Source organism: Phascolarctos cinereus, unplaced genomic scaffold, assembly GCF_003287225.1.
Source record: "Phascolarctos cinereus isolate Bilbo 61053 unplaced genomic scaffold, phaCin_HiC Scaffold_4;HRSCAF=312, whole genome shotgun sequence".
Classification (NCBI taxonomy): domain Eukaryota; kingdom Metazoa; phylum Chordata; class Mammalia; order Diprotodontia; family Phascolarctidae; genus Phascolarctos; species Phascolarctos cinereus.
In genome coordinates, this window is record NW_027555847.1 from 449,271,991 (window position 1) to 449,416,169 (window position 144,179).

At 36.9% G+C, this 144,179-nt stretch overlaps 1 protein-coding gene across 1 annotated transcript; it reads right to left on the minus strand.

The window, feature by feature from the left end:
* Positions 1-16,670: 16,670 nt before the first annotated feature.
* On the minus strand, positions 16,671-70,578 carry ZBTB10 (zinc finger and BTB domain containing 10). The gene is given in 7 exon segments (XM_020976203.2): positions 16,671-21,718; positions 22,038-22,210; positions 23,058-23,234; positions 38,086-38,184; positions 60,166-60,900; positions 60,903-61,083; positions 69,474-70,578. Coding segments are annotated over 7 exon segments (2,670 nt in total). The 5' UTR covers positions 70,473-70,578; the 3' UTR covers positions 16,671-21,412.
* Between the last annotated feature and the right edge of the window lie 73,601 nt (positions 70,579-144,179).

Below are 144,179 nucleotides of genomic sequence, written 5' to 3' on the forward strand. Positions count from 1 at the left end.
GGTGCCACCAATGTAAAGAAACAGAGAGCTTGGAATAGGATATTCCAGGAAGCAAAGGATTTATGTTTACAGCCAAGAATAACTTGCTGAGCAAAACTGGATATAATGCTACAGGGGAAAAAACAGACTTTTAAAGAAATAGAGGGCCTCCAAGCATTTCTGATGAAAAGCCCAGAGATGTATAGAAAATCTGATGTTTAAACAAAGAGGTTAAGAGAAATATAAAAAGGTAAAGACGAATGAACAATCATAAGGGACTAAACAAGAATAAAGTGTTTACATTCTAATAAGAATAGATGATACACATGTGTCCTTACTGAACTCAATCATCATCAGTGATCATAGAAGGAGTCTAATTAGATACAAGGTGTGGAAGTAGTTCTGTTATTTCACAATGATCTTAAGAAGGGACAGAAAGGAGAAGAGGTATACAGTGGGGGAGAAGGGAAAGTTAGATTAGAGAAAATTATTCCACATAATTCACAATTAGACATCTATTATGCAAAAAAGGAGGAGGGGATGGGGGAATGGCTAACACTTGAATCTTTGTCACATCTAAACAAATCAGAGGGAAGAATATACACATATACACAGGATTGGGTACAAAAATACATTTCCTTCAACAGGGAAATAGGAGGAGAGGAGAAGGGAGAAGTAGAAATTAGTGGAAGGGTAAATTAAAGGAGGGGTTAGTCTTAAGCAAAACAAAATCTAAGGATTATCTTTATAGCTCTATTTGATATAGTAAAGAATAAGAATCTGAGGAGATGTCCACAGATTGGAGAATGGTTGGTTGAACAAGTTATGATATGTGTGTGTGTGTGTGTGTGTGTGTGTGATGGAATACTATTGTAAGAAATAATGGAAATAGTTTCAGAGAGACCTGGGAAGATTTACTGAACTGAAACAGAGTGAAGTAAATGGAACAAAAAGAACAATTTATGCATTGACAACAATATGGTAAAAACAAATAAGTTTGAAAGAATTAGGAACTGTAATTAGTGTAATCACTAACCATGATTCCAAAGGACTAATGATGAAACACACTACCCACCTCCTTATAGAGAAGTGAAGCATTTAAAGTGCATAATGATACTTTTTTTTTTTTGGACCAGGCCAATGTAGAAATTTGTTGTTTTACCTATGCATGTCTGTAACAGGGGTTTTATTTTTCTTCCATTCTCAGTTGGGGGGGAGGGGTTGGGGAATGATGGAGAGAAAATAAATTTATACTGATTGAAAATAAATACGATGTAAAAAAGAAGGTTGTATAGAGAAACAGCACGGCATAGTGGATACAGAACTGGTCTTAGAGAAAGAAAGACCTTGGCTCAGGTCGAGCCTCCAGACTAGGGGTGGCCTCAAGGCCACTGTGGCCCTCTAGGTCAAGTTCAGCCCTTGGACTGAATCCAAACTTCACAGAACAAATCCCCTTCATAAAAGGATTTGTTCTGTAAAACTTGGACTCAGTCAAAAGGCCACACCCAAGAACCTAAAAGCCACATGTGACCTCGAGGCCTTAGGTTCCCCACCCGGCTCCAGGCTCCAGACACATACCGGCTATGTGACCCTGGGCAAGTTGTTTAGCCTTCTAGTGTCCTAAGCAACTTTCTAAAACTCCAAAATGCAGGTAAGGTGCTGATCAGCATTGGTAAATGAAGTTCCTAACTAGGAGCTCACTATGCTGATACAATCACAGGTCTAGTAAAAAAAAATCTATAACTTTATACTAAATTAGGGAATCTCAAAATTTAAAATTAGAGTTTTAGCCAGTTCGGGGATAAAGCATTGCTTGTTGAACTTGGAATTCTCCTTACAATGTTGGAAAAACTGGTTGGAACTGACCATGAAATTAGTAGCAGGTACTTTTATAGCAAGTTCCTAAATATAGCCTTGGGCCTTTGGGGCCATCTTGAACAAGAATTAGTATGAGTCATTTAAAAAGCCTTGCTCCTAACAGGAAGAAATTTACACAGCTTTTTCCTGGTAAGGGCAGAGTGGAGGAGGCATGGTTTACATCTATGGCAAGAACAGTTGAAAAATCAGCTGAGAGATAGGTATTAGCTTGTGTGTGTGTTTAAGTGTTTCAGGCATTCACCCAGACCTGTGGCTTTATACCATTCCAGGACCAGGCATGTTCATAGTGGAAACAAAGAAAGGCATTCAAAGTCACTGAAATCCCCACAACATAGAACTGGGAGTTTACTCTTAAATGCTGCCCCACCCACCCCCACATTTGAAATAATAGATCACAGCCAATAAAATACTTTAGGAGTGTACTCCTCTGTACCCTGAAAGAGAAGCTGTGTAGAGACTAAAAATGGATCAGTATTTAAATTTATAACCACATGTCAGGGTAAGATCTGTATTTCAGGCTTAATCAGAGTTAGCAGTCTTTTAGAATGGGGTACTGAAGTCAAAGCCTCCCTTACGAATCACAGACTATGGCATGATCCTATATGGGCAAGTTGACATAAAAATTAACTCATCTCAGGGGTCTAAAATAACATTATCACTTTCCCAGGAGGTATTTCTTCTCACTAAAGTTAATCTTTCTGTCTCAACTTTTTCTTTTTAGTCATGCAAAACATATCCATAATAGTCATGTTGTGAAAAAAACAGACCAAAAAAAAAAAACCCAACCCAAAACCTCAAGAAAAATAAAATGAAAAATGTATGCTTCAGTCGGTACTCAGACACCATCACTTCTTCCTCTGGGGATGAACAGCATCTTTCATCATAAGTCCTTTAAAGTTGTCTTGGATCACTGTATTGCTGAGAATAGTTAAATCATTCACAGCTGATCACCTTACAATATTGCTTTTACATTGTACATTGTACATTTCACTTTGCATCAGCCCATGCAGTGTTTCCAGGTTTTTCTGAGAGCATTCTGCTCATCATTTCTTATAGTACAACAGTATTCCATCATAATCACATACCATAACTTGTTCAGCCATTCCCCAATTGATAGGCATCCCCTTGATTTCTAATTCTTTACCCCCATAACAGAGCTGCTATAAATATTTTTGTACATATAGGTCCTTTTCTTTTTTGTTTTTTAGCCCTTTTGGGATACTGACCTAGTAGTGGTATTCGTAGGTCAGAGGATATGTATGGTTTTATAGCCCTTTGGGTATAGTTCCAAATTGCTCTACAGAATGGCTGAATCAGGCCACAATTTCACCAACAGTGCATTAATGTCTCATTTTTCCCACATCCCTCCACTATTTGTCATTTACCTTTTCTGTCCTATTAGCCAATCTAATAGGTATGAGGTAGCACCTCAGAATTGTTTGAATTTGCATTGCTCCCATCAATACTGAGTTAGTTTTTTTTTCATATGGCTATAGATAGCTTTGATTGCTTCATCTGAAAACTGATCATATCTTTTGATCATTTATCAATTGGGGAATGGCTCTTGTTTTTATAAATTTGACTCAGTTCTCTATATGTTTGAGAAATGAGGCCTTTATTAGAGAAACCTGCTTTAAAAGTTTTTTCAGTTATTATTACTAACTGTATTTCCCTCCATCCTATGCCCCCCACTTATTCTATTCTCTCTCTCCTTTCACCTTGATCCTCCAAAGAAATGTTTTGCTCCTGACTACCCCCTCCCTCAATCTGCCCCCCCTTCGATCACCACCATCCTCATCCTCTTTCCTTCCCAATTTCCTGTGGGATAAGATAAATTTCTATACCCAATTGCATGTGTTTGTTATTCCCTCTTTGAGACAATTCTGAGAGTAAGGTTCACTCACTCCCCTTTTCCTCCCTTTCCCTCCACTGCAAAAGCTTTTTCTTCCCTCTTTTATGTGAGATAATTTACCCCATTCTACATCTCCCTTTCTCTTTCTCCCAGTACATTCCTCTCTTAGCCCTTCATTTTTTTAGATATTCCCTTTATATTCAACTCACACCGATGCTTCTAACTACCCTAATTAATAGAAAGGTCTTATAACTGCCTGAACTTTTGATCTCATTCCTTCCTACCTCCTCTAGGACCAGGTCTAGAAACATTTTTCCCCAGCTCTCCCCTCACCCCCCACCCCATCACTGGTTCCTTTTCATAACTACAAACATGACCAGGTCTCCTCAATAATAATAAAAAAAATTTTTCCTCATCCTTACCACACCCATCTCACTTTAATTCCATCCCTTTCCTCTCCTTGACTGCTAAACTGCCTGAAAAAAATTGTCTCAAAGATCTACTGGGGCCGGGGTAACGGATGTAACATTGGAAAGTGAAGGTCAGTGCAGGAACCCCAGTGACTGAGGGTGAGACAAAGAAGGACTGATCATCCCACCCCAAAACCTCAGAAGTGTGCAGAGACTGGCTTTAATACAAAGCCCCAATTCTGAAACTAAAGCCAGGGAGATGAGGAAACCAAATTAATTTTTAAAAATTTGTATCTACATCCTCTTCCTGACCACTTACTATGGATATATCCTATGACCTCGGTAGTCTTTTCACTCTGCATACTTTCTCTTTCAAATTCAGTCACTGCTAAAGACTCACCTCCCATCTCAAAGCATATGGACTAAAAAAAAAAAATCTTTCTCTCTACTCCTGACTTTGTCTAAGCTCCAAAACTCAAATCTAAAACTTTGTACAGGAAATTCAGAGTACTAGGTTTGGAACCAGAGGACCCAAGTTCCAATCTTAATGTTGCTACTTCCTACCTCTGTGGCCTTAAGCAAGTCACAATCCCTCTGTGACTGTTTCTTCATCTAAAAACTAGAGGACCAAATTAGGTGACCCTGGAAGGTCCTTCCAGTCATCTATGATCAAATGATCTCCACCTGGATGTTCCACTAGTATCTCAAACATATTTAAAACTAAACTTATCTTTTCCTTCTAAAGTAGCTCCTCCCAATTTCAGGCTATATAGCACCCCTTGTTTATCGAACTTCCAATGCTCAAAAGCTTTAGGGTCCTCTTTGATGCTTTCCTCTCTTATATAATGTTTCCACACATCCTGTGGATTCTACCATCACATCCCTCCCACCTACACCTTCCTTTCTATTCCTACTGCCAATCACTACCATCCCTCCCACCACACTACCCCCATTACTGGGAAAATCCAATAGGTGCTTCTCCTCTCTGCTCAGTGTCCCCTCCAATTGTTCCTTAACACTCTGAACTTTTTCCATCCTTCTGACAAGTTAGTATGACTTACAGGCATTTATGAATGTAGCCACCTGTGAACACAGATTTTGGTCAAACTGTTTTACTTATTCTTTGCCACTTGAAAACATCCTGTTATTCTGCCTCCGGACCTCTGTGCATGGATTTCTCTATGCCTAGGATAGCTCCCTGACTTCACCCGCTGAATTTCCACCTATCCTTTAAAGGTCAATTTAATTCAGGGGCAGCTAGGTGGCGCAGTGGATAGAGCACTGGCCTTGGATTCAGGAGGACCTGAGTTCAAATCCAGCCTCAGACACATAACACTTACTAGCTGTGTGACCCTGGGCAAGTCACTTAACCCCACTGCCTATCCTTAAAAATAAAAAAAAGTTCAATTTAATTCAATACCCATTTATTAAGCAAATACAATATATCTGCTGCACTAGATCTTGGATACACAAAGACAAAATATTTCTTGCTCTCCTGGGGAATATATTCTAGGAAATGGTGGAGGGGTGGGAAGGAGACATGCACATACAAGTATAATCCAAGGTAAAAGGAGGAAGGAAAGGGATGACTTAAAGAATAAGTAGCACTCAAGTGTTCCTAAAGATAAAGATGAGGAAGCAGTGTTTCTCAGGCATACCTCCCACACCTAACTGCACAACCAAAGGCAGGTTATGGACTATTCAATTTAGGGAATACCAAATAGTACAGTGTTTTGAGAACAGTTTGTAAAAGAGAATAGAATTAAGATTTAACAACTGGCTGGATATTGGCGAGGGAGAAAAGATTCAAGGAGTGACTGGGAGGATGATGGTGTCAACAGAAACAGGGAAGTTTGGAAGAGGGGCAGATTGGGAGGGGAGGGTGTATAGAGGAGAGGACAGGTTATATGTTTGAGAATTGACATAATTTGATTCAATAAACATTAAGCAATGACTATGTGCAAGGAACTGGACAGGAAATCAAAAAATAATACTTGATCTCAAAGGAACTCATTCTATTGGGGGAAACATAAACACTAAATAGTTTCAAAGTAAAGCCAAAGTAAATTTGGGAGTCCACACCAGAGCACCAACTTGAGGATTAGGAAAGGCCTAAGTGTAGGAGACTGGCATTTGAGCCAAGCCCTAAAGGACTTAGGAAATCAAGAAGTTCTGGTTAGGGGTAACATACCAGGTATGAGGGGTGGTGGTGGGGAGGTATAGTTTGTGCAAGGGCAAAGAGATGGGAAATGTATTATTTATGGAGAACAGCAAATAGGCCTATTGGGGTGCTATGATGAATTTGTGAAGGGAGTGATTAAATCAGTCTGGAAAAAGAGATGGGACCCAGATTGTGAAGGACTTTAAATGACAGGAGTTCGTAGTTTATCCTAGAGATAATAAGGAACTAAAGCTTTCTTAGGAGTGACATGTTCTGACCTGTGCTCAAGGAATAGGGAGGGACACATACCTGGATATGAAATTTTAAATTATAAATATATGAATTCAGTGATCCATTACTCTTCCCTCATACCAACTCTATCCAACCAGTAGCCTAGGCTGGTCAATTTTACCTCCAAAGTGTTAAACCAGACCGCTTCTCTTCAGTTTATCTCTTCTTGCTTGTAGTAATACAATAGCCTCCAGTCCCCTCCCCCCTTTCTTTAACCTATCTTCCCTTTGACTGTCAATTTAATCTTCTTAAAGCACAATTCTTGGTTCCCCATTACCTCCAGGATAAAATAGAAATTCCTCAGCCTGCCATATAAAGTCCTTCACAATCCAAAACCAGCCTGTCTAGACTTTCACAATATGCCCCTCCATGCTTCCAAAACTTGCTAAGATTGCTCCTACCTCTAGGGGCAGCTAGGTGGCGCAGTGGATAGAGCACCGGCCCTGAAGTCAGGAGGACCTGAGTTAAAGTCCGGCCTCAGATCAAACACTTGACCCGTACTAGTCGTGTGACCCTGGGCAAGTCACTTGACCCCAATTGCCTTAAAAAAAATATATTGCTTCTACCTCCGTGCTTTTGCCCAGGTCTTTCTTTTCCTATATCTGGAATGTACTCCCTATAAATATTTCTTCATTATTCTATTCATTTGGTGCTCTCCAGCCTCAAATCACCTATTATCTGTTTACATGTTGCATCCTCACAAAATGTCAACTTCTTGAGGCAGGGACTATTTTTCATTTTGTCTTTGTATCCCCAAAACCTAGTGCAAGGCTTTGCACAAAGTAGGTGTTTAATATTTGTTGAATTAAAGGACTGAAGTTATAAACCTGGGTGACTTGGAGGATGGCAGTACACTCAATGAGAGACCGGAGCTGTAGGAAATAAGCAGTATTTGAGCCCATGTCACCTTTTCCATGAACTCTTTCCCTAATATTTCATTTTGCTAACAATCTTCCCCCATCTCTTCTAACTGTTTTGCACCTTTGTAATGCACTGACCATGCAAAGTCATCATCAGTTATCTATAGCTATGTCATCTCCCCACTAGACTAAGAACATCCTAAGGACAGACTGTCCAAAAATTATCTTCTATGTAACTGTTTTGCACGTAGTGGATACTTGTTAAATGCTAGCAAGCCTTTTGCAGACGCCAGGAAATAATCATCACCAAGACTGAAAGAGGTTGGGTCTTTCTAACAGGTTTCCCTTGGGCTCTAGTTGACTTTCATATATAGTACTGAGAAATGAAATCGGTGCTTCTAGCAGTTTGTTTTCTGCTTGGCAGGTCAACCTGTTCTGAGAAGGGAGGGCCATAATCAATGCAGGGACAGAAAGACTTTGGGCATGGTTTCATACCAACACACAAGAAGTACAGAAATAGTTAGTAAAGAAAACCTCCCTGAAAGGTAGGTATTAGAATCACCTGATAAATTTAACGTGATCAGCTTCAGCATAAAGTCTTTTTTTTTTTTCAAAGAAATTAAGTTGTACTGAAACACAACACGGGTCTTTCAAATTACCTAAATTTCCAAAGGCTACTAGATTTCTAAAGGCTTTATACCTTAAACATGACTAAATCTGGTTTAAAGAACTGAGCCAAAAAAAGTTAGAAAAAAACTTAAGGGTCTGTTAAAGTTAGGTCAACTGGAAGGAGGAGACTGCATCAGTAACTCAGAGAGTGATTCTAAAGCAGATAGATTTGAAAATGGGGAACCATCCCAAGTAGCGGAACTTGGGAAAGAAATTTGAACTCCCAAAAAATTTATTCATATTTTTATTCAAACTTTACAAATCATAAACCAAATTACTTACAAACATGAATACTGTTAAGTAGTAACTATCCTGTAAAGTATGCTTTTTTTTTAAAATTCTGGAATTTAAAAGACATCTCAGTGTATTTTCATAGCTTATTCTACTCTAGGTACTATAGAATACAGCTGATATACACTGATACTCACTTGTTTATCAGAGAGAAGATGAAGGGTTTCTAATACAGCAGAAGAAACAAATATGATCTAAACTATCCCTGGCTGACTGACGGATAAAAATGACAATCAATTGTTCACCAAATTTACTTGCTAAAACAAGTTAAGCCAGTTTTAGTGAAACTCCACAATTTCCACTGAAACTCTTTAAATCACATCTAAACACCACTGAACTTATACTTCACCTGTTTAAGTACAAAGAAAGCTATTTCTTTGTATTTCATGAGATTTTCAGCTTTTCATCTCCTCTGTCTACAACTGACAGACCAATATATTAATAAAGTTTAGAAACTTCGGCTCCAAAACTGAAATGTAGATTTCAATTCATACCAAATAGAATCTTTAACCACATCTTAATATATGCCTAGTCTTTAATCTGTCTAAATCTTTACTTAATTCTAAAGGATATTACCAACTTTTGTTATCCATGTATTAAGAGTACAGCTGAAAACACAAAACAAAACAAACCCCACGCCTTGCCAGTTTAATTCCTTAACTAGTTATCTCTAAATACATTAGTAACAAACACGGTGATCAAAGGTGCACGGATGCTACATAAAAGCAAAACATTCACAATGGTGATATAACTTGAGTTGGAAGAATGACCAACTTTGATTTTTAAGTCACTTCAATCTCATACGCCCCAAACACACTTAACAAGGACAAATCAGTACATGAGTATTGATTATTCTTTGTTCAAAATAAAGAATATGCATGTACTATTCAAGTCCAGTTCTTAAATGTGTTTTTTTTTTTGGGGGGGGGGTTCTGGACCTAAACAGTCACAATAACTGAAAAGAAAGTGCTTAAGTTAAAACTTGAGTTAAAAGTTTGTGACCGTTGACCTGATGTCAGGGTACATTTAACATCTACTTCAATTGTTGAACATCTTACTTTTTTGTACATAGCTGAAAAATACTGAGAACACTACAAAGAACACGATTTCTATTTCAGTAGCCTAAGGTTCTGAAATGGATAAGAACCATTATGGCCAGTACGGAAGCAACGAACAAATTTGCTAACAGTGTTAGAACAACTACATTTACAAAAGCTTTAATACAGATGACTGCAATTTAACATGAAACTTCTGAAAGCATACTTTATCAAGTTTAGACTTTTCAGGGGGAGTGAACTGGTGGCTCAATGAGGACGTTATTTATTATCTCTCTTTGTGACAGACATATTTGCTGTAACAGGCTTCTAAAAGACTAAGAGTAGTCATACTGTTTCCACTTAAAGGAAGAGTGATGGGCCCAGCAGGAGCCAAAATTCTTTTAGAATACAAAAACTTAAATCTTATTTAACTTGAAAACAATTTAGAATGACATAAAAGAAATGTTTTTTTAAAAGGCAGCTGGCGTTAAGTGACTTGCCCAGGGTCACACAGCTGGTAAAGAAAAAATTTTGACTGAAAGTTTTTCTCATTCACTTAGTCACATTATCTAAAGCAAATATATGAACGATTGCATTAAGAACATGTTAAAATTATATTGCAACTATGAAGTTAATTAGCTAACAATCTTGAAGGTCTGGAGCTACGTAACAGGTTTTTGTGGCCAAAAGACAAAATGAATCTAATACACCTGTTGAACTAATAACATTATTATTGCAGGGCCATTAGCAGATATTCTGGATGACATAAATTTTACACTTTCTTCAAGTCTTTTCAGGTCCTCAATTCATCTCTTAATTCTTAACCCTCAGATTATCTAGAGTAGACAGGGGAAAGGTAATTCTTTTTGTTCCTCTTTAAAATAAGGCAGCTATTTATATGGAGAAAAAAAAATTCCTACCTGTAACCTTGGTCTAAAACACCGTGGACTCGATCATTGATGGATGACTTTTCATATTGCTCATGTAGAGGCTACAAAGAACCTATTGGACTCTGCAATCTCCATAAATATTGGAGCTTCATCTTATCTAAACTTAACAACTCTCCCAGCTGCCCATACAATGTTCTCTACATAGGAGAGGCTTTGAAGATGTTAAATAGCCTTGTGGGTTTCCCAGTAGCTATGTTTTAGGACTGCTACAAAGAATATATCTGTCAATTTAGGGAGGAAATTTCAGGAGACAGGGAGAGGAACAAGTTGCTAATGATAAGGTTTATTACTAATAAGGTGCCTCTCAACCGGATGGATTAGGTCGACTTGCCATGGTTTAAAAAAACTTTAAGAGAAACAAAGTTAAGAAGGAGGCATCACGGTGTGATAGAAGGGGCACTGGAATAGGTGTCTGGAAACCAAGATCTAAGTACTGCTACTGTCTAATTCTGTGACCTTGGAAAAACTGCTTTACTTCTCTGGATCTTAGCCATATTAGAGACCTCCAAGGCTTCTTCTAACCTTATTTGTAATGTCAAATAATTTTCTGGTTAAGATTGAAGAGTGGACCATAAACTAAGGAAATAGGAGAAAGGATTATGAAGAGAAGCAATCCTAAAGAAATCAATACCAAATTAGGATTGTTGATAGACCTTAGCCATATAATAGTGGCTAATGAAGACATCCATTAATGATCAGATTGTCTTCCTTGTATCTTAAGGTTGTTAGCATATCCACTTCAACATTGACCAATTTACCACATGAACACTAAAACTGGTTCTGATCTGTTTTTGCCTGTACACAGCTTAGTGGTGGCATCTCAAAAGAGGGTTTTATCCCTCTGGATAGGCTTTAGCAAGAATATTGTCAAAACTACTTGACTTAATTTAGAAACTGGGATGTTAAGTAAAAATTCTGAGCATGTGAAAAAAACAATGCTCAACACTGATGTTGCACATTCATTTACCCATCTATCAATTATCTCTGGACCAGACGTGATTGGATCAGTATAGGGAGGAATTTGTTCTATCAATGTGGATTAATAGTTCTTTATAGTTTATAATCTTGTGCTGCTTGGGGGTACTGAGAGGTCAAAACTAGTCAAAAAGATCCCACATCCAGTTCAGTCTCAAGGCAAGAATTCAAATCCAGGCCTTTTATTCCAAGGCCAATTCTCTATTTCCTATGCCACTCTGCCTCTAATTCTATGTGTATTCGTGCATATAGACACTCCTGTGTATAGATGTATTTTTAGGGTAGTGAAGAGGTTACAAGATCAGCCCTCAAAGCTGGATTCAAGTCTTGCCTTTGGTACACACTAGCTGTGTGACCATAGGCATCTCGGGTCCCCTCCAAGCAATTCTCTAAAACTATAAATTAGATAAGTTGCTAACCTGCATTATTAGCAGATGGAGTTTCCATAGCAGAATTCCTTATTTGGAAAAACATTGAATGTTGCTTCTCAGTAGCTGAATTGGAAGGGAATTTTTTCAGATAGCTTATTTTAGATGTTAGTAATAAGTATCATTCTTACCATGTTAATATCCCAGAAGGCAGAGGTCTACTGTTAATTTGTTGGTAGCTTCCCCTTATTCCCATTTTCCACAGATAAGGAAAACCAAAAGTATGTCTAAGTGAAGGATGCACTCAATAGTTTTTTTTTTTAAAGAACATACTGAAGGTAAAAGTAGAAGTGGCAGGTAAGAGGGTGCAGGTTACCTCCAAGTAGCAAGGATTCAAACTTCAAATACTTCTCTCAGGAAAGTGCTTCCCTATGATTTTTATCATTTGAAGAGGTAGGGTAAAAAAGGTATATGCCAACTGGGAGGATGTTATGTTCCTATGTTTCCATTAAAAAAGGCATACTTTATTTGAATAACATACTCCATCCTTTATGAAGCCATCTTTGAGGCAGTGAGGTTGCCAACACCCTATCAAGTAGTGGTGGCACCCAAATAAGTTGTCTTCACTAGAGAAAGGGTTGGAGAAGGGTTACTGCATTATGGGGAAAAGGCACCCCAACACTTACTGTTTGATGAAAGACAATCACTAATGTATGAGTAGTCTTGCCAGCTTACCCTACATACAGAATCTTCTATGGAAAAGGGAAATTTGTCCAAGAGGTTTTGTTGTTCCTGCTTACTTCCAATAAGTAGTCCGATAAAATTATTTCTTTCTAAAATAAACTTAGTTCATATTTTTTTTCCCTGAAACTGAGTTTCATATTTCTGCATAAGACAAAGAACAATTCTCCATTTTGGCAATATTTAATCCCATACAAAAACTGAGAGGTAACATTTCTCCCCTGAAAACGGTTAAATGTATACTTTCCTTTCAATTATTTTGAAAACAAGTAGGAGTTACTAAATGGAGGACAGAATCAAATAGGGAAATCATTCTCTGTCAGTCTTGGGCATTTAGGGCATGACCACTTTTAGAAACTTAATTCTTATCCCCAAACCCCTTTCAGTCCCAACAATCTATGAACAGCTGGGTTGGTGCCAATCCTTAAGATGGGGAGGTAAGATGAGATATTTGTAAAGTTCAGCACAATGTCTGACATACAGTAGGTGCTTAGTAAATGTTACTTTCCCTCATATCTGACGGCACCTTAAGTCTATAGGTACCATATCAAGTTATTTAGAATACAATTTCCTTTCTTTGACACATAGGTGGTGCTTCATTAGTACTTATTGGTTGAGATTGAACATCTTTTCCCATAAAATGCCCATTTCAAAGTCAGAAGAGTTGAAAGCCAAGAGGACCATGTTGGAGAAAGAAAATCCCTAAGATTTCTCTTCATTCTTAGAAAGATAGCAATGACAAAATATAGACAAATAGCTAAAGGCTAAGATCAGTACTAGATCTGGATGTTGCAGGAAATAGCAATATCTACCAAGAAAATAATAGCTGGGGCAGCTAGGTGGTACAGTGGATAGAGCACCGGCCCTGAAGTCAGGAGGACCTGAGTTCAAATCCAGCCTCAGGCACTTGACACTTACTAGCTGTGTGACCGTGGGCAAGTCACTTAACCCCAATTACAAAAAAAAAAAAAGGCAGAGAGAAAAGAAAGAAAAAAAAGAAAAAATAGCAGAAGAAGATATTGATTCAGCAACCAAGAAATTCACTAGATTTTGAAAAGCACTTCACTGATTATATGGAAACACCTATGGGGGGGTGGGAGGAGAGAGAATGGGAAAGGAGGAGTAACAGTCAAGAATAGCAGTAAAAAAGTCTCAACTGAAAGTGCTTAATTATAGAGGAAAGAATACATTTCTTTCCCAAAACCATTGCCTAAAGCACTAAGAAAGTCATTCCTTAAAGTCGCTTTTCTAATAAACGATAACCAAGCCAAAGAAGGATCAGCTGAAGAAACAGGGAATGTTTAGCCTGAGGAAGACATTTAGAGGGAACAGGATAAGTATCTTCAAGAATTGAAGGGCTATCATGTTGAAGAACCATTAAGACCTGCTCTGGTTAGATGTTGCAGAAAGGTGGAATGGGCTGCCAGAACAAGCAATTGCTTCTCCTCCACTGGATGTCTTTAAGTAGTCTGCATAGCTTTTGGGTATGGGATTCCTACTCAGGTGTGGATTAGAGATAGCTTCTAAGTAAATCCCTCCAAACTCAGATTTTGTTAATTACCTTGAGGGGTAAAAGTACCCTAAGGTTATGGTCAATTCACAAACAAGAAACAATTAACTCAAGGCAACTTAAAAGAGTAATTTGACAGTTTTCTAAGACTAAGTCCTGTAATTGATACAAGGAGAATTACCATAACCCTACCTAAGTCACAACATAGTTTCGGATTAAAATCATCCACGCAGACATGGGTCAATACTTAACATTTACATGTGAAACTCTAGGCACCATCATTCTTAGTCTCAAAAAGTTCACTTATTTTAAACTTCAACAAATTTTGGGATTGGAATTCATTCTTCTAGACCCAAATGGAGCTATCAAAAGACTACTAGATCTTGTGTCTCACCTACCTACCTCTCATTTTCAATGGGTGTTATATACAGCTCAGCAAGTTTTTCACATTCCATTCACATATGACATAATATAAATACCAATGCCTTAAAAAACACTGGAGTAGGAATCATGAAGGCCCTAATTCCAGCTCTGCCACAAACCGATGACTGTGGACAAGCTATGTAACTGCTCTGGGCCTAACTATGAAATGGAGGGTTAGACTGGACTAGCAGATTCAGAACCTGAGGGGAACTAAAAATATATAATGGAGCATCTTCATCTTAGATATGAGGAAGCCAAGACCCAGGGAAGTAAACAGCTCAAGCACACACAGATAATAAGTATGAGAGGCAAGATCTGAACTCAGGCTCTCATTCTAGAGCCAGTGCTCTTTCTATTGTACCATCCATCCTCTGACAAGTGTGACAGTGTCTCAGGGTACATAGATTCTCTTGTCCTAAATTTGATTTTTTAAAAGTATGTGTGTTTGGTGATGGGGTGGGAGAGAAGTCACTGTTCCAGGCCTGGGATTTTATCAGTGTAGGTACTCCCACACAGGATACTCCTTCTAGCAGTGCACCTGATATATAACTTATTGTCTATAGGTTGAATCATATAGGTCAAGTATGTGTAGAACATGAATTAAAAAGACTCAAAAGGCCTTCTTATACTGATATCTCCCCTATAGTAGGTTCCAAGAGCTTCATCTCTGAGGTCAAAATAAAAGTTCATTCTACATATTCAATCTGAAGCAAAACACCAACTTCTAATAAAGGAACTTCCCTGTGAGAATTGAAAAGAACATAAGAATCTAGCTGTTCTTGCTATACCAGGTTATCTGAAAAGTTATATAGTCATTTGGGACACCATGTATAAGTGATTGCAACATTAAAAACTGGCAGGGAAAATTACAGAGAGAATTACACATTGCTTTATGTGTGAATAAAACTTTAAAAAAGTTAAAATGTTCCCAAGTTAAAAATCCCATACATATTTGAGCAATTCACAATGTTGCTAGTGAGTGTGCTGGGAAAGAGCAAAGGAGAACACATGGGTTTTAGTTTGCATTCTGCTACTAATTTAAGTAAACTCGGGGCAAGCTGCTTAACTCTTTAGGCCCCAATTTCTGCGTAATGGATTAGACAATCTTTCTATATCCCCCTTCTAGCTTTCAAATTTTGTGATTATATTTAAACTTAATATCCTCCAAACTGGTTATGCTGTGGCATATAGTTGTTAATAAATCAGGAGCCTGATGTGGTCAGAAGAATGCTGGTTAATAATAAGAGTTCATATATGCTTTGTTTCCCACCCCACAAAAGTACCCCATTAAATATGCTATAACAAAGGCAGATGTTATCAGTTTTTAAGATAAGTTTTCAAACTAAAGATTTTCTTGAGCAACAAAAAACTAATGGCCAATTACAAATAGGACTTGTTATTACCACAAAGCTAAGCTTAACTATATGATTATTAGCCTTCATAAATTTCCAATCCATGTGTTTGGATTTTTGAGTAATCAAGGCTGGACATTTTGCATAGCAAATGTTTTCTTTACAGATAGTGAAATTATTGTTGGGGGGGGGAAGAGAAGGCTGAACAACAATAACAAAAAACAAACAAAAAAAACCATCTTTGGGAAACAAATTTCAAATACCCTAAAAACTAAATAACTTAATAAATAACATATAAGGCAAAGTTTTCAAAGTGCTTTAACATGTTTTAATTCTCATATTAATATGCACTAGGAAATATACCAATATACACTAATGTATACTAGGTTATTATCCTGTGAAGAAACTGAGTTTTAAAGATTGACTGACTTACACAAAATTTCATAGCTTGTTCCTGGCACAATCTGAACTGAGGTGTCTGAACTCCTGGTCCAGTGGGCTTCCCATTAAAATATACCAAATAAGTCTTAGATTGTTAGAGGTAGAAAAGACTTGACATACCATTTTAATTCAACTTTTTCTATTTAGAAATGGGAAAAGAGAAACCCAGAGTACTTAAATGACTTACCCTTGATTAGACAAAGTGATACAGAGCTGGCATTTGAACTTAGGTATCCTGACTCCTAGTATAGTGTTCTTTCCACTGCATATGGATGCTTCCCATAACAATATCTATTCACTAAAGCAGTTCACCATTAATCAATATATTAGGTAATAATGTTATCCTAATGAGTTATTCTCATGCATTTGAATGTAATAAAAAATTACTCTGAAAAATTGTTTTCCTCCTCAATGTATTATAAATGGAGAAAAAACCCTGAAATATCAGTCAAAAAATTAAAAATAAATTCACAAGGCAGGAAGGAGTTTAGTGCTCACAAGTTTGTATTTTTAGGTTTGATCAAGAATATTGTGTATTTTCTAAATACACTGACAAAACAGTTTTGGAAGTTTACAAACATGTCTTAAGACACTAGGTAGGTAGATTACAACAAAAGGTTGATTTTTGTAAAAGATCTTCCAGAAGAGCTTTTACAAACAACAGCATTCAGAAGAACATGTTTTTATGTTTACAGTGTTTAAAACAGATACTCCCCCATTTTATAATTGCTCACATCCATCCTCCCGTTCCAAAACTTTGCTGTTCAATTCAAATTAAAGGACCCTGATACTGTAAAACTCAAGAGCTATTAAACAGTCCTTTTTAAAAGTATGCTTGTCCCTGACTTTGAAAATACTGGAATTATTCAAATGAAGGGAAGGACAAGGTTGAAATGAAGAGCATCACACATTAAATACTACAGAGTCTAGTTTTTAAAAAATTGTATTTATACCAATAATTATACCATAGTTAAGGATCTGGGTGACTGAATGGCACAGGAAAAAGTATCTCTGGTTCCCCAGTTGAAATCCAGCCTTCATAACATGAAAGTGGGTCATTTGATTAGTAGTCAGTGTAGCTCATATTAATTGGGCCAGGCAACAAATAATACTACCCTATCAGAAGAAAATAGCAGAAATTGAAGGATTTGGGGTGAGAATGAATCCTATGACTTTGTAGCAATGACTCATAGGATAAGGAGGGTCCACTGCTGTTTTGAAGGAAATTGTGTGTCAGAGTTTTTAATTCATCACCTTTCACTGAGAAACTCATAGATAATATGGAGGAAAATTAATTTCATAAGAGGGGAGAAGTAAACCTAAACCCTTCATGTCACATTCAGAAATCACTATAACATTCAGATTTCATGCATTTTTTAAAAATCATCAGCACAGGCTTAAGGGACAACCAACTGAACAAAGTGAAGTTTACTCCACAAGTCAGCCTTTAAAAAAAAAAAGAATCATGATAGAATTGTCTTTAATATATAATTTTATAACATATTAAACTTTTAAATAACTGCCAAGCATACATCATTGGAAATCTCTTTAAAACTGCGCTTACAATTTATTTTTTTAATTGGGTGTAATTTACATAAGCCTTAAAGATGTGTATTTCTCTCTTGTAACTCATCACACACCTCTGCTGCTCTATTCAGGTCCTCCAAAAACTTCATTAATAGAAACTAATTTCACAGTGCATAACATTTCCCCCTTATTCTTAATTTTCTGTTCTTCTATTCCCATTCTCAAATCTATCCTTTCATTCTTCCTGGGCTCATTCCTAGTCTCTCCCTTAGTTACCAATGACCATTAGATATTTCCCAGAATTTCAAACTTCCTTTCTTTCTTCAGTTTCCCCTTCCTACAAAGGCATTCCATTTTAAACTTAAAATAGGACTAGATATGGAAAAATAGCATAATAATTGGCAAATAATAATGATGACTGGTGGCTACAATAATATAAGACCAAAGTAGAAGTAATCCTTTTGTGAATTAAAAACCTTAACACCTGGTCTTAATTTTAGCAGATACTGTGTGGGCATCCACTTCCTATGGAATGGATATATGACAATGCTTTATGCTCTTCACTCCATTAAGTTATTTTCTTTTTATTTCAAGAAATGTAAACCTTCCAATTTTGGCAGTAGCTCCTTAACAAACATAAAAATTACTATTCCACTGGTATTGCCTTAAGGACTGAGAAAGAAGATTTTAGAATTTTCCAACAAAAACAACTTCCTTAAATTGCACTGCAAGTCAGATCCTCCAGTAGTATAACTTAGTACTAAGTGATTTAAAAAATAAGACCTAGAAAGGGAAAAGCGGCCCCTCCAAGATCAGGAGATAAAATAAGTTAGGCAGTCAGCAAGTAGAAAAATCTGTCAATTCAATTTCTGTTGTAAAATTATTACTCTTAAGAAATAACTTTTATAGGCTGTAGCTAATATATTCAGGAATATAAACACTTTTCCTTTGGATTACCCTTCTGAAAACAAATATTAAAAGTATCAAATGTCACTTGACCAAGAATAAAGCCAATCTGTCATAACAGAAATGGCAGTGGACAATCAATTATAAAATATTTTAAATTATCAGTAACAAGCCATCTATATTAAACCTCGCTTTCAAATTATAACCAAAACAAAAGCACAACAATTCTGTAGTGTACCAAGTGTATATTTCAATTTACTGTATGCAATCTAACAACAAATTTGGTCATAATTTACCAGATATACATAAATGATTTAAGTAGTAAAAGAAGATTCCGTTTCAAGAGAATAAGTTCATACCTTGAGAAAAAAGTTAAAGTACATTAAGAATGAAAAGCCAGGTCCAGTTTCTATGCAGTAAGTGAGCTGTAGTCTAATAAAGCAGATTTAGGTGATTTTCAGATATAGAGCTTTCTTTTTAATATATATATATATATATATATTTATATATATAGACAGATCTACCAATTGTAAACTATGGTTTTTCTTTAAGGGGAGATAAATGGGATGGAAAAATCTTTATACTATACTTACATATTCACAAAGCAGAACATTTACGTTTAAAATACTTTTTCATTCATATTATCTTTGCCCTACTAATTTCTACTTTGGACCCCACCAAAATTACACATTACTCATTTCAGTCTAGAACAATGAGAATAGGATGTATGCTTCAGATTAAAATAAAAATCAAATCAAAATCTAGCCATTTGTCAGGTATACAGTGATGCAGTAGCTACCAATGAAACAATTAGGTGAAAAAGACGCATTTTAATAACCATATAACTGTAGTTTATCTCAGTTTCATCCAACAGAAACATCAGTATCTAACATTAAACCATCATTCTACCGAAATAAGGGACAATGATAAAACTTGCCTCTTAAAATACATATCAACTTTGATCAGATGGAGCACCAAAAGATTATGACAGATTATGTCTGTCAAAGCATACTTCAAAACTTTTCCACACAACTAGCATAATTTAGTTACCTGATATTATAAAATAGGAAAATAGTCATTTTATACTTAAAACAAAGCTGAAAATATGGTGACCTTCTTATTCTTGTACAGTACTATCACACTGGCCTAGCTAAGTGTTACTGGTAAATGCTGTGCATATTAATATTGTGGCATGTTAATCCATCATGTCAAATGTTCTTGGTGTCCAATGATCAGTTAATTCATTTGCCACTAAGCAACATTATGTTGATAAGTTTAACTTAATAATACAGTACCCTTTTCTATCCCAAAGAACCTTAAATAGAAAGTATAGCACAATAAATTTGGAAATATATTAATGGTTTTTTTTTTAAAAAGAGCCAATTTCAAATTTTCATGCTCCGCAAGCGCCCCTAAACTGTAGTACGCTGAAACAGGCACCGATTATGTGAATTAGTTACTAGCAGAAATAAATATAATAGCAAGTATCTTTTTCTTTTAAAAAAGGTACTGAGAACTAAGTTAAAAATCAATCATTTACCATAATTCTAAAAACACTCAATGGCCCAGAAAATGTGAAACAAAAAAAAAAAGAAGAAAGCAATTTGTTGTGTTAATTTTAATGATGAAAAAGGGCACAGGAAGTAAAAATAACCTGATGTTTGACTTATACTGCATAACAAACTAACCAAATTGGACACGCAGGATAAATTATAAAACAAATCATGTGGCTTAATAATTCTATGACTCTCTATTAGAAATTTATGCCTTTTATAGAGGACTGAGGTATATACACTGGCCAGACAATAAGGGTAGTACAGGAGGGAGAAAGAAAGGGAGGTGGGAAAAGGGTAGCTAACAAACAGTGCCAAGGTAACAGATACCGGAAACTAGACGGACATGTATGAAAACGTCATATAGTAACCATTTATCAAATTAAAACTAAAGCAGCAGGAGAAAGTTACTTATAATCAATCGTTTTAGTGGTATTTTGTCAACTTCATTGGAAAATAAAGTTAACTTCAGCAACATCATTCCACATCTCATGAAGTAGTGAAGTTTTTGCAATTTAAACTGCCTGAAGGGAGGAAGGGAAAGGGGGAGTCAGTTAGCTCATTCCAATAAATAACCTCTCCAGTTCTTGTAAAGGGACACACAGGAACAAAGAGCTGGGAAACCATAATATCAATACCAAAAAAGAATTGTTTTAAATTATGAAGCAATTGAAATTGGACAACTGAAAAAAGTTGAACCACTGGGGGACTAGAGCCCCTCACAGAAAATCTGTATTACCTTTTCTTTTAAAAAAATTTGTTTAAAAATAAAAAATAGAAACAAAACTCCACTAGCACAAACTAGCCTGAGTGGTTTGATGACAGTGTGATTGGGTTTGAGGAAGCTACTTCTGTACTTCCATAAAATTTTTCCCCATTCATGGTAACAAGTAACACATGAATGTAAAAACACTACGAGGACAGTTACTATGCTTTTAATATGACTCAAATAGCTACTGTATATCCTATAAATAATAAAAAATATTTTTACTTTGATAACTGATTGGAGATGTGAGTACTCTGTATAATTCAACCAAAAGGTTGTTTGCTGTACAGTCCTGTGCAAATATAAAAATTTAGTAATATTTTTTGCTATAAGGCTTTGACCCTACAGTTTTCACAGCAACATAACTACCATCCAGCATGTACCATATTTTGCAAGCCTTCAGTTCAAAAATTCAAATTGTCAATTCATATTATGTCCCACTGCAGCATCCTTGAGGAGTACGCTAGGTCAGTTAATCATCTAGTGACATACAAACATCCCCCGATTCGTCCCATCGAGATGGATCAGTCTGTTCTTCTCCATCATCAACCAACTCTTCGTCAGCTTCTCCTGCTTCATTCTCCTCATACTCTTCATCTCTAGTGAAATCTGTGTCCTGCACCTGGTCTACACCTTCTTGACCTCCTGGTTGTGATTTATCTGTACATTCTACACACACTCCATAACGTCGAGATCCATGTCTTATTCCAACACTGGCTGCTAACATGAATATCTTCTTACACACCATACATTTATATTTTTTATCCTTTTTATGCACCTGATTAAGAAAAAAAGGTTTAAAAATAGGTTGATGTACAGAAGAATTATGTCCACAGGTAAGAGAATGTTAAAGTAATTATAAAAATTAAATTACAATAGATATTCCTGAAGTAGGCAAACAGGAGAAGAGACTATGGTGTCTGACTCCATTGCTTGTAGAGTGCTATATAAATTGGTTCAATTCTTATTTCATTTTCTATTCAAGACTACATAAATCTATGACAATTACCCTTCTCAGGTAATGATTTTAAAATATTTCAAACCTCACAAATAAAACAAAGAGTTATATTTTCAAGTCAATATAAGAAATTACTTACCAGGGAATGTCTTTTTACATGCTCTCTTCGAGTAAACAATTTCCCACAGATATCACAGCTAAATGATCTCACTCCTGTATGAATGAGCAAGTGTCTTTTTAGTGTTCGTCTGTATTTGGCTACATAGTTGCAATGAGGGCATTTTAACTTGTTCATGATTATAGATGATTCACCTTTAGGAAGAGAAAAAGACCAAATAGAGCCAATGTGAGAGATAGTAAAGATTTATTAACACTAAAATAATTAGCCAGGCTCCAAACTTCTTTCCAAATCCACTCCCCAAATTGCTAACAATTAGCAAAATGGGTAAACCATTGCCTGCTTCTGTTGATGTGCAACATGTGAATAGTGGAATGATCCCAAAATAGGAAGGGAAGAGGAGTATGTATTTATATTACCCATATATTAAGTAATCAGACCTTTAAAAAAAAATTAAGCAGCTGTTTACTTCCCTGCCCTATTAGTTCAACAAGGATTCTATAAATGATAGTCTCTTACCTGACCACGTCAGATTTTAATGTAGCATCATTTTAAAAGGACTTAAAACGGGGGGGGGGGGGGGGATTGTACCAAATCTATTTAATCACTAATTTAGGAGTATTTTTAATATTTAAACATACCTTAAGAATTAGCTGCCTATTTGTCCATCACACTATAATAAAAAGCAGTGCCCTCATTATGATCTATAAATTCTGAAATGAATCATGAAATCATATCACTTGCTAACTTTATAAGGGACTTTAGACTAAAGACAAAATGCTCTGTAAACTCATAAGCACAAAAATTTTGAGCACTTAACAAATCTCAAAGCTCAGGATATTAAGCTATTTCCTCAGTTACTGATATGACAGTTTACTAGCATGATGTTTCTCAGTTAGAGTTATGAGATTGTGCACAGGTGGAAGTGAAAATTGTGGGCAATTCCAGGTTAAGATTTTAAGCAAATTTTTCCCAGGACCTAAAAATGTGACTGGAATAAATTTCTAAAATTCTCGAAAATACTCTGTTGGTTTTACTTGCCATTTTCCCAGGTTTCTTGTTTTGGCCAAGATTCCGGCAACAATCCATACTTGAAATCATTTGAAGTACCCGGCAACAATCCATACTTGAAATCATTTGAAGTACCCGGCAACAATCCATACTTGAAATCATTTGAAGTACCCGGCAACAATCCATACTTGAAATCATTTGAAGGACCTATTACAAATTAAAAGCTTTTTTTTAACCTTTAAATACCTTATTTGCCATGAGATGTTACCTGATACCTAATTCAAGGTCAAGAAAGAAAACTGAGTATCTTAATGAAATTTAAATATTGTGCACATCTAAACAAAGCAGCATACTGTGAAAAAGTAAGGTGGATTTGTACTACCAATTTTATTCCACATCTTCTATTTCTCTGAATTTATGTACCCGTTTGATATGTTCTGAGTAATGTTAAACAAAACAGCACTACAAAAATAGTTTGAAAAACAATCTGTGCACATCAATTTCATCAAGCTAGCAGAGACCCATTAGTTTCCTACGCTACTGCTTAGAAGTTATGGCTACAAAGTCATAGTTATACAGTAGGCTAGAATGGTATGTATTTTCAGAGAAATACAATTCTTTAGGCAGATGCTATCATTCCTTCTAAAAACAAAATGATTACTTATTGGCTTTTTGCTGGAGACTGAATATAGTTTTCTTTGGCCATCTGACTCATTCTAGTAATCTGTTGAACAGTAAAGAATAAAGACAACTATCTCCTGAAATGATATAGCAGAATCTCCCATAGTTGCACCATTTATATAGGGTATTTTGCTTTCCTAGTGGACTCCACTGCTAAAGAAGCCACATATCTTAGAAAGCTGCCTAAGGATTTCAAATACAGACTTGGGGGTGGGGGAGCACATATGGGGGTGAAAGGAGAAAAAGGGTTATGTTATGAGGTACAAAAACTTAAAACATGCAGATAGGGATGTAGGATATTGGTTTAAACTAGGACAAATCATTGATGCAGTGTGCTTCATGCTACATTGCTACATGACCAATGAAATGATTACTGGTGAGGCATAATTAATGAAGAATAACTTGAATGACTGCAAGTTTGTATTATAACAGATGCATGTTCAGCAGAAATGGAGGGGGAAGAGCAACATACAGTACCCTGGCTTGACTGGGCACATATATCAAACTCCTAAGAACACTGTGCAATTGTTGGATCAAATTTCTACTCTAGATTATCATCAGTTACACCCCATTTTAATCCAAGTGTAAAATTAAGATATTTATGAATCCCAATAATTCAGATTTGCATATGTAGAAGACTGCACTATGGAACAGAAGTTGTTATTGCTTCCAGGTATCTGGCAAACAATCAAATAGCAATTTTCCTCAATGATCACCATGCTCCAAAGGAGGATGCTGGTCACACATGAAGATGAAGTGGGATCTCCTCAGGTTTCTAAGTTCACTTGAATAGCTGATTCAGATACAATTAAAGAGATGCCAAAATAACCCACAAATTTGGTGTCAAAAGAACAAAACAGTTAATGTTTATTCTCTTAAGGGATACTTTGGGGAATTAATGAGACAAAATAAGTTCTCAATTCAGGCCAACAAGGTCATAAAAGTGCTGGCCAAGAAATGGTTCGCTAAGAATGAAATGAAATTTTACAGGTTCCAGTCTAGCAGGGTTCTGCTAATGACTACAAAAAGAGTAAGTCCTTGACTTCTAACATAGCAAGAAACTTGTGGTCAGATTGGGCTACACAGGCAAACCTAAATATATGTATACTGTAGTTTACCTTGATCTGGATCAATAGTGATGTCACAGTGGCAAGGAACAGTGGTGACATATCTAAATTCAAGCCTAAAATGCATGCTATTATTTAAAAATAAACTATCAGTCTTATATCACTGGCATGTATAGAAGCTAAAATGCCTGCCTAGTAACGTTCCCAGGCACTGGGTCAAGAAGCAAATAATGGGGAAAAAATTTAACCTCCTAATCATCATGGGGACAGTAATTATTTCTTCTCGTTTCTCATGGTTTCTGACACTTATCTGTTGGTCATGGGATGTTTACACTGAACATATTACTGGATAATAGTGGTACCTGGACTAAAGAATGATTTTCACACTTTGCTGTTTATCATGACAGGCATGTTTTCCTTCAACACCACCTCTTTTTAAGTCAAAGTGAATTCTATTTTGCCTATTTTATTAACTCAGATACTTTACCTATTTAGTTTTTCTTATCTCTTTGCTTATATTTACTTGAATACATTCAGTTTTACTAAAAATGCATGTTATTTATTTTGCTTTCAAAAATCTAAAGTCAATATTTTAACCTGGATTTGGGGGGAGAGGGGAGATTAGAACTAAGACTTGATTTCATTGATGTGAGGAACTCCATAAATACATGGGGGAATCTTAGCTGGTGAAGTCTTAGATTTGCCTGGGGCACAGAGATTAAATGATTTGCCCATGGTCACACAGCTAATAAGTTGTCAGAGGCAGAACTTGAATTCCAGCCACCTTCCTGCCTCCAAGGCCAGCCCCCAATATCCATTATGTCATTAATATATTTTTTATCAGTTTAAAACTGGATACAATCTCTAGTCAAACATAAATTTTTAGAAGGTCAATGTGGTGGCTAGGGTTTAGGAGGCCTAGACTAGAGAAAGGAAATCTGAATTTTGAGTACCACCTCTGCTAACTGCTCTATCTTGGACAAGAGAAGATTTGCATGCACTGAAGTAAAGTGCAATAAATAGAACCAAGGAAACGACATACAAGACTGCAACAATCAAACTGAATGCCGTGAAATTAATTATAGTGACCAACCTTTCTATATCAATTGATATAGTAAAAGAACGACACTGCTCCCTCCCTCCCCTTCTTTACAGAAGTGGGAGACTACAGGCATATAGTACTGCATATAATGTTAGACTTTTTCAAAAAGTTGGCTTTCTGCTGGACTGATTTCCTGCCCCATCCCTTCCCTTTTAACATTTTTAATTGTGGGAGCAGAACATATCAGGAAATGGGAAAAAAAAAGGCTATCAATAAAATTTTTTTTAAAGCTCCTTAGTTGTTAAAAATATGTTCCTCTAGAAAAATAAGGCTAAAGATGGCAGAATTTCAAATAGGCCTGGAAAGGGACAGAGAATTAACATTCCCTTTTAAAAATCTGCCTGTTGTTGGTTCTTCTGGTTCTATCTTGTCAAAGTCTAAAGATAAGTTTCTGCTCCCATGTTTCCCAAGTCTGAATGTTTCTGTTGGTGGTTTGTAATTTGAAAAAAAAATTAATACCTTCCTTTTGTGGACAGCGTTAAAGAATGTTTCTTGCTATATGTCAAAGTATTCTTCTAAAAACAAGGACATTTTACAAGCTCCTTAGTTTCTCTCTCTCCTTTCCCACTGTTTTATTTCCAAAAGTCATCTATAATAAGCATATTGATTTTAAGGAAAGATTCTATTTTAAGAGTAAAGGAAGCAGAGCAAATGAGGTTACAAAAAAGTAATTACAGCACTGACCAGTAAAAGACTGGCATCAAGTACTCAAGTTGTGTATGAAGTATGGAAAGTATGCTTTTTTTAAATGTAAAAGATTGGTCACGTTTTCCAATAACTTATTGCCAAGTACACCAAATGAAATATTTAAATTTTATCAGGTACTGCTATTTTCTCCACTCATGAATATTACTATCTCATCTCCTATAACTGACTATAGAGCCCACTGTATGCTTTGGAAGTCTCATAAAAAAAAAAAGAAAGAAAATGAAAACAAAATCAGCTGATAAATTTTAAAGGACCATAATCTGCACTAGAATGAGTTAGATCTTCACTTAGCTACTCTACAATGGTACTACCTCACCTTACCTCATTCCTCAACAGTAGATACAACTTAGCCCAATCACTTTTACCTTGAAGCCATACCACAAAAGAAAAACCACGAGAATGACAGAAGACAATAGAAACTAAAACACAGTACTTCAACAAACTTTTAAAAAGTAAGGAAATATTAGGTGGCATATTAAACAAACTTTTAAAATGCAACTTGTAGACTATTCTAAGGACCCATCATAGAACAGAATTTAAACTGATGATATCCTAGAATCTTTCAATAAATGAAATAGGTTTATTCTGAGGAGGTAATATTTGATGCAAAATTTTAAATATAGAACCCTATTTTTCTACTGCATCATATGCACTTAGGGGGAGATATGCTTCAAGTATTAAGATGGCTAATCTTTGTTTAGGGTTTCTTGGCTTGAGGGTGGAGGGAATTTTCCGTTTCTGAGTACCTTGATAAGAATTTACTTGTTTTACTTTAAAAAAAAGTCATTGTAAAGCAAGACAGTTCTCACTCTACAACTGAATATTATGGCTTTAAAAGTGATGATGACTTTCCAGACTTGGGCTAATAATGGAACAAAGAACCAGGAAATTTTAGATTTTTTAGATGAAGTATACTTAATTTGCTCCCTCTTGTTAAAAAAAAGTGTATGTACATTTATACGAGTCTGTGTTTGTGTGTACAAAATCATAGCAAAGTCTCGGATCTTGAAATCCCTCATATGAAAAGTATCAATTAATTTGACTCTGGAATGCCCATATTTCACAACTTTCTTCCAGGTAACAAAGAACTGATACCATACTATTTAATACCACAAACTCTAATAACCTTTCAAAAATAATACAATCTTACTGGGAGTCCCAAGGAGAAAAATGCCAAATTTTGCAACACAACATTCTTCCATGAGGAACTAGGAAACTAATGTCCTAATGAGTTTTAGAAGCTGACTTGCTATGTATTCTAACACTTCATTAGTCTATTGTTTTTTAAAAACAATATGTGTACCAGTATTATACCTCAGGTTACCTATGTTCCAAATACTTCAAAAGATTTATGATCATTTCTATTTTTCAACATGGTTGCATGATATCCCACCATCACCCTCATACAACACAAACAACTGTGACTTAGGAACTCTGACACAAACTCTGACACATTATTCCAGAGGACTGATGATGAAGTATGGTGCCCCACTTTTTGATAGAGGGGTGACAGACTCAAGAATGTGACATTTTTTTAACTTGTTTTTTTTGGCCATAGCCAATGCAAATTCCCACATTGTTCTGTTCGTAAAAAGGGCTTTTCCCTTTTCTTTCTTTTTCAGGGGTGAAAGAAGCAGTGAGAGGAGGAATGGAATAGAGAGAGAGAAAAAGCAGATTTTTTTCCCCTAAAAAAACTAATTTATAAGAAAGCATCAGATGTGCAGACAAGATGGCTGCCTCAATAGGAGGCAGGCAGATCAACTTCCCTATATCTACCTCCAGGAAAACCCCAAAGTACAGATGAGACTGAATAATGATAAAATAAATCCAATGAGAAACTACAATAAGTTACCTCTTCCATCCTACAACTGCACAAAGGACAGTCAGAAGACCCAGAGAAATAGGAAAGAGTGACTACCCCAAGGCCATCTCAAGGTAACCCCTGAACCCTTAGTATAGTTAGAGCTCTGGAGGCCTCTCTGGGTAGGAACCCTGGGAATGCTGAGCAGTGGCAACAATGACAACCAACACATAGTAGAGTAGGCCTTCAAGATTCAGCATTCTGTACCTCAAAGATCAGGGGAGGGGGGGACAGCTCAGGTACTAATCTTAGGAAGTAGAAGTTGGTGCAGGAGTAGAAGACACCCAGGGCAGAATAAAGCAGAGCTGACCACCTCATCCAAAAGGCCAGGGTGGAGCAGGTATTTCTTGCTCACAGGTCCATTTCAAGGGCCAATACTGAAGATATTGAGTAAATCAAAGAAAACAGTGGCTATTATAAAAAGAAAATTATGCAAACCAAAAGGAGAGAATATCTTCTTGATAACTGAAGCAGTCTGACTCAAAGGGAAAAGTGAAAGGCTTTCCCACAAGGACTGAAATAAGAGCTCTACAGCAAAGAATCAGAGGACAATAATAGTGTAGCAAACTCTACCTATGAAATAACTTCCTGAAAACTTGAATAGATCAAATCACTGCAAGAAATACTAGAACAAAAGCAAAAGGTTGAAAAAAATAAAGACAAAAATTTAAGTTACTAATATTAAAAAAACCTGACCTGAAAAACAGATTAAGATAATTTCAGAATCATTAGATTGACCACCACTAGTTTTTAAAACCATAAATGAAAACCAAAAGAACAAAGAGAGAACCTCCTCTCAAAAGAAAATCTGAAAGGAAGTTACCGGAATGTCAGACAAAATCCAAAGTTCCCATATTAAAAACAAAATATTGCAAACAGCCAGAAAGAAGTAGTTCAAATACCAAAGAATACAGGATCACAAAAGAAGTGGCAATTTCTACTTGATTTTGGAATACAGTATTCCATTTGGCACATAACCAAGAATAACTTAGCAACACATATTCAGTCAGTAGTGGGGAAAATGGACCTTTAACGAAGCAGGATTTTCAAGCATTCTTAATAAGTAAATCAGAACTGAGTAGCTACTTTGAAATGGAAACAAAATAATCCAGAAAAAGCCTAGAAAGGTAACTTTGAGCAATTAAGAGACTATGTATGCTGATGCAGTGCTAACATTCTAACAGGAGAAGAAACAAGTGTCCTTTTAGAACCTTAATGTCTTCAAAGGGTATTGAGGGAGTTAAGAAAAACAAAGGTAGCTTGTAGGTGTGGGTGTAAGTGTGTTTGGTTTGAGAGTCTGAAGGAAAAGAGAAAGGAGGGTAGAAGAGGATGCACTGCTATTTCTCATAATTGGGGAACATGGAAAGAATATATACAAACAAGGAGGAAGGTGTATAGGTGAGTGGGCATCAGATGAACTTCATTTTTATCTGAAACAAAGGAGGACTGAACAAACCATACAGAATACGGGGTAGAAATATATCAGAGGAAAACAAATATGGATGGTGGGATAAGGGGAGGTAAAAAGTAGGGAACAGTTACAAGCAAAACAAACTTCCTGATGATAAAGGAGATGTGAATATTAAAAGAGGGAGAAAAAGAGGAGCCCTCAGACAACTGGGGACTGGGCAAACAAATTGTGGTTTATGAATCTAATGGAATATTACTATGCAGCAGAATCCTAAAAGTATGAATTGATGCAGAATGAAGTATACAGAAACAGGAGGTCAACAGATACAAATACAACATCATAAAGATCTAAGAATTCTGGTCAACACAGTGACCAGTCATTTCTCTAGAGAACCCAGAGTTTTAAATTGTTTGCACAGATGGGTGGACCAATTCACTGCTCCACCAACAAACAGTGCATTAAGGTGCTTGTTGTCTATTCCAGAGCCCTTCCATTTCATTTTCCTCTTTGTCAAGTTTGGCAATGATTACAAAGAATGGATTTCAGGGGATCAAGCTGCTAAAAGAATAACACACACACACTCACTTATATACATTATTTATGTATATGGCTTTGCCTTCCTTGTCAAAACTGAATATCAATATAACTAGGGGTATTAAGCAGTTTCTAGAGTAAAATTCCATGAAACTACTTGTGTTAAAAAAGCCTTTTAGAGAAAGAAGGACTGGATAATGAAAGCATTAAACTGCAACCAGCTTTTTACAAGGACAATATGATGGCCATTCCACCTGCTTATCAACTCTTTTTTTTTTAAATTCAAGACTATAAAACTAGATTTCTAGTTAGGAAACTTGGGTTTCCTATAGCAAATTTTGCAATTAATTGTTGTGATAGGCAAGTTACATTATCTCTGGGGCATAGTTTCCTCGTTGCAAAATGAACTTATTTAACAAAATTTTACTAAGGTTCTGTCTTCCATTTCCAACACTTCTATTGCATCCTTTTCCCAAAGATAGCACTAACACCCCAGACGATCCCTGAGTCTTGGTTCACCAAAAAGTAAAGTTGAATTCAGTTGTCCCTATTGAATGGTGTGGTAAGGTTGGTACCAAAAAAAACCCTCCTAAATGACTAAAATTCTAAAGGTAAGAGACTCAAAAATATTAACTTTGCCTACTTCAAAGCTTTTCCTTTGTCAGCAGTCTTTTTCTACTCATCTAAGTTAACTTTGCCAGCAGCAAGACAATCAAGGAACACTTTTGAGATGGGGCTACTCATAATGAGAATGTGTAGATAGGGCCAGGGAACCGACATTATGGAATTTTTATCTTTTATATCATATTACAGATTTTTAACTGGAGATCCATGTATAGATTTCAGGAAATCCATGAACTTGGATGGGGAAAAAAATTATATCTTTATTTTCATTATCCTTTTACTGAAATTTTGCATTCCCTTCAATTGTTTAAAAATATCATTCTGAGAAGGCTTTACCAAAATACCAATGGGGTAATGATGACCCAAAAAGTTAACGACTTTTGCTTTACAGGTCTCTACCAGGTCTGTTTAACAGAGGTAATGCTCATTCAGTTATTAAAGCTAGGTAAAAATGAGGCAAAGAATGGCCTCTTTTAGTTAAGGGGGTGGGGCGCGCCACGCCTTTGAATTGAATTAACTCCCACTGTTTTAACATATTATTTCTCAGCATCCATTGAGGGGTTGTTTTCCCAGGTATTTCTGGCTAACCCACAGACTTTTCCTTCGACATAAACCAGGTGCCTGGACTTAACCTGTCATTGGCCATACCTACACTGGGGAGCATGGCACTAAATGCCTAGTCATAGAAATCAACAGAAGAATTCTAAGTCTTCCCAGGAGGAAGGCCCTTACGCCAGGACTGTGGCCAAAGATCATAATTTTACAGCTATGTCACCTAACCTTCTCAGAACTCCCATATGTAAAATGGGGATATCTGGGGCTACATCACAAGACTTGTTATAAGAGTGAAGTTAACTTTAAAAAAACCCAAAGCTTTAAGAAATACAAATAAGATACCAAAAACAACGGAAAAAATTTAAATCCAGAACACACATCACAATGCTTCAAAGTTTACAAAGTACTTTCATTCCTCACAATGACCCTGTGTAACTAAGCAGTAAAAATATTACCCTTTTGATTTTACAAACAAGGAAAGCTTGGTTTCATATTAGCCACGATAAATACCATAGTAATATATACAACAGGATACAATACAATAAATAAAATGCAGTAGGAAATAGGTATAAAAGAGCAACTACAGGCCAAGTTCTGCCACAACTCATCATGCTAAGCAAAATCATGTAATAAAAAACACAAAACAAAATGGGGAAAATGGAGTTAGGGGCAGAACGCTTAAAAAAATATGTCAGTGACACACACAAAAATATAGTAATCTGATAAAAAATGGTAGCACAGTTTACATGTTAAATGGTTAAGAAATACACAAATACTACAATAAATAATAGCCCAATCTGAAGCTATTCCTCTACCTGCAGGAGCAAGTTGGGCAGGCCTCAACTCCAGGCTATGGGTAGGGATGGGTGTTGGTAGGACTAGCCCTACTCAACTCCTACTATTGCAGTAGAACATATATAATAAATATGGCACTTTACCTTCACAAAGCCTTGGTTTACCCTGTTGAACTAGGAGTTGTAAGAGTTGCAGCTTGTGTATTATCATGAAGTAGTGCAGTTTCTTAATTTTTACTCATGTAATTATATGTGCAATGTTCCCAAATATATCGAGCATGTTTTCAAATCATGCATTATAGCTTGAAGAACTTTTTTTTTCCCATCATGCCTATCGCCTATCATGATTCATTGCTTTCACTGGAGGTCAGGTTAAAATGATCTGTCCATATCAATTCACTTCTAAACAAGGAATTTCAATTGTGGCCTAAAAAGTATGGACAGTACTGCAAATCATTCAGAATTTTCACTGCATCCTATCATTTGAGCCACTTTGTAGACAGATTAATATGCAAAATTGTCTGAAAGGCAAGCCACTTATCTATAAATAAATTCTCTTCAGTTCAGAAGTACAAGTTTTAAGTTTTACTTAACTGTACTGTCACCCCCCAATTGCTTTAAAAACAAAACAACAACTATGGGGCAGGGAGAAAATTGTCCATACCGATCTGCTAAGACAGTTATCACAGACAGTTTAGATTTAAAACACAGGAAGAATACTATTTATGGAGCTTAATACAGTAGCACAAGAGTTAATAGAAAGAAACACATTCAGGAGGCAAAAGTTGAGGATAAAAAGACAGACAAAAAAAAAGCAATTTAGGCAGGAGGGGCCTGGGCATCAATCAGCTGGGGCTCCATTCAAAAATTAACTACGGTAGTTATAGTTTATCTTTAGAACAGTCTAGCCTCATTTAAAAAAAAAACCAATTAATGAAAATCCAACCTTCTCTCCCTCCCACCTCCCAAATGAAAAAGAAAAACAAAACCTTTGTAACAAGTATGCATAGTAAAGCAAAACAAATTCCCACTTTGGCCATGTCCAAGAAATATCTTAGTCTGTACACATCTTAAGTCAATAGATGGTTAGAATGTTTCATCATAGCATCATTATTTTAAAAGCATTTTACCTTAAAAATAAACACAGGTACAAGCAAGATGAATCCTTGAAACTGAAATTCAGATCTAATTAACATGTTGAACATGAATGTCACAAGGGCTGATTGAGGACAAATAACATCTTATTGGCTATGAAGTCCTGTCCTAGGAGATTTAGCTAGGTTTCAGGCTACAAGGATGTTTCAAATTGCTGCTGGACTAAGTCTATATGGGACTTGCTCGGTTTACGCTATTCCCAACCTAAGTCATGGTAGAAGGAGAACATGAAAACAAGAGAGGGGGACCAATAATTCCCAGCAGAGAAAACTCAAAAATAAATGAAGCAATTAAACCCATATTTTCAGTTTTGGACAAACAAATCTATGGAGCGGGGGTAACATAATAAACTAGGGACTTGAACACAAGGAAACAAATTTGAAATCATAAGTATCACAAGGATTTGGTGGCAAGGATATGCAAGTAGTTCTAGAAGAGTATTTCTAATTAAACGAAATATGAATAGGAAAAAGAGGTCATGAAGTAGTTAAACTCACAAGAGGAAATTCTCAGACTAGAGAGGAGATATTTAGGTGAGGACAGAGCGGAGAAACAGAAGCGATATTGTTGTGGGAATGAATATCAAAGATCACCTGAAAAAAATGAAGACAAATAAAATGGATGAACCTTTATGAAAATATAAAATACAAAATACTTGGAAGATTAAAAGAACAAGAACAAAAAGAATTTAAACAATTCAATCTCAGAACAGAAAATGAACAGGCCATAAATGAATTGCCAAAGAAAAAACTCTAGGTCCAAATGAACTTAAAAGTGAAATAAGACAAAGACAAAATAACTCCTAAATTACATAAACTGTGTACAAAAACAGATAGTAGGCACACTGCCAAATTCCTACAGAATGCCTTCATCAAAATATAGCACACATTCACACAAATTTTTAAAGGATTAAAAAGAAATAAGAATTAAGATAATAAAAATTAATTAAAATAATTGAGATTAAAATAAAATAAATTAACAGAAATGAGACAAAGAAAAATAACTCCTATATTACAGAAATTGCAAAAAAAATTGAGTTAGACAACACACTGTCGAGTTCCTATTCAGACAAGCATGTTCTTGATATGACACTTAAGTTACAGGAAAATAAGGCAAAAAAAGAAAACTACATATCAATACTAATAAAATTTGATTTTAAAATATGTAATAAAATGTTAGCAACGAGGAGAAAGGAATATCAACCAGTTTATTCACTAGGCCCAAGTTGGACTGATACTAGGAATATAGATATAGTAAGGAAAACTATAAAGCTACTAGATTTATCAACACAGAAATCCTTCATCAAAATACAGCATGCATTAATATATTTTAAAGGAAAAGAATAAGTTGAAGGAATTAGGTATAAGCAAAATTATCAGGATCTGGAAGCAACAGTGTGGTTTGCAAAAGAGAAAAAGAGAATTCCAAAATTACAACAGGAAAAAAAGTTCTTGGAGAAACTTCAAAAAATCTACTGGACCTCCCTCCCCACCAAAAATTAAACCAAACCAAACAAACAAACAAAAAAACCAGCCAATAAATTTGAGATTTGCTTAGGTACTCTTAGCATTTCAGAGAGTCCATTTCAAAGGATTTAGAGAAAGTACTGCTAGAACCTAATGACATATTTTATGAAGGAAGTCTGTCCCAAGAGAGACATCAAGCTCTAAAGAATGAAATTCTACCACCACAAAAAATTATCCCAATTAAGAAGGAAATGGAAATCTTATGTTCTTTTTTCATTTAAAGAAGATTGATCTTTGGACTGGGAAGGATATTACAAAAAATGTTTCAAGTTTCTAAGCTCACTGAGGTCTCACCTACATTCCTTCAATGAGTTTAATTGTCCAGGCCCAAAATCCATTCTACCATACTGGGAAAAAAACCCCAACAAACTGGTGCTATGACTGAGACCCCCATCAGTGATCTTTTTCTCAAAGAATGTTCAGACTAGAACAAGACACAATATACTGGGAGAACAATATAATGGGGTCCAATTTTCTTTAAAAAAGGAAAGAGAAAGGAAATGAAAAGAAAAGGAGCCAACATACAAACCAATGATCATGGTGCTGAGAGAGAGTTCACAGATATTCAGAAAAGAAAGGTGTAACTTCTAAGTGCCAGTATTGCTTCATCAAGAGATTGTAAGTTCGAGTGCTTAATTAGGTAAGAGTTCAATGGGATTCCACATATTAAAATAATAAAGAAAAGATGAATTAATATTTTAATCAAGTATAAACAACTAACAATTTTCCCTCCTGAAAGACGGATGTCAGCACGTGCCATATAGCTCAAAAGCACGTTAACCAATAATAGCTTTAATCCAGTTTTTACCCATGCACCAATTTAAAGGCAATCTTGTAAAGAAGGAAATCACCACCGCTGCCTCCCCCAACACAACTGAAAAACAACTTCCACTGATATTAGAACGAGTCCAAGCACCCTGGAACAGTTAGAAGCCCTGTGACACATATATTATTATTGGCCTAACCTAGTAGAAAGATTTGGGATTCTCCCATTTACCTATCTCTAATGAATGGCTAGCTGGGTAACTCTGAGGTAATCCAGTCATAACTTTTCAGTCTATATTTCCTCATCTGCAAAATGGAACAATCCATCATGTTGAAAAGAAGCAAAGAGATTAAAGAGGAATTTGATCATCACTCCTCTGAAGGTAGGCAGAGAGCATCAATTTTATGCATAAGAGCTACACTACCACATCCCTGCTGTTCTACCTTAAATGCCCTTCTTAGTTTTGGAAATAATAAAAATAAAATGGGCATACTACTACACTTCAGCTACTACTCTTTCAAAGCGCTGAGGGTTAAATTGAGATGGCATGTGTAAAATGCTTTGTAACACTTAAAGATGAGCTCAAAAACTTTTAAGCAAAGAAAAAAGTAAAATCTCCAAAACAGGAACTACTCTAAAGGAGATAACTCTCATTCTAAATTCTCAAAGGCCAGGTTAATGGATCACAAGGCATGACAGGCCCTACCAAAATGGAAAGGCCTCCACATTGGACCTTGTAATGGACTATATGTCAACTGCTGGTGTCTACCCCAGTTAAGTTCAGAGGGCCTCGTCAACATGCTTTCACCACCAAGTAATGAATTTTCAGCCACAACAACCCTAGAAGAACTGGGAGTATAAAGTTATATCACAACAGGTTGTAAAAAGAAGCAACTTGGAAAAGTTCTGAGCAAATTGTAGATAAAATGAGTCCCTGGACCATTTCATCACATTAAAATGTGAGAGACCATGTTTTTGTCTTGCTTTGTATCCCCAGTACTCAGGAAAGCGCCTGGTACAGACTAAGTACTTAACATTCAAATAATAAATGCTTATTGATGAGATTCTTGTCTCAGTTCTCCCTTAAGTGGCACAGTGTTGCTGTAAGTCTATTTTAGGGAGCATTTTCTAATCATCTTAACATATTCATGTAAGTTACAGTACTTTTAAAGTATAATAAATTAAGCATCCACATTCCAACAACCCAATATAAAAAGAATATATATTCTCATTCCGTTATGAGATAACAGAGTTTTAAAACACTAATCACATGTATATTTATGCATATATCCTCCTCTATTAAAGAACTACAGTGCTTTATCATGGCATGGAGTTGATCTTTAGTTCTTGAAGGGATGAGTATGGCAAGCTCTAGCAAGTCCTTTCCAAGCTGTAAACATATATGCCTTCTACTACTGGAAAACCCCACCTAATTAAATTCAACAGAGTTCATTACTAGGTTGCTTGAAGAATGAACTTCTACTCAGAAGAGGGACACAAACTAAAGAAAGTAGAAGTATTGAAACACACACACACAAACAAATTTTTTCCCTTAGTATATTTAAAACTCATCCTTGTCTAACTTCCACTGGTTCATCTCTTAAAAGAATTTCCATAAAACATTTCATTTTCCTACATTACTGCCTCTGTATACACCTTCTTTCCCATAAATCTGCATAATTAGTCAAAATTGTTCTGGACCTCCAAATTTATTGATTTAGGGTACACCTGATAAGGAAATTCCTTCTACCAATGCAGATCAGAAATGTTCCTGCAAACATAATCTTATGAGAGTTACTTAGGGTACTGAGGGATTAACTGACATGCCTGGTTCACACAAGCAGAATGTATCAAGAGCAGGATTTGAATGGTTGAGTCACCCCGACTTCTGGACAACACTATCGATAAATCACACTGCCTTTGTAAACAAAATACCTACCTGCATCTAAAACAGCACAAAATTCAAAATGCTTTTAATTATATAATATTCAAATAAATGGTTTTAGTTTTGCTTATTTGTTCAATACAGAGAAATTAAACTGATATAATCAGTGACTCCATACAGCAAAATATTAAATGGTTCCCTGCAATTATAATTCCTGATGAGTTATAGTTTTAGGATTACTAGGATACAAAAGTAAAATCACCATAAGTCACAAGTCAGTCATATCAGAATAAAATTAATCTGTCTCTCTCCTCTCTAATCTATATGATACTTATTCTCCAAATCCTTTTAATGTCACCTTCAAAGTTCCAACTGCACCTAGTACCTACCAGCATCGCCTCCGTCTTGACTTGAGTTAGCTTCAGCCAGCAAACCTGAATTCATGTTCCTATCACAGTCTGGCCCTGAAAGTAGAGCACCATCCAAATCTGAAAAGAACATACAAAATACACTGTTATTTACAAAATACTTTTCTCCTTTTTTAGTTTCATATGCATATTAATAGTATGTCTACTATATACTCAATACTTTGGAAGGCAACAAAGTGGTAGAAGGACCTTACACCCCAGCTGACAAACCAAGACTGATATAGACTGAACAATCAATGCCTAAAAGACTACAAAATTCACAGATTATGACTTCAATTGGTGTTGATGGGAGAGAAAAAAACATAAGAGGTAGAACATTCAGAAGTGTTTATGGACTATACAAGGTCATATCTAGGCATTAAATTATGAATGAGATTTTTAGAAGCAATGTATTTTGAACCACATCAGTGGAGGCATACAGGCTCTGACAAGACTGGAGGGTGCATTACTATGTATGGTTGAAAAGGTAGATTGGCTTTGAAAACCAGGCAGAATTTAGAACAAATGGGGTAGGTAAGTAGTGAAATGTTGAAAAAAAAAACCTCAAAATTATATTTTTAATAGGCAAGATTGCCCAATGAATGGATATACACAAAAGAAAAAACCCCAATAATTCTTTTAAATTAGAGGAGCTTACCTATGAAAAATTGTCATTTATAACTTTACAACAAATTCTGGGATTCTTCTGGAAGGGACTGTTAACAGGAAAAGGGAATGTTCTCTGAGTTGAGAGGTGGAGAACAAGAAAGTAGTAATAAGCATTACATATCACCTATTATGGACTAGGCACTAGGCAGAAGTACTTCTTTACAAATATTATCGCATTTGATCCTCTAACAACCCTACAAAGCAGGTGCTATTATTACCCCTATTTTATAGATGAGGAAACTAAGGCAAACAGAGGTTAAGTAACTTGTTCAGGGCACACAACTAGGAAATGTCTGAGGCCAAATTTGAATTCTGGTCCTATTGACTCCAGGCCCAAAGCTTTATCCACTGTGCCACCAGCTGCCTCTGGTAGCCAAATGTCGTTAAGACTTTAGGTGGCTTTGGTTTAGAGAGGGGACTAAAGAAGGAAAGGAAGAGGGAAGTAGCTGTTGAATAGATACCATTAGTTAAATATAAGCCTACATAATATTGGTTCTTCATTTTGTGAAGATAAGAAGAAATTATTTTGAAAAATGATACCCTGATCAGTAACTCAAATTGCTATTTTACAAATACTTAAGTAGAAACATGTACCCCCCTAACACCTGTGGTCATCTTCAGGTCTGGCCAGAATACAATCAACTACTCCTTCAATTCCAAAGATATTAGGGTACTACTTCCCAGGTCATCTTCAGGCTTTAACTTAAGCAGAATATAAGTAAGCCCTTCAATTCCAAAGAAGATAGATTTTATTTATAAAGGGGTATGAAGCAGACCCCAGCAATTAAGAAAGGGGGACAAAAGAAACAAAGGAAAAGAAAGTAAGAGCAATATGCCTATTTGCTTAAACCATTTAGCCTTTTCAGTTACTAACGTCTATCCACTGTATCTGATACAGTGAAGGCTATACACATTTTTATTTTCCTTACTCTTTGAGCTGCCTAATTTTCAAGATTGAGTATAACAAAGAAATAAACTACCTATCTTATCGGTTTCTTTAGTCAACAGTATAAAATCCCACAAATGAGTTTGTATACTGTTATGTAATTATTGAAAACACTGGACTTAAAATGTTTAATACAAGGGTGGCTTGCTTAACACACCTAATGGCCCTGATTCTTACCTTAACATAATTGCAGAAAGGAATATAGGAAGTTTCAAAGAAACTGGAAGAAAACCAATTTATTTAGTCTGAGTTCATAAACATGGGGTCTGGGAACTAGTTGTTAAAAAATTTTTATAGCTATTTCCTTTATTATCATGTATTTCCTTTATAATATCCTGTGCTATTTTAAAGCATTGTGCCTCAAGTCTCTCCTCACTCCAGAACATCATCCATCCACTCAGCTCTCAGATAATCTTCACAAAAGTCCTTGTCTGACCACATCAACACTCTCCCCACCTCCATTTCAAAAAACTCCATTGATTTCTCTATCACTTCCATGATCAAATATAAAAAATCCTGTCTGGGATTGAAAGTCTTTCATAACCTGGCCCTGTCCCACCTTTCCAATCTTTTTACACCTTATTCACTCCCATTTTACACTTTGATGGTGACACTGGCTTGCTATTCCTTGCACAAGATACTCCGGGAGGTCCCATATGCCTGGAATCCTCTCCCTCTTCATCTCTGCCTGCAGGCTTCCTTTCAAATCCCAGACTAAAATCTCAACCTTCTACAAAAATCCTTTCCTAATCTCCCCTAATGCTAGCACCTTCCCTGTTGATTATCTCCAGTTGATTCTGTCCACAGTCAATCCTCAACATTTGAGGTTTTAACTTTCAAGATTTCAAGCATCCCTGTGATTTTATTAGTATTCCTATTTTCACTTTTGCTTTAGCAACTGCACACATTCACAGCTATGCACAGCAGAGAAAAAAAAATAAGAGGCACAAGTTTGTGGAGAGGCTGGTATCCTACGAGGCACTTTCACTGGTCTTGTTCACCCTACTGTGCATTCACTGCATATTTTTATCATTTGCCTTCAAAATTCAAGTTCTGTGTTGCAATTATGCTCCCAAAGCATAGTGCAAGTCCTTTGAGCCCAACGAGCCAGTGATGTGACTTAGTGAGAAAATAAATGTGTTAACAGGGCAGCTAGGTGGCGCAGTGGACAGAGCACTGGCCCTGAAGTCAGGAGGACCTGAGTTCGAATCTGACCTCACACAAAACACCTGACAGTAGCTGTGTGATCCTGGGCAGTCACTTAAACCCAACTGCCTTTAAAAATTTTTTTTAAAAAAAATATGTGTTAGATAAACTGGAATGTTACCATGAGTAAGCCCATGAGTTTGATGTTAAGGCAATAATTTATTATATCTGCAAGAAGTATCTATAGTAATGTAGATTTCATGGGTTATGAAAAGTAAGTACTATCTTGAAATGAATTTTTTTATTGAGATGTTAGCACAAAAGGTCACAGAATTCTAGAGAATTACTAGCAAGAAAAAATGTTTTGCATGTTACCAATTTTATTTTAGGTACTGCATTTTATGGGTGATTTCATGGTTACTGTATTAGGGAAAAGTGCATAGTATCAGAATTAATGTTTTGTTATAAAGAACTATATGTATAAAAGTATTTTCAGCAATTTTTAGCAAGAGTAGTTTTTGGTGGTTGTGGAAACCTAACCCCCTATTCCCATAGGTTCAATGTATTCATGTTTCTAAGTTTCAAGCAATTTTTTAATGTTATGCATGCAAAAGTTGAGAACAGACTCCATCATACTAAACTGTATGCTCCTGCATTTCTTTTGTATCCTCAGCTTACTGTAGATCATAGCTGCTTAATGTTTGTTAAGAAGGAATCTGCAAGCCTCACCAGACTTGCCAAAGGTGTCCATAACACGAAAATGTTTAAGAACACTTGATTTAATAGACCCTCTCACCCACAATAAAAGGATGTCTTTTACAGAAGTCCCAATAGATTGGTCAGCCTGAATAGCTTCAATGACAGGAGACTTCATTATACAAGAAGCCTATTTCACAGTGGAAAACTGAGATGTTAAGGAACTTTTATAATGACCTGAAAAATCAAATGGATTATTTCCACTTTGACTACTTGTTAAATGGCCCTCACCTAGCCCTTTCCTTTTCTGCATGAAAATCACCTCAAATTTCTTAAGTAACTATTACTATGTAGGACACTGTATTAAGGGCTGGGAACAAAGAATAACAATCTTTCCTTCAAAGAGCTTACATAGGGATTGGGGGTGGAAGTAGAGTGTACACATGTCACAGACAACTGTAACCTAAAGGAGCTAAAGGGTCAAAAAGGGTCAAACCTAAAGGGGTCAAAGAAGAAATCCTAAGCACTCTAGGATACAGGAAAGTAAAACTCTAGTAGGCTGGAAACAAATTAAAATGTAACAGGGAAATGTTAAACAAAAACATCATATGACATAGATAATGTTAATTTGTAGTTTTCTAAGGCAGTATGTGGACCTTATACTACTGCTCTAGGAAAAGGTGAAGCTTTAGGGGGCAGCTAGGTGGCACAGTGGATAGAGCATCAACCCTGAAGTCAGGAGGACCTGAGTTCAAATCTGGCCTCAGACCAAACACTTGACACTTACTAGCTGTGCAACCCTGGGCAAGTCACTTAACCCCAATTGCCTAAAAGCAAAAAAACCAAAAACAAAAACAAGAAAAGCTGAAGCTTTCAGCTAAGGGTAGAGAGGCTAGAAGAGAAGAGAAAGCTTTATAGGCTTTAAGAGTGAGTTTAGAGCTGAAGCCCTGGGTGTGAATCCCAGATCCATCATCTACCACCTTTATCAAATGAAACAATGCTTTTGAAAACCTTAAAATGTTACATAAACATGAACTATTTTTATTACCACCTGTATGAACTTGAGGCAAAGTCACTGAACTTCAATTCTTTGTAAAAATGACAGGGTTGAACTAGTTGATCCTTTTTAAAGGTTCCTTTCAGTTCAAAATCTATGATCTTATGACTTATGGTAAGGAAGAGAGAGAGTATATTCTAGACACGGAAAGACAGCCCTTCAAATACCTGAAGACAACTCCAAATAACCTCTAGGGGCTCATCAATCATCAATCGTTCTGACGGCATGGTCATAGGATCATAAGATCATAGGATTTACACTGAAAGAGTCTTATCAAGTCCCTCTGTGTAAGGCAGTAAGAAACAAAGCCAAGATTCAAACCCCGGTCCTCTGGTTCAAGATCTGAGTACCACTATTTCAGACTATTCTCTAATGTGTTAAGATCCCTCTCAAAAATCCATTACCCAGAAAGCAACACAATATCCCTGATCTGCCAAAGTAGACAAGTGTAAGACCTGTCTTATTTTAGCAAGGTACCCTAAGATTTTATCACAATATTGGCTCATTTTGATTTGACAGGCTACTAAACCACTAAGACCTCTTCCTAGTGGTCCAATCTGTAAAGATCATCTTCCATCTTACTCTCTTATATTATTTATTATTCCCAACTGTATCGTTTGCAAGGCTGACTAGCTTCTATTGTCTTCATTCAAATCACAGACCCAAAGTTAAGAGTTCTGTGACAATGCCCCTCCCTTCAGCAAGACACAGAACCATTAATCAACTCTCTTGGGTGATTCTACTTATATGGCCACCTAATGGTTTTTATTAACAAGCTTATGTTTCAGTACCTTTGCCATAACGATTACCGTAACACTTTGCTATGATCAAGATATAATATATATAAATCATAGCAGCAGTAAACACTTGAAATACAATATTTCATCTGATCTTAAAAATCTTTTGAGATAAACACTACAGGTGGTATTACTACCATTTTAGAGAGGAGGGAACTAAAAGCCGAAAAAGACTATGACTTGCCCATTACAGTATTTGTAAAAAGTGCTTAGCACAGTGCCTGGCACCTAGTAAGTGCCATATAAATGCTTACTACCTTCCCTCTCCTGCCCCTCTTCCCAGAATCATAAACGTAGCTTGTCTCAAAAAGGTGACATCAGAACTCAGGTCCAGTGCTTTCCACTACACTATTGTGCTATGTAAAGCACTGATGCCATCTGGAAACCTATTCAGCTTCTTTAAAAAAGGGAAATGTTTCTTTGCAAGGCTCATTCTGAAGGAATAAATTCATGTTAGTTTCTATTTTCAACTGCTGCATCATTAATAACAGACGTGGGTTCAAATTCTACTTCTGATCTGTGTGAACTTTCGGGTAACAACCTCCCTAGATTTCAGTTTCTTCAATTCTTTATGAGAGACTAGATGTCTTGAGGTGGATTCTAGCTTTAGATCTATGATCCTATGAAGACAACCAGGTGTTTGTTTGGCAGAGAAGTTATCTGTAGCAATCAACATCTCAAGCAGCAAATATGACTTATACTGTCTCAATTCAAATTCTATCTATAGACTGGTCACCAAAAAATATAATATAAGAGATATATAAAGAGATTCTCTGAACTTAAAACTCAAAGGTGGACTCCCCAAAGTAATCAGATGGTTTTTTGGCATTTAAAAAAAAAGTTTAAATGATGATTTTCTAAGTAAATACTGGATTTCCTGATAATTTTTAAAAAGACTTCCTGGTAAAAGGAAAAGAACACTGGGCTCTAAATTCAGGGGTTCAAATCCCAGTGCCTACTACTTATGTGACCTTGGGAAAATCCCTTAATTTCTAATCTGTAAAGTGAGGGTGTTGGACTAGATGGGGCCTTGGTTGGACTGAGGTTCCTCCTGGTTCAAGATGTTCCTATGATCAATGGTACCTGGTCCAGTCAGTTCAATGGTTTGAATGAACTAAAAAAAAAAAACACACTGTAAATTCTACAAACTATATGTAGTTATTTATTTGAGACAAAATAAATACTTTGTTGAAATGCACAAACATTAATATAGTATAAACCAAATACATGGACAATTCCTACTGTTTTTCACACATGCTAACTATGGAACTTTTTTTCCCAAAAGTAGTATTTAGGCAAGAAGGCAAGGGTGGGGTAGGGAGAAGTTCATTGTCAAAGAAATACAAGATTTAGTTTTAACCTTACTACATGTTTATCCCACCACAATATATTGACGTTGGTAATTCTACCAAAATTAACAAAAGGCTAGAATTTGCAAAGTATGAGCCAATAGTCAGAATCCCCAGCAGATGGCAAATCCATATTACCTCTGTATACAGTCAGCTTCTTTTTAAACTAAAATCTTTTTTTTAAACTAAAATCTCGATCAAAGCTGGAGACAAGCAATTTTGTTTTAAAAAGTAAAATACATGGTCCTGATTCTTGTGATATAGGTGAAACAATACCGAACTAGCAGTGCCAGTCCATACTTTGCTGCTTGATAGCTGTGTGACTTATAGGCTTCTCTTTTCTCATATATAAAATGGGAGTGATAATCCCAGCTTATACCACAGGGCTGAAGGGAGGATTAAAAATAAAACAAGGGGAAGGTGCTTTGAAAATTGTGAAGAATTATAGGAATTGATCTATTACTACTATAATTTCAAATAAAGGGAAAATCTTTTAACGGTTCCCCTAAAATTTGCAGCTCCCTAATATTGTTTTAGGTAAGGACTATAAAAAACCATAAAACTTAAATAACTATGATTGTCAACGAGCTCAGTCTCAACAAGCCCCACTCCCCAAAATGCCAACACTACTAAGTACATTAGACAGCACTTCTGTACTTATTAAGTCATTTCAGATTCAAACACACTGATGCATTCATCACAAGTTGTATAACAGGCAACCAATCATTCACTTGGCAAAGAAGTGATTTTTTTTTTAAACTCTTGGTGCTTAGAAACCCCTAATCTGACATAAGAATTAAAGGATTAAAAGCATCCAATATAGAACTGTTCCATGATACAATCTTCAAGTCATGGAAAATGAAGATAGCGCTAGCACATCTACCAGACATAAATGATCACAGATTTAAAGCCGAAAAAGACCTTTTAGGTCATCTAGTCCAACTCTCATTTTACAGATGAGGAAATGAAAGCAGGAGGCAAGTTTCTGAGGGAGTATTCAAGCACACGTCTTCCAGGTGGCAAGCCTAGCATTCCATATACTAGGCCAGGATGCCCTTGCCATCAGCAAAATGCTAGTTGAAAGGAATATTTCTAAGTTATTAGCTTCACCACTTCCCATGGGCCTTTTCCTGATCTCCCCAGCTGCTAGTACACCTCCAAATTACCTGATCACTTAGGGGGAAAGTTTATATTTCTAAACACTTGCTTCAATAAAGAAAGAACAGATCAACAAACTAGACACAGAATTTAAAAAACCCAGGAACACCCCCCCAAACACCAAAATAGAAATCCTGAAAAGTAAATTAACAAAATTGAAAATAAAAAAATATCCCAAATGAATGAACAAATAAAGTTATGAACTAGCTTTAAAAAGTAAAATAGTTAACAACTTGATTTTTAAAAGTCACCAACATCAACAATGAAAAGTTAAGCTCACAACCAAAGAAGAATGAAAAGAAATTATTAGGCAGAATGAATTGGGCACACAATAAAACAGAAACTAAATATACTACAACAGAAATCCTAAAAACAAAATTAAAGGCAAAAATACAAAATATATAAATATAAATATAAGAATATTAAATATAAATATATAAAGCCAGAGACTGTGTTTTTTTTAATTTAAAAAATAAAACCATATTACCAGTATCAACAGGAAAAGAGGGCTTAAATAGCTGTACTTCAGAAAAAGAAATTTTTCTGAGCCATAAATGAACTCTCAAAAACAAAACAAAACCAAGGACCAGATGGTTAGAGGACAATCCCAATACTACACAAACTGAAAAAAATAAAAGGAGCCCTGCCCAAATTTCTATGACATAAATATGATACTGATCCCAAACCAGGGAGAGTCAAAACAGAAAAATACAAACCAAAACATCCCTAATGAATACCGAGGTCAAAATTTTAAACAAAGAGACCACAACAACATATCAAAAAAGATTATAACTCTGTGAACAGACTAGATTTATACAATTCTAGTAATGGAGGGCTGGTTTAATATTAGGAAAATTATGAACATAAAAAAAAATGACTATCAATCGATACAGAAAAGGCTTCTGACAAGATACACTCATTCTAGTTAAAAACACCAGAAAACAAGAAAGCAGGAAAAGTACAACTTTCCTTAATATGAAAAGTAGTGTCTAATTAAATTGAAGAGTCAGTATTATCTGTAATGACAACAAACCAGATGCCTTTCCAAGAGGATCGGGGGAGAAGAGGGATGCCCAATTTCACCATTCCTATTCAATATAATGCTAACTGTAGCAGTAAGAAATCTAAGGAATAAGCACAGGAAAAGAAAAAATAAAAACATCACTTTTTTACAGATGATATGATTTACTTAAGAGCACACAAAAGCATTAATTAGAAAACTAATCAACTTTGGCAAAGTTGAAGGACAGAAAATAAATCCACATAAATCATGAGCATTTCTGTATATAACCAACAAAACTCAGCAAGAAGAGCTAGAAATTCCCTTTAAAATAAACTTAAAATACTTCGGAATCTACTTGCCATGTCACAGCAAGAACTAAAGGAACACAATTACAAAACGCTCTACACAAATACAGACCTAAATAACTGGAGAAGTATTAATTACTGTAATATTATTACTATCTGATAATAAAAATGAGAACACTACGTAAGTTAAATTTATTCAGTGGCACACCAAACTATTAAAGACTTCACATAGCTAGAAAAATAAAATAAAATTCATATGAAGAACAAAAGATCAAGAATCTCAAGGGAGATAATGGAAAAAAAAAGTGAAGGGGATCTAGAAGTACCAGATCGGGTACACAATATACAGAAGCAAATAACTAGTATATAGCCTAGTGTTTGATAAAACACAAAGATCCCAGGTCCTAATGCAAGAACTCATTATTCTACAAAAAACTACTGGGAAAACCAGAAAGCAATCTGGAAGAAAGGAAGTTTAGAATCTCTCTCTCTCTGAATGATTTGGAAATAAAGGGTCACATCAGATATATACATATTGTGTGTGTGTATGAATGATTTTGACATAAAGGGCAACATAATAAACAAATTAGAGAAGCATGGAAGAAATTACCAGTCAGATTTATGAATAAGGGAAGAATTCATAACCACACAAGAGCTAGAGGTTTGTTCACAGGATGGTAAGATGGACAATTTTGATGAAATAAAATTCAGATGTTTGTGCATAAGCAAAACTATGTTAGCTATATTAGAAGGGAGGGAAATTGGCAGAAAATTTTTGCAGTAAGTTTCTCTAATAGAGCTTTCATTTCTAAGACATACAGGGAACTGATTAAGAAATAGGTAACATATATACAAAACTGTGGCACAATTGAAAAGATTTTCTTTTGGACATGCTAACTAAAATGCTTTCCTTTTTCTCAACAAGGGCTAACAACCTTTCCAAAGTAATGATTTAAAAGTGAGAGGGTCACCTTAGACTAATGCAGGTTGCCCCTAAGGCAGAGAAAAATTCAACCTTTAACTTCTGAGATTTCAGAAGTCCAGAAATCAGAATGTGCCTTACAGAGTTGAACATTTAATTTTTATATTAAAATACAAACATCCTGGGGAAGGTTTTCACCTTGGTGAATTACAAATGAATTACTAGAGACACTAGGAAGTGATGCCAGAGTAGAAAAGGAGAGTGAATGACTACTAAAAGGTAAAACTGGAATTCAAAATGTTTAAGTGCATTTCATAGCCTTCCCAGGTTCTAGCCTTCATGTAGGCTATGTTATTAAAAATTATTAAATGCATGTTAACGTTATAAAATACCATTCCTATACCTATAAAATACTGTTCTCTCACTGGTCTTCAATTATTCTCCTTTGAAACTTTGGGGGGAAAACCTACCCAAAATTTATCTGTTATTCTCACTGCTACTTCATATTTGTATCATCTACACAGAAAAATTTGCTGCTACCACCTATTGCCTACACAAAAACACAATCTATTATTCCAATGTTATTCATACCATGTAACTTTTCAAGACGTCAAATTTTTATATTGGGATGTATTATGCTAGACACTACAAGGATTAGAGTAGTAATGGCATGTTTTTGATTAATGATTGTAAATGTGGCTCCAGAAACAGGTAACTGTACCAACCACTTTACACTCTTAGAGTTTAGGAAAAGGGTTTGAAACAGCTGTATACAAAGGATCAGTGCCACAGCAGAAGGCCAGGATGGTGTCTATGAATTTTCATCTCTTTAGACTGTTAAAAAGTATGCTTTATCTCTAAAGACACATGCTCACAGTTAGCTAAGTGAAATCAAGATTCTTCACTGCTTAAGGGAATGTATTAAGCATTATTTCATTCATTATCTATCAAGTCAGGGTGGATTTTTAAATGAATTGTTTAAATATTGTCTAAACTATATCTTAAGTGCTTTTTATAAAAAATAAGTTTGCACTGAAATGTATAGCTCAGAGGTATGTAGGAATATGGATTATAATTATGTTTGCCAATACAGTTACATCCATGTTTACTGTGACACAAAAAGCCATCTTTTAAAACCCACTATTTTTTTCTGGTGATACTATATCACTGTGAGTCATGGAACACAATAATCTTCAAAGATTTAAAACTGACAGAGACAAAGGGGCAATAGAGAAATGCTTGGTGGGTATAAATGGGCTGAAACATTACATGTTTAGCAGACAAGAAATAGTAAGCATCATACAGGAAATCTAGGGTCAGAAAAGCTAGTCCCATTCAGACAAACTGTGAGAGAACAGATGAATGAAAGTCCTGCACTGACTGTTAAAACACAAAGGGCCATGTTGGGTAAATGAGAAAGACAGGGATAACAACCAGAATAGGGTATGGGAAAGTGTTGAGTTATATACTACTGTAGAGAGAACCCACAGCAACAAAATTTCTCTCAATGTGTCAATTTGGCTTAACTTTGAGGCTAGTGACTGATTCACTACACCTACATGCTCTTTTAAGTCTTTCTTTAAACTCCAGCTTCTTGTATCTCACAGCTTTTTGGGTACAAAGCTGTGTCACCTGGATAGGAATATCAAGAGTCTCAGATTCTGAGAGCACTGGAATAGTTTCATATTCCCAAAATTGCCTTCCCTCCAAAAGGTCATTTTACTGGTTCTGGAAAAGTTTTAAAATTGTTTCCTAACTAAGTACAGATAATCTACAAAAGGAAACAAAACACACAGGGTTTAACACAGCATAGTTTAGCATAAATGACAACTGTCACTATATTTAATGAGAATTACTCGTTTACCTCCCTAAGTTTTGCTTTGTGATGTAACAGACAATACTTCACCCCAAAATGACAAAGTCTAAACATACAAAACTCTTTCATACCCTCCCTCAGATTAACACCCCCTTCTCCCAGCCCAGTCCTGGAACCATAATTAAATCAACTATGTCAATGCTCCTGGAAAAGGTACATATACTTCGAAGTAACTCTACAAACCAAAACACTTATCCCAGACTACTACCCATCCCCTACAAAGGTGGTCTTCCACCATTAGAAAGCAAACTCCTAGAGGGCACTTTTTGTGCTATACTCTTAGTACAGCATCTGGTACATCATTCATTCATTCATTCCAACAAAAGGACTCTTTTGGTAAGGCTCACTAAAAACATTCTTATAAAAAAAATTCCACTAATTACATCTAGCTCCAGCAGAGTACAAAGGCTCCTCAGTGAAATAATTTAGGTAAGATTTACAAATTTTACAAAAGCTAAGTATTGTTGGTATTATTATGCCTATTTTAACAGATGAGGAAAAAAGATCAAAGAGCCAGTGCCACAAAAGAGGTAGAAGTTGAACCCAGGTCTTAAGTAACTCCAAGTTCAGGGCTCATTCAGTGCTCATTCCACTACTACACTGTGCTGCCTACATAGGAATAAAAACAGTCCTGAGGCAGTCTGTTTCACGGTGTGATTCAAACAAAGAATCCAAGCCTACCTAGTTTCTAGCTGCTCACCACCCCACTGCTAGAGCTATTATCTCAAGGTAGATGAAAATACTGTACAAATTGCCCCCCCAATCTGTGTAGTTTGTATATACAAGTCAACAAGCATTTATTAAGTACTTACTATGTGACAATGCAATGTGCTAATAAACACTAAAGATATGACAGAAAAAAACCCCCAAAACATTTCTATCCTTGAGGAACTTCTAACAGGGAGGAGACAATATATACACAAATAGGTACGGATGCAAAATGGTCTTAAAAAGCAAGGCCTGGGCACCTAGGGATCACGAAAGGGCTCCTGCAGAAGGTGGCATTTGAGCTACTGAAGACAGAAATCCTAAATAGGGAGGTGAAAAAAGAGACAATTTCAGGCACTGAGATATAGCTACAGATAGAGCATTGTGTGAGAGGAATAGCAAGCAGTCCAGTATTGGCAGGTAGGTAGCTCAGTCCATAGATTGTTGGACTTGGAGTCAGGAAGACCTGAATTTAAATCCTGCCTGAGATGCTAGCTATGGCCCTACCTGACCCTTAACCTCTCTCTATCTTAGCTTCCTCATCAGCAAAATGAGGATAACAATCCCTACCTCCCAAGATTGTGATGAAGAATCAATTGAAACAGTGTAAAGCACTTAGTAAACCTTAAAGCGCTATAGAAATGCTAGTTGTTATTTATTATTTATTGCTGCTGGACTGTAGAGTGCTGAAGGGGAAGTAATATACAAGAATAAAAAAACAGAAAGGGGTAAACTTAGAGCTTTAAATGCCAAACACAGAAGTTTATATTTACGGTTGAATTTAAGAGTAGTAAAAGGAAACCACTGAAGTTTATTGGTCAGATCTTTGCTTTAAGGAAAATCACTTTGACAAGAGTGTGGAAGGATAAAACAGCAGGCAAAGTCTTGAAGGAAGGAGACCAGGTAAGAGGGCTGGCTATTGCTACAGCATATGCAAAGATTCCATTACATTGAGAATAATACAAATTAAAGTTATATCAAGCCTTTTTTAAATCAAGGTCTTTTATCAATGACTTATTTAATGAAGGCACAGACATAAATAACTCTGGGTTCTAAAAAGCTACTGAGCAGAGTAAAGCAAATGCTCTGGCAAGTCTGACAAGTCCCAAGTTGCCAGTCTTTTAAGGATGTGTTCGACAATGGATTATTTGTCTGCTCTATATGTTCTTACTAACACTAAGAAGTGACACTTTCTGGGCCTCAGAAACTCAAGGATTAGGGCAGCTAAGTGGTGCAGTGGATAGAGCATCGGCCCTGAAGTCAGGAGGACCCGAGTTCAAATCCGGCCTCAGACAAAACACTTGACACTTACTAGCTGTGTGACCCTGGAAAAGTCACTTAACCCCAATTGCCTAAAAGCGAAAGAAAGAAAGAAAGAAAGAAAGAAAGAAAGAAAGAAAGAAAGAAAGAAAGAAAGAAAGAAAGAAAGAAAGAAAGAAAGAAAAGAAAAGAAAGAAAAGAAACTCAAGGATACCCTCTACTAAGGCAAAGAGATCTACACTGCTGAAGTGAGACTCTTCACCAAATCACATGTAATCAAAGAACAATGCAGATTTTTATTTTAAAAGTGCTTAGATGATACTTCACTAGTAAACTAAGTTGAGTTTGAACTAGGTAGTTTTCTTTAACCTTTCTAAATATGTGCGGCCCTCAAGCCAATTACATGTACTAACTGCCACTTACAGCAAACAGGCAACACACAAAAAATAAACTTATGCCATCAGTCAGCTTCCTGAAGTGTTTCAGTTAAGGTTTCCTCCTGCTTGACTACTCCTCTCTCCTATGTCACCCCATGTCACTGCACCCATGCAAAAGAATTGATAGCTTGGGGCTAATGGCTCAAATGTGGCAAAGGAAGGAGATAAAGTGGGACAAAGAAAGAAGGAATAAAAGGGGTGGGAGACCATGAGAGAATGTCCTGTGCTAAAGACAAGACTGATATGTATGTGTGGTTGGTAAAACAGCTCTCAAGGAATTTCAAAAATGTTTTAAGTGGCTACTTGAAGGACAACACTTTTTTGGTGTAGATCTAATGTGCCCTGTTATGAGGGAAAATTAACATTATTTTATGATCCCAAATTAATGTTTTAAAAATGTTCTAATGCAATATTGTTGCTGTTGTTAAGTCCTTTCAGTCATGTAGGAAAATTAGTGACCCCATTTTGGTATTTTCTTGGCAAGATACTGGAGTGGTTTGCCATTTCCTTTTTTGCTCATTTCACAGATGAAGAACTGAGGTAAAATAGGTTAAGTGACTTGGCCAGAATCACAACAGCTCCTAAGTGTCTGAGGCTGGATTTGAACTCATGAAGTCTTCTTGACTCCAAACCCTGTGCTCTATCCACTGTCCTACGTAGCTGTCCTACTAACCTAGCATTACTCTAATCATGTTGTTACTCCACTATCAAAATCTTTAAGACTTATGGGCACATGTATAATCTATATCAAATTACTTGTCTTCTCATTGAGGGAGGAGGGGAGGAAGGGGGAGAATTTGGGACTCTATTTTATTTTGGCTAGGCAATGGGGTTAAGTGACTTGCCAAGGGTTACAAAGCTAGTAAGTGTCAAGTGAATGAGGCCACATTTAAACTCAGGTCCTCCTGACTCCAGGGCCAGTGCTCTATCCACTGTGCCACCTAGCTGCCCTTGGAACTCAATCTTAAAAAAAGATTGTTAAAAATTGTTTTTTCCACGCAATTGGGGAAAAAACAAAATATTAAACAAATAAAAATTATAGGAAGACTTAAGGTAAAGCCTATGGTTTTAACAAATACTTCAAAAAAACCACCTGTGTTATACACAAGGCCCTGGGGAAAAAAAGACACATGGAAAGAAACAGTACCTGCCCTGGAGAAGTTCACTCTACTGGAAAGATACAACAGGTATCTAACAAATAAATACAAAGTAATTTCAAGAGGAAGACGTACTCATAACCTGAAGATAAGGAAAAAGTCCTCATGTAGGAAATGCCACCTGAATTTTACATAAGCAAGCTAGGATTCTACCAAACAGAGGTGAGGAAGGAGTGCAATTCAGCCACATGGAATTTTTTGGGCAAACGCAGTCAGGAAATGAAATGTTATATACAGGAACAGGTAGCAAGCCAATTTGACCTAGCGATAGGGGATATGAAGAATAGTACCAAAATAGCTAAACTGTGAAGTGTTTTAAATGCCAGAAGAGATTTCCTATTTCTCCAAAGAAAACAGGGAATCAAGAAATGTTGAATGGGAGTATATAACATGGCTGGTTCTGTGTTTTAGATGTATTGATTCATATAGAAAGGATAGTTTGGAAAAGGAAGAGCCTGTAGAAGAAACCAATTAGGTTACTGCAATAATCCTGACCTAAAGGATATGGGAACCTAAACTATAATAGAGGATAAGGGAGTGGAGAGGTATGAGAAATATTGCTGAGGGTAAGTTCAAAACAACTTGACAATTGTGGGAATAAACATGAAAGATGAAGGAGAAGAAAGGAGTCAAGGATGACTACAAGGTTATGAATTTGGGTGTGAATGGAAGGATCCTGGTACTGTAGGCAGTAACAGATAAATTCAATGCTATATGCTAACTTGACCACCAATTCAACCCAAAGCTTTGAGATAAATACTATCAAGCAGCAGTATATTATTACAAAAGTAAGTTAATGTAAACTGATAGTGCTGATGAAACAGCAATAAGAAAACAGAATTTGTGTGTCTGCTTTCTGCTATACTTGATATATAAAATATAAAACTGTTGTTTACTTTAGATTATTTACAATAATGGATTAATAACAAGCATTAGCTAAAAAGGGGAAGGAGAGAAATATTTATTAAGTACCTACTATGTGCCAGGTACTGTGCTACAAAGTATTTTTTACACATATTTTATTTGATCCTGAAGGTAGGTGCTATTCTTATGCCCATTTTACAGTTAAGGAAATGGAGGCAGACAGAGGTTAAGTAACGTGCCCAAAATCATAAAGCTAGTAAGTGTCTGAGGTCAGATTTGTACTCAGGTCTTCTTGACTACAGACCAGGACTCTATCCACTAAGCCACCTAGATGGCACTGTATTTAGATGCTATGGATACAAAAGCCAAAATCAAATGTCTCTGCCCTTAAAAAGCTTACAACTTATCAGAGGAGGTAGGGTGTGCATGTATTCTCCCATTCTCTCTCTTTTTCTCCATTCTCCACCCCTCCCCCCCATGTAAAAGAAAAAAATAATTTTTGAAAGCATCAGGAAAAGCCTCATGTAGGAGGTGGGACTTAAGCTAAATTGTGCAGAAAACGAAGAATTCATCAGTTTGGTAACAATTTTTTTTTAAAGGAAAAGTCAGTCAACAATTTACTAAGCACCCACTATGTACCAGGCACTGTGCTAAGCTCTGGGGATACAAAAAGAGGCAATAGATAGCCCCTGGCTTCAAGGAACACACAGTCCAATGGGGGTCAAAAACAAGAACAACTATGTACAAACAAGCTATATACAAAATAAATCAAGTAAACATAAAATAAGACTTGCAAAGAATTACGTCCAGGGGAGTACTACAGAATAATCACGTTAAATGCAACTGTGATGATTACTCCATTGCCTTATTTAATTGATTTTTATATACTTTAGAAAACTTTATAAGATACACAATTATGTTACTGACATTTCAATTAAAATAGTTAGGAATACAACCACTGTCTCTCCCCTCTTTACCAAAGTGGATGGGGGAGAGAGAAAAGGAGAACAGACACACACCTAACTTGCCTAATTTTATAGTAAACATCAACATAAAGATACCAACAAAATGCTTAGAGCTTACTCTAGCAAAGCACTATGCTCCTTGCTTGAAGAACAAAGGACAAGCTCTTCCCTCAACAAGGTTTGAGGTAGGCAGCAGTTATCACTGCCTCTGTCTCCAGCTCTCCATGTGGGTGGGGTGGAAGTGGTAACGGGAATGGCAAAGCCTCTCCAAGCTAGTTCCAAGCTCTGTCTAAAATTAATGCAGTTTCCCACTTTTATTTTTGATATATTTTTTCAAATTTATTGAGTTTTAATATTCTTTTAAAAATATTTTGAGTTTCAAATTCTTTTTCTGCAACTTTCCCCCTATCCATTGAGAAGGCAATGATAATGACTATACATGTGAAATGCTGCCCCGCAAAAGGCAAGAAAAATAAAGAAAACGAAAGAATTCTACTTCAATTTGCACTTATTTCATCAGTTCTCCCTCTGAAGGTAGACAGCATTTTTATCTGGAGTCCTTTGGAATGGTCTGAATCACTGTATTGACCAGACAGTACTGGCCATCAGGTCTTTCCCAGTTTTTTACAATATTGCTGCTACTATATACTATAATCTCCTGGTTCTGCTCACTTCACATAGCTCTTTCCAGGTTTTTCTGAAACAATCCTGCTCATAATTTTTATATAATAATATTCTACTGCAATTATATACCACAACTTGTTTAGCCATGCCCCAACTGATGGGCATCCTCCTCAATTTCCAATTCTTTGCCACCACAAAGAGTTGCTATAAATAATTTTGTACATACAATTCTTTCCTTTTTTATTTGATCTCTTGGGAATACAGAACTAATAGTATCGCTGGGTCAAAGGGTATGCACAGCTTTATAGCTTTGGGGCACAGTTCCAAACCATTCTCCAGAATGATTGGAGCAGTTCATAACTCCACCAACTGTGTCCCTATTTTTCCATGTCCCTTCCATCATTTGTCATTTTCCTTATTTCTATCATGTTAGACAATCTGATGGGTGTCAGAGCTGTTTTAATTTGCATTTCTCAAATCAATAGTGATTTAGAGCACTTTTTTGTAAGACTATAGGCAGCTTTGATTCCATTTCTTTTCAATATCTATTTGTCTACTAATGTGCCTTAAACTAACTTTACAAACAAAAATTGCTATTTCTAAAAGTTTTTAAATAATAAAATCCCTTTTTTATTAACCCAAGAGTAATGTATAAGATGTAGAGGTAACACTTAATCTAAAAAGATAAATATACAATCTAGAAAAATAAAAGTTTAAGGCAATTACCCGGAGAAAGCCAATACTTAATATGTAAAACTGACATTCCAAAACCTCTGGTTTCTATATCAATAATTCATTTGGTAATTGTTCTCCCAAATATATCAAGGTAGGTTTTAACTATAATTAGGAAATTTTAGAAGTAATCCCCAAAGTTCCAGTCTTTGAATAGAATGACACCAAACCTTTTCTGTTTTTAATGCTATTGTTATCATAGAACCTTAGTGCTAGATAGGACCCCTAAACACCCAATCTTCTCATTTTTCTTCCTGATTAGTACTCCTCCATTACCACGCCTTAAAGATCTAAAAAAGCATAGCAAGTAAAGTATCATAGATCTGTCAAACTATCTATTAGAAGGCTAATGCTCCTAAAAGAAAATAGTCTCATTTGGATGCCAAATGCTGGTCAGACTATATCTGGAATGTTATACTCAATTCTAGAAGCCACGTTCTAAGAATACTGACAGCAGCATGGTGAAGTGAAAAGAACCCTAAATATGGTGCCCCAAAGCCTGGCTTTTTATCCTTGCTCTGCTGCTCTGTGGCCTGGATACCTTTGTCTGAAAATGAGGAGGTAGGGATTAAATTCAATTTCCAGCTGAATGGACCTTTAGAAAGCATGTGGTGGAACTACATGCCTCACATTTTACAGGTGAAACAAAAAATTATTTGCCCAAAGTCACATAGGAAAGTAAGAGGCAGAGTCTGGAATTTAGCCCAGGCTCTTTTCCACCAAACTCATCACTCTTTCCAGGTAGTTGGAACTCTTGAGGTCCCTTTCAGCTCAAAATCCATGCCTATTACGAACCTGGAGGACTTTCAAATGGGCAGCTATCAGAGTTTGAAAACCATTTTCGGGTTAGGTATGGGATAATAAAGAAGACTAGAAGAAGCTCCAGTTAGAGCAGGTAGAAAAACCCATTTTTACCTATTTAAGAACCATACATAGGAACTGATGCCATGTAGCCCATTAAAGAGAAATTAAAAGATAGCTGTCTTTTCAAATAAATCAAAAGAGATCATATGGAAACACAAATTTTGTTTGTTGCTTTCAGAAGGCACTGGAAGAACAAATAGCAAAGGAGACAGATCAGGATTGTGTCCTTAAGCAAGTCTCAGTTTATGGTTCTATGATCCTCATCTATAAAATTTATGTATCAGAGGAAGAGGAGGAGACTAGATGATGTAAGATCCATCTAAATCCTGTGACTATGATCTTAACTCGAACCAATGGGGAATAAGTTAAAGGGCAACAGATCTGCACCTAATGAAGAATTTTCTAAATATTATACTTGAAGAAGGCTATACTGTTAAGTAGTTATTGGTAGAAATACTCAAGCAGAGTTGGGAAGTCATCTAAAAGGATACTGAAGAAGGAATCCTGCAGTATCACTATCGCTTCTACATTTAAGTTACTTCTTGCCACAGAAAATTTCAGGCGCCCAGTATTTGGAAACAGTATTTAGTTGTGTAAAATACTGCTGTACCGTAAATGGACTATGCCATACTACTGAAAGTCATCAATTTTGTAATTCAAGTTAAAACTCTTCTGTAACCAAATGAATTTAGTAATTTCTATTCTTTAAGACAAGAAAAAATAAATCATATTAAGGATTCAATTCATTAATTCAACAAGCAGTTATTTATTAAGCACCTACTAAGGGTGATTCACTGTGCTTTAGGGCAGGAAAAAAGACAAAATGTAAAGACAAAATGTCAAAGACAAAATGTTAGTTCTTCTACTGTGTAAGAACATACTACACCACAAAATAAACTTCAAGAAAAATTAAGTCATTTAACAGAAAGCCAGTAATAACAAAAATTCTAAGAATAGCTAACATCTATTTAACACTTATTTTATTTGATCCTCATAAAGTTCAGAGATCAGTTACCACTGCTGCTATTCCCACTTCACAAGCTTAGAGAGGTTAAATGGATTGCCTATGTCCACATAGTTTCTAATACCAGAATCCAGCTCTCCTCTGATTTCAAGGCCAACTTTTGTAAAGTTCTCAGTACATTACGTTGCCTGGCACAGAGAAGGTGATATATAAATGCTTATTGCCATCACCAATGCCAACAGCTCACCTTTCTACACATACTGTATAGCATGTACCACCTGCCTATAGCCTAATTTAAGACTTCCTTTGAGATCCTCTATATTAACAATTAGGCTGGTGTAAAGAATTTTATTTTCTTTTTAAAAAAGAAACAAGAACTTATATATAGGCTTTTATTGCTCAAAACAGCATCTTAAAAGGGCTTTTTAAAAATTAGTTCATACTCTTGGTAAAACAGAAACAAAGTTGTAGAGCAGGAAGTATGTTATATACAGTCAATGAAAGTACATTTCTACCCCAATGAAGAAAAACAAAACACAAAGATGAATCATTTCACCAAAAAATGGTGGTTTGTCCATTGGGCAACTAAAGATAGGAATTCTTTACTAACAGAAAGAAGAAAGCACTAGCATGGTCATTGTAGCTATGTTAATGTGGTTGCCACTGGCAACCAGATTTTTCAAGCATATCACACTTTCAGCAAGTCACAATTCTTTGAGGCAACATAAGTACTAAATCATATCTGACAGTGGTGGACAAGTCTGAGGCATACATAGGAAACCTCAAAGCCACTGGGCTGCTTCTTCAAATAAACCGGAATCAGGAACAGATAGTATTGCAAAGGAAACTCATCAACCTAAAATCTTTCTGTAGAAAGACTTTGCTCTTTCCTCACCTCACACTTCACTCCATACTCCCCTCACAAAAGGAAAAATATCGCACTGTGTTTGCTCATTCCTATCCTGAGGGCAAGAAAAACTCTTGCTGCCAACCCCTAAAAAGTCTCAGGACTAAGACATACCTTGAGAAAAAGAGAAGGGAGAGCACAAATGACATAAGACATCTAGCTCTTCTAACTTTATTGAGGCATTAGTATTGAGCTTAAACTAATTCGGTTTATAATCTTCTCAATCACATATACCACAGTTATCAAATTTCTAAAGTGATCATGATTCTTTAAACATATGAAGTAATCTCAATAGAAAGTCAAATTATATAAATTATAAATATTAATTCTATTTCTTAATTATATATTATATAAATTATATATTAATCTATTAGATTAATAGATTAATTAATTAATCTACTCCCATACTCCACTGAATCTAAAAGGAAGCACAGAGAAAACAGCAAGGAAAGTGAGGGAAATATTTTTAGCATGCTTTTTAAAATATAAATTGACCAATTAAGCCAGCTCATATACAGATGCATTTACAACAATATTCTAACACATAATACACAGCTTCATTAAAATATACAATATAAACTGTATATTTTCAACAAAAAACAAACAGAATTTAAAACATTTCAAAATTCAAACATCCAAAGAAACAAATTAGTTACCTGGCTCTTCCTTAATAAATTGCAAATCCTCTTCTTGGTAAGAAGCAGATGTCTGCATCACTGAGCAATCTTCTAAGTTCTCTTCATTATTAGGTGGTATATTATAAATAAATCTTTTTGTAGTTTGGTTTTTTCTCCTTGCTTTGCCAGTTTCTTGTACTCCCTGTGATCCCATATCATTCCAAACAAACACTTTTGACTGACCTTGGGATTCACTCTCAGCAGTTTCAGGTGAACTGTCCTGGACCCAACTACAGTCATTCATTTGGTAGTTTTCTATTTGGCCCTCATCAATACTGCAACCATCATTTTCACTTTTTATACTACTTGCCAAATTCGTAAGATTTCGAGTTGCCCAAAATCTGGCAACCTTCTGATCCCTTGATGAAGGCAGACCATCTCTACTAATAGATCTCCGGTTATAGTCCACAACTACAGATTCTGGAGCTTCTGATTTTATGCTTATATTTAAGGCATCTTTAATAAAATTGCGGCAAGATTGAACAACTTCAGTCATCTGAAGATAGCTGGCCACTGACATTACTTCAATGGCATTTTGGCTAGTAAGCACCAGATTACCAGAATACAAGAAGTCCAAGATGACTGAAAAACCTTGAACTGCAGCAACATCTAAATGGGTAACAGTGGTTTGGTTACGGTTTTCTTTGTTTGGAAGGTTTTCTTTGTTTGTAAAGCAATATAGAGTCTTGAAATAACGGCTGCCTGCAACCAGATGTTCTTGTGAGCTCTGAAAACTCGTCCGCTCACCACAATGTCAACATCACAAAGAATGCCTTTCTTTCTCTGCTCATTCAGTTCTTGAAGAAGTTGATAACAGTAAGAGTTCTCGTTTGGCCGACTGTTATAATCACAGTATCCCTCTTCATTAGTTGATTCTGATGGTACTCCTTCTGATTCCTGTAATTAGACAAAAAAAAATATGAATTTGAAATTAATTTCCTTTTTAAAGTTCTAATGCTACCTTGAATAAAATGAATAATTTGCAGTGCAGCTATTCTATCTTTTAAGAAAATAATAATTAAACTGACTGACTTGTTAATAGTAACCATGTTTTATAATTTCTCTCACAAAGATGGGAGGAAGAAATGGGAAAGAGACATTCTCTCCCTGAGGGAAAAAAAAAAAACAGAGTGCAGTATACCTAATAGCTCTGAATATGTGACTAACTTCAGGAAAATACTAGAAAAAAGCATGATGCTTCTGATCAATCTGCTTGGGTAGATAAAGTAGGGCATTTTAAGGAACTAAAATTCATAGTTCTAAATTCTTTCACCATTCACAATGATTATGAGCCAGTTGTCCAAAGGTATTATCTTTTTTTTTAATCTCAACAGCTTTTCCCTCCCAACTTTCTTTCCTCAAGACTATCCTATACTGTAGCTTACATAGCGTTTTACAGGTGTGGACATGAAGCTAAGTATCAAAGCTAAAAAATCAAAGCCCAAGACTTTTAACTTCAAACTTAAGTGTTTTTTCTACTACACCAACTTGACAAATTGGAAATTTGGAATGTTTACTATTTATTTTCCTCTATGTGTAGAGATTTCTTTAATATGAGAATAAGACCAAATTTATTTTTGGATGAAGAGCCAGCACAAATATAGCATATGCTATTTTGAAAATTCTCAGGTTTTCCTAATTATCAGATATGAAAGAATGAGAAACCTTTCCCTGCCTATATAAATCTTACAAATCACCTTTATATTGTTATTCTCTACTGAAGAGGCATACTGTCAAAGTAGAAAAAGCACTGTAATCAAGAGAGAAGTAGGTTCAAAATCTCATGTGTATCCATGGTCAAATCACAGTTGGGTTTCAGCTGCCTCATCTAAGAAATGAAAATAATATCTGTAGTATTTGTTTCAAAAGGAGGAGATAATTGTGAGATAATGTGAAGCACTTTTACAGCTCCTTCAAGTACTGTATAAATGGATGGTAGGTATACTTTAAAATCTGGAATCAATAGTTCTTAGCTTCAGCTAAAGCTTGTGCACTGATTTTGGTAAAACTGAATCAAAACAAATACAACTTTATTCATAAGAATTAATCATCTTTTTCAAGAAGAAACAAATATTTTGTTAACTAGAAAGATGAAGAGAAAAATGCTGATCATTTTAAACCAGGGAAGTATTTTCTCTTTAGCAATATTTTTAAAAGTTTACTACGAGGGGGACGAAGGCAGTATGTTACCAACCCATAAAGGCTGGCCTTGGAATCACAGAACCAGTCTAACCCTTGTTTAGCTAAGTGACCACCGGCAGTCACTGGACATCTCAGCACCTACAGTACATGTCAAAGAATCCAAGTTAGGGAAAATTAATTAATATGCAGAGGGCAGGGAGTTCTCACTCAGCAAATAAGTTGTTTTATACACCAAGATCTGGCCCCCCCCCAAAAAAAAACTAGGAGGGAGAGCATGAATTCTAGCATTTATTCTATGCTCTACCCATTATAAAGATAAAAACTGCTGTCATTCACAACTAAAAATTTGTGCCATCTATTTTGGCAAATCAAATTCTGAAACAAATCAGAATATTCTTGAAGTTAAATTAAAATTATTTTCTTATTGTTTGGATTAGTTGGTTATTAAACAGTTTTAAGGAAGTTTTTCATTGCTTTTGTGTTCAATACCTCCTACTCACATTTGAATAGTAGCACTGTGCCATATGTTTGTTATTAGCAGCTGTTAAACATGCCCTTCAATTGAAGCTTGTCAAGTCAAGATGTGTACTCTTGAGGACAAAAACTGGAAAGTGCTTTTCCTTTAAATCACGTGTCCCCAAAGAGAAATTTGAGGATTTTATTAAAAGACATGAATCAGCAATTATATAGCACTATAAAAAAGTGACAATATGACTTAATGAAAAAGAGTACAAATTACAAAATTCTTGATGGAACCTAGAAGAAATTAGAAAATAGACGAATAAATTTTAAAAGGTCAACCAAGCTTTATGTTTGTTTTTTATAAAAATTCAAGTTAGTGGGTAAATTCTGAGTAGGAGGATTTTTCTTTGGCTTAAAGTCATCAGTATGCAGAGGTGGGATGGTGAAAAAAACTTCAAGTTCCAAAATAAAGAAAAAAAGTTTACCTAAATATTAAAATTAGATGAACAAGAACAATTTGAAGACTCAGTTAAGTCCAGGACTTTATACAGGTGGGTGGAGTATTAGTTTATAACTTCTGGAGACAAGTATAGTCATGAAAAGGTAAGAACTAGAAGGAAGAGAGAACCAACCCCTACTTCAACATCTACAATATTTCTTACACGTGGTAATCTAGCCTCTGCCAGAATACCACCAGTGCCAACGATGAGAATAAAGATTACTGAGGTTGAGAGATTAGGTTAAGTTATTTGCCTGAAGCCATACAGAAATATTTTGCAAAGCCTTTTCACAAGCTTCAAATCCCATGCTCCTTCCAATAAATTTTTACATGGCTCAAATTGTTATAAAGTTCCTCCCTACATTGAACTGAAATCTATCTCCTTGAAACTTTTTCACCAAACTGGTTCTATTTCTCTCCTTTGAAACCAAGCATGAGACTTCATCACTCTTGTGGTTTGTTTTGTTTTTTAAAAGCAAAGAGTTCTGTGAACAGATCAACTTATTTTAAGATTCATTTACAGAAAACGGTGGTTAATTTTAGATACAGGAAAGTTCTTTAGGAAAACCTAGGCTCACGAAGTTTGTGACTTAACACCCCTCACTCCTTAGCCTAATATTTACTTATTCTTTTTGATGTACTGGCTTCTCCAATTAATAGCTATGTAATCAAGAGAAACGACAACCTGAACTGCTATATGATGGAAAGAAAGGTTTGGGAGTTACTTGACCCCAGTGATCTTGTACCTGGCACTTAAGCTCTGTCTCTCAAATTTTTCTTCTACAAAATGAGGATGTTGGACTAGATGGAATCTAAAAAAGGTCTCTTTTGGTTCTAGATCCATTTCCTCATCTATTAATGAGTCTAATACAACACTACTTAGGAAACAGTGCTGGATGTGAAATCAGTTAGACCTAGACTTCTTTTGCAGCTTCTTTGAATTTACTGGGCAAATGACTTTGCCTTTCTCAGTTTTGGTGTCTTCATCAGTAAAATGAGGACAACAATACTTGCACAATATAACTCACAGGATTGTGGAAAAAGAACATTGTAAAACTTTAAAATGTTATACAAATGGAAGGCAATATCGATTACCTACTTGTAGGGCTGGTATAAATCAAATGAAATAAGTAAAAGTACTTTGGAACTTAGAAGTGCTACAGAAGATCACTGGCTATCACTGGCTATAATCAACCATACATTTTGCTTTATTGTTTGCCTTAAAAATCTCATTTAAACTTCAATCACTTGATCAAGTAACTATTACTACTTTTGTGACAGGAGTAATAGAGAGCTAAAAGCCAAGTTAATGAGTGGTAGGCATCTAACACAGAACTGTAAGACTAAATCACTTAAAAGCATCTTAATAAAACTAAAACCTGAATACATATATAAAAGGGAAAGGAATAATTCTCTAAGAATTGTTATTACAACAAAACAATCTGTAGCAGCAATTTGAAGGAGAGAACACACACACACACAAACACCTCAGCACCTTTCCTCACCATTTCTTCCACTTCCATACAAAGAATAATGAAGATAAATGAGGTATTGTTTGGACAGGAAGAATAAGAGATTAATTTCCATTTGCCTGAATTATTTGCTCCTGCATCTAAACAGTGATAAATATATATAGAAACACATTCATAATTATAGATACACACACATATACATACATACATACATACACACACATACAGCACACATATACACCTTCCAAACCAAACTCTGTGTGCATTCTACACTTATGTCCAGTACAGACATTGCCAGGGGGGCAGCTAGGTGGCGTAGTGAATGGAGCTCTGGCCTTGGAGTCAGGAGGACCCGAGTTAAAATCTGGCCTCAAACATTTGACAGTAACTAGCTGTGTGACCCTAGGCAGGTCACTAAAACTTCTCTATCATCCAAAAAGATCATATTCACCAAGATCACATCATTCCAATAGTTTACCCAAGTTATATCTAGCTAATACAGGCAACAGAGCAGAAAAATAAAAAATCTCAGGACCTTGGTCTTAAATTAAAAATTTTAGGTTAGCTTTAGCTTCCTCAACCCACGTAGCAAATTTCATTGAGTCTTTGTTTTCTTTTCCTTCTTCCTACAGTCTGTTTAGAGGCTGTAATGGCCAGAGAAATGCCTTAAATAGTAAGGGATATAAAGTGGGTCTATATCCTGACAAAATGGATAAATGACACTAAATAATCAAGGATGGAACTTTATGAATTTTTTGTATGAAAAAAAAGTTTAAAATCATTAACAGTGTTCCATAGTAACTTTTTTGCTGTTAAGTTTGGAAAACATTTCCAAGACAAAAATTATACAGTATTATTATGTATAGTTAAGAGACTAAGTCTATACCAAAAATATCAAGACTGCTTCAAGTTCATTGTTATTGTTATGAAAATGAGTTTAAGCAAGCCTACCAGCACATTCTGATTTCTCACAAATGCTGAGGAATTCACTTTGGCAAACTCAACTAACAGGTATTATTTATACTTGCTAAAGAGTAACTTCAGGCTACATATCCCAAGCTAAACAACTGTGAAGCTTTGCTATAAAAAATTTCTTTAAAGAATATTACAAAAGACTAGAAGCTTTATTCTTACCACAACCCAGACTGCTAAAAAAAAAATAAACATATCTGAAACATATAGTAAAAGACCATAACTGAAGACATCCTAATAGTTTCAACTGTTGAACAAGTAACCAATAACTAATGGATTTATGTAACACCCAATTCCCTCAAATTATAGGGAGTATATTGTGTTGTACAGTATAGTATATCAAATTATATTATATAGTGTATCATTTACACTTAGAAAATCTAAGTCCAGAGAGGTCAAGTAACTTGCCCAAGATGACAATGCTACTTAATGGTACCTCCCAATTAGAACTAGTCTGTCTTCCTTTCTACTATACATGGTAGCTATGAAATAAAAAGAATGCCACTTCCACACATACAAAAGCTATTTTCTAATACTTCAAAGATTCAAAAATAAATTGCAGAAACATTTTAATGTAATTCAGAAGAAGCCAAGAGATTAGAAAGCATTAAATAGTAATCATGTCCCTACCTACCACCTGTACCCTCCAACGCCTTATTGATATGAAATTAAAAGCAGCAGACTTGGACAGCATTAATGCTAGGAAAGATTGCTACACTAAAAAATTACTTTAGTCTGAAGGAAATATATAAAAAGAATGCTGAGCTAGGAAATTTAGGTAATCAACCAAATTGTTTCTTAAGTAAGCTTCATCTTTTAACTATTTCTCCCTCTTGCTTCCTGGGTAAAGGTTTCTCACTTTGTTTCCAATTTGTAGATATGAAGGAGTTAGTTGTTCACCTGCTAGGAACCATTTATGCCAAATGGGGGGAAAGCTGACATATTTGCTTTACGTTCTTTGCTTCAACTGCCATTCAGCTCTAATTCTGATATATCAGCAAAAGAACTGATCAATCAGAAAGTCATTGGAGACAGAGAGACAGGAGAAGAGTCACTGGTCTGATCTATCAATTAACTGCCTGAAAATATTAACTACAGATTTGGGTGTGCTGTCACTTTTATAACAAATATATAAAAAGGAACTGCCTTAATTTCCATTTTCAAAAATTTCAAAACCTAACAACTTACTGAAGTTATCTCAGTATAAACTTTCCATATTTTCAGACACAACCACCACCTTCAAATACATACTAATAAGAATTAACTTCGGACCAGTATTAAAATACAGCCACCTATGGGTAAGCACAATACTGCAGACTATGACTTGAGATGGAAATGCTCCTCAGAAGTTTAGGATAAGAAAGGAAGCCAATTTAAACACCAGGAAATACTTGGAGTAACATGAACAGACCTCCCACAACAACCAGTTCCCACATATGACTACAGGGCTGCTTTATAAACAAGTAATTAGCAGCCCAATTTTGCATTTAACCTAAAATAATGGTGTGAAATCTGTCAGTAGTTTGCAATTTGTAACAGTAAAATACTTTGATGAATTCTGACAGTCAAAGCAATCTCTGGACATGAGTGAAATTTATCCTGTAAAGGTGCAATATTCTTTGATTCTGGCACAGGAATAAAATGGGTTACAGCCAGAATGGATTAGGAATAAAGAGTAGAGAGACAAGGAAGCATTAATCCAAGACTGGTAAGACTGTACCCCTAAAGAGTACATACTGTGGAAGATAAAGTACAAGGATGCATTGTACCCAAGAATAAGTACAGAGCTTCATACCCTGTATCACACAAATGTTTGGTATATGAAGGATGTGCCAAAATGTAAGTGTGAGCTCACAGACCTTAAGGACTGAAAAGGACCATCTAGTTCAGGGGTTAGTCCAAGTCTTCTTAACACTTTTTTTTTGGTCACAGACCCTTTATCAAAATGTTTCGAGTGCGTAAAATAAAACATATAGCATTCCAAAGCAAACAGATTAGACTGAAATAGTTTTCAAATTACAAGTTACCAAATACTAGGTCAAGAACTCCTGATTTAGCCCAAGCCCATCATTTTACAAATGAAGACTGTGACCCAGAAAGACTTACTATTTGCCCAAGGTTATAAAAGGTAAAGTACCACAGACAAAAATTTGAACCCTGGTCCCCTGACTCCTAATTCAATTCTGTATCCTATTAGGTATAAGACAAATTTTGTTAATAACATTTTACTTAAAATGGTGTTTGCATAAAGCCTTTAATTTTCAAGTATTAGACTAGGAGTTAAGAGACTTAGTTCTTAGTTCTCACACTGCCATGCTTGTGCGATTCTCAGGCAAATCATTTGGGCAAATTATCAGTAAAATGAAGAGATTGAAAAAGATCTATAATCTAATAAGGTCCCACAATAAAAAAAAATAGTAATGAATTTCACGGCGTTGCTTATGTACAGAGGTCCACCAGAGGTACTTCTTGGGGCCAACTAATATTTATGTCATCACCATGTGCCATCGTCTGTTGTTAAGAGGCTTACGTTAAAATTTTAACTCGATTCCTGTGCTGTTATCAATAAAAGACCAACTACAAAGTGAGATCTCTAAATATGGATCATCATTTTAATCACTTCAATTCACTGCACTGACACCTGAGAGACTGCATCTGTATAACTTAGTGATGTTTCTGACAACTGCCTCTAAAGATGAATTCTACCTATTAACTGAAACACACTGGTTACACCAAATGCCCAAACCAGCTTAGATTCAAGCTGGATAAGATCAAGATAACACGCCGGAACTACAAATTCCTATTATTTCATTAGGTTTGGCTCTGGGAGTAATATCACGCAGCTCAATAGCCAGCCACCACAAAAACTGGTCTATTCATGACTTCTGTCACTTTGGCAAATTACTTTGAAAACAAAAAGGAAGAAGTCAATGGCCTGATGTAAACAGTTGTATCTGCTCATATCATCCTACCTCTAACAACAAGGAGAAAAAAAGGTTATCTAATAAGGAATACTTAAAAGCTATTTTACAACAAGTTTAAGAAAAGAACAATGCCCAGAGACAAACCTGTAAACAATAATTCTTTAAGCAAAGAGATGAGTAAAAAAATTTCATTCACAAGTCAGAAACAAAGCGCCTGCTCCCGAAGAACTTCTCCTACTCTACAATCGGTTCAAAATTTCAAATTATCCTGATTTAACTTTTAAAAAAATTACTGCAAGGATTGTCCTAAAAGTTGAAGTAAAGGATGTCATTCTTAAATCGGCTACTAGCCTTCAGACTAGACTTGGCTCAGAATAGTAATATTAACATTAGTCAAGACCCATAAAGTCACAGGCATATTTTAAATGGGTTGTCAGTGCTGATAAACTTAGATGAATAGAAAATGCAACCTTTTAAGCGAGAAACTGCAACCTTTTATGTGCCTAAGGAAACCTAATCTTGATCCAATCAGATAAGATACCAGCAAAGCAATCTGCTTATTAGTCACAGAAGGTAAAACTGGTCTTTAACGCTAATTCTGCATAACAATTAGAATTGTCAATCAACGATCAAACATTTTAAAACCCATTCCCCAACACTGCTCCCCGAACCCCCACTCCCAAAAGGCTCCCACTACAAGCCTACAATTTCCTACAATCAGAAAGACCCCTCCACCCAGAAATAGGAGTTGCTGGGGAGATAAGCCTTCCTCAGAAAGGGTCCGGGAAAGTAAGGAGGGTTTGCGCTGTGCCGTACCTGCGTGTTGGATTCGTGAAGTCTGTGCTCGGCGGAGAGATGGTGCCTGAGGAGGAGGGCTCTCTTGTAGTTACGAGTCCCCCTCGAAAGCTCATCGTGGCCCACTAGGGGCAAGTCCCCACTGCCCCCATCCTCGGGAGTCTTTTGGCACCAGGAGCAGGACATGAGGCCAGTGTCCTGGCAATACTGCAGCCAAGAAAACTCCTTCAGCCAGGAGGTTTGGAAAGAACAGTGCAGCTTCTGCAGGAGGGACTTGGGCCGGGCCAGCGGGAAGTGCTGGACGCTCTCTCCTTCCCCGGCTCCCACGCTGCTGCCCTCCGCCTCATCCCCCCCATCGCCTCCCGACCGCCTGCTGCTGCTGCAGCTGCCGCCTTCCGCCCCGCTGCCGTCGCCCAGACTCGCCCCCTCCTCCTCGTCCTCGCTGCTGTCGCTCAGGGACGCCCCGTCCTGCACCAACTCTTTCCCCTCCAGCACATCCAGCTCGAGGTCCTCGTCCGCCGTCCCCCGCCCATTGAAGTGCCTCGGGGGCCACGCCGAGGCCTCCGCGCTGCCGCCGCTGCCATTGTTACTGAGACCCCCGCCACCGCCTCCACGGAAGGCCAGAGTCCGGCGGTTCCTCTCGGGGAACATGGGGCCCCCGGCGCCGCCGCTGCCGCCGCCGCCACCGCCCAGCGAGGCGGGGCCGCCCCCGTCCTGCGCGAGAAGCAGGTCCTTCCCTTCCTCGGCGGCGGCGGCGACGGCGACGGCGGCAGGGGCAGGGGCGGCCGTGGCGGCGGCGGCCTCCAGGTCTTCGGGTTCCAGGCCCTCCAGTTCCACTTCCTCGTCTGCCCCCCGCCCATTGAGCTGCTGTTGCTGCCGCGGCTGTTGCTGGGGCGGCCAGGCCGAGGCCTCCCCGCCGCCACCGTTATTGTTCGTGGAGCCGCCGCCGCCGCCGCTGCTGGCGGTGACCAGCCCGCCTCCTCGGAACGCCAGCGTCCTGCGGTTCATCTCAGCGAACATGGCGCGCGCCGCCGCAGCCGCCCGGTGCCCCCGGCTCGCGCCCGGTCTCGAGCTCCGTCTCGCGCTCGCTCCGTGCCCCCGTCTCGCGCGCTCCCTCGCTTTGCTCCCCCCCTCCTCTTCCTCCTCCTCCCCCGCCCCCCTCCCACCCACCCCCCCCCTACCCCCGCCCCTGACGCCCCGGTCTCGCGCTCCTCTTCTCTCCCCCCTCCCTTCCCTCCGGTCTCGCGCTCACGGTCTCTCTCACGCGTCTGGCGAGCGCCTGGCTTCTTCCTTGGGCCGTTCTCCTCCTCCGCCCCCCTCCGTGGCGATTTCGAAAAGCGCTTCGCGGGAAAGGTTAGGGGGCGGGGGGAGGTGGCGGAGGCAGCGGCGACGGTGGCGGCTGCGGTGGAGGAGGAGGCACTAGGGGGTGCGTGGGGCCTTCAAAGTTGAGAGGCGGAGAGTAGGGAGACCCTCCCCTGCCCCCTTCGGAAGGCCGGCGAAAAGAGAGAGCCTTCTCTCGGGGCGCACGAGTCCGGACCCCGCCGCCAGCCTCCGGAGCCGAGAGGACCCGCGGCGCGCCGGGCGGCCGGCTTCCACCATATAAAAAACCGACAATGAACCCGGCGGAGCGTTTCCGTCCGACCAGGCCCTGGCGGAGGTCGAATGGCAAATGAACAACGGACTGTGCGCCCACAATGCACCGGGGTAGCAGTAACCGCTGGAGGGGGAGAGGGTGGGGGCCGGGCTGGGGAGGGGGGCTGGGCTTGGGGGTGGGGGGGCGCCAGGGGAACGGGAAAGGGGCTGGGCTGGGCCTGTAGGGGGGAGCGGAAAGGAAGCCGGACCCGGGGGGTGGGGTGGGGGTGGGGGCGGGGGCGGAGGAGGTGAGTGGGGCGTGGGAGGTGTCACCCAAGAAGGTGAGAGGATTATTGGGGGCTTGGAGGGAAGGGGGCCTGGTCTGAGGGATGAGGAGAAAGGCCGAGCCGGGCGAGGAACAGCTGGCGAGTGTCAGGTTGTGTTGCGTTCGCTCCAGCCGGCCCGCACCTCCTCGCCCCCGGCTTGCTCGCCTGCCTGCCCGGTTCTCCTACCCGATCCACGAGCTAACAGCCCCGATATGAAGTGTTTTGAAAATAATCTCCGCGTAGGGAGCCGGGTTATCCAGCCTTTGGCATTTGGTCCGTGGTGGGTGGGAGTAGCCCGAGTAACTGAACTTAAGTTCGTCCTTTCACAAAGGCTGGACCGGGCGATGCATTTGGAGTGAGATGATTGCACCATGGACACCTCCTCCTCTGATGCATTGTGTCAGTGTGTCTGCGTGTGCGGGAGTGAGGGAGGCAGCACCCCGGGCCCAAGGCAATAATCATGTCACAGAAATGCACCGCCCCAAGTGTCTTATTGCTGTGATGAAATGGAAATTTAAATAAAAGGTCGAACACGTGCGTTCTCTGGGAAGTATTGACATGGGTGTTACATCACCGGCAGCCAATCAGATAACTCCAGTTGTGTTTATATTTCTACAACCACCTTGTGAGTATTACAGTATGTCATAACGTTATAAATATTAGGCAGGGTTTTCCCCGGAGTGGGGAGGAGTCAGCTTATACGGTATTAGTGTGTGGCACGAAGATAGTGCATTTAAGATAACAGTCTTCATTAAAAAAAAATCCACTTGAATGGTTTCATTTTTACTGTAAGCCAGAAGTAATTAGAGAGACAAATTTGAGATGAAAATAAAGCTGCCTTAATATAGTCTTAGAAAAGAGTTTCAGACTTTTACTTACTTGAGGATGGCCATTATTTTAGGTAAAAGTGCTTGTGTGTCTTAAATGATGCCTAACCTTTATTAAACTGATCTGTTTTTAAATGTGAACTCATTAATTTTGTAAAACTTTTTCAAGTAAAGTTATTATTTCAAATATGGAGTTTGATTGTGTTTTTTTTTTAACTATTTCAAAATCAATGTTCATCCTTGGACTTTTACACAGGTTTAAGGAACTCTCCCTATCAATATAAATACTGCAATTCTTATGCAGTGGTATGTAATTTTAAGAGTCTTGCCTGGGGGCACTGAGAGAGGTTCAGTGATTTGCCTTGGGTCATATTAGGTAGTAGATTTCAGAATTAAGACTTGAACCTAGGTTTTTCTGACTCTTTTAAAGTTTTAAGCATCTTATGATTTTTGGTTGTGAGATTCTTGCTTTGATTTCTAGAGTACTATTTGCAATTTAATTTTTTGTATTCTCATTTTAAAGTAAAAATAATGCTGTACTTGCCTTCTATGCTTCTAATTATGAAACCTTAGAAAATATCATACCATATATCTAATTAATTTGCTTCCAAATTAAAATGTGATTTTTCTGGAAGAAATTTTATGAATTATTTTAACACTTTTAAATTAACATAGTATGTCTTTATATCATTGGCTTAGAGTCAACTACTAAAAGCAGTTTTCATTTAATACAGTGCTGTTTCAAGTAGAATATGTAAAGCTGTCTCTCCTAAACATCTAACTTTTAACAAAATCAATTCTGCTTTGTAGTTTAACTGTGTAAAGATGACACTACTCACCACTGGTGAAGTAATGATTTTTGTGGGTTTTGCCCAGTGAAGTAGATTAGTTGATTCAGCTGTGATATCCACATTATTATTTGGCTCATTTGGTGACCAACAACAGAGATATCTGGTCTGTTTAAGAGTGTAATCTGTGGCCCTGGAGCTAGGGGTTTTTGTTTATTTTTTTCCTCTCTGAATCAGTTAACTAGCGTTTAAGATTGACCCTTTGGCATTATCACCATGTTCTAGCTGTACATTTTAATGATAGAAATGAGGTGGAGGAGGGGTGATATGACATACTCAGTATCTTCTAGTGAGAGAAATCTGGTAAGCAAATGGGGATCCCCTGCTCTCTAAGTGGTCATACAGGAATTTCCCCACCCTTTCCATATTCCTACTAGCAAATAGAAATCCTTTCTTCTGACCCTTAAAAGCCTACATTTTCTATTGAGGTTCTGCCAGATTAAGGAAATTCCCACTCTGTTGGGGAACCCCAGGAAGATGGGAGAGCCCCACTTTAGATCTAGATACAAACAATTGAACCCCACTAAAGAGATTGTAGATAGCCTCAGTAGTTATGGTTCATTAGATGTTTAATCTTGTTTATGGCATCTCATTAAATTTGAGTCTGTCTTGTGTGGTAGCTATTACTCTGCTACTCTGGTTTATATTCACTACTCACTTGTTTCTGAATACATTTTGACCTGTAAACCTTTTGGAACTAGATCAGTGACTTTAAATCTTTTTAAGCCCCCTAAGGTCCTATCACCACCTTGCTTTTTAAAATGCAAATAGACACCCAGAAACAAGCTTACTTATATCAGAGTGACACTGATTTTTTGATACTTAATGCTTTTAAGATTCTTTTTTCTTCAATAAGTTTGGAGGGTACAGGGTGGTATAGAGAGAAAATCCTGTAAAAGTCATTCAGTGTTTTGAGATTGCAAATTGAAAATCAAATTAGTTAAGAACAAAAGGACAAAGCCTTCTAATAATAATGGCTTATATTTGTAGCGAATTTTATATATCTCCAAATAGTTCTTTTACATATATCATTTGTTCCTCTGAGATGAAGCAATTTTAATTATTTTCATTTTTAAAATGAGGAAACAAACCCAGAGAGAGATTTGGGCCATAACAGCTATCTAGTAAGTGTTAGATTCAAACCTATGTCTTTTAATTCCAAGTCTACCGCTTTTTCCACTATGCCATACTGTATGTAATGTCACTGTATATGGAACAAGTAAGTTAGTAGTTAGTACAGTGCCTGGCACCTAGTAGGCACTTAAATATTTATTGATTATTGATTCATGTAGTATAGCCAGGAAATATTTAAATCTTATGGTTTATAATGTGCTTGAATTTTTCCTCTTGCCTTGCAGTATATTAAAATGGAGTTAGAAATTTTTAATACCTTAAAAGTGTTTGCCTGAAGCAAATGATGAATTCAGTTTGAGGTTCTATATTACTGTACTCAATTGGGTACCAAAATATATTGGACTATATAGTCTCGGTAGCAAAACCATTCATCTTGATGGCTTCCCCTAATTTCCTGTCCTCAGCTGATCTTCTGGTGGACTATTTAAAGCTGCCATAGGTCACCTTGACCTTGCCCCACTATTGCTCAGAATCAACTGGGCTAAGCTGTTGTAGCAAGACCCAAGTTCCACTGTTGATCTCCCCTTGACTACATTGGGCTATCTAAAGCTACCATGGCCCAGAAAATTGTCCAGGTGCTGTGTAGCACAGTAAGAAAATTGCTGGCTTTCCCATTTCAGAGACAACACAGAGTGACCTGTGACTTTGTCCATGGAATTGCTTGCTTTTAACCTGCCTGATGGGATGCTATTCTTTGTTGGGACATTTGGCTTTTTTTTTTCTTTTTTGATTAAAGAGAGCAAGGAAAAGAATGTCTTAAACTACTGAATTAAATTTTGTGCTAAATTTCTGTAAATGTATAATTTTTTTTTGGAACTGGACTTGTGATTTCCTTGTCTAGAGGGAAAAAGCATCCTCTCTACCAGTGCAGATCTTCAATTGCTATGCAACTTTTAGTCTTAGAGCCTGAGGACATTAAAGATTAGTTGATTTTACCCAGGGTCACATAGCTAGTATGTGTCCGAGAGCAGGACTTGTACCTAAATCACACTGACTCCCAGGCCAGCTTTCTCAGTTGCTAAGGTGCATCTCACTATGATAATTAAAATATATTAGTAATACTTTGTTACTGATGTCTTTCTAAGCCACTTAAACTGAATTACTGACATTATTTAATTAATTCCTGCAACAACCATATGAATTATTTAAGGAGTGGCTATTATCTTCATTTAACAAATTAGGAAACTGGAGACAGGTTAAAGTTAAATGACTTGCCTAAGGTCATTTGATGAGTCAGAAGAGGTAAGTAGTACATAGGACTCCAGGTTGCCATTCCAGTGCATGATACACTAGTATAAATTGCCTTAACAATTAAATTATATATTGTGTGTTTTAAAATGTTGCATAATACATCGTTGCATGATATTTCAAACTGCAGAATATCTAAATGTAATCATTTTTTCCTGATCATAATTTAATATCCTTACAAAAGCTACGAAATATTTTTAGTTGATATTATTGGTCTTTTGTCAGATGCCTCAGGGTCATGTTTATCATCCTAGGGTATAAGAATTCCAAGTGTTATTGTTTAAGCTTCATGCTTCAGCTAAATTTTGCCTTTATTCCCTAATTTTAATACACATTAATTTTAAGAAAATTCACCCATGAAAGATATTTGGATTGATTCTAGAATCAAAGGGGGCTGTATCAGATTGTGCATTGCCTTGGGGAGGGAGGGGGAGAAAAATTAAAAACTCAAAAGCTCATGGAAGTGATTGTTGATAAATCAAAATAAATTAATAAAAAAAAAATTTACAAAAGGCAGAGGGCTATCTTCCAAGATTTTATGTGCCATTTGTAGTCATTAGATCACAGTTTTGGAGTCGGAAGGCACCTCAAAAGTTGTAGGAACTAATGAACTAATTTGTATTAAGCTACTCAGAGAAAGACACTAAAAGTATAAGGTAATTTTATTTATTATATTTTACAGTAACTCTTCAAAAGCTTTATTTCAGTGGTTATGAAACTAAAAGTAGGAACCCCTTCAAGTTTGATCAGTTTTGCCTCCACAGTTTTTGAATCCATTCTGCTTTGATATCCTCATTTCCCTTATCACGTGTTGCTTGGACCATTGTAATAGCCTCCTAACTGGTTTCTCTACCTCCAGTTTTTCCTTTTTTCTAGCCCATCCTTTACATAGCTACCCAAATAATCTCCTTACTATTAAATGCTTAATAATGTCCTTACCCTGCTCTAAAATCTTCAGTGCCCCATCCTTGTTGCCCATAAGATAAAGTACAGTCCCTTAGCCTAGCCTTAAGGACTTCCACCATCTTCTACCTGCCTTTCTGGCCTTCACATCACTTCCTTCTGCACAGTTTGTCACATATTAATTTTATAATACATGCATGTTCTTCATTAAGCAGATATAGGTTAATAAAACATAAACCAGGAGATTATTTGCTTGATAAAAGGACTTATAAAATATTTTTCATTAGCAAGCTTCTTTAGTATATTTAAACTGTGGTTCTCTACATTTAACTTTTACATACAGCATTTGAATTTTGACTTAAAAAAAGCAACTTTGCAAGTACGAGGTAAGAGAAGTGTGTGACTAGATGGTGCATCTGAAAAAGGTCTCATGGTTTTAGTGGACTGCCAGCCCAGTGTAAGTCAAAAATGGGAAATAAGATCCAAAAAAGATACTGTAGTCTTAGGCTACATTGACAGACATAATATCAAAGAATAGGGAAGCAAGGGTGCTGCTCTACTCTGCTGGAGTCAGACTACAGCTGGAGTATTATATTTAGTTTTGCCTGATACATTTTAGGAATCTAAGTAACTTTGTAGAGGGACAACTAGATTGGTCAAGGGGCCATAAATTCATGCCATACAGATTAAGGAAGTAGGAGTATTTAGCCTGGGAAAAAGAAGGTTCGAGGAGAGGAGGACATGATGGATTAATTCTCTGCTTCAGAGAGCATAGGGTGTTACACATATGCTTATGCAGCCTAAAAAGATAAGCTTTAATTCTATTCAACAGACATTTATTAAGCTTCTTGTGTTATTTGGCTCCAGAGTTGCAGAACTAGGTGTAATGGGTGGGAGTTGCAAAAAGGTAATTTTAGGTTGCATGTAGGGGAAAAGTTCCTAACCACTAAAAGCTAGTCAATAATGGGCCAGTTTCCTTAGCAGGTAGTGCGTCTGCTCAGTGGAGGCCTTCAAACAGATTGGAAGATCACTGTTTAGAATTTTTCAATTTTGGGTTAAAGTCCTCCACAGTCTAACCTCAGAATAAAATAAAAACCCTTCAACCTGACATTTAACCGTTCTGTAGCCTAGACTTCTTCCCCGACCCACACTCTCCAATAGAATATTAGCTCTTTAAGAGTTTGTAGGATTGTACTTTTACAGCTTAAAGGAACTTTGAGAAGCCATCTAGTCCAACCCCTTTCAGTTTACAGATGAAGAACTGAGGCTGGAAGAGGTTATTTGCTCAAGATCAAACAGGTAATAAGTAGAGCTGAGACTCACAGATTGTTGTTTTTTTTTTGTCTCTAACTGAAGTGTCTAGCATAGTTCTTTGCACTAGAAAAGTAATTTGTTGAGTAGAAGTACATCTTTGTAGGGTGCATAACATGTGTAACTCCCTGTACTGTTTGAAGTAGAGAATGTATATATACAATAAATAAATGATATTAAAATGCAGGAAAAATAACGTGACAAATCATGTGGCAGAAACATATATATGTATGTATAAATGTTTGTATGTTTGCTTGCCCATGGTATTAAAGTAAGAGTAAAGAACTTTAATAAAGTTTAGGGCTATGAGGATGTATTTTTAAATCTCTTCAGTTCTTTAAGCAGGACTGCTCAGTAATTTCCTAATTTATGAATGCTTTTTGTACAAGTTTTATAAGAATTCAAATCACAGTATAAAGTTAAAACATTTTGAGATTTCAGTTTCTGTACTCTGGCTAACCACTATTCTCACATGACTTTGCTCATTGATTTGTTCTCTGATAGTAGACAAAGTGGAAATTAAATTAACCTCTTCCCCATATGTAAATCCTTTCTATGCTAAAAATTTTCATTTGATAGGCAACTATAAAATAATAATAGATATTTGATGCTTAGATTTTTATTAAACTGCATTTTATAAAATCACATATAACAAAATCTTTTAAATTTATTTTAGTGGGTCTGCTGTAAATATTTAGTCTGTGGCTGCTTAGCTCACTTAGTTAAAGCACTGTGCTAATGAGGCCAAGGTCATGGGTTTTATTCCCCCTGTGGGTGAGTTAACTTTGCTTTGTTCCATAGCTGGGGCCCTAACCCTCACCAGCTGTCTCACAAATGTAAACTCCTGACCATGAAGAGGACCACGTGTGAAATGTGAAAGGACCAATAGGATGACAGTGTCACAGACACTATGCAGAATCATTTCAAACAGAAATTATTAATATATTGTAGTGGAAAGAGTGCTGGATTTGAAGTAAAAAAAATCTTGGGTTATTCTACTTGCTTACTTATCCTTTCCTTCCTCCTTGACTTTCATGGCATCATTTGGTTCTCTTTCTGTTCATTCTCCAACTCCTTTGCTGTTGTTGTGATTATCACCCCCTCTTCCCCTTTCAGCTCTGTTTTGGACTTTCTTATCTCATCATTTTCCATGAGTTCAGTTATCCTGCATATCTATTCTATTCAGGCAAACTATATATCCAGCCTTCATCTTTCTCTTAAACTCAGGTCCATATCTCCAACTGTGTGCTGAACATTTCCACCTAGATGTTTCATAGACACCTTAAAACAATTATCTTCTCCCCCAAAACTGCCTCTTCCCCTGATTTTCCTATATCTCTGTTGGGAGCACTGCTATCCTTACAGTCACACAGGTGCACAACTTTAGAGCCACACTTGACTCTTTACTCTCCCTTACCCTACATATCTAGTCAGTTGCTAAGTCCTGTTCATTTTACCTCTGTATCGTCTCTCTCATCCATTTCCACTTTTCTCACATAGCCATTACCTATTTTAGGCCTTCATCACCTCACCTGGACCATTGCAATAGCCTTGCTTTTAGTCTCTTCCCCATTTTCAGTCTGCCTTCACACACCAATTTAATATTCCTAAAGCACATTCCTAACTGCCTAAGCATATGACTATGTCACTTCCATACTCATAAATCATTAATTACTTTGAGAAAATACAAACTCTCTATCCTGGTATTTAAAGCCTTTTACAATCTGGCTTCCATCTACCTTTCTAGCCATGCTTCACATTGCTCCCCTTTATGCACTGTACATCCTGCTTAAATTGGCCTACTAGGAGTTCATAAAACTTGATGTTTCATCTACTTCCCTCATGCCTTTGCACAGTTTGTATCCTGTGCTTCACATATAGTCTCCTCATTTCTGCTTCTTAAAATCTCAATTCAGGTACCACCTCCTGCAAGAACCCTTTCCTGATTCACCCCTACTTCATGCTTTCTCTTCAAAGTGTTTTAAATTTACTTTTTGTTTACATGTTGTATTTTCCCCCCTCTCCCTTTAGAATCAAAGCCCCTGAAGGTGACAGCTGTTGTCATTTTTGTCTTTTAGCTGTTGTCATTTTTGTCTTTTTATCCTCAAAGTTCCACATGAATACTAGGCAGTTAATAAATGGTTATTGTGTTAACTTACTACTAGTATGACTTCAGGAAATTCAATTTACCTCTGTAGACCTCAGTTTCTTCTTTTGCAAAACCAGGGGTTTGGCTCACTGTGGGAGGTTAGAAAAGAGGGAGGGGTTTATCTGGAAATACTATGATGTCAAAACAGAAGATATCAGACTTTTAAAAATGGGGGGAGGAGTGGCCCTATTCATCTCAAAGTTCCCTTTTAGCTCTAAACTTATGTTCCTAATTTTCTGTTGCTCTGAAGATTAATTAGGTGGTTGCACCTTCATATCAGAAAAGAAAAAATAATTCTACAGAGATGCCAACACTACTTCAGCCCCTAAAGATGAATTTTTACAAAGTGTGGATGATCCAGAAAACACAGTGACTGCTGCTTTTACTTCAATTTTTGAAGAGGTCACCACTGATGTCAGACGTAAAGAAATGACTGTCATAAATATGCCACAGGGCAGGAGAGTATGGATGGATAAGCACATTGTAACCAATTCAAAGGAGTTGCCCTATATTGCACAGCTCATCTGTAATATCTTCATGTTTAAAGGACAACATGTTATTTTGATTGCTGAGAACTTTTAAATACAATAGGAAAGTCACTTTTTTTTCCTACAAGGGTAATGGGGTGATAATTTAGAGTTTAAGAGTTCCTGGCTGACTGTAAGGTATATTACTTCTCTCCTGGGCCAGTCACAATTGGTGTTATGTTGTGCAAAGTTGTTATGCTTCCCTGGCCATTAAAATAATGAGGCTCACTGAACAAGTACAATTCAAGTGCATGGCACATTTTCCCCTTTGATTTTGTAACGTAACTGCCAAAACATTGACTTTAAAACATCAGGATTTTCAATTCCAACTGGGAGAGTGAATAACCAAATTTATATTGCTTTGCATCACATGCTCAGGGTTACATTTATCTAAACAACTATTGAGGAAAAGTAAAAAATGAGAGCACAGCAAGCCAGGGATATGAGATGGAAAGTGTCAATATATCTATTGACCCAATAACTACAGCATGGTATCAGGTGTCACAGAACAAGAGAGTTGGGATAATGTTCCTTATTTATTACTGAATAAGTGTGAAGACTTACTATGAGGCACTAATTATATAAATGTCATCTTCAGTTTGACAAATAAGTTAAAGCATACTGGAAATTTGCAAAGGTGGCATACATCAGACTTTTTGATGTCAATGCTCTCAGATGAGTGGAGCCAATATTTTGGATGATAGAATCAGGAGCCCTAAGATCTCAAGATTAAAGATAGCTCAGATAAATGTAAAAGTCACTGCTTAAATTTAAAAAAAATTGCTCAAATGCAAGATGGGGGGATGGAAGAGCAAAAGATACCTGGTTAGCAATTCATCTGAAAGAACCTCAGTTTTTTGTTGGGCACAATGCAACATGAATCAATGGTTTGATGGTAGCTAAGAAAACTAATTGGATCTTGAGCCACATTAATAAACTATGGTGACCAGAGTGACCAAGTTCTTTAATTTTTAAAAAATTTATTTGTTTTTAGTTTTCAACATTCGCTTTTATAAGTTCTAAATTTTTCTCCACTCCCTCCTAGAGATGGCATGAAACCTGATATAGGCTATACATGTGTGATCATATTAAACATTTCCACATTAGTCTTGTAAAAGAAGAATCAGAACAAAAGGGAAAAAACATAAGAAAGAAAACACACTCAAAAACACACTCAAAAAAAGGGAAAATATTATGCTTCAATCTTCATAGTTCTTTCTCTGGATGTGGATAGCATTTTCCATCATGAGTCTTTTGGAATCATCTTAGATCATTGCATTGCTCAGAAGAGCAAAGTCTAACAAAGTTGGTCATTGTACAATGTTGCTGTTACTGTGTGCAGTGTTCTGGTTCTGCCCACTTCACTCAACATCAGTTCATTCAAGTCTTTTCCGCATTTTTCTAAAGTTCACTTGCTTACCATTTGTTATGGAACAATAGTATTCTACACAGAATGACAAAGTTCTTAAGTCCCCCTTATTCAACAACAAGAATTCATCTTCCTGTTATCAGTAGAGTTGACTAAACATCTTGGACATAAGAAACAGTTGCACATTTAAACTACCCAGAGAAAAGTTTCACAACATTCTTATAGTCTGACAGTCCTCACTGTCAAAGTTCTTATTTATATCTAACTTAATTCTTTCATGCTGCATTTTGATGAGTTAAAGAGCAGCTGGTCACCAGCCTCCATATAATAACCCTTCATGTACTTGAGTATTATTATTAAGTCTCCCTTTAGTGTTCTATAATCCAGGGTAAAAAATTCCAACTCCTATTTTCTTACCCTTTAATCATCTTTTTGATTCTGTTTTGAACACTATCCACCTTTATAAATCATTTAAATTGTGGAGGCCAATTCTGGATACAGTACTTTAGTAAAGAAAGTAACTTGCATTAAAAAAAATTTTTCTACATACTATACTATAATACCTTTGTTGTTCCTCTACTTCATTTCGACTACCCCTCCCCGCCCCCTTCCCCCTCACCCCGCAATGTAAGGGCATTCCTACATAAGGAATCACAAATTTTCAATAAACTAGATTAATTATTCCTGTTTGATATTAGTGAACTTTTGAACATTTATTTGTGCATCCCTGTTTAATGTGATTTCCAACACTCCTCTGATTGACTGAAATAAGCTGTTTTAATAGTTGCCAGATGAATTTCAGTTTTATCTGTCACATGAATTTCAGTAATTGTAATATCTCTTCCCTGGCCCCAGTCCACCTTTCAGCTTTATTTCACATTACTTTCCCTTTTGCACAGTACACTCCAATGAAACTGGCCTTCCTGTTTCTCATCTCTATGCCTTTGTACTGGCTAACCTTCATGCTTAGATTGTACTCCCTCCTTAATGCCTTCTCTTGGAATCCCTATTTACTTCAAAACTCAAGTGTTATCTTCTACATGAAGCCTTTTCTGAGTTTTCCCCAGGTACCATTGTCTTTCTCCAGAAATTATCTTGATGCCTTTTTGTTTAATGTACCTATATATGTGCATTTACATTTACTTCCTCACTATCTTTTTGTCAGTTGTCTTGCTTACACTGTCTACACTGCATCTCCCCACCCCCTTCCAGTTCTGTAATCATAATCAGATCAACTTTGGCACTGCTCTGGAAGTTTTGTTGCTCCACTCCCCAGTTCCATTCAAAACTAACTTGCCAAACCAAAATACCCATCCCTGGCCACTACACCCTTTTGTGTTCTCGTTCTCTCTCTCTCTCTCTCTCTCTCTCTCTCTCTCTCTCTCTCTCTCTCTCTCTCTCTCTCTCTCTCTCTCTCTCTCTCTCTCTCTCTCTCTCCCTCCCTCTCCCTCTCTCTCTCTCTCTCTCTCTCTCTCTCTCTCTCTCTCTCTCTCTCTCTCTCTCTCTCTCTCTCTCTCTCCCCCCATCTTCCCTCCCCATTAGAATGCAAGCTCCTTGAGGGGGGGTGCTGATTTACTTTTGTCTTTATATTCCCAGCTCCTAGCATAGTGCCTAGCAAACAGCAAGTACTTAATAAATACTTACCGATTGATTGAGGGAGAAGTGGAGGTGAGGTTAAACTCAACTCAACGTTTAGTAAGTGCTTACTATGTAGAGAAAAGTTTTGGTAAGACAGTTTAGCCAAGATAGTGTCTCTAGCCTTACTATCCAATAGGAAAGTATTACATACAAAATAACTGATAAAAATAATACATAATAAATTAATAAGAAAGTGCAAAGTATTGTGAGGGAGGGTAAAAAGGGAGAAGGGAAAAGTGATTACATGGGGAATCAGGAAAGGCTCTCTGGAAAAGGAGTTTTAGTTGTGTTTTAAAGAACAGTCAGATAGAAATTCAAATAACAAATAGGGATAGGTAGTGTAGGAAGGTAAACAAGTGTTCATTGTCATTTTGAAAAGCAATTTGGAACTGTCTTTTGAGTCATTATGCTTGTGTATACCCTTTGACAGTGATAACTACAACTAGGCATATATCACAAAAGATCAAATGAAAGGACTCATATTTGCAAAAATATTTGTAGCAGAACCATTTGTTGTCACAAAGAACTAGAAACAAAATGAGTACCTATCAATTGTAAACACTTGAACAAAATTATATATTGGAATAGTATGCCATAAAAAATGACAAAAACTACAGATTCAGAAAAGCCTTAAGAAGTGTATGAACTGATACAGAATGAAATCAGCAAAACTAGGGAAACAATTAATACAGTGACATCAATAAAGTAAAATAAAACAAACTTTGAAGGATTTCTGAACTCTGATTAATGCAATGACCAATCATAACTTCAGAAAATTGATGATGAAATATGTTTCTCACTTCTTGGCAAATAGACAATGTACTAGAAGTACAGAATGGGGCATACATTTTCAGACATAGACAGTAGCATATTGATTTTTTTTCTTAAAGTTGTTTTAACAGAGCTGGGGTGGGGGGAAGAAGGTAGAAATTGTAGGTAATGATAATGACGCAAAAAAAAATCTACAGAAGAGAGGAGAAGAAAGTTCAGAATGTGACCCTAATGTGATATTATCATATCAAATTTGATAGACACTTAAAATTGCTAATTGTGGACGGAACAATAAGTAGTCCTAGTTGAGCTAGAAAATCACGTATATGAAGGAGAGTAGCATGATATAAGACTGAGTAAAGAGGGTAGTACAGATTGTGAAAGCTAAGGAATTTGAACTTAGTTGGCAGTTTACAACTGTTGAAAGGTTCTGAGCAGGAGAATGAAATGTGATCAGCAGGACAACTCTTAGTTATTACGACAATGATTCTAGAAAGATGGTAATGGGAATAGAGAGGAAGGTAAAATTCAAAGGACTAACTAGCTAGTGAGGGAAAATATATTCATGTTTTCAAACATGGAAGGTTGGGTGAAATGGTGCAATAGTGAAGTCAGAAAGAAATACAGGTTTTGGGGAGGACATGGGTTTGAAGAGCTAGTGGGACATTCAAGAAAAGATGAAGGTCTATAGCCTAAGAGAATTTAGGGCAGGAGATAGAGCTTTTGGAATCATCTATGCAGGGTGATAATTGAAGAAAGGAGCAAGAGCGCTTTAGGAGGAGCTGTCACCCAGCCCGAGCAGGAGTGCTCTTGTATATATTATGTGAATACAGTTTTACAAGTTTTACCTAGATCCATAGAGTAAATAACTAGGAGGGTTGTTTTTTGGTTAATGTTGTGGATGGAAAATCTGAACAGTTGGAGGAAGGGGGATCTTGGTTTTTCAGAGGTTGAGTGATAGTCACTAGTTTGGACATGTCATTTTCATTGCCGAAGCAAATGATTTATCCTTTGAGGGGAAAGCAGCACCCCCAAAGTGTGTTAAAGCCTCTTCTAATTATTGGCACTTGGAGATGAAGGTTTTAGCCTTCTTTGCCTAATCAGACTTGACCTGATAGGCCAGTAGAGACATACTTAGGCATAGACTTTCAGAAGTAGAGAGAACATTGTATGTGATCCAGTCCAAGCAAAGAGGCTTAGAGAGGCAGATACGAGTAAAACCCAAGGCTCCAGCACTTTCTCTATTGTACCATAATGACTCCAATTATATTTAATCAAATATTTATTGAACACCTACTGTGTGCAGAGCTTAGGTGTGTAGCAAAACCAGTGGTCTATGTACATAGAGCAATCAGATACATATTGGAGCTTTGTACCTAGACTGTGAAAGTCATGACTACCATTTTACTTCTGGTTTGAATGTGGGCCTGTGAAAGTTGGCTCTGTACAGGACAGAAAAACCCATGTATAGGTGCAGTGACTGGATAAAATTGGAGGTTTGAGTACTGAGTTGATAAGGGAAAACCATGAGCTCATGTTCAGCTTTCATTGGACATAACTGATTCAGTGGATTTTAAAAGGAATGGATTTTTTAAAAAGAAATATAGGAATGACTGAGTAGTAGGAGTTAGGGAAGAAAACTACTGAATGTATGAACTAGAAGCGAGATTTTCAAAAATATCCCAGGATGAATTTGAAAGTATCATATGAAAGGACCATAACTCTCCTTGATTTGGGGATCCCCCCCCTTTTATACACTATGTTTAAATTATAGGTTGTATTTTTATGTAAGTGGAAGCAAGACAAAATATGCCCTGTTTTGTACAGATCTGCAAAATGCTTAAAATATTGATAAAATGAAAATGTTGTTCTAGGACAGCAATCCTAAGTTACAATTAAGTGTACCTTATTAAGTGCACATGAGGTAGGTCTCCATACAGTCCAAATGAATATCCCATTGCTTATAATTAGAATACATATTTCTTAACACAAAATTCTTTTGCTTATGTTTGCTGGGCATATAGATTTTAAATTAGTTTCTGCCCTATTGCCTCCCTGACTTACGCTTCCTTTTCACCTCCACCATTCCCCTACCTGTCAGCTCTTCAACACCAGTTCTGAAGTAGAAGGAGAATTTGAATCTAAACGTGGGGTACAAGTCACATGGGGGAAGCTCAAAGGAATATAATTAAGGGGAGCCAGGGTTAGGGGGCAGGAGGAAGGGGAGAAAAACTTTAACTTTCCCCTTACAAATTGTCCAAAGAAAGCTGGGAGTTCAAGTAAGGGGGAATAAACCTCATTGCCTTGTGACCTTTAAGTACTTTTTGGTTCTTACCCAAATCTCAGGCTTTTAGATTGAATTTAATGGAGTATAAGAATTTATTTATAATGAATTGATAATTTATTTATAATCCATTGGTAGTGTTAACATTAGAGATGGACAATACCATCATCAGTTTATATTATTGCTGGAAATAAGGAATATTTAAGTATTTCATTACTATTATTAACTTGCCCAATTCTTTGAGCCAGATTTCAGTCATTTAAACTAAGGTTTCCTGTGTAAGCTTTTAAATTTTAAATAAAAACAAATGCTAAAGGAAGCAAATAGGACCTTGGTTCTAACATCTCCAAGTCAAGATGTTCATTTGCTAATTGTCAAAAAGGATTGTGTAAACACATTATTTGCACATAGCACTGTGGTTAGTTATTCAGATACAGTAGACTGGTAGGGGAAATATGGAGAGTAGGACATTCCAAGAATATGCATACTTTGGATGGCAACTTGGACATGGGAGCCATGGATGTTTTCAACATTTTGAAGCATCTTGTGGAATTTTTCAAATTTTCTTTTTTTTTTTATTAGTCTCCCATCCTTTTGTATTTGTTTAGAGACTGGTGGTCCTAGTGGATAGCCAGAAATCTCAGAACCCTGCTTTTTGGAAATACTTGTTATACAGTGCTTAAATTTTACATATAAAATCATAGTAGGGTTTGGATACTAGCAAACTTGAGATTTTTAGCTGAAACCAAGACTACTTATTCTTTATTTGCTTTTTGTCTGTAACAGTCTCATGATTTTTTCGTGTGTGGTGTTTATATTTGCTTGTCTTTGGTGGTAGGAAACCTTAAGACTCCAGAATCCCTTTTCCTTGATTAAGATAACAGATTCAGTAGGATATGTGTGTGTGTTTGTGATGTATTTATATGTTGTTTTGAAAGAAATATTCTCATGTGGATGTATATTAGGTTATAGTAAAAATGGAATTATTCCAATGTGGTATGGTAGGTGGTACTTTAGAAACTCAGGTGTAGGTTAAAGTAAAAGACCAGTAGAATAATGATCATCACTTACCATTGCCATTTCCTCATCATCACTTTTGTCCTGAGTTCATTTTAACAAGTTAACTTAAAGTTATCTGGCTCTATGATTACAATTTTCAAAGTCTTGTGCCTAGAGTTTATTTTCATAGCTGCTTTATTATAGGGTAGAAATATGCATGTTTACATTTATGTTAAATATTTGCAGTGTAAAGTTTTATAGTTTACTCTTTTAAAAAAAATCACTATATTTAAATAAGAAATTAAAGTCAGCAATTCTCAAAAAAAAAAAAGGAGCAAAATGGGATTACCATGGGAGTATAAAGAGAGAAGGAAGAAAGGCTTCAGCCTTTCAGACAAAACCTTGAGTACCTACCATAGGAAGCTGGGAGGAGAATGGGCCAGAGGCACATCAGAGAAGGAGCTGTTAGAGACATATAACCAGAAAAAGATAGGAACTGTAGCTAATCAAGGAGAGAGTATCCTGAAGGAGTGGATTATAAAGAATGCCCAATGTTAGTGAGATAAAGGATGATGAAGGCAGAAAAATACTGTTGAATACAGCAACTAGGTAACCTTAGAACAGTTTCAGTCAAATGGGGATGGGAGGCAGATTGAAAGGAGTTGAAGAGAAAGTGAATGGTGAGAAAGCAGAAGCATCAGGTATAATTTTCTCAAAAATTTTCCCAATAAAGGGGAAAAGAGATAGTTAGGGAACAAACATTTGTTGTTGTTCAGTTGTGCCCAGTTCTTTGTGACTCCCCTTGGGGTTTTCTTGGCAACGATACTATAGTAAGTTTGCCATTTCTTTCTCCAGCTCATTTTACAGATAAGGACACTGAGGCAAACAAGGTTAAGTTGACTTGTCCAGGGTCCCACCGATAGTATCTGAGGCCAGATTTGAACTCAGGTTTTTCTGACTTCCTGACTCCAGGCCTAGCAATCTATCCACTGTGCCATGTAGCTGCCCCTGAACTGTGCTAGTACTTAGATGGGGCATTAGGTTCTAGGGAAGACCTTTTTTAGGATTTAGGATTAGGATCAGACCTATAAACATATTAGAATATGTTTGTAAAACCAACTGAATTTGTGAAAAAGGAGATGAACTGGTCATTCATTATTTTTAGTTACTCTTGGCACCTGGATAAGTGTTAATTTGCAGAACTGCCCCACACACTCAGTTCTGAAATGACATCAGTTTTATTTTATGATGCCACCTGAAAAAAGTACTCAGAGTACAATTTCAATATGACTTCAAAGTCAAGTAAATAATGGAAATTGCTGGAATTATGGACAGAATTTAGCTGCTGCTGAAAAAAACCCATCCCACAAAATATGTCACCTGTTACCTTACAGCAGTATTACTAAACTGTTACATTGACAGCATATTGTCAAATGTTGCATTCATCGATGAAAAACTAGAACACTGAAAAGACAGTGACAGCTTGGGAAGACTTACAAGTTGAGTTTGTTATAAATGATAGACCAGAAAATAGAACTAAAGTCTTACCAAGTGAGGAGGGTGCAGGTTGGTTGGGGAGAAAGGGGGAGCAGCAACTGTCTAAACAGCCGCTGGCATGTCACATGGTCCTACGGTAATATTCACATCAGAGTCAGTTCTAGACAGGTTTATTACTGCTATGTCTATATCTCATGCAAGACAAAAGTCTTCAGATCTACATTTTAGAGTGCAATCATTCCAAAGATGTAAAAACAGTGTTGATTGCAACTCAGATGTACTGAATCAATCATGTAAATGGCATTGCATCTACACAAATCTTCCAGATCAGCACACCAAACTAAACTAAATGTTTCACAGTTAGCTAAAGAGAAGAAATAATAACAAGGTAGAGAAATATCAAAACATGTAGCGAAACATAATTAGAATCAAAGATGTCATCTTTGATTGTCAATAAGGTTGGCAACAGACTGCTGACATGAATAATAAGAAATCTAGTGACTGTAGAAGTTATTATAAGCTATAGGGAAGGAAATAAGTATTTATATAGCACCTCCTATGTGCCAGGTGGTTTTTGCAAATGTTACCTCATTTGATCTTCACAATAACCCTAGGAGGGAGGTACTATTATTATCCCCATTTTACAGTTGAGAAAACAGAAGGAAACTGAGGTTTAAATGACTTAACCAGGGTCACAAAGCCTGTGTCTGAGGGTTGATTTGAGCCCCTGACTCCAGGTCTAATACTCTATCCACTTGTAGCTGCCTCAGTTTTTTTTTTTCATTGACTGCCTAGCTATGGCTAGGACAGCAAATCTTTTCTGTATTTCTAATGTTCCTTTATGCTCTTTGCTATCTACAATTCATATGGTCATTTAAAGTTTGAACAGAGCCTGAATAACAGTAGTTACTAAGCATGAGAAATCGTGAAAAATGTCCAAATAATATAAGCATAGGTTGTTAATCTAATAAGGATTGTTATGGAGGAGAAAGATTTTTAAAACTTTAGTATATTTTAAAAAATCTTCTTTTTTCCAGTTACATGTAAAATTTTTTAACATTTGTTTTCTTAAATTTTAAGTTCCAAATATACATCCTCCCTGCAATTTGATGTAGGTTTTACATGTGTAGTCAGGCAAAAGCAATTTCCATATTAGTCATGTTGTAAAAGAAAACAGACCAAAAACAAGAAAAATAAAGTTAAAAAAAGTATGCATCAATCTGCAATTAGATTCCACTGTTTCTGTCTCTGGAGGTGGATACCACTTTTTCATTATGAGTCCTTTGGAATTGTCTTGTATCATTGTATTGCCAAGAATAGCTAAGTCATTCATAGCTGATCATTGTGCAATATTCATGTTACTATGTACAATGTTTTCCTGGTTCTGCTCACCTCAATTTGTATCAGTTTGTGTAAGTCCATGTTTTCTGCTCTTTATTTCTTATAGCACAATAGTATTCCATTATATTCATATACCACAACTTGTTCAGCCATGCCTCAATTGATAGACATCCCCTCAATTTCCAATTCTTTGCCACCACAAAAAGAGGTGCTACAAATATTTTTGTACATAAAGGTCCTTTTCCTTTTTTTTTTTAAACCTCTTTGAGATATAGACCTAGTCATGCTGTTGCTGGGTCAAAGGGTATGCACAGTTTTATAGCCTTTTGGGCATAGTTCCAAATTGCTCTCCAGAATGGTTGGATCAGTTCACAACTCCACTGTGTATTAGTGGAGGAGTAAGATTTAATCCACTTCTAAATCCGATCATGTGTTTTATTATGATCTAGTAAAATAAAAGTCTCTCTTAAGAAGACAGTCTACTTGAGCTTTTTCACTTTATGTGTAGTTGCTATAATTTGTGCTCAAAGACAGCAGCTGCTATATTTGAAGGATAGGTAATGCTTTGGGCATTACTAGCTTGCTGACTAAGTATGCCCTAGTCTTTCAACCATTCTTGTAAAGAATTCCATTTCTTGTAAGAAAATAGTAAGACACTAATGCAATCCTCTAAAATAAAAAGAAAGATTATTAGTACTGTTATGTACTGTAGTGCGCTTTTAATTCTATTCAGTGCACAGCTAAAATTCTTTAAGAAAAAATGAGTTGAGAGTGACAAAGGAATTATCTCACCATCTTTTCTGTCATAGCAAATGTCTTTCAGTTGAGATTAACTGTAGGGTTTTACATTAGTTGGTTATATTTATAATCTAAATATTTCAAATGAATCTGTGATCTCATAAATACAGGAATTCCTTCCAACCATGCTGACTGATCACAGTCCTTTCATGCCTGCCTAATTCTGTATAACTCTTGTCCATGTTCACTTCTAAAAGTTTGCCACAGGGAGTCCACCCAAAGCGCTAGGAGCTTTCTTTGTTTCTCCCAACATGGCAAGGATTTTAGTGGACGACTCTGACTATCCATTTGTTATCTCTTGCTATTGCCATGTGACTTTTTAACCATCATACAATTCCTTGATCACTTTGTTCTTCTATAGCACTCCTTTTTGTTTATGTGTTGTAGGCTGTTCATATCCATTATGCACCTCCCCATTGTTACTCAGTATTGAACACTGAGTGTGCGATATTCCATCCTGATTTATCTGATGGTAGTGGTGTTTCATGACTTGCTACCATATAACAAAATTATAAAAAATGTAGACCTTTGCTTTCCTGGGAAATTTGGGAGTAGTAAAAGGACTTTGCAGTCTCCCAAAAGCAATTCAGTCCATTCTTCTCCTCTTCAAGTCTGGGCCTAGCTCATTATCAATTTGTACTGTCTACTCCAGATCTACATATTTTTGGACATACATTTTTTAGGATGTCCATCCAAATGCATATTGGAAACTGGATGGTTATGCATTCTTCATCCACGTAGTCTTTCCTTTGTGAAGGGACAGGCCAAATTCCTGAATAATTCCAGATCTCTTCAAGGAAGCTCTGCAGTATTTTAGGGCTTGATGCAAATCAGCACAATTTTGTCCACAACACAGAAGCATCAGGAAGACCTCACCTATCCTCCTCAACTTGGATTCTATGCTGGATTTCTTTCATCACTGCAGAGAATACGTTTGGCAAAGAGACATTTCCCCATTTTATACATAGCTTAGTGTTTATTTTCAGAGAATCATTGAATGGGATGGGGTTATTTCTGTTGTTACATCTTCCATAGAATTCTGAATGATCTTGTTGCCACAAAAGAGCCTGTAAAGCAGTATTTGGTTCTGCCAATCAAGAGGCACAATGGCATTTTATATGCTATGCCTCTTTCTGTTGATTATGTGATGGCAAAGATGTAATGCTTACTTGAATAACCTTTTTGCAATCTCTATCCGCTATCCCCCCTCCTTCAGTTAACTTCATCTCTAAGTTCCTCAGTGCTCTCACAATTATGACATCTGTAGTAGGGACCTCCTCTCATATATTTGGTCCAATCCAGCTGCTGTCCCAGTCTTTGTTCTTGATAGTGCCATTTCTACCTTTACTATAAGCTATCCTTAACAGAGTAAACAGTTCATTGAAATGTTTTTTTGCAAATCTTTCCTATTTTGCTTCTGTCCTCTTCCATTGATAATACATTTCTTTAATGCAACCATTGTTCTCACCTAAATGCTTCTATACCGAGCATTGTCAATGACTTCAAACTATCCTTTGTGCCTGTAGAAAGTTCAGAAAGAAGGAACAGCATGAAAACAGCATTTCCAACTCCTTGGCTCTAGAGATTTCTCCTCACTAAGTTTGTTGTGATTTACTCCTTCAATCTAATTGGTTTTCTACCTAGGTTTTCATCATTTCTATGATCTTATTTATTCATAGATAGCTGTGGTTGCCCAATGGTCTATTTTTCCATTTGACTTGCCACATTTTTACTAATATCTTCTACAAATGCACTAGAAAAAAAGCTTTTTATAAGAAACTATTCAGAGAATGTAAAATAGCTACAAACTCAGCCACCTGATCATTTTTATTTCTAAAAAGATAAAAGAATCCAATCAGCTAGTTGTCAAATATGCTAGATTCTACCCCCACAACATCTTTTGTGTCTTCTCTCTGCTCACACAGCCATTACCCTAGTTCAGGTTCTCATTACCTCTCCCCTGGACTATTTCAATAGGCTTCTAATTGGTCATTCTTCTTCAAATATCTCCCTGCTCCAATCCACCTCTACATAGCTGCCAAAGTGATATTCCTAAAACATAGGTCTGAACACATCACTACCCAGCTGAAGAAATTCCAGTAGACCTCCTAATACTTTTGACATTTTGCCATCTGGCTCCAGCCTACATTTCCATATTTGTTATATATTATTACCCTTCATGCACTATAAATTCTGATCAGATTGGCTGTCCTTTACATCACCCATCTCTATAGGTTTGCACAAACTCTTTGTTATGGTCAGGGTGTGCTGGAACCATCTCCATCCAGCTTCCAAGACAGGCTGTTAAATTTAATGCGTGAACATTTATACCTTGGAAATTGGGCTACAAATCACAGCTTTATTTATTGTTTTGTTGATTATCTAGATTTAAGGAAGTGATGAAGGAATTGTTAATAATAATGCAGATTACATATATAACCTATATCAAATTGCTTACTATCTTAGGGAGGGGGGAGGAGGAGAGGGAGGAAGGAAAAAATTTGGAACTCAAAATTTTTTATAAAAAATTTTTTATAAAAAATGGATGTTTAAAATTGTCTTTACATGCAATTGAAAAATAAAATAGTATTTAAAAGAAAAAACAATAATAATGCAGATTAAATTAAAAAGTCACACATGTCCCTTTCCCACCAAAGAGCTGGTTGTTAAACATTTAACCCTGGGACTCACAGGCCTCTCTCTGCTTCTGTAATGGGTACTAAGGGATTACTGCGTTTCTTCATCTTAAAATCTTTCATCAGCTGAGGATATGTTCCTGGAAATGCTCAGGAGGAGCTCATCTCCATGAATGATGTTGTGAGCTATTCTCATCAGCAGTTGTATCCTGAGCACTTAGCACAGTACCTTACACATAGTTATCACTTAGTAACTGTTTGATTGATTGATTGATTGATTGATTGCAAGGGAACTTAGGGATTATCTTGTAGCCCAACTATTTTATTCTACAGATGAGGAAACTGAAGCCTCAGAAAAGGGAAGTAACTCACCCAACATCCCAAAAGAAGATTTATTGAATTCTATGAAATTGAGATATAGTCCAATGGAACCCACATCTCATAGATTCACAGACCATTACAGCTAGAAGCTGTATTGTCCAGCCTTCTAATTTTATAGAGGAGGAAAAAGAGAAACTAGAGTTAGTGTCAGAGATGAGCATAGAACTCAGTCCTCTTGACTTCTAGGACAGTGATCTTTTAGCCAGGTTGCTGAAATTTGGCTTTCTGAGATATGGTCAATGATTATTTGGGGACACCAACCTTTCCTGGGCACCCCATACAGCTTTCATGACTTAGAACTAACAGATAAGTGCCTGTGCTCTCAGTATTTTGGTTCCTGTGTCCTCAGTATTTTTATTTTGGTTCAAAGCTCCCCCAACCGTCTAAGACAGTCTAGCAGCCTCCTCCAGGAGGGATTAGGGACCCTCCATCTGCCCCAGCTTCTGGTAAGGTTGGATGTGTATGGAAAGAACACCATTGGTCAAGAGCTTAGGCTACCAGCAGTCACTGTGGGCTGTGATTGGGCCAGTGCCAGGCCTCTTACTCCACTGCCTAGTTCAGGGTTTAGTCACTTGTCTAATGGCTCTATCCTTTCCCCTTTCTTGTCTGGGGAACTTTTATAGCAAGAGCTGAAGCCGCGGTGAGTGAAATTTGGGTAAGAGTTCTTCTGCCTTTTAGGTTGTTTTCACAACATCTACAAAAAGACAAAAGTTGAAACAAACAGAACAAAGACAGTGTGGTGTGATGGGAAGATGAGCTCTAGGCCCTAGTTTGGCTACTCACTGCTTCTGTGAACTCAAGCAAGTCTCTGAGCCTTAATTTCCTCATCTATAAAGTGAGATATATGTGCAGATTATCTATCTATTGCATTTTATACAATGCTACTAACTTTAATTTGTTTAAAATGTATTTCTTTCTTCTAGTCAGCTACCTTGCTAGCTTGACTAGAGACTTAACCCTTTTTAGCTCTGGAACTCCCTCCCTAGGGCTCCCATTATAGATGCTCACTGTATCTAGGCTCACTCCAGCCAAGCTTTACTTTACTTCCACCTATCTTTCCCCAGCCACCTCGCTACCACTTGCATATCCTCAGCATCCTTTCTTTCCCCTCCTCTCATTACAATTTTGAAAGCATATTTAGATCTGTACCATTGGTACAGAAAAGGATGTATATCTCAATCTACTCCCTAATGGCTACCTTCTCCAAACCTGTAACTTTTCCAAACCAAAATACCTCTTCCCTGGCTACAGTTCCCCTAAAAGAGTCTCCCCCATTAGAATCCCTCATTAGAATGACATCCATGAGCATTGCCCAGTCCTACTGGTGATATTCAGAACTGAAGTGACTATTGATGCCTCACAGAGACTCTAGTTTAGCAGCTGCTTAACTTTTTTCTATCTTGGTCACATTCTCAGACATCCAAATGATTCAATTCAATAAATATTTACTAAGTGCCTACCATGTACTAGGTTGGGCACACTGCTAGAATAATTGGAATTGGATAATTACGTACTACTTTTTATCCATATTGTTTTCGTAAAAAATAAATCTTTTTAGTTAAGGAATGTCATTTTTATGTTTTTAGTGTCTTTTGAAACTCTGTTTACATGTTAAATGTGCTTAATGATGTGTTATGTTTTTTTTAAAGTGTTTTTCTTTTGCTTTGTGGCCTCAAAAGTGAAAAGGAGTTTAAAGCCTAAAGAAGCTGGCATCGAAGGTGTGGGGGTGGAAAGGCAGCTATGCTCTGTAGTGGAGGTGTGAGGACTGATTCAGGATAGAAATGCCTGGGTCCCAGAGCTACTAATGGAAGAGAGAAAGGAAAGATCATAGACTTGGAGACCGTATTTTCAGAAAGAAAAATTTTATGGTCTGTCAAAGGATTTGTTATTGTTATAAATTAGCTATCCCAGTCAACAGATTTATGTCTTAGATATAAGGTAGGTTGCTCAATAGCAGCCTGAAGCAATAGGCCTTTTAAAATATACTTGTTCTTTTTAATTTTTTTTTTAAATTGAAGTTGTGCTAGAGTGGGAGAAGTGTTTAAAAGCAGGGCTGGGAAATCAAGAATGATCTAGAAGTGCCTTCCCATTATAAATTAAGGGTAGGGGGTAGATAATGTCTAGAAAAACCCTAGGGGAAAGAGGCAAGATCCCCCAAACCCAATCTACTGCGGGTTGACACCCAGAGAAAGAATGTCTTCTACTAAGCCCCACCCAACCACTGATTGTACTTACTAGAGCTCTAAGCTCATCAATATCCTTTGTGTTCCCCTAAAGGAAAACCTTAGATAAATGGCTGAATAGACTTTGTGTGGTTACCCCCCCTCCCCCACTTTTAATTCTCCCCTCCCTCAAGAAAACAAACAAACCCACAAAGCTTTTACTATTGCTATAGTTTAATTTGCTTCTGAAAGAGGACTCTCAGGCTTCTGAAAACTAAGAGAAATTTTCCTTGGCTTTGAAAAAGAAACACGGCTTTCTCTGGAATCTTGTATGTGCAGGTACAGTGATGATCCCGGATTTTTGTTGGGGCCCTGCAGGTCAAAGGGCTGCTCCAACCAAACTTGTTTTCCTTATAACAAGCACGTAAAATACTGGAGGCTTGTTAAAGGTGTAGTTTGGCTTGTATTATCTAACACTAAATTCACATCCACAAAGTAAGACTGCTGTGGATACAAAAGATTTTCCGTGGCATAAGATTCCATTCTACTAAAGTATGTAGGTAAAGGACCAAATGCTATTCTAAATCTGAAGGGATTTCAGGACTGAGTTTAAGCTCCTTGGGATCAAGATTGTTTAATTTCTTGTATTTGTATCTTCAGGCCTAGCACAGTGTCTGGTGCCTTGTAGGTACCTAATACGAATGTTTGCTGATTAAGTAAAAAAGCATTACAGGTAAGGAAGCTATGTGTCAGCCTCTGTGCAAAAAGACAAAAACGAACCAGTCCCTACCCAATGAAGAATTGTGCAGAACAGGTGAAAAGATATCATCAAAGTTGTTAGGTTAAAAAAAAGAGGGACAGTCAGGTATCAGGAGAGAAAAGTCAACAGTCTGCATGCTGTGAATATTTGTTTTCAGTTTTCATGTACATGTTAGCCATTATTTCTTTATTAGAATATATCTGTTATTTCCTTTGTAAATTCCCACAGCATGCAATGTTAGCATTTCTAGGGGAAAGCTCTCAGCAGATCCAGTGGGACACCCTTGGAAGTATTTTCCAAAGTTCATGGACAAGAGTAGCACATTTGCCCATTGGAGGGAGACTCATCGGGAGTCAAATATTGTGTATGAGAGATGTTATTCTATAAGAGATAGAGGAAAATGTATCTTCCCACAGATAGTCATAGAATCATAAGCGCATAAGTTTAGAAGGGACCTTGGGGTTGTCGAGATGAGGAAAGAATCAACCCAAAAGGTCTGAAGGGCATACGGGGTAGTAAGTTACAAAGTCAGCATTTGAACCTAATTCCTCTGACTCATTGAGTCATGGGAAAAGTCCTACCTTCTAATAAGAGTCTTGATTCATTTAAGTCTTGGAAAAGTGACTGTTAAACTATTTTAGACTAGCTAAAATCTAACTTAAGGCAATAGAAGTTTAGAAATAGAAGAGACCTCTGAGGGGAAAATACATACACGTTTAGAAGAGTATAAAAATCTTCTAAATTTAGAAAGAAAACTAAGGGGATAGAAAGGGGGAGAGGATAAAGGATTGATCTTTAGAGGGGAGGGTGTGAGAATAGGTTAAAAGAGAGATATAGAAGGGGGTTTAGATTTAGGGAAAAGGGAGGATAAGGGAGGGATTGCTGGAGTGGGGGTGGGTTAAGTAATAGGAGGGTAAGGTAGCAGGGAGAAGTAAAATAGAAGAGTTAGGAGAGATAGGAAAAAAGAAAGATTCACAAACAAACACAAAGATTAGGACTAGAATCTCTTAGGAAAAATATATGTTTATATATCTACGTATGTATTTATGAATATATGTGCATATATGTATGAGTGTATGTATATATCAATACTTATACCTAAATATATCCAATACTTACTTGTAGCCTTGGGCTGATGGGTGGGCGGAAGGGATGGGGGGAAAAGAACAAAGTAAAAAGTGTGCAGAACAGAACAAAAGAAAACCTGAGAGAAAGCAAAGATGGACAGCTTTCAACATAATGCACAGTATTTAATATATAGGCTTTCTTGAAATGAAAAGTATTGCTACTTATTTTGAATCCTCTCCTGTGTTCTGCTGTGCACATGACTTTTTTTTGTTTTTTTCTTATTTTATATTTAAGTTCATAGTGTTTCTTTTTCTTTCCTTATTATGTATTTAAGTTTTAGTATTTGTGTAAAGTAAAAATTTTTTAAAAAAATAGAAGAGCCCTCTTATTTGAGGTTTTTCCTGATGCCTGCATCTACTAGTGCTTCCCCACCCTCCCTCCAAATGTATATTGAATTTATTTGACATATATCTATACTTATATGTTATGCAAATTATCACACACACACACACCCCAAACTCCACAGAATGTAAGCTCCTTGGTGCAATGACTATTTTTTTGTCTTTGTATTCTCAGTAATTAGCACAGTACTTGGCACATTATAGAAATTTAATAAATCCTTGTTAATTGATTAATTGATCTTTAAAATCACAAAGTTTCCACAACTGGAAGATGTCTCCAGGGTCATACAGTCTATCCCATATCTAAAAAGAATAATCTACTCCAAATAATTTTGCAGGTGAAGAAGCTAAGAGCCAGAGATGAATGGTTTACCCAAAGTCACAAAGTAGTTAGAAGCAGTTTAGTGCTCTTTTTTGGCTTCTACTTGCTACATAGCTCTAATTCCTGAACAGGTGTTATCCCTTTTTTAATGAAAAATTACAACTCAGACTTTTTCAAGCACTCTTGGTCATGCCAGTGACTCTAGGAATCTCTTAATTTTTGTAAATTTATAATATTTTTCTATAGTTGTCATTAGTTATGAGGTTTAAAGTCTTTACATTTTAGCCCATGTTTCTTTCCCTTGTTAGATTATAAATTAAGATCAACTATTCTATTCCTTATTGCCATTGTAACTTCATATAATTTGTTAGTACATTTATTAATTTAACACATGTATGTTGAGCATCTATTATTTGCTAAAATCAGAGTCACTGCAGTCAAATAGTTTATAGTCTAATAGAGCAGGTAACAAGTACACAGATGATTATAATACAAAGCAGAATGGAATGATTAATCAACAAATGTTTATTAGGTGCTTACTATGTGCCAGGCACTGTATTAGGTGCTAGATTTATATATGTCTATGTTTATATGTAAATGCATATTTAATTTGTGTTATGTATATAGATACATGCATGCATACATAAATAAGACATTCCTGCCCGCAAGGAGCTTACATTGTAATGTGATGGCCAAGGAAGGAAATTTTAGCCTAAATTAGAGGGATTGTAAGCAGAGCTATAGAGCAATAGGTTGTGAAGCCCTTTCCAGTAGCAGTGGTCAATAATTTAGTTACTGATCACCGAGTAACAGGCAGTGTAGGGAGAGGAGACAGTTGTGGTATGGGTCAGTGGTGGGGCAATTGGCAATATGTCCATATTGGATAGTCCTTATTGACCTTTATGGAATGCATACCATGGTCTGGGGGTGGATAAACTCAGTTCAGTCTTGAAGCAGGAGGCCCAAATCTGAGTGGATTACCTAACCCTGGGGAGGTGTGGTGCCCCAGGGAAGGCAGTGAGTGCTTCTAAAGATGTCTATTCCAAATCTTTTCACCCCTTCTCTAAGCCTTCCAGTGCTGCCCCACCTTCTTAGCTGAGAACCTTGCGTCAGACTTCATTGAAAAAAATTAGGTCCATCTCTAAGAGCTTCTTCTACCCTCCTCATCGCACATCGCTCAGTGTTCCCTGTCTATTTTCTGCTTTACCCCTGCCTCATGAAGAGGCAACCCTTCTCCTTGATAAGGCAAACCTGTATCCATCCCTTTCTGTCTTCCTCATTCTCTCTCTAATCTTCATTCTGTTGCTGTCTACTGTTTACTGCCTGTTCTCTCCAACTTCAAAAAAACCTCACTTGATCTGACCATCTCTGCTAGCTATTGACCTTCTTATATCTCTCCTCCCTTCTTGGTTTAACTCCTGGTGAAAGTGGTTTATACTAGATGTCTCCACTTCCTTGCCTCTCATTAGATCCTAAACCCTCTGCAATCTGGCTTCCATTCTCATGATTGAACTAAAACTGATCTCTTCAGAGCCATCAATGATCTCTTAACTGCCAAATCTAATGACCTCTTCTCAATTGTCATTCTTCTTGACCTTTCTTCAGTCTTTTACAATGTTGATCATGATTCTTCTGCATAAACTCTCCTCCCTACTTGACATTGTTTGTCCTCAGTCTCCTTTTTTGATTCTTTCTTAAGGTCACACCCACTAACTATAGGTATCCCCCAAGGCCCTATCCTGGGCCCTCTTGTCTTTTTCCTTTTTATTATGTTGCTTGGTGATGTCATCATCTCCAGTGGTTTCAGTGATCACCTCTACATATTATTCTCAGATCTTATGTGTCCAGCCCTAACCTCCTATCTTGAATTGCCAACTTTCTCTTGTACATTTTGAACTGAATGTCCTGTAGGCAGTTGGAGCTCAACATATCAAAAACTGAACTCGTTATCTTCTCTACCCCATCTCAACCCTGCCCTCTTCTAACTTTCCTATTACTGTTGAGAGTACCACCATCCTCCTAGGCACCCAGACTTAGGTGTCATCTTGAATTCATTCTTTCTTGCCTCTCTTATCCAGTCTGTGGCCAAGTCCTATTTATGTTACCTTTGTAGCATTTCTTGTATATACCTCTTTCTTCTGATAATGTTCCCTCCAGGTGCAGGCCCTTATTACCTCATACCTAGACTATTAGTAGCCTTCTGGTTAATCTCCCTGCCTCAAATCTCTTCTCACTCTAGTCCATACTCCATTAATTTGCCAAAATGATCTCTTCCTAAAGTGAAGGTCTATCAATATCCCCCCTCCACCTCCTCCCTCTCTGCACTTCCCTACCCTCACCCCCTACACAGTAAAACAGTAAACTCCATTGGCTCCCTGTTATCTACAGGATCAAATATAAAATAAAATCCTCTGATTGGCATTTGAACCCTTTCACAACCTAACCCCTTCTGATCTTTCTAGTCTTCTTATACTTTACTCCCCTCTACTTTCCAATCCAGAGACTGGCTATTCCCCATGCTTGGAATACTCTCTCTCTCTGTCTCTCTGTCTCTGTCTCTCTGTCTCTCTCTCTCTCTCTCTCTCTCTCTCTCTCTCTCTCTCTCTCTCTCTCTCTCTCTCTCTCTTTCCCTGTCTCTGTCTGTCTGTTTCTCTCTCTCTGCATCCCCCTTCTAATCTTAACCTAACTGGCTTCCTTCAAGTCTCAGATTAATTCCACTTTCTACAAGAGGCCTTTCCCAGTCCCATGCCCACACTGTATGTGTCTTATATGTACATAGTTTGCATGCTGTCTTCCCATTGTAGAATGTGAACTCCTTTAGGACTGGGACTGTATTTTTTACTTTCTTTGTATTCCCAGTGCTTAGCATAAGTACTTGGCACGTAATAAGCACTTAGTATTGATATACTAAAATAAACCTACCTCTCTTCCCAACTTCTTATTTCTGTTGAGGGGAAGGGAGAAGGGAATAAACTTACTACATGCCAGGTACTGTGCTAAGCACTTTACAAATAGGGTCTCAAAGTATATGAATGTAATGGAATACTATTGCGTTATAAGAAATGATGAGCAGGCAGATTTCAGAAAAACTTAGGAAGGACTTACATGAACTGATGCTGAGTAAAGTGAAGAGAATCAAAGAACATTGTACACAGTAACAGCAACATTGTGCGATGATCAACTATGAACAACTTACCTCTTTTCAGCAATACAATGATCCAAAACAATTCTAAAAGACTCATGATGGAAAATGCTATCTACATCCAGAGAAAGAACTGAGGGAGTCTGAATGCAGATTAAAGGATACTATTTTCACTTTCTTTGTTTTTGTTTTTGTGTTTTTTTCTTTTGTTCTGTTTCTTCTTTCACAATATGATGAATGTGAAAATGTGTTTTACATGATTGCACATGTATAACCTATATCAGATTGCTCGCTGTCTTGGGGAGGAGGCAGAGGAAGGAGGGAGGAAGAAAATTTTGGAACTTAAAATCTTATAAAAATGAATGTTAAAAATTGTCCTTATATGTAATTGGAAGAAATAAAATAGTTTACAAAATAAATACATAGGGTCTCAATTTAGGGGTCATCTGTGACTATTTACCTTAATTCCATATATCTGATCAGTCACTAAGAGAAGCTGATTGCACCTCTTTAACACTTCTCACATCCATTCCCTTCTCTCTACTCTTAAGGTAACCACTCTGATCTAGCCAGTCAGAGATGAATTTATTTAGCCTTTACTATGTTTTACTATGTGTTAGGCACTATGCTAAGCACAGGGGATACAAAAAAAGCCAAAAATCTGATCCCTAGAACTTGCCCTTAAGGAATTCACATTCTAATGGGGGAGATAACAATCAAATAACTATGTACCTACAAGATATAAACTGAGTAAAGGTAAGGTAATCTCACTAGGAAGGCACTAGGGTGGAGTCTGGAAAGAAATGCTGTGGAAGGTAGGATTTGGGGTATCTTTTTTTTTATACATTTTTTTCAAGGAGTGAATTTTTTTTTCTCTCCCATGTTCCTCCACTGGGAAAACTAGAAAAACAAAATCCTTGTAACAAATATGCATAGTCAAGCAAAACAGATTTCTGAATTGACCTGTCCAAAAATATGTGTCTCATTTTCCATCCTGGGTCCATCTACTTTCAGTCAGGAGGTTGGTAGCATGCTTAATTCACAGTCCTCTCAAATCATGATTGGCTGTTGTGATGACCAGAGTTCCAAAATCTTCCAAAATTGGTTGTCTTATGGGTATTGTCTAAAGCACTCTGGTTTGGCTCACTTCACGCTGTCAGTTCATACAAGTGTTTCCAGTCTTCTCCAAAACTGTTTCTTTCATAATTTCTTATGGCACAGTACTAACTATTCCATTACATTCATTTGTTATAATTAGTTTAGCCATTCCCCAGTTGATGGAGACCCCATTCATTTCTAGTTCTTTGCTACTGTGAAAAAAGCTAGGATAAATATTTTTGTACATAAAGGTCCTTTTTCTCTTTGGGGTTAGAAGTGTGTCTTAGAGAAGGCCTGGGGAGCAAGGGGCAGAAGTGAGGAAGGAGGACATTCCAGGGTGGGAGATAGCTAGTGAAAAGTCATGGAGTCATGCCAATCAAATTAAAAATGGGATACTTTTTGTAGAACTCAAGATCATGATAAAATTCATTTGAAAAAACAAAATAACTAGAATATCAAGAGAAGTAACTAAAAGAAGTAGGGATAAAGGGAGAATAGCATTCCTTAAACTATGTTATGAAACAATAGTCATCAAAACAATCTGATATTTTTTAAAATAGAGAGGTAGATCAATTAAACAAATTAGACAAATGAGTATTAGAAACAATGGAATTCAATAACCCACCCTTAGGTAAATTGGAAAACATAAAGCAGTTAGGAAAGAACTCCTTATCTGATAATAATTGTGGGAAAACTGGAAGATGGATACATGACCTTACTATTAAAAATTATATTATTAAAAATTAGAAGAGAAATGGATTATATGCCTTTTACAGGTATGGGTAGGAGATGTATTTATAGTCAAACAAGGAATAGAGGCAATTACAAATGATAAAATTGATAACTTTGATTAAATGAAACTGAAAACCTCTACAGAAACAAAATGCATTTACCTAGAATAATAAGGGAAGCAGCATAATGGGGGGAAAATCTTTGCATACAATTTCTCTCAGAGTTTCATATGTACATCAAGATATATAACAATTAGCATATACACACATATACATGTACTCAACAGTGGCCACTGGGTTGGAAAAGGTCAATTTATGTTCCAGTTCTAAAAAAGGGCAATGCCAAAGTATGTTCAAATTACCAAACAATTGTGTTCATTTTACATGCCAGCAAGGTTATTCTTAAGATTTTGCAAGCTAGGCTTTAGCAATATATGAACCAAGAATTACCAGAAGTGCTGGTTGGTTTTTGAAGAGACAGAGGAACTAGTGACCAAATTGCCAGCATTTGCTGGATTATGGAGAAAGCAAGAGAGTTCCAGAAAAAAATCTACTTTTGCTTCATTGACTACACAAAAACTTTTGACTGTGTATATCACAATAAATTGTGGCAAATTCTCAAAGAGATCATCTTGTCTTCTGAGGAATTTGTGTGCAGGTCAAGAAGGTTAGAGCCAAATATACAACAACTGATTAGTTCAAGATTGGGAAAGGAGTACAAGTTTATATATTGTCACCTTATTTATTCAACTTATATGCAGAGTACATCATGTGAAATGCCAGGCTGGATGAATCAAAAGCCAGAAGTAAAGTTGCCAGGAGAAATAGCAACAATCTCAGCTATATAAATGATACCACTCTGATGGCAGAAAGTGAAGAAGAATTAAGAAGCCTGTTGATAAGGATAAATAAAGGGGGAAAATATAAAAGCTGGCTTGAAGCTTAACATTAAAAAAAAACCCAACCTAAAATCATGGCATCTTGTCTCATTATTTCCTGGCAAATAGAGGGAGAAGATGAAGCAGTGTCAGATTTTAAGTTCTTGGGCTCAAAGATCACTGCAGACAGTGGCTGCAGCCCTGAAATTAAAAGATGGTTGCTCCTTTGGAAGGAAAGCCATGGCAAATCTAGACAGCATACTAAAAAACAGAAACATCACCTTGCCAACAAAGGTCCATATACTCAATGCTATGATTTTTCTAGTAGTAATGTATGGCTGTGAGAATTGGTTTGTAAGGAAAGCTGAATACTAAAGAATTGACACTTTTGAATTGTGGTGCTAGGGAAGACTCTTGAGAGTTCCTTGGACAGCAAAGAGATCAAATCAATCAATACTTAAAGAAATTAACTCTGACTATTCATTGGAAGAACAAATATTGAAGTTAAAGCTTAAATACTTAGGCCATCTAATGAGAAGACAGGATTCATTGGGAAAAGACTGAGGCTGGGAAAGATTGAAGACAAAAGGAGAAGGGGACAGCAGAGGATAGGATGGCTAGATAGTATCATGGCAGCAGCAAATATGAGCTTGGAAAGACTTCAGGAGATAGTGGAGGACAGAAGAGCCTGGAGTGCTGTGGTCTACAAGGTCACAGAGGTGGACATGACTAAATGACTGAACAACAACACATATACATATATTATTTTTGAGATCAAAAGCTGTTCCCTGATAGTGGTTAAAGCATATAAGTTCTCAAAAGTTCTCAAAAGAAAAATTATATGCTCCGAATCACTAATAATATGAGAAATGCAAATCCAAACAATCCTGAGGTTTCACCTCATACTCTGAAAAGTGACAAAAATGACAAAAGATAGAGTCAATAATGGAGGGACTGCGGGAAGATAGGCACAATAATATGTTGTTGTTGGAGCTCTGAATTAACACAACAGTTTTGGACAGCTATTTGAAATTATGAAAAAAATGAAAAAACTAAAAAACTAAAATGTCCATACCCTTTGATCCAGAGATTCCACTAGTGATAGGTTTATACCCTAAGGAGACCACTGATAAGAAAGTCTCCATATACAACAAAATATTTTTCGTAGCATCTTTTGTGATTGCAAAGAATTGGAAATAAAGCAGACTCCCATTAGTTGGGGAATGGCTAAACAAACCATGCTACATTGATGTAATTAAATATTATTGTGCTATAAGAAAGGACAAATGTGATGAATACAAGAGAAGCATGGACAAATTGACTGATGCAGAATTAAGTAAGCAGAGCCAAGGAAATAATATATACAATGACCACAACAATACAGATCAAAAGAGCAACAAATACACAAAAATTCAGAAACAGATATTGCAAAATTATAAAGAACAAGTGTGACTCAAAAGAAGAGATATGAAAAGACATTGCCATTCCACCCCTGTGCAGAGGTGAGAGGTCCACAAATGTATATTGTGCATATTTTCAGACTTTTTCAATGTATTGAAAAGTTTAGCTGATTATTTTTCTTTTTTCTTTTTCTTTGGCTTAAAAAAATACTGTTGATTATGTGGGATAGCTCTCTGGGAAAGAAGGAGAAAAGTACAAGTCATTGACTTGTACTTAGAGAACAGAACTGGATGAGCCTGGGCTTGGATGGGTCTTTATATGCACCCACACGGATGAAATGATAGATTCATTGAAGTATTGAAGAGAAATAGTTTCTTGACAATTTTGATGACTGAGTCATGTCACTTCTAGAAATAGCTTACTCTTCCAAGTATTCCAGGTGAGTCATCCTTTGCTTACATTGTTCAAACCTCAGATATGCTAGACTAGGAATAAGCAACCAAAGCAACTGTGCCAGTGAGTTCTCTCTTCCCACTGTATGTATTTTTCTCTCTGTCTCGTGCTTATTTCTTTACTGGGGTAGAGCAGGTAATGGGAAGAAGAAGGTGGCTACAAGAGAGCTCTCCCACTCCAACAAAGCACATTTTTCTCAGGGTAAGAGGGACCAGGTGTAGGGGAGGGAGTGGCATTTCCCCTACTTCTGTTGGACCATGGAAAAGGGAAGAAGACATAATTGAAAGTGTGATAGGCTACGCGGTTAGGCAAGAGAAGGCACTGCAAAGTGGGGGCCCACAAGGGACATGAGTTGAGCTGCCCCAGGGAAAGAGAAATATTTTCCAGGACTTCTCAATCACATATGTTTTGAGACAGGGGTGCAAGGCAGTGCAAAGCTAAGAAAGGGAACTGAGGGTCAACACCCGCTGGAGGGCCGTGCCTTCATGAAACTTCTTTGCTTTCCCGTCCCAGGGACTTTTGCTTTCCCTCTAAGTTTTATCTTGGTGGGAGGGTGTGTGTGTGTGAAGGGAGTAGAAAATAGGAAGGAGAGCTAGAGAATTGGGGCCAGAGTATACCTGGAGAGATGGAGGGGCCTCCTACCTATTCAGCAACTTGTCCTGAGTCATGAGACCAAGAGCTACAGCTCTGAAAGGGCTAGTGCCCCTAGGGAGAACAAATAGCCCTCAATGGGGGCAAAATTCAAAGAGTGCTGAGCTGGAAGTAGGGAGATCTAGTTTCCAGGCCCTGATTTGACACTAACTCTGGGTTTGTTAACTTTGTAAAATAACGATAATGATATCCATTTAGCAATTATGCAAATAGCCAAATGTTTATAAGTAGCTAACATATAAATAGCATTTATGTAAAATGTTATTTACATAAATTTAATAAATACAAAGTTTATGTAAATAGCATTTATAAATAGCTAATATAAAAGAGCATTTATATAGCACTTTAAGGTTTGTAAAACACTTTAGAAATATTATCTTATTTGATCCTAACAATGACCCTGAGAAAAAGGTGTTATTATTATCTCCATTTTACAGATGACTGAGGCAGGCAGAAGTTAACCAACATCCCCAGGGTCACACAGCTAGTAAGTGTCTGAGGCTGGATTTGAGCCCACAAACTTCCTAATTCCAAGCCCAGTGCCACCTAGCTGCCCATAAGTTTTGTTGTTTAGTTATTTCCAACTCTTGATGGCCCCATTTGAAGTTTTTCTTGGCAAAGATACTGGGGTGATTTGCCATTTGCTTCTCCAGTTCATTTTACAGATGAGGAAACTGAGGGAAACAGGATTAAGTGACTTGCACAGGGTCATACATCATACATAGTAAGTGTTTGAGGCAGGATTTCCTGACTCCAAGCCTAGTGCTCTGTCTACTGTATCACCTTCTATAAGTCTATGAGATTTTGGCTCCATTTGGCTCCATGTCAGCTCAGTCTCAATTTCCAGAAAATTTGGATAAAAGCCTTTTTATGTGACCTTGGGCAAGTCCCTTTCCCTCTCTGGGACTTCAGTTTCCTCCTCTGTGTAATGCACACATTGTACTAAATCAGATTTTCTTAACTTGGGATTCACGAATTTGTTTTGTAGTTGTTGCTATTTTTTAAAAAATCTGATCAGTATTTCAATATAATTGATTTCCTTTGTATCCTATGCATTTTATTTTACATAGTTAAAAACAGAATTCTGAGAAGAGATCCCTAGGCTTCACCAGACTGCCCAAGGGGTATGTGACACACAAAAGATGAAGAATTCCTGAACTAGATCATTTCTAAAGTCCTTTCTAGCTATAACTATAAAGCTTAGCATTCCTTCTTCATCCCCCACAATCAAGTTTGTAGAAAGAAGCAACTGACTTTAACACCTAATTGTGGAAAATAATTAAAAGAGGAAATTTCTGGATAGCCCCACTTACTGGGCTCCACAGCAACCGCTTTCAATCCTTATCTCAGTACATCCCTGTACAATGGCGTCCTGCTCTCCTCATCCCTCGAAACAAAGGGTATCTTCTTTGTCAATTATTTTGGACATCCTTTGTGGTGCTTTCCCCAAGCACAAAAATTTCTAGCTATGATTTGAGAACCTAGACGTGACCAAGTAACCATTTGAGATGAATTGCAATGTATTGGAGAGGTCTGGATCTTTTGAAGCCTTTATCTAAAAAATAAAGCAATGATTTTGATAGTGTGATTATGACATCGTGGGTCATCTGAAACAGACAACTTAGCACTGGATTATATACATATGGTCTTGTAGAGTATAGCGCCCTAGCTTTGTAGTCAAATTCTAAGTTCAAATTTGGTCTCAGACAATAACTAGCTGTGTGAACCTGGGCAAGTCACTTAACCACTTTCTGCTTCAGTTTCTTCACTTGCAACATAAGGATAATAATAGCAATTACTTCACAGGGTTGTTATGAGGGTCAGATGAGATAGATAATATTTGTAAAGTGTGTTGTAGACCTTAAAAGTGCCAGAAAGTACTATTGTTGTTATTAGCTATCACTTTAATTCTTTCATGCATATTAATTTTGTCTCCCTCAAAACACTGCAATCCAAGATCAAGAAGAATGAGAATTGAGAAAAAGTCTTTGGGTAGCAATTAAGTGATCACTGAAGACCCTGAGAGGACAATTTAATTAGATTAGATTGGTGGGATTCTAAACGACTTTACAAGAAGTTGAAGAGTGAATGAGGGATGAGTAATTGAGGAAAGCAAATGAAGGCTATACTCTTTCTGGTTTGGCAAAGGTAGGAAAAATTAAATTGATAATTTAAGAGTAAGACAGGATTAGGGCCTTTAAGGTAGAGATAGGCTGAGCATGTTCATGAGGTCAAGGAAGGAATCAGGAAATGGAGAGAGATCCTTGGAAGGGAGTTCCTGGGGCAGATAGCAGTGAATTTGGATCATGGCAAAAGTCAAGGGGTAAGTTTAAGAGAAACAAGGACTATCTCATCCTCTGAAACTGGAGTGAAAACGATAGAAATGTGAAGAATATGAAACATTCTTCATGACTATGAAACAGAATATGAAGAAAGTTTTTAGATGTCGAGGAAGGGAAGCCACAGTCTTCTCAGTAGCATAGGAGGCAAGGCCATCTACTGAGATAAAGAGGTGGCCAGGGATGCATGAACTTGAGGATGGCTGGAGTAACTTCTATGAAAAGTATAGTTAGGGAGTAAATCAAGATTGAATAAAAGTATTTCCATCCAGGATCTGACTGACGGGTAAGAACCATGTTTTATATGATGCAATAGGTAGAGACCTGAACTTAGAGTCAGAAAGCCTTGATTTTAAATATTGTCTCAGACACATACTAACTATGTGACCCTGGACAAGTCACTTCACCTTTATTTGTTTCAGTTTCCTCATCTGTAAAATGAGAATAATTATAGCATCTACCTCCCCTCCTAAGTTAGATTTCCATACACACCTTTATGTGTATATATTCTTCTCGCTTTGAACCAATTCTGATGAGAGTGAGGTTCAACATTGCTTGCCACCACCACCCCCTTTCCCCTTCCACTGTAAAAACTCTTTTCCTTGTATGCCTCTTTTATGTGAGAAAAATTTCTCCATTCTACCTCTCCGTTCCCCCTTCTCCCAGTGCATCCCTCCCTCCATTTTTTTGGAGATCATTCCAACATAATTGACTCATATACATGACCTCTGTCTGTGTAAACTCCTTTTAACTGCTCTAATAATGAAAAAGTTGTTAAGAATTATATATATCATCTTCCCATATAGAAATGTAAACCATTTAACTTTATTGAGATCCTTTTGATTACTTTTTCATGTTTACCTTCTTAGGCTTCTCTTGCATCTCGTGTTTGAATGTCAGATTTTCAATTCAGCTCTGGTCTTTTCATCAGGAATACTCGAAAGTCCTCTATTTCATTAAATATCCATTTTTCCCCCTGGAAGGATTCTTCTTGGTTGTAATCCTAGTTCCTTTGCTTTCCAGAATGTCATATTCCAAGTCCTCCTCTCCTTTAACATGAAAGCTACTAAATTTTGTGTGATCCTGACTGTGGGTCCATAGTATTTGATTTTTTTCTTTCTAGCTGCTTGAAATATTTTTTTCTTTGACCTGGGAGCTCTGAGATTTGGCTGTAATATTCTTGGGAGTTTTCATTTTGGGATCTTTTTAGGACATGATTAGTAGATTCTTTCAATTTCTATTTTACCCTCTAGATCTGAGACATTGGGCCAATTTTCCTTGATGATTTCTTGAAATATGGTGTCTAAGGTCTTTCTTTGATCATGGCTTTCAAGTAGTCCAATAATTCTTAAAAATTATCTTTCCTTCATCTATTTTCCAGCTCAGTTGCTTTTCCAATGAGATATTTCACATTTTTCCCTATTTTTTCATTCTTTTGATTTTGTTTTATTGTTTTTTGATGTCTCATGGAGTCATTAGTTTCTACTCACCCAATTCTAATTTTTAAGGAATTTTTTTCTTCGATGAGCTTTTCTACCTCCTTTTCCATTTGGCATATTTTGCTTTCTAAGGAGTTCTTTTTTTCAGTGAATGTTTTTGCCATTTTAACCATTAGGCCAATTGTGGTTTTTGAGGTGTTATTTTCTTCAGCATTTTTTGTGGTTCTTTTACAAAGCTCTTAATTCTCTTTTCATAATTTCCTTGCATCATTCTCTTTCCCCAGTTTTTCCTGTGCCATTCTTATCTCTTTCTTTAATTCTTCTAGGAATTCTTGTATGGCTTGGGTCCAATTAGTGGTTTTCTTTGAGACTTTGTTTGTAGCTATTTTCACATTGTTGTCTTCTTCTGAGTTTGTGTCTTGGTCTTCCCTGCTGCTATAGTAGCTTTTTATTGGTCAAGTTATTTTTTGTTGTTGTTGTTTGCTCTTTTTTCCAGCCTATTTCTTGGCTTTGAACTTTATGTTAAAGTTGGGCTTTGTTCATCTGGGGGTGGGGAGGCACTGTTTCAAACATCAGACTGCTTTTTTCAGAGCCAGTTCTGGGGTTGTACAAGTTGTTGGTGCTTCCAAGGTGCCGTGATCCTAGGACAGCTATGGTCACTGCTCTCACAGTCTGCATTCTGGTCCTTATCCAGGAAGGGCCCCTGGCCTCCTGTGACTACAAGTACTTGTGCACTCTTTGCCATGAAACTGCAGGCCCCTGCTCCCTTGTGTCTTATCCCCATCTCTCTTATCTGCCCAGAAACTGTAACCCAGATTGGCATAAGAACAACAGGATTTTCAATCAGTACCAATTGTACCCAGTGCCAACAAAGGGTCCCCTGTAATCTCTTTCTAACTAGTTGTCTGACCTTCTTACATTCTCTGCACTGAGAGCTCCCAAACTCCTGATGCTGTTGCTGCTATTGCAAGCACTATTGAGTCCCCCATGTATGTGGGCTCTAGATAGGCTTCCACTCCATTATTACGAACTTTTCCTATGGACCTCCTAAATTTTCTTAGGCCAGAAAAATGATTCACCCTGACCTTTTGTTCTTTCTGCCTCTCCAAAATTTGATTTAAGGCATTATTTTAAAGTTGTTTGGAGGGGAATGTTGAGAGAGTTCAGCTGGGTTGCCTCTAATTTGCCATCTTGGCTCCCCCCCACCCCCATGTGCTCTAAACATTTGTTTTTGAAATCTTGTTATAAGAACCTAAGCTTTTGCTTTCAGAGACAATATTATATTTTAAATGTAATTACTCCTGTAATAGAAATTCATTATTAGGCCTAGATGTAGTTTTCCACATTGCAATTTACTTTTTATTTGTTGAGATCCAATTTAGGCATAGCTGCATATGATAACATATGGTTTATCTCCCAAATATGTAATTTAACTTCAGTGGTGTTTGTCTTACATTATATTAAGTGCTTTGATTACCATGCTTGTATCATCATGTTTTGTTCAAAGAATTTTCTTTTTAATGATGTGATTTATATTTGTCTCTTTTCAAGTTGTTCATTTTAAGGTGGCATGATAAAAATCCCCACTAAAACACTGCTCTAACATTTACCTTAAGATGGTACAATGAAAAGAGCATTGACTCTGGAGTTAGAAGACCTGAATTCAGGTTTTTTAAGTAAGGCTTTTACTGCCTATGTGACCTCATGTTCACAGATAAGTAATAAGAGTATATAATCAACACTCAAGTGCATCAGTGATCTTATTGATTTGGAAATTCCTCCTAATAATGCAGATCACAACCTATTTCCAGTGTCCTTCCTGTCCATGTACTCTTGTCCATGTCAATCAGCTAGCATTTACTAAGTGTCTGGCACTGTGTTAAGTGCTAGGGATACAAAGAGATGTAAAAAACAAAAAACCCTAACCCAAAATCGACCTCTGCTCTCAAGGAGGTCACAGTCTAATGGGGGAGACCACATGACAATAACAATGTGCATAAATTGGGGGTAATTTCAGAAAGAATGCATTAAGGTTAAGGAAGACTAGGAAAGGCTTCTTGCAGAAAGTGAGACTTAAATTGAGACTCAAAGGAAGCTAGGGAAACTAAGAGGCAGAGGTGAGGAGAGAGAATTCCATGCATAGGAGTAAATGACAAATTCTGGAGAGAATGTGGGAAAATATGTACACTAATATGCTGTTTGTGGAGCTGTGAATTAGTCCAACCATTCTGAAAAGCAATTTGGAGCTACACTCAAAAAGCTATTAAACTGTGTATGCCCTTTGACCCAGCCATACCATTAAGTCTGTACCCCAAAGAGATCAAAGAAAGAAGAAAAGAGACCCATGTGTATAGCAGCTCTTTCTGTGGCGGCAAAGAATTAGAAACTGAGGGAATGCCCATCAACTGGAGACTATTCATATCCTATGGTATATGAATAATGAATACTATACTATAAGAAATGATAAAGGGGTTGATTTCAGAAAAACCTGGGAAGACTTGAATGGACTGATGCAAAGTGAAGTGATCAGAATCAGAAGAACAATTATACAATAGCTGCAATATTGTAAAGATAATCAACTTTTAAAGACTCAGTAACTCTGACCACAGTGACCAATCATAATTCCAAAGGACTCATAATGAACCATGTTAAACACATATTAAGAGCTGATGGACTCAGATTACAAATTGAAACATATTTTCTTTCCTTCCTCCCTTCCTCCTTTCCTTCCTTCCTTTCTTCCTTTCTTCCTTCCTTTCTTGGAAATGGCTAATGAAGAAATTTGTTTTGCATGACTATACATATTTGTAAGGGGTTTTGTTTTTCTTGACTTCTCAGTGGGAGGGGGAAACAGGTGAGAGAGAATTAGAAATCGAAAACAAAATAAAATTAATTTAAAAATAACTCAAGTTAAGTGCTATCTTCTACATGAAGCCTTTCTTGATTTTCCTCAAAATTATCTTGTGTATACTTTTTGTTTGCATGTACTTTATATGTCTCCCTCAATTGAATTGTAAGCACTTTGAGGGAAGGAACTGTTTTGTTTTTGCCTTTATATCTCTAATGCTAGGCACAGTAATTGTTACAGAAGACACTTAATAATTTTTGATTGATTCTCATATGACCTTGTGCAAGTGACTTAATCTCTTTGGGCTTCAGTTTTTTCTATTGTAAAATGATACAGGAATCTCACCTTTACAACGTTCCTTCAAAATGACCATCTAGCTTCTGGGAGCACCTCCAACAGCAGGGAATTAATGACATTCCAGTGCTTATATTCTTCCAATGATGGGCAATTTCAGACTTTGTGTATCCACATACGCCAAACCTCAAACTGACTTTGCCTCCTTTTATCTGTTTGCTAACTTTAGTTCATTTTATTTCAGACACAGAAGCAACCAATCTCTCTTCACATCTGAGATCAGACACAGAGAACCTAGATCCACAAGCTTCTCTAGTCCAAAGGATCAGACCTAGGGCCTCACCAGGGGAGGACAGAAGAGATGGGAAGGGGAGTCTCAGTCAGTATTTACTGAGCCCCAGCCTGAGGGCTTAGACTGCTGATGAGCCTCCTTTGCATATATCTGGTTATTCCGAAAACCACCCCAAGTGGCTAGGAGAAGTTGTGTGTTAGTTAGCTTCCACCAGGATCCTGATCGAGCTAACATCCAGAACGGGATGGAATCTCAGAAGCTATCTAGTCCAACCTCTTATTTTACAGATGAAGAAACTGAAGCCCAAAATTCAGTGACTTTTACAAGTCCACACAGTTAGTGAACAAAAACATGCCCTACCTATGTACTCAGAAAACTATCAAAAATCAAATCAATCCAGAAAATCTAAAAAGGCTAGGAACTGCATAGATGATTCAGAAGACCTAAGTTCAAATCCTGCTTCAGTACTTAATAGCTGTGTGACCCTGCGTAAGTCATTACCCTCTGTCTGCCTCATTTTCTGTAAAAATCAAAATAATAGGGGGCAGCTAGGTGGCGCAGTGGATAGAGCACTGGCCCTGAATTCAGGAGTACCTGAGTTCAAATCCAGCCTCAGACACATGTAGAGGGCCCGGCTTTGGGGAGTTGGAGGGCTTAGGCCAGCCCGGGTCTTACCTGCAGCTTGTCTAAGCCTGACAGCTGTGAAACTCAAGATGTTGGCTCACCACTCCCCTGTTCCATGTCTTGAGAACAGGACGTAGGAAGGGAGGAAATGGATGGGGTATGGGACAGGATGCAGGAAATTAAGTAACAGACAAGGTACAAGGAAGTAAGGAAATCACTTAGATTTGTACTTTTCATGAATAACAATGTTACTATTGCTTGATCCAGGACTATAGAAGCCTGAGCCCTCAGATCAATAAACAGAGTTTGTTCTTCACTGCTCTCACCTGGCCCGTGTTTCTTTCTCTCTTCACACTCTGCCGGCATCAGACCACAGCTGGGGAGGCAGGCACTCCTGGAAGACACATAACACTTACTAGCTGTGTGACCTTGGGCAAGTCACTTAACCCCATTGCCTGGCCAAAAAAAAAAAAAGAAAAAGAAAAAGAAATCAAAATAATAACCACACCTACTTCCCAGGGTTGTTATGAGGATCAAATGAGATAATATATGTATAGAGCTTTGCAAACCTTAAAGCATTATAGAAACACTATATTATGACATGCCTTATAATGCAATAAGGGTATAGAAGAGGTTCAGTGTGGTATCAATACACTTAAGGAGGGAAGGATCATTCATTGATCAAGAGCATTAGGGGAGGTTTTGTGGAGGAGATAGCACCTGAGATGGTCTTTGAGAGTAAATAAAGCGTTTCAGCAGGTTTAGATGTTAGCAGTTATTGGTTAAGAGGACCTACCATTCTGGCATAGGATATCCCCTATGCCTAAGGAAATGCAGAGAGGTGAGACAGGGCAGGATGAGGTTGGAGAAGAATGCACTTAGCCACTCAAAGTAGAATGAAATAAGGTAGGAAAGGTTAATTGAAACCAAACTGTGAAGCGCCTTAAAAGCCAGACTAAAGAATTTGTATCTGACTATATAAAAAATGGCAAGCTCCTAAATATTTTTGAGCAGGGAAATGACATGACCATACCTGTCTATTAGGAAGATTACTTTGGCAATTGATGGTTGTGAGAAGAGAGAAACAAAAGGCAGGGAGACCAGTTAGAAGGCTATTGCAAAAGTCTACTATGGTGGTTACTAAAGCAGGGGATAGATGGGAAAGGCAAATTTAGTGAAATTTACCTCTGGTTTGGCTGGGATAAGGAAAGGAAAAAGTCCAAGAAATCAAGATTTCAACTCTGGGTGACTGGAGAAAAGGGCCATTGATAGAAATAGGGAAAGTAGAAGAAAGAGAAATGTTCTGGAGGCAAGTTGGTCATTTCAGTTTTTATATATTAACTTTGAGGAGCAGGCAGATACCCATCAGGCAGCTGATCACAAAACAATTTATGTACTTTTATGATGACATGGATGTGCCCCTTCATCAACCAAACTTTTTCTCTCTTATAAGTGATCTTGCAATACCCAGAATTTAAGTATTTCAAGATTTATTGGCAACTTGATTGATTCAAAATTTCTTAACAAAAGATTCCAGTTAGAGCTCAAAATGTAATGGAAGTGAATGTTGAAAACTAAAAATAAATTAATAAAAAAAAGTTTAGAGGACAGAAAAGGGACAGGTAGAAAAAATGAATAGGATAGGTTTCTCAATTTCATTAAACTGTGCTTGGAAATTTCAAACAGTAAAAGAAAAAAAGAAAAGAAAAGAAAAAGAAAAGAAGAGCAGAAATAGATGGAGTAGGAGAAAATAAATAGTCATTCAACGAAGAGGGTCCAGCTGGTAGAGGGCCATCTTTTGGGATTTGTTAGAATAGACATTGGATAGGGCTGTTGGTTTTTTAAAGAGTATATAGAAATGAAAAACAAGTTTCAGTGAAATGATTCTTCTTACTCAGTATAAGAATGGGCTGTGGGGTATAGCTGGAAGACAGGACATAAAATAAGATCTAACATCCTATTATGTACTCCAGGCTTTCTTACTTCCTGTACAATGTGTCCTGGACTGGATTCTATAGAATGTAACTCTTTAATCATCATAGGTGCCATGATCTTAGACAACCAGGAAATATCAGATGACGTGTCAAATATGGGAAACAACTGAGAAAAGAAATTTAAATAGGACATATGTCTTTCATGATAGCATTGAAGCTTGTGGGACACATTAAGATGACTTATGGAATTCTTGTGGGCATAAGGTTTCTAGGACTATAGTTGCCACCAATACCTTGAAAGAGTTGTAAACTCAGTAAGAGGTGGCATTATGTTGAAGGCTAGAAAATGCTACATGAGTCTCTTTCATAATATTCTTTTTTTTTAAATGAATTTATTTATTTTTAGTTTTCAACATTCACTTCCATAAGATTTTGAATTCTAAATTTTCTCCCATCTCTCTCCTCCCCCTACCCCAAGATGGCATGTCAATTGGTATAGGCTCGACATATACATTCATATTAAACCTGTTTTCACAGTAGTCATGTTGTAAAAAAGAATTACAACCAATAAGAGGAACCACAAGAAAGAAGAAACAAAACAAAAAAAAAAGAGAGAGAGAGAGCAAATAGTATGCTTCCATCTGCATTCAAATTCCATAGTTTTTTCTTTGGATGTGGATAGCATTTTCTATCATGAGATGGAGATGTCTTAGATTCTTGCATTGCTGAGAAGGGCTAAGTGTATCAAAGTTAGTTATTGCACAATGTGGCTGTTACTGTGTACAGTGTTCTCCTGGTTCTGCTCACTTCACTTAGCATCAGTCCATACAAGTCTTTCCAGGTTTTTCTGAAGTCAGCCTGCTCATCATTTCTTATAGCACAATAGTATTCCATTACATTCATATACTACAACTTGTTCAGCCATTCCCCAACTGATGAGCATCCCCTCAATTTCCAATTCTTGGCCACACAAAAAGAGCTGCTATAAATAGTTTTGCCCACGTAGGTCCTTTTCCCATTTTTATGATCTCTTTGGGATACAGCCCTAGAAGTGCAATTGCTGGGTCAAAGGGTATGAACATTTTTATAGCCCTTTGGAACACAGTTCAAAATTTCTGTCCAGAATGGTTAGATCAGTTTACAACTCTACCAACAATGCATTAGTGTTCCAATTTTCCCACATCTTCTCCAGCATTTATCATTTTCCTGTTTTGTTATGTTAGCCAATCTGATAGGTGCGATGTGGTACCTGAGAGTTGTTTTGATTTGCATTTCTCTAATCAATAGTGATTTACAGCATTTTTTCATGACTATAGATAGTTTTAATTTCTTCCTCTGAAAACCACCTATTCATATCCTTTGACCATTCAGCAATTGGGGAATGACTTGTATTCTTATAAATTTGACTTACTTCTCTATATATTTTAGAAATGAGGCCTTTAGCAGAGACACTGGTTGTAAAAATTGTTTCTCAGTTTTCTGCTTCCCTTCTAATCTTGGTTGCATTGGCTTTGTTTGTACAAGCATTTTTCAATTTAATGTAATTAAATTATCCTTTTTGCATTTCATAATTTTCTCTATCTCTTGTTTGGTCATAAATTCTTCCATTCTCCATAAATCTGACAGGTAAATTACTACTTGCTCTCCCAGTTTGCTTATAGTATTAGCCTTTATATCTCAATTATGTACCCATTTTGACTTAATCTTGGTATGTGGTATAATATGTTGGTCTATGCCTAGTTTCTGCCATACTATTTTCTAGTTTTCCCAGCAGTTTTTGTTAAATAGTGAGTTCTTACCTCAGAAGCTGGAGTCTTTGGGTTTATCAAACAGTACATTACTGTAGTCATTAACTACTGTGTCTTATGTACCTAACTTATTCCACTGATCACTACGCTATTTCTTAGCCAGTGCCAAGTAGTTTTGATGATTGCTGTTTTGTAATACAATTTAAGATCTGGTATGGCTAAGCCACTTTCCCTTGCATTTCTTTTCATTAATTCCCTTAATATTCTGGACCTTTTGTTCATACAAACGAATTTTGGTATTATTTTTCCTAGCTCTATAAAATAATTTTTGGTAGTTTGATTGGTATGGCACTGAATAAGTAAATTAATTTAGGTAGAATTGTCATTTTTATTATATTAGCTGAGCCTACCCATGAGCAACTGATTTTTAAAAATTATTTAGATCTGACTTTATTTGTGTGAAAAGTGTTTTGTAATTGTGTTCATGTAGTTCCTAGGTTTGTTTTGGCAGACAGACTCCCAAATATTTTATAATGTCTACAGCAATTTTAAATAGAATTTCTCTTTCTGTCTCTTACTGTTGGGCTTTGTTAGTAATATATAGAAATACCTATGAATTATGTGGGTTATTTTATATCCTGCAACTTGGCTAAAGTTGTTTATTATTTCAAGTAGTTTTTTATGTCATTCTCTTAAGTGTATCATCATATCATCTGCAAAGAGTTTTGTTTCTTCTTTGCCTATTCTAATTCCTTCTATTTGTTTTTCTTCTCTTTTGCTAAAGCTAATATTTCTAGTACAATATTGAATAACAGTGGTTATAATGGACATCCTTGTTTCACTTCTGATCTTATTGGAAATGCTTCTAACTTATCCTCATTACATATAATGGTTTCTGATGGTTTTAGCTAGATGCTACTTATCATTTTAAGGAAAACTCCATTTATTCCTATGCTCTCTAGCGTTTTTAATAGAAATGGGTGTTGCATTTTGTCAAAAGTTTTTTTCTGCATCTATTGAGATAATCATGTGGTTTCTGTTAGTTTTGTTGTTGATATTGTCAATTATGCTGATAATTTTCCTAACACTGAACCACCCCTGCATTCCTGGTATAAATCCTAGTCATAGTGTATTATTCTCATGATAAGTTGCTGTAATCTTTTTGATAATATTTTATTTAAATTTTTTGCAAGTATATTCAACAGGGAAATTGGACTATAATTTTTTAAAAATTTTATTAATTTATTTTGATTTATCAACAATCACTTCCATATGCTCTTGAGTTGAAAATTTTACTCCCCCTTCCTCCGCCCCACCGTCCCCAAGACGGCGCACAATCTGATATAGGTTTTACATTTACATACCCATTAAACATATTTTCACATTAGTGAAGTTGCAAGTAAAAATTAAAACCAATAGGAGGAACCATCAGAAAGATGAAACAAAACTCAACAGAAGGTAAAAATAAGTGATAGCAATTTGACTTCCATAGTTCTTTCTTTGAATATGGACAGCATTTTCCATCCTGAGGCCTCTGGAAATGTCTTAGATCCTCGTAATGCTGAGAAGGGTTCAGTTTAACAATATTAGTCATTGCATAACGTGGCTGTTATTATGTATAAAGTCCTCTTGGTTCTTCTCACTTCACTCAGCATCAGACCATATAAGTCTTTCCAGGTTTTTCTGAAGTCAGCCTGTTCATTCATATACCACAGTTTGCTTAGCCATTCCCCAATTGATGGGCATCCTCTCAATTTCCAGTTCTTTGATCTCTTTGGAATATAGCCCTAGAAGTGCTATTGCTGGATCAAAGGGTATGCATATTTTTGTAGCCCTTTGGGCATAGTTCCAAATTTTTCTCCAAAATGGTTGGATCATTTCACAACTCTACCAACAATGTATTAGTGTTCCAATTTTCCCACATCTTCTCCAATATTTATCATTTTCCTTTTTTGTCATGTTGGCCAATCTGATAGGTGTGATGTGGTACCTCAGAGTTGTTTTGATTTGCATTTCTCTAATCAATAACGATTTAGAGCATTTTTTCATATGACTATAGATGGCTTTAATTTCTTCATCGGAGAACTGTCTGTTCATATCCTTTGACCATTTATCAATTGGGGAATGGCTTGTGTTCTTGTAAATTTGTCTTAATTCTCTATATATTTTAGAAATGAGGCCTTTATCAGAGAGACTGGTTGTAAAACTTCTTTCCCAGTTTTCTACCTTCCTTCTAATTTTAGTTGCATTGGCTTTGTTTGTGCAAAAACTTTTCAATTTAATGTAATCAAAATTATCCATTTTGCTTTTCATAATGTTCTCTATCTCCTGTTTGGTCATGAATTCTTCTGTTCTCCATAGATCTGATAGGTAAACTATTCCTTGTTCTCCCAGTTTACTTATGGTATCAGCCTTTATATCTAAGTCCTGAACCCATTTTGACTTTATTTTGGTATATGGTGTGAGATTTGGGTCTATGCCTAGTTTCTGCCATATTCTTTTCCAGTTTTCTCAGCAATTTTTTCAAAGAGTGGGTTCTTATCCCAGAAGCTGGGGTCTTTGGGTTTATCAAATAATAGATTACTATACTCATTGACTACTGTGTCTTGCATATTTAACCTATCCCACTGATCCACCTCCCTATTTCTTAGCCAGTACCAAGCAGTTTTGATGATTGCTGCTTTATAGTACAATTTAAGATCTGGAATTGCTAGGCCACTTTCCCCTGCATTTCTTTTCATTAGTTCCTTTGATATTCTGGACCTTTAGTTTTTCCAAATGAATGTTGTTATTATTTTTTCTAACTCTATAAAATAATTTTTTGGTAGTTTGATTGGTATGGCACTGAATAAGTAAATTAGCTTTATACCCACACCCTCTGTTTATGTATATCCCTTCTAAATGTAGTAATAAAGATACAGTTCTCGAAAGTTACAAGTATCATCTTCTCATGCAGGGAAGTAAACAGTTTGCCCTTACTGAATAACATTTTTTTTCTTTCCTGTTTACCCTTTTATGCCTCTTTTGAGTATTGTATTTGGAAATTCCCTATTTCATTGAATGTCCATCTCCTTGCCTGAAAGATTATGCTCAATTTTGCCAGGTAGTTAATCCTTCGTTATAATCCAAGCTCCTTTGCCTTAAGATATTCCAAGTCTTCCAATCTTTTAATGTAGAAGCTGCAAGGTCCTGACTAGTCCTGACTATAGTTCCACAATATATGAATTGTTTCTTTCTGGCTGCTTGCAGTATTTTCTCCTTGACATGATAATTCTGAATTTGACTACAATATTCCTTTGCATTTTCAATCTGGAATCTCTTTCAAGAGGTGATCAGTGGTTTCAATGACTATTTTACCCTCTGGTTCTAGGATCTCAGGGCAGTTTTCCTTGATGATTTCTTCAAAGATCTTTTTCTGATCATGGCTTTCAAGTAGACCAATTGTCTCTCCTGGATCTATTTTCCAGGTCAGTTGTTTTTCCAATGAGGTATTTTACATTTTCATCTTTTTTTTCCTTCTTTTGATTTTGTTTGACTGATTCTTGATGTTTCATAGAGTCATTAGCTTCCACTTGCCCAGTTCTAATTTTTAATAAATTGTTTTCTTCAGTTAGATTTTGTACCTCCTTTTCCATTTTGCCAATTCTACTTTTTAAGGGGTTATTTTCTTCAATGTACTTCCCCCCCCATTTTGTCAATTGTATTTTTAAAGGAATTGTTCAATTGTTCTTCTACTTGTCTTATTTGACTTTTAAAATCCTTCTTGATCTCTTCCAAGAAGGCTTTTTGGACTTGAGACCAGTCCATATTCCCCTTTGAGGTTTCGGATCTGTGTATGCTGACAATGTTGTCCTCTTCGGAGTTTGTGTTTTGATCTTCCCTGTCCCCATAGTAAGAATCTATAGTCCTTGTGTTTCTTTGTTGCTTTTTGCTCATTGTGTGTGCCTTTTCCCTGGCTTTTAAAGTTGATCTCTGCTATGGGGCACAGGGGGTACTATCTCATGCTTCTTTTGCTGGGAGCTAGGAACCTGGTTACTGGCACTGTGTGCTGGAGCCTCAGGTTCTGGCAGTGGAGGCTCTAGGGGTCTGGTAGCTTACCTGGTGCTGAGCTGGTGGTGGTGGCTGGTGTGTGCCGAGGCCAGGGGGGATTTTTCTGCATTTCCCTGGGGTTACACTGAAGCTCATGGGGTAGGGGTTGGGGATGGGAGTGATCTGGCTACTGGAGGTCACCTCCTCTCCTAGAGCTGTGCTAAAGTACGGGTAGGTTCAGCTGCTGGTGGACACCTGTCTGTCAGTGCACATGACGGTTCTCTCTGCTGTCATCTGCTCGTTCCCTTGGCTGTGCCAAGGCACATGGGGGGGGGGTCTTAGTGTGGGCACTTGCCTGCTCCACCACCTTAGGGCTCAGGATCTCCCTCTGGTTTGCTGAAGTGGGGCTTGCCACTGGCTTGCTGGGATGCCTCCCATCCTGAACCTTTCCCATTAATCCCTCTAGTCTCACAAGCTAAAAGACAGCTGTACTCTTTCCTTCTGCTAGCTCTACTGTTCCAGTATTTTTCCTGGGGAAGTATTTTCTGGGTTTTTTAAGGTCAGTAAGAGAGTGACTTACTGCTTACTCTGCCATCTTAGTCCCCAGAAGTTTAGTATTCTTTTTATTAAATAAGTTTTTACTGATGTCTTTTTTTTATCACCATAATTTGCCCCAGGATCCTTCCCCCTCTTCACCTAGATTGTCATCCTATATAACAAATAATATGTTTTTAAAGATGAGAGAAAAAGAACAAGAGAGAGGGAAAAAAATTAGCGTAACTGATCAATACATTGAAAAATTCCAAAAATATGTACAGTGTGCAACACTTGTGGACCTCCCACCTCTATCCCATTCTTTCTTGCAATCAAGCATATAACCAATGGATAAATAGTTATTAAGTGCCAGATACATACAAGATAATGAAGACATGATTATATGACGGGTGGTAACTATGGAGGACTGAAGAGAACAGGTACACCAAAAGTTGCCCTATAATAAAGGACTATACTTTTAGTATACATATTCTTCTAAAGGAATTCTTCTGGGAGCTGGTCAGGGCCAAAGACCCACATTGTCAGCTGGTACTGTATGAGAACAAGGTTACAGTAACCTTAGAATATCATTGCCCATTAACTTGCCAAGCAAATCACACCATTTGTTCTTCTTCAGGGTGTAGAAGAGCATGCAGCAAATAGCAAATTATGTCTTTTACATTTACTAAGTATGTTCAGCTAAAATTTCTTAAAAAAAAAAGATATATCCTTGTAGACAGATCATTTGCATGCAAGAAGTACTGCATTTGAAAAATGTAACATTTACTTTCTCCAGTACAGGCACTAAATTTAAAGGTTATGATGATTGATCTACTTACCTTTACGTAACTTCATTGTAGGCTCTTGAAATGAAGAAGTTAGTGTTAAGAATTGACTTTATCCATTGTTCACATACCGTTTACATCATTCATAATTAATATTTTTATTAAAAACAGATGTCTTTGTACCTCAGAGAGCTCTCACTTACATATGACATAGCATGTTCTCCAAATGATTCTTTTATTTTGACCCTGGAGCGGAGATGCCCTAAACAAGAGAGACTGAGTGACTCACCACAGCTCTCTCTTTGTAGACCATCTTGCACCATGCTTCAGTCCCTACTCTATCTCCCTCTCCGAAAACCAATCTATTATCCCATAGTTCTATTCACAATCTCTGTTATTGCCTAAACCAAAGTTCTCTTTCTTTGTCACTTCTCTTCTCTATATGTTATATCTGTACCCCTCTAATAGAATACAAGCTCCTTAAGGTCAAGTACTGTCTTAACTTTTGTATTTTGTATTTCTATGTCCAAATCCATCTATAGTGCTTGGAACAAAGCATGTGCTAATTAAATGCTTGTTGACTGTTTGAACTCTGAACCATAGTATTTAATTTTGATTTGCTCTACTTATTTATCCTTTAAACATTTTTATTTTTTGTTTTTTAAATTTAATATTTTGTTATACCCCAATTACATGTAAAAACAATTTTTACCATTTGTTTTAAAATTTTTTTTGAGTTCCAAATTCTTTCCCTCCTTCCCTTCCCTCCTCCCCCACCCATTTAGAAGGCAAGCAATTTGACATAGGTTATACATGTGCAGTCATACAAAACATTTTTATCTTAGTCATGTTGTGAAAGAAAACAGACAAAAAAACCCCAAGAAAAATAAATAAAGAAAAAGTATATTTCGATCTGCATTCAGACTCCATCAGTTCTTTCTCTGGAGATGGATAGCATTTTTCATCATAAGTCCTTCAAAACTGAGTATCCTTTAATTCTGATTTTATTCCTTTCAATGACATTAGAAAGAAGCAGAATGGTGTAGAAGGTAGAGAGCTGGCCTTGAACCTAGACAGACCTAGGTTCAAGTCGAACCTTACCCTGGCCAACCCACTTAACACCTCAGTGTTCTAGGCAGCAATTATATGTTGCAGAAAAAGTGTCAATTGTTAGAAGAAATTTCTTCATATGGAAATTACTTAATCCAATGAAATCACAAGTCCAGTCCTACCCAAGCATTTTCATTGGCTGTCCCCCATGCTTGGAATCTTCTCCTCCATGATCTTCATCTCCTGGCTTCCTTCAGGTTGCAGCTAAAACCCTACCTTCTAAGAGAAACCTTTCCAGAGCCCCTTTCATGCCAGTGCTTTCTCTCTGAGATTATCTCCAATTTATACTTTACATGTCTTGTTTGTATACATTTGTTTGCATTAGAATATGGGCTCCTGAAGAGCAGGGACCAATTTTTTATTGTGCCTTTCTTTGTATTCTCAGCACTCAGCACAGTGCCTTGCACATAGTAAGTACTTAAAATGCTTGTTAACCATCTATCCAACAACATTTAGTAAAGTTGGCTTTTATTATTGCTTGCTTATATCTTCAATGTTTTTGTATGAAACATCATTATCTAAATTGAATAAGATGATATCCATTTGCACCCATATTTACCAAAATATTACTCTTTTTGTAGTATCAAATAATTGGAAAGCAAGTGGATACCTATTGATTAGAGAAACAGATTGTGGCACATAGTAGTGGAATATTAGAACATTAAAGAATATTTAAGAAGCAATAAATATAATGAACTTAGACAAGCATGGGAAGGCTTATATGAATTAATGAAGAATGAAGTCAGCTGAAGAGAGGGAATAAGCATTTATATAGTATCTACTATGTGCCAGGCACTGTGCTAGGCACTTTACAAATATTATCTCATTGGATCCTTACAGCAACCCTATGAGGTAGATGCCATTATTATCCCCATTTTACAGTTGAGGAAACTGACATAAGTTAAATGAACTGCCCAGGGTCACAAAGCTAGCAAATGTCTAAGGCTTGATTTGAACTCAGGTCTTTCTGGCTCCATTCACTGTGTCATCTAGAAGCAAGACAATAATGTGTAAAATGACTATAAGTGGAAAAAAGAAAGAAAGAAATTGAATGCCACGTAATTATAATGGCCAAACTTGACCTCAGAGAAGAATTGAAAAAAATCTACCTCTCTCCCCTTTTGACAGAAATGGGATAATAGGAATGTGGAATATCACATATTCTGTCAGATAAAACTTAGATGTGTTAATTGGTTTAACTTTAGTGAGGCCTCTTTTTAAAAAAGTTTTTCCATAAAGGCTAGCTTATTGAGTAGGACAGGAGCAGTTGTATATTTGGAATGATGACATAAAAATTAAAAAAAAAACAATTAAAAAAAATCTCTTTAGTCCAAGTAAGTGCACTGGGTACATTAGCCTCAATAGACTAGGTAACTTTGACCTATGCATTCTCAAATACTCAAATGGACATTTTAAATTGGATGTAGTCATAGGAACATAGGATTATAGATCTAGAGTTTGAATAAAGCTTAGAGAATATCTAGTTTATAGATAATGAGCTGAGGCTGAGGGAAATTCATTAATTCACCTAAAGTCACTCAGGCAGTAAGTAATAGGTCATGGGATCTGAACCCAGAATCTCTGGAGAGAAACACAGAAGATAAAATTATTAATTTTTATTAATACATTAAAAAATTTTTGCACAAAACAAATTTAGCTAAGATTAGAAAGGAAACAGTTAACTGGGAAAAATCTTTGCCAACAGTTTCTTTGATAAAAGGCCCATTTCCTAAATATATAAGGAAATGATTTCAATTTATAAGGAAAAAACTATTCTCTAATTGATAAATGATCAAAAGATATGAATAGGCAGTTCTGAGGGGAAGAAATCCAAGCTATCAATAGCAATATGAAAAAAATGCTTGAAATCATTAATAATTAGAGAAATGCAAATTAAAGCACTTCTGATATTCCACATTATGCCTGTCAGATTGACAAAGTTGACAAAAAGGATAATAACAAATGTTGACAGGGCTGCAAGAAACAAGTACATGAGTGCACTGTTGGTGGAATTACAAATTGGTGCAGCTATTTTGGAACCACATCTAAGAAGTGACTAAACTGTGAATATCATTTGACCCACTAAGAGACCTACCCCTCCCCCAAAGAGGTCTAAAAATGAGAAAAATGCAGCATATCTACAAAAATATTTATAGTAGCTCTTTTTTTTGTAGTAGAAAAGAGCTGGAAACTAAAGGGATGCTCATCATTTGGGGAATGACTGAACACATGAAGATACATGAATACTATTAAGGTTATATGAATAATTTCAGAGAAACCTGGGAAGGCTTTTATGAACTGGTGGAGCAGAACCAGGACAATTTTTACTCTAAAAAGAACTTTGTAAAAATAAACAACTTTGAAAGGCTTAAGAATTCTAATAAACAAAATGAGCAATCATTATTCTAGAGGACCAATTATGGAGAGGTGATAAACTAAATTTGCAAAACAGGATACATATTTTTGGAAATGGCCAATATAGAAATTTGCTTTGCTTGACTATAAGTATGTTGCAAAGATTCCTCCCTTCCCACAGTGTGGTGGGGTGAAGGGATAAGAGAGAAAATAGGTGCTTGTTAGTTGAAAAAACATTTTTTTTAAATAATTCAACCATCAGGTTGATTGCGCTGCATTTATTCACATCATATATATGAATATAAAGTAAATACAGTGTTATTTCTGGGAAAGGCCCTAACCACTGGGTAGGTAGTGAAAAGCTTCAGGTAGGAAATGGCCCTTGAGGTGATCTTTGAAGGAAGCTAGGGAATCTAAGACTCCCTAGGGAAGGAAGAGGACATTTCAAACAGGAGGGACCCAAACAGAGATGGGAGGTGGAATGTTCTACATAAGGGATAGCAAGAAGGTCAGTTTGGCTTGACAGTAGATTGTCTTTCTTGAAATAATGCATAATATGCTTGAAAAGGTAAGCTAGAGTCCTTTTGTGAAATGTTTTAAAAGCCAAACACCTAACTTTCACAGTAGGAGTCTTATTAAACTAAATAAGCTAATTCTGCCATTTCTGCACCTCATCCCCATCTTCCTAAGGACTACTGGCTGACTATTTCCTACAAGTCAACTGAAGAACCCAAAGATACTGAAGTAGTTGGCCATTTTCTTCTCCACATCATTTTACAGATTAGGAAACTGAGGCAAGCAGCGTTAAGGGACTTGTCCAGGGTCACACAGTTAGTGTCTGAGGCCAGTTATGAACTCAGGAAGATGAATCTTCATGATTCAAGGCCTGGCACTCTATCCGGCACTATCTAGTTGCCCTCCTTCTAAATAAACACTTTACATATACCTAAAGTGTATATGAAAGTCATTTAGATGTATTGAGTAGAGAGAGCAGCCTAAGAGTCTAGAAGACACTAGCTCTGGGCAATAACTGAACCTCTCAGTGCTCCCAGGCAACTCAGTAAGACTACTGAAGATTTGATTTGGTAAAGAGACTTCCTAGTACTGAAAAAAAGATCAGAATTATCTAGCTATACTTTGTCACACCAATAAAGTTATTGAAATGGATCAAAATAGGCTCAAAGTCATAGCTAATTGAGTGAACAAAATAATGCTAGGCCCTGAAACCACATCCTTATCTACTGTAGCAAAATTGTGTATAAATTGAGCTAAAATATGATTTATAATCTGAGAAAAACCAAACCAAACCAAACCAAACCTTCACCTTTCAAGTTCCCTTCTGTGCATAAAATGTAAACTCTATTATTAAATAATGAAAATTGAATGCTGGCATAAACAAAGTATGTATTTGCAGAAAATTATTCATCTTTGAATGGATTCATAATTTACAGGGAAAATTAAGGTTACAGAAGCTCACAATATTTGCACGTCTGAACAAATAATGATAAATTAACTAAAGAATATTAAGAATCAACAACGTACCCTGGTTTGAGATTTCTCTTTATTATTACAATACATAAATAATCTGGGCATTTTCTTTTACCTCAGTAAATGAAAAGTATGCTTCCAGGTAAAATTCCTCTCATTCCAGTCTAACATAGAAGTCTTTTGAGGGGATACCTAAAGACCAAAGAGATAAATACTGAGGGTTAAACAGATACAATTGCCCTGTCTGATTATCTTTGAAAGTGGCTTAGTTTCAAGTGATTGATTTAACAAATTCCCATTGTTGGGTTTGTAGGCCAGACTAGACTAGATAAATCATCTCTACCTAAGAGTTTTTGACTGTCTTCAAGTACTTCTCTTATGAGTGTACATACATTCCACTAACAACTAACATTTACATAACTCACTTTGTGCCAGGCATTGTGCTAAGTGCTTTACAGTTATTATCTCATTTGATATTCAAAGCAAGCCTGGGAGGTAAGTGCTTTTATTACCCCGATTTTACAGATGAGAAACCTGAGGCAAACAGAAGTTTAGTGACTTGCCCAGGGTCACACAGCTAGTAAGTGTCTGAAAGCTAGATTTATACTCTGGTCCTCCTCACACCAAGTCCCATGCTACCTCACTGCCCTAGACCTCCTTTGAGTCCCTAGGATTATTTCTCCCATTAGCACCTTTAGTAATTATAGGTATTTACCTGAAATTACTTTGGAAGCTGTGGTATCCCTTTAATATGCCCAATTAAAGAGTAATAAGTTATGCAGCTGTACTCAGCCTCCTCAAGCTCCCTCTAGTTGGCAAATCAAAGCCAAGTTGTCCAGGGGTTCGATGCCTTTAGGAGTCCCACGGGATTGCCCTGCTGCTGCATCCCTTAGTGATTCAGTGCCTGCTGGCCTTAGCTCATGCTTCCTCTGAGCATCTGTTGTTTTCTAGTATAATATTTTCCACTGTCTATTATCCAGTTTGGCTCAAAGCAGTGAAACAATTTAAGCCCCCTTAATGCTGTTGCAAATCTCCCTCAGGGATTTGAATAGATTTCCTGGTTCTGTCTACACCGTTTGCCATGAAGGCATTTTTCAGGGGTGTGGGATTCATTATTGATCTGGTTACAGATTTCAGTCATATTCACTGCTGCTGTTGCTTGGTTCTTGAAGAAGAGCAGTGGATGTCAGAATGTTTTCTTAACAGTGAGATTTACTTTTCATTCTGTCTTGCAAAGATCTGGCATGGGGCAAGAGCACTAGATTTGGGGAAAGAGGACCTGGGTTTGAAACCTGGTCCTTCTGCTTACTATCAATGTAGCATGGATTAGGCGCCTACTATGTGCCAGGCACTGCTGGGCACTGGGGATACATATAGAGAAGTGAGATGATCTTTGCTGTCAAGGAGTTTACATTCTACTAGTGTCCTGGAATAAGTTCACAGATAAAGAAGTATAAGATACAAAACAAATGCATAATGATGCCTGCTGGGAATGAACAATGTCATGAAAAACATCTTGAATGAGGGTATACATGGAGTCTTAAAGAGAACTAGAAGTTCCAAAAAGTGCAATAATAAAAGCTAGCATTTTTATAGAACTTTAAGGGTTACATTTCACAAATATCTCATTTGATCCTCACAACTACTGTGGGAGGTAGGTGCTAATATTATCCCTTTTTTACAGATGGAGGAACTGAGGCAGAGAGAGGTTGATTGACTTGCCTAGAATTACACAGCTTGTAAATGTCTGAAGTTGGATTGAAACTTAGGTCTTTCTAACTCCAAGTACAATGCTCCATTCATTCATATAATGTTATTATATAAATTTCTTTTTTTCCCCTCTTTTTTTCCTTCCCCATCCCCCCCTGCCCTAAAGATGGCTACTATTAGAAACAAATATTATATATATATATATATATATATATATATATATATATATATATATATATATATGTAAAATCACTCTGTACATACTTCTATTTATCAGTTCTTTCTCTAGATGCAGATAGTGTTTTCCTTCATATGTCCTTGATAGTTAATTTGATTATTCTTACCTGCTTGTTGCATGTTGTATTGGGGGAAACAGCAAATATTCTGGTTTGTCTGGAACCTACAAGTTTGTGAGGGGAATGAAGTGTAATTTGCCTGGAAAGTTAGGTTGCAGCCAGATTCGGAGGGCAAGTCACTTAACTTGGGCAAGTAGGTGACACAGTTGATAGAGTGCTGGGCCTGGAGTCAGGAAGACCTGAGTCTTAACCCAGCCTCAGACTCTTACTAAAGCTGTGTGACCCTGGGCAAGTCACTTAATTTCTATCTGCATGAGTGCCTATTATGTGCCACTTTCAGTACTAGGACCTGACGCTACAAAAGCAATAATTAAACAGTCCCTGCCTTCAAGAGAATCTACATTTCATGTCAAAGAAGAGCCATGATTTCTATCATGACATCTCAGTATCATAGCCAGAATTTAAGGGACCTTAGAAATCATCTAGCATAAGTCCCCCTCATTTCATAGGAAACTGAGGCCCAGAGAAATTAATAGTACTTATTTAACATTTTACAAATAGCTAGCGTTTATCTGGCGCTTTACAAATATTATCTTATTTGATTCCCCCTATTAGAATGTTAGCACTATATCATCATACATCTCTTTCTAGTTGTTCAAATAAATGTACCTTTCTAGACTTTTCTGGACTCTTGGGCTTGTATATCAAAGTAAAATTCAACTCTGGTCTTTTTATCAGAAACACTTGAAAGTTATTTTTTCCATTAAAGATCGGGTTTTTTTTTTTCTTGTGGAAGAATTGTACTTAGCTTTCCAAAGTAAGTTATCCTTGGTTATAAGCCTATCTCTTTTGCTTTTTGGAATATCGTAATCCAAGACCTTTCATGGTTTTCAGAAGAAGCTGCCAGGTTTTATGTGATCCTTATTGTGATGTCTTGATGCTTAAACTGCTTGCAGCATTTTTTCTTTGACCTGAGAGCCTTGGATTTTGATTATTACATTCCTGAGACTTCTCCTTTTGAGCTTCTTTTCAGGAGGTAAATGGAAGATTCTTTATACCTTTATTTTCTCCTATGGTTCTAATAGATCTGGGCAGTTTTCATCTACAATTTCTTGAAATGTAGTGTCAAGACTTTTTTTTAAAAAAATCATAGTTTTCAGAGAATCCAATTATTCTTAACTTAAATTCCCTTTGCATGTTTTCCAAGTGAGTTGTTTTATATATCAAATATCTTAAATTTTTTAAAAAAATCTTTTGATTCCATCCTAATATTTCTTGCTGTTTCATGGAGTCATTGATTTCTGTTTTATCCATTCAAGTTTTCAGAGACCTTATTTCTTGGCTAAGATTTACCTCTTTCTCTTCTAATCTATTTATACTCCTTCCAACTCTTTTTCTCAAGGGCCTTCATTTGGGGTATTTTCTTAAAAGCATTCATTGTGGAAAATCCATTTTTTTCCTTTAAGTGTCTTGTTGTTCAGTCGTGTCTGACTCTTCATGACCCCATTTGAGTTTTTCTTGGCAAAGATACTTGAGTGGTTTGCCATTTCCTTCGCCTGATCATTTTACTAATGATGAAATTGAAGCAAACTGGGTTAAGTGACTTGCCCAGGGTCACACAGCTAGTAAGTGTCTGAGGCCAGATTTAAACTCACAAAGATGAGTCTTCTTGACTTCTGGCTAGGCATTCCACCCACTGTACCATACCACCTACCTGTAGTTAGTAACTGCAATTATTATGGAGTATACTCTCTCCTTTTAAATGTTTTTTTCTTAATAGTATTTTTTTCCAATTACATGTAAAGATAATTTTCAATATTCATTTTTGTAACATTTTGAGTTCCAAATTTTTCTCTCTTCCTTCCTTCCTTCTCCCCTCCCCAAGAGAGTAAGCAATCTGATATAGATTATACACGTATAATCATGTTAAATATATTTCCACATTGGTGGTTGTTGTCTTTCATTCTCTAAGAGGACCAAAATGACAACACTATGCTAGAGTCAAGTTATAGTGTGTCTGAATGTGGCTGTTCAGACCTATAAGCTCAGAACATTCTACCACAGATCGGGCACAAATAGTCCATGTGAACATTTGGGGTGGATTCTCTAAATTTGTGCATCTCACATTTCTTTCGAGCTACTTCATTTCTGCTTTGCTCGTAGAGCATAGCACCCCCTCTAATGTGGGCACAGCATGCTGAGCTCTCCTATGCCAGTGTCTCCCATGTTACACAATCAATCTCAAAGTTCTTAAGTGAGACCTTGAGAGTATCCTTGTATTGCTTCTACTGACCACCATGTGAATGCTTGCCCTGTGTGAGTTCTCTATAAAATAGTCTTTTTGGCAAGCGTACATTTTGCATTCGAACAAGTTGGCCAACTCATCAGAGTTGCGCTCTCTAAAGTAGAGTTTAAATGCTTGGCAGTTTAGTTCGAGATAGGACCTCAGTGTCTGCTGTCTTATCTTGCCATATGATCCTCATTACCTTCCTGAGACAATTCATATGGAAGCGATTCAGTTTCCTGGCATGGCACTGGTATACTGTCCAGGTTTCACAATCATACAACAGTGAGGTCTGCACAATGGCTCTATAGACCGTCAGTTTGGTAGGCAGTCTAATACCTTTTCTCTCCTACACTTTCCTTCAGAGCCTCCCAAACACTGAGCTAGCTCTGGCAATGCATGAGTCAACCTCATTATCAATTTCCACATTAGTCATGTTGTGAAACATGAAACAGAACAAAAGGGAAAAACCATGATAAAGGAAAAAAATGAACAAACAAAAAAAATCACAAGTCTTTTGGAATTGTCTTGGAACATTATATTGCTGAGAAGAGCTAAGTCAATCATAGTTGATCATCACACAATATTGCTGTTGCTGTGTACAATGTTCTCCTGGTTCTGTTCACTTCACTCAGTATCAGTTCATGTAAGTCTTTCCAGGTTTTTCTGAAATCTGCCTGTTCATCATTTCTTATTGTACAATACATTCATGTACCACAACTTGTTCAGCCATTCCCCAATTGATGGGCATCCCCTCAATTTCTAATTCTTTGCCACCACAAAAATAGTGGCTACAAATATTTTTGTATATGTGGGTCCTTTCCCCTTTTTTATGATCTCTTTGAGATACAGACCTAGTAGTGCTATTGCTGGATCAAAAGGCATAGACATAAAGTATACTCTCTCCTTTTGGGGATCTCTAGATTTGCAATAATTTTTTTATATTGGTTGGTGTTTTCATTGATTTCCTAAACCATAGTTTCTAATATCAAAAACTAAGGTTTCTAATGTGGTCTTACTGGGAAAGAATACCAAGGAACTTGCACATTCAAGTCTTGGCTATTTCTCTTTTTTGCTACTTACCATTTTTATTGTTTTTCTTTTGATTCTGCTTATTTTAATCTGCCTCAGTTGATATACATCTCATACTTCTCTGAATCCTTCATTATCAATATTTTTTACTATACAATATTTCATTATATTTCATTACAGTGTTTTCATCCATTCTCCATTTGAAGGACATCCACTTTGATTATAGCTTTTTACTACCACAGGGAATGCAAATATGCATATTTTGGTAAATATTGAACCTTTAGTTTTGCCTTTGACCTCTTTCAGGTATACACTACTATTGCTCTCTTTATTCAGCATAGGATGGCATTAGAGTTTTTGGCTACCATATTTACCCTGTTAATAACTGCTTCACTCCCTGTACATTCCAGCCAAATTAGACTTGTTTCCTCATCTTATTCTACCCTCTCATGCTTTTGTGCATTCTGAGTTGTAATGTACTCCCTCTCCATCTTTGTCTGTTGAAATTCTTCTCTTCCTTTAAGATTAGGGCCAGGTTATCACAGTCTCAGTACATGGTTCCAGACAGTCATCTGAATTATATTTCAATGCTCCAGATGCACCTATGATTCCATCAATAGGTGCTTTCCCTCCAATGATGGAAATTGCATCAGATCCATGACTGCCTCTCCTTTGTGACTTTTGTCTGTGGCCTCCCACAATTTTACCACAATGGATGTCCAGCAGATGTGCTAAGGATTCTTCTCTCATTCTCTCAAAATTTGCAGTGCAACAATGGAGCACGCAGGCTCTCCATTGGTTAGCTTTCACTCTTGCTACATGACCAGCCCATCTTCTTCTTTAATCACATATTTCTTTGATGATATCTTTGATGATGATTGTTTCTTGTGCATAATTCCTTGTCTGTACTGTGTTGCAGCCTGTTCATACCCATTATATGCCTAGCATCTACCCTTTTATTAATCTTCAGCCCAATTCTGTGAAGATGATCATGGTCTATGACTCACAGCCACAGAAGAACATCAGAAGAATACTGATATAAAAAAGCAGTGGTTTCATTTTTTTTTCCCCAGGGGGAAGCTTGGTGTTATTAAGAGAACTTTGGGGGTAGCTAGGTGGCACAGTGGATAGAGCACCGGCCCTGAAATCAGGAGTACCTGAGTTCAAATACGGCCTCAGACCAAACACTTGACACTTACTAGCTGTGTGACCCTGGGCAAGTCACTTAACCCCAACTGCCTAAAAAAAAAAAAAGAGAACTTTGCAATTTCCCAAAGTCAAGATAGGTGGTCTTTCCCCTTCTGTTCAGTTCTGTGCCCAACTCATTGTCCATTTGCAGTGTCTGTTGTAGAGCTATGTGGAGAAACAAGGTCTATAAGCTGTCTATCCAACTACATATCATGGTTTGAACAATATATATGCTTCATCCACTTGGTGTTTCATATAAAAATAATCAGGCTAAGTTCTTTTGACTAATTATGAATTTTATCCAGGAGAATCTGAAATTATCTATCTGCAATTAGAAGTAGCTAAGAAGTATAGTGAACAGAACATTGTGTCTGTAGTCAGGAAGACTGGAGTTCAAATCTGGCATCAGACATTTACTAGCTGTGTGACCTTGGGCAAGTCACATAACCTCTGTCCACCACAGCACTTACCTCAAAGGATTGTGTAAAGATCAAATGATTGAATATTTGTAAATGCTTAGCACAATGGTTGGCACATAGTAGGCACTATATAAATGCTTATTCTCTCCCTCCTGCACACATGTAAGAGTGTAATCAGCATAAAGTCATCCACAAAACAGGACCATCTGGAGATCTCACCTTTTGTAGGAAGACTTTCTACAATTTGGTCTTCCTGCTGATCTCCTTCATTACAGTGGCATATGTATCCTTACTCAACGCTTCAGTCTATGTTAATGATCAAAGGGCTGTCAAAGTTATCTCTGGTGTTCTATCTTTAAAGATCTCTTGTATAATTATGACTTATGCATGGGAGACACTTTGTTGAATGACAGAACTCAAGGAGAGGTTTTGCTCTGCTAAATCAAATGCTTTTTTTGAGTCACAAACGGTAAGAAGCATGGGATCTTAAATTCTCTTTAACTTTCAGATAATTGTACAATGGCAAAGATGTGCCATTGTAGAAAATTACTTGTGAAAGCCTGCCTGCTGCCTTCTTAATACCCTCCTCAAGGATGCTCTCTTTTCATGAGTATGTTATTTTCATAAAAGGTTGATTTAGGATGGAAAGTGGGAATATGGTTCATTAGTTATTCATGTTCTCTGTCACTTTATTTTTTCTGAGCTGAGATAAGGTTTGAGATTTTCCTATGCCTTTGGTATTTTCCCCTTCTTTGTATACTTTGAAAATCGATCCCTGGATGTCCTCAAAACTATGCTGTTTGCAGCATGGATCTTCACTGTGTATATTTGTTCTTGTCCAACTTCTTTTCCCATCTTTGTTTTCTACAGTGCCATTTCTATTTCTTCTTTGAGAACATCTGGGATTGTGATGTTTGAGTTCAGATGTGATGACTCTGATGGCCCCAGTGGTGAAAATAATTTGTTACATAGTCATTATAGATATTTTCCATCTTTCATCTGTTTGTTGTCTTCGTTCCAGTTGTTTTATCCTTAAATACCTTTGGGATGGTTTTATTTAGTTGAGTTTCTTGCCATTTTTAAAAAACTTTTTCCCTTTCCACTGTTTCTTGCTGTTCTGAGTTGATACTGTTCATAATCTTTAACCATCTTTCTATATAATGAATTAAAAAAAGCACTAATTAAGAGCTATCTGCCAATCACTGTGATAAGTGTGTGTGTGGAAGAGGGTGAATGTGTGTATGTACAAATAAAAAAAGTGAAGGCTATCTCTCTTCTTCAGAAGCTTATATTTCAGTAAGTGGAGACAACACATATTGGGGAATAGTGGCCAGGAAGGAATATTTTGGGTTGGAAAATTACAGGTATAATAAGTGGGACCATATCAGAGTAGACTGACGCACTCTTTCCAGAAGCAATAAAAGAATTGATTTGGTTATGGGTCCAGAACTAGAAAGCAAGAGTAGAGCTAGGGGAGAAGGGATACACTTGTGACTCTTTGGTAACTGGTGAGAAATCTAGGGAGTAGAATGAAGCATGGTAGAAGCCTAGTGTTTTGTGAAAGCCCTTTGGCATGAGAGAGACCTTCCTGGGAGGATGTGGGGTTCCCAACTGGGATCACACTGCCCTGCTCCCCCAGCATAGGTGCAGCTATGAACAGATTAAGTCCCTGTCTGGTTACCTGGTTTATGTTTAAAGGAAGGCTATGGGCTAGCTAGAGATGTCTGGGAAAATAATCCCTTAATGAGTTTGTATACTGAGAATAACATGTAAGACAATGGGAGTCAATTCAGCGCAAAGCCTTATTGGCAAGCAGTGGGGAAGGGGAGAATGGGAGAGGGTGAAGGAGACCCATATACAACCCATACGCACATGCACACACATACACACGCACACACACACACATGCACGCATACACACACACACACACACATACACACACACTTACATAGAGTATAACTCACATAAGGACAGTGCCATATTGGGAAACACAAAGACACAGGTCAGCTGGAAAGGCATGCTCCAAAGTGTCCTCCTGAAAATGGGATACTTATACCATGATTTTGGTGGCCACCTGGAGCTGGCCACTTCACATATCAGGATTCAGGGCACACAGGGGATTTGGGGGTTCCCCTGGTGCAGGAAGAAAAACCAGCTAACTATTGGAAAGATATTATTTGTGGACACACAGCTGCACTAACCTTAAAAAATATTATTGCCAGTATTTTTTCCATGAATAGATTCTATAAACTCTAGCCTCCCTCAAAGTGAGACTATCATGGTCATCTCAAGACCACAGTGCCTAATCTTGTAACACTCAGTCCTAGATGTAGGGGGCAATTGAGCTGACTATCAACAAATTTATATTCTAAACCTATGTCATTCTTGACTGTCATTATCAGTCTACTGGACAAATCATATGTCTTCTGACTGAGGTGGGTCTTAGGCTCTTTTTGTCTCTGTATGGTAATTCATTCACATTGGTTACATTTTTGTAGATAATGGTTACAACAGGAGTAGATGTCCCTTTCTCCATCCATTTTCATTTGCGGGGGGCATATATAACTTGTTTAAACAGGTCAGATTGGAAGTATTTTAATTGTGTGCCATGTCTTTCATTTCTATCCTTCATTTTAGTTTTGTACTAACTTTGATCTTCAGTAAGTTGGTAGTCTGATGGATGAGGGTATATAAATGATTTTGAATGACTCGCATTAGTAATGGATTGTTTCCTGTCTATTAACATATAATCAATTTCATTTTTTTAAGTGATGTTTTCACATTCAGACTCTAGAATACTATTTCCAACACAAAGCTCTTTTCGGGTTTACCAATCTGGAAAAACTTCAGAACAGCCCTGGCAATCGAGTGTGTATCTGATATTAGTTACTAACCTATATAAGTTTGGAGAAGATCATCATCAAAAGGTTGATTTGAACAAAACTATTATGTCTTTCCTATCCTCTTTTCTCAAGGCCAATGATGCTCTGTTCTTTAAAGTATTTTTCCCCCTTTACATAACATCTTAATTCCTCTTACCATCATGGTCACTTTCCTGTGGAATGTATTTTCTTTTGAGTTCTTTTCAAATATTTGTAGTCAGTCAATAAATATTTATTAAGCTCCTATTATGTGCCAAGCACTGTATTAAGAGCTAGAGATACAAAGAAGGACAAAAGATAGGTCCTGCTCTCAAGAGCCAAGAAAAGAAATGAAATGAATTGGGATTTACTATGCAGAACAATCTTTTAAAGTCTACCTGTATCACTCTATCCTTCAGAGTTATTTACTAGAATCTTCATTTTAAATTTTTATTTGAATGATTACCTACTTTTAATATGTAAGTAGAGAGGTAGATGCAGGTGCAGAATGTTGCATACCCTGTTATATCTGATGGTTTTGCTTAACTCTTTTTCTTTTTTATAAAAGAGAGCTCAGGAGAAAAGGGCAAATTGGATAAAGATTATCATACAAACCCCCCCCCAATAGTTATCAATAAAACTTTTTTAAAAGTTTAAGTGAAAAAAGTCAGCCTACAAATATGCTCTGTAAAATATATAATTTTATGTAAATAACTTTCCATTTTTGTGTTACTAATAGTTAGAAGTAACATAGTAAATAGACATTTCAAAAGACTCCAATTTGGCATTATTTTCATCTTTTTTCTTTACATATATAAATGGAAGTTTGAATGAATAAATTTGGTATTGTGAAGTAGTCCATCTTTAGTCCTGATGTTTATTAAATAGACAGACTCAAAGTTATTCAATTATTCTTGGAGAATGTGCATGAATATGTGGTATTTGGAACTCTATTTTAGAACCCAAATGTCACAGACATCTGGACACAAAAATTATGCAAGAGAGACCTTTAGAAATGTGTTACTAATTATTGACTCTTCTGTGCAACCACACAACTGAGCCTTTGTTACACACACCGTGTGCAGCGCTTCTTGTGGACTGTGACATTTTTCAAATTTTTATGGTTTATTTTCAAATTATATTTTTTATGCCAAGCCTTACAAAACCTTTGCAGAGTTAATAATAAGCTGTTAAAGCTAAAGAGGAAAATGAATTATTATTATTATTAAGAATGAAAGGGAAAACAATGACTTAGAAGATCTTGTTTAGGAAAAGAACAGGAAAGAGTTCAAAATGGATATAATTACAAAAACAAAATAAAAAGTTCTTACATACAGGAAACTGGGGAAAAAGCATAAAGGGAGGACTATAGAAGGAAGGGATAACAGCTATGTGGCATGAGTCCTTGAATTTAAGTGAGACTTCCTTGCGAAGATTCACTGTATCCTAAAATACTATTTAGTTCAGATAATTGTAATAAAATAGATCAAGGAGTTTAGTAAATTTTAAAAAAAGTAAGAAAAGTTTGATATCAGATTAGAAAATCACTGAGGCCAGCAAAGTTGAGAGTAATGCCTTGGGACAATTTTTCCTTCTTTCTCAAATTTGCATGCTTAATTTGATGCCATGCAGTTGTCAAATAAATAATTTATTTAGAAACATCCCCCTACCTACCACAGACACACTTCAGGGTTGGGGGGAATTTGAGAGAATGATGAGAAGCAACAGTGATGGGCTTAAAAAATATCAACTATTTTGATACAGTGTGAATGCAAATCAAAGCGTACAGTACTTAAACCTTATCTTGTTTGTTTGGTTTTTTTGTCTGTGTTTTCTTTTGCAACATAGCTAATATGGAAATATGTTTTGCATGACTATACACGTATAATCTATATCAAATTGCTTGCCTTCTCAAGAAGGGGAGAAGGTCGGGAGGGAGGAAGAGAATTTTTTTACATGTAATTAGAAGAAAATACAATTTTTTTTAATAAAAAAAATCAGTTGTCTCTTGGTCAGCCTGATGAGTACTAAAAGATTCTTAATGTCTAGAGCATTAGAATAAACATGATAATACATAAGTAATCTCTTCTGTGTAGCATAGGAGTAAGTAGACTTCTTAGTGTACTGTCCCATCTTTTTCATGATTTCTGTAAGCCAGCTTGGTACTACTCAGCAACACATCTGTTTAAACTGCTTTTTCATTGACTATTTTAAGTAATGCAGAGAAAGCTTCCAGCCAGAAAAATTATGACTTCTGCTCTACTAGGGAATGGCTAAGAATAAGGGAGCTATGATTACTTATTTTAATATCAGATATCAACATGCTCCATCAGTAAATACAACATAATAAATAACTTGTGAAAGGGTTGTGTACCTAAAATTCATTTACAAGTTGGTTGTTTTGAACTCAGTGCATGTTTTCCTGTAGAAACAGCACTTTAAATCAGGAATTCTTAATGTTTCTTATGTTTCAGACCTTTTGGTAGTCTAGTGAAGCCTAGAGACCCCTTCTCAGAATATTCTTTTTAAATGTGTAAAATAAAATACATAATATTACAAAGGAAGCTACTTGTTTTAAAATAAAGTTTGTTTGTTTGTTTTTGAAGTTCATGAGCTCCAGGTTAAGATCTACTGTGTGGTTAGTTTCCTAGGTCATCTCACAAAAGCAGATCCCAATAATTACTTGAAGCTGTTCTCCCCAACATTAACAATGATCTCTTATTCTCTAAATCCCTTTCTGATTCTTCTTGCTCTAGTTTCTGCAATGTTTGACTCTGCTGACCACTCTCCTCCTGAATTCTTTCTTTTCCCAGGATTCTATGACATTACTCTCTTATAGTTCTGCTACTGCCAGTCTCCTTTGCTGGATCGTTATTCATACCCAGCCTGATATGTATGGGTATATTTCAGGGCCCTATCCTGGACCCTCTTCTCTTTTGCGGTGACTCAGTGATATCATTAACTCTCATGGGTTCAAGTATCACCTCCATGCAAGTGATTCTCATTCTATCCGTATCTCTCTCCTGAGTTCTAGTTTTACCTCAATAGTAATCTGCTGGACATTTCCACCTGGGTGTATCATAATGTGGTAAGGACAACATCTACTATAATTGGCAATCATAGTGGTAGGCCTTGTTGTACAGTTAGAAATTCAACAATAAGTTTCCTGCCACATAGGCCACTTTGTCCCTATATAAGCCATGAAACCATTCTCATTATTTATTTCGAGCAGGGGACAGAGGTTTAAACTGTTAGTGTAGCTTCCCAGTCACTCAATATCTAAATTAATGCTTTAAGTGTATGCCCAGTACATGAATAGTTGAGGCTGCTCAACGGATTTCCTATTGCCATATGAGTCACCACTCCCTTCTGTTCAGGAATGCCGCTGTGGTGAATGTGGAGGTGAGGAGCATTGCCCAAATGAACCAATGCTTTATCTTTGTAGCATGCCTTTTCCATCCTATTTCTGAATAAACTTCTTTTTTGTTAAATGTTTTATGGGATATGAGTATCTGGGCCCAGGCCACCAGCACTGCCTATATCAGTCTTGGCCCCCTCTCCCACTGCATCCCTCTTTCTTATCAGTTCATCTTTTTTTTCAGACATCCCAACATAATCAACTCACACCTGTGCCCTTCCTTCTAACTGCTCCAATAATGATAAAGTTCTAAGGAGTTACATTTATCATCTTCCTGTGTAGGAATGTAAATAGTTTAACTCCATTGAGTCTCTTATGATTACTCTTACCTTATTATGCTTCCTTTGAGCCTTCTTTTTGAATGTCAAATTTTCTATTAAGCTCTGATCTTTTCATCAGGAATGTTTGGAAGTCCTCTATTTCATTAAATATCCATTTTTTTCCACTGAAAGATTATACTCAGTTTTGCTGGGTAAGTTATTCTTGCTTACAATCCTAGTTCCTTTGCTCTCTAGAATATCATATTCCAAGTCCTCTGCTCCTTTAACATGGAAACTGCTAAATCTTTTATGATCCTGACTATGGCTCCAAAATATTTGAATTGTTTCTTTCTGGCTGCTTGTAATATTTTCTCCTTGACCTGGGAGCTCTGGAATTTGGTTATAATATTCCTGGGAGTTTTCATTTTGGGATTTCTTTCAGGAGGTGATTGGTGGATTCTTTCAATTTCTATTTTACCTTCTATTTCTAAGATATCAGGGCAGTTTTCCTTTATAGTTTCTTGAAATGTGATATATAGGCTCCTTTTTGATCATGCTTTCAGGTAGTCCAATAATTCTTAAATTATTTCTCCTTAATCTGTTTTCTAGGTCAGTTATTTTTCTGATGAAATATTTCATATTTTCTCCTATTTTTCATTCTTTTGACTTTGGCTTTTGTTTGTTTGCTTGCTTGTTTGTTTCTTGATGTCTTACATAGTCATTAGCTTTTACTTGCCCTATTCTAATTTTTAAGGAATTGCTTTCTTCAGTGAGCTTTTGTACTTCTTTTTTCATTTGACCAATTCTGCTTTTTAAGTTCTTTTCTTAAATGAATTTTTGTACCTCCTTTTCCATTTGGCCGATTCTAATTTTAAAGGAGTAATTTCTTCAGTAAATTTTTGTGCCTTTTTTTTTTTTTACCATTAGGCCAATTCCAAGGTGTTGTTTTCTCCAGTATTTTTTTTTGCCTCTTTTACCTAGCAGTTAATTCTCTTTTCACAATTTTCTTACATCTCTCTCATTCCGCCCCCCCACCCCAATTTTTCCTCTACCATTCTTATTTCTTTCTTTAAGTCTTTTGGGGATTCTTGCTAGTATTGGATTCAAATACATTTTTCTCTGAGGCTTTGTTTGTAGCTATTTTCACATTGTTGTCTTCTAAGTTTTGTCTTTGCCTTCCCTGCCACCATAGTATCCTTTTATGGTCAAGTTCTTTTTTTTTTTTTAATTTTTGCTCATTTTCTAGGCTATTTCTTGGCTTTGAACTTGATGTTAAAGTTGGGCTCTGCTCATCTAGGGGTAGGAAGGCATTGTCCCCAGCTTTAGGCTTTTCATGCTGCTCTTTTCAGATCTAGTTCTGGGGTTGTACAAGTTTCTGGTGCTTCTAAGGCAGTGTGATCCTGGGAGAAATCACTGTTCTTTTGGTCTGCACTCTGGTCTTTACCACAAAGATCCCTGCAACCACAGGCATCAGCACTCTCTTTGACATGGAGCTGTGATCAGGGACTCTGCTCTCTTGTGACTGACCCGCAGAGCTCCTTTCCTCCCTGGAACTGTGACCCAGAACTGTGCAGGTACAATAGAGTTGCCAGTCAGTGCCATCTGTACCAAGTACTAGCAAAGGGTCCCCTGTCATCTCTTTCCAACCAGTTGTCTGACCCCCTTCCCTTCTCGGGGCTGAGAGTTCCCAAAACCACTGCTGTAGCCTCTGTTGCTGCTGCCACCTAATGCGTGGGCTCTGGACAGATCTCCATCTCAGTGTCACAAACCTTTCCTGCCAACCTCTTAAGTTTTCTCAGGCCAGAAAAATGTCT